The following is a 144,179-nucleotide window of genomic DNA, read 5'->3' as shown; positions in this document are numbered from 1 at the left end:
CCTACGTGTTCCTATGTGTTTATACATTTTTATATGCTTTGTTTATTCGATTTGAATGTTCATTTAAATTTTCTTATGTTTGTTTAGTTAATTTTATAATTATTTGAGAGGCACTTAAATACCTCAAAAATGTAATAGATAGGATAATTAGATTTGTTTTATTTTATTTTCCCTTTTAGATTGTAGTTAGGCGCTCCCCGATGTAATAGATAGGTTGTGTGCTTATGTGGCTTATATGTTACGTGCCTTACCTGCTTTCCTTAGGATTTTTGCATCTAGATATTATGCTTATGTGTTACGTGCTACGTGCTCTTATGTGTTTATTTGCTTTAATCTATGTCTACTTGTCTTATTATGTATTAAAAATGCATGACGTCACCACACTAGTCCAACGCTAGTTGTGGCTTCTCCCTCCATTTACTTGCTAGTCCAACGCTAGTAAGGATTTTTAGAAATGGGCTAGTCCAACGCTAGACCCTTAGATCGTTCGTGCGTTAGATTCATTTTTTTTGTGATATTCATTACATTTTCATGCATATTTTCATTTTTAGGATCTTTTCTCATTTGCATGATATTCCCTATTATATTATCCCTTACCCTCTCCATGTATAAGAAAATTATGTCACGAGTTTTTGCCTCCCCTACCCTTTATGTTGCATTCCATTTTTCTTTGATCACTTATATATGTACATAATGTAATTTCTTTTCTTTTATTTTAATTTCATCATTCGCATACTCGTGACACTTTCAAGGAATCATTGTGGCCTTCGCAATTAATGCGATTGGTTCGATTAAACCCTTGAATGGATATTTTGACCCTTTCGATATTTTATAAATTTAGATTTGCATCCATGTAGGAAACATTCAAATATGATAAATTAAGGGTTAGATTAGGAAAATTTTGACTAAACCTCGCAACTAGCTTAGACTAGGTTGAAAGGGTGCCTTAGGTTTGAGTTAATCGAACCTTTGCCTTCCCTTTCTTCAACCGTGACTCCCGAATCCATTTTCTCTTATCTTTCAAAGAACTGGAGTTGTCGAAAAGGGTTTTATTTTATTTTATTTAAATACATTTTTTGGGTGACTTGGTACATCCAAACTCAATACCAAGTGGCGACTCCCCTTTTTCTTGAAAACCCTTTTTAGACTAAATATTTGGACCCAAATTGTCGCATTCTTTAAAGTCCCATTTTAGGTCTTTTTCATTTATTTTAAAATAAAATTACATATTTTGTAAATACCTATTTTTATACTTATATTTTCCATCACAAAAAAAATGGGGCGCAACACATTTGAAGGCATGTTCCATGTTCCAATAATCAACAAATCGTTAACAGAACAATGTTCTTATTATGAATGAAAAAATGGTAATCCAATCAACAAATACCAACAAACAATTCATTGTAATTTTTACTAAAAAGTAATGTGATAATAATACGACATTGGTCGTGGAGGCATTATTACTGTTATAGTTAGTTGAAATTTTTATATGAACTATAAGAAAAAGAAAATTTCTCAAAAAATATAACAAGTTATGATATATTTCCTAACGTCCCAAAAAATAATTTGAACTCTAGACTATTTGTGAATCTTTCAAACCACAGATATGTATTTTTTAAATGAAGTGCTATAACCTCAAACAACAAGAGAAAATTAAAGGTAATTGAGATTAAACTAATTAATTTTACACATAAATTTGAAGGAATATGCATAAACATGTTCATTAATATTTGAATTCTGAAAATCAAATTTTGTTAAAATTACAATATGCGATCCTATTTGCATTACTGTTTGGATCATATTTCATAGCAAAATCGATTTGTATAATCTTGTGCATATCGTGATAATTCTATCATGATGTCCTAACTTTGAATTATCTTGTTTAAACCAAATTCTAAAATTTTTTGGTATAATTAAAATATCAATGGAGATTTGAAACAAATCACAAGCTATCGCAGGAGTTTTTACTCCCCCTCATTATAAATTTTTAGCTTTCTAGACCTATAGACATAAAACAATATTTTAGCAATCAAAAGTGAAGCAGTTTGATGATTGCAAGCACAACACATATTCTATTATGAAGTCCTAATTTTGAATTATCTTGTTTAAACACCACTCTAAATTAGTTTGGTATAATTAAATTATCAAGGGAGATTTAGAGCAAATCACAACTTAACAATGATATTATCCATGATGGATATAGTAAGCCTTTCAAACAAACATCATTGAAATAAATTTTGTTATATAAGTAATCTGTTAAAACTAACGGAGCATGCAAAAACACAGATACTGTAGTTGGTCCAACAGCTAATTTATGCCACTTTTTATTGTCAATTAATCTAAGGCTAAATAAACTAGAAATAGTAGTTTTTTTTTAATTTTTTTGTATTTTTTGTATGGGGAATAACTTGAAGTCCATTTATAAAAGCACAGTAAATGATGTTACTACAAAATAGTTACTACAAAATCAATAAAAAATGTTACTACAAAAGTTTCTAAACACTCGTCATCCTCCTTTTCAGTTGCTAAGGACCCAACAAGTCAAGTTCATCTCTAAGGCGCAAATAATCAGTAGGAGGGGTTGCGCGAAACACGACACGGGACACCGCATCAATGTCGTCTTCTAACACTTCCAATGTTGCGAGTCGTTCAGGAATTGCAGTCAAACCATGTTTTGCAAACCCCATTCCAATTCGACGTCCTTCAACTCTTAACTCTAAAACTTGAAGTTGCTCAATGTTAATAGCAATCACAGACACAACCTGTTCAGCTTTTACTACATAATCAGTAGTAGTTGAAAACAGTCATATACTTTGTTAAAAAAGTTCAATTATTGATCTCATGAGGTTAGGTTTGTACCAAACCAATAATTCATAAGAATTGGGATCAAATTTTCTCTAAGTTCTTTCACATGATAAAGATCCAATAAACGAAGAGGCAAAAAATAAAAAATTTATGTTGATTTCATTTTTTAGTATTTGAAGACACGTTCCAATAATGAACAAATCATTAACAGAATAATCTTCCAATTATTAAATGAAGAAAAAGAAATCCAATCAACAAATGCTAACTAGCAATTCATAGTAATATTTATCTAAAAAAGAATATGATAATAAGATGACATTGGTCGTGGAGGCACTATTACTTATATGCTTTGCCGAAATTTTTACATAAACTGTGAGAAAAAGAAATGTTCTCAAAAAATATAAAAAATTGTGACATATTCACTAATGTCCCAAGAAATATTTTGAATTTCTAGACATTTTTTGAGCCTTTCAGGCTGCACATACATATTTTTTTTGAGTGAACTACTATAATCTCGAGCAACAAAAGAGAGTTAAAGGTAATTGAGATTAAACTAATTAATTTTATAAACAAGTTGAAGGAATATGCATAAAAAAAGGTTCATTAATATTCTAATTCTGAATATCATATTTTGTTTATAATCCACAAATTGATATTAAAGTTCATATATTATCAATTTCAACCTCACAATACACTTAGTCTAAAATGGATAGAACATGATATCCCTATGAACTTTATCAAAATAGAACATGATTTTTATATGTTCGCATCAATCGCCTCATATTGCTTTTTCCAAGTGATTCTATTTGAATTACCATCTGGATCAGATTTCACAGCGAAATCAATGTGTATAATCTTGTACATATTTCAATAGTTCTCAACAATTTCACAACTTAATAATGATATTGTCTATGCTGGATTCAACAACTTTTTTGAAACCAACTTTATTGAGATGATTTATGTTATATAAAAGATGAGTTAAAACAAGTAGAGCATGCAAGCAGAATATATATTCTGTCAGTTTGGATTATTTTGTTTAAACTTCACTCTAAAGTTGTTTTGGGTAGTTAAAATATCAAGAGAGATTTAAAATAAATCACAACCTAACAATGATATTGTCCATGATGGATATAACAAGCCTTTTAAACAAATTTCAGTAAAATGAATTTTGTTTTATAATTGATCAACTAAAACTAGCAGAGCATGCAAAAATATAAATACTGTATTTGGTCCCACAACTAATATATCTACACCGTTGGAATGAGAGGTTTCTCAAAATTAGTTAAATCTAGTACTAGAGAATTTAGAGATGGTAGTTGAAAGACAACTATAAGCAATTTTTAAAAAATGAATTTAAACACAGGCTCTATGAAAGAGAGTCTTGTTTTGTATTCAAATGTTAACTCATGGGATTTGGATTAAATTTTCTCAAAGGTTCTGTTAAATTTCCAAACACCGCTAAATCATAATAAATATAAGAGTAAAAAAATATAAAAGAAGTATGTCGATTTTTTTTTTTTGCATTTTAAAACAATTTATATTGATAGTTATGACAACAGAGAATATGATAACAATATGATATTGATCGGTCACGCATCATTACTGATGCATTTAACATAAATTTTTATGATGATCATGAAAAAAAGAAATGTTTTAAAAAACATAACAGATCTCTACAAATTTGTAAAAATTTCAATAAGCAATTTAAATCTTTGGATTTATTGTGAAATTTTTAGTCTTTGCATCTACATTTTTTCAGTAAAGCTCTCTAATCACAAGCAACATAAAGAAAGGTTACTACATTAGTTTTACAACTGGTTGAAAATATTTGAAAAGTAAGTTTATCAATATTATAATTTACCATATCAAATTTAGTTAAATATAAAATTTTCAAATTAATATGAAAGTCCATATATCATCAATTTCAACTTCACAGTACACTTAATTCAAAAGGGATAGAATATTATTCTTTATTTCTATGTTTATTTCTCATTCGGGTCAGTGCCATGTTTAATTCTCGTTCGGGTCAGTCCCATGTTTAATTTTCTATTCGGGTCAGTCCCATGTTTAAATTCTCGTTCGGGCCAGTCCCATGTTTAATTTTCTATTCGGGTCAGTCCCATGTTTAAATTCTCGTTCGGGCCAGTCCCATGTTAAAATTTCTTATTCGGGTCAGTCCCATGTTTAATTTCTCGTTCGGGTCAGTCCCATGTTTAAATTCTCGGTCGGGTCAGTCCCATGTTTAATTTTCTATTCGGATCAGTCCCATGTTTAAATTCTCGTTCGGGTCAGTCCCATGTTTAATTCTCGTTCGGGTCAGTCCCATGTTTAAATTTTCTGTTCGGGTCAGTCCCATGTTAAAATTCTGGTTCGGGTCAGTCCCATGTTTAATTTCTCGTTCGGATCAGTCCCATGTTTAATTTTCTATTCGGGTCAGTCCCATGTTTAAATTCTCGTTCGGGTCAGTCCCATGTTTAATTCTCGTTCGGGTCAGTCCCATGTTTAATTTTCTATTCGGGTCAGTCCCATGTTTAAATTCTCGTTCGGGCCAGTCCCATGTTAAAATTTCTTGTTCGGGTCAGTCCCATGTTTAATTTTTCGTTCGGGTCAGTCCCATGTTTAAATTCTCGTTCGGGTCAGTCCCATGTTTAATTTTCTATTCGGGTCAGTCCCATGTTTAAATTCTCGTTCGGGTCAGTCCCATGTTTAATTCTCGTTCGGGTCAGTCCCATGTTTAATTTTCTATTCGAGTCAGTCCCATGTTTAAATTCTCGTTCGGGCCAGTCCCATGTTAAAATTTCTTGTTCGGGTCAGTCCCATGTTTAATTTCTCGTTCGGGTCAGTCCCATGTTTAAATTTTCTGTTCGGGTCAGTCCCATGTTTAATTTCTCGTTCGGGTCAGTCCCATGTTTAAATTCTCGTTCGAGTCAGTCCCATGTTTAATTCTCGTTCGGGTCAGTCCCATGTTTAATTTTCTATTCGGGTCAATCCCATGTTTAAATTCTCGTTCGGGCCAGTCCCATGTTAAAATTTCTTGTTCGGGTTAGTCCCATGTTTAATTTCTCGTTCGGGTCAGTCCCATGTTTAAATTTTCTGTTCGGGTCAGTCCCATGTTAAAATTCTTGTTCGGGTCAGTCCCATGTTTAATTTCTCGTTCGGGTCAGTCCCATATTTAAATTCTCGTTCGGGTCAGTCCCATATTTAAATTCTCGTTCGGGTCAGTCCCATGTTTAAATTCTGGTTCGGGTCAGTCCCATGTTTAAATATTTTGTACGGGTCAGTCCCATGTTTAATTTCTCGTTCGGGTCAGTCCCACGTTTAAATTTCTTGTTCGGTCCAGTCCCATGTTTAAATTCTTGTTCGGGTCAGTCCCATGTTTAATTTCTCGTTCGGGTCAGTCCCATGTTTAATTTCCTGTTCGGGTCAGTCCCATGTTTAAATTCTGGTTCAGGTCAGTCCCATGTTTAAATTCTGGTTCGGGTCAGTCCCATGTTTAAATTTCTTGTTCGGGTCAGTCCCATGTTTAAATGCTTATTCGGGTCAGTCTCATATTTAAAATTTATCGTTTGGGCCAGTCCCGTGTTTAAATTATTGTTCGGGCCAGTCTCATTTTAAATTTCTTGTTTTGGTCAGTCCCATTTGAAATTTCTGGTTCGGGTCAGTCCCGTTTTAAATTTTTGTTTGGGTCAGTTCATTTTAAAATTTTGGGGTCACTCATCATTTCAAAAGCGTCAGTCGTTCGAATAGCTTGCATTCGAACTACGTTTGACCTGATTCCCATGGCAGGATACGTAGGCAACTCTACATGAGTTCGGTCACATTTTTGTGATTTCATTGCATCATTTTGCTCAATAATTATAGCCAAGTGTTGGTTTATTATTTTAGCTCAGGTGCGGTTAAAAGAAACAGGTAAGCAATTTGGTGTCTACGTCTTTGTCTTGAGTTTCTTTGAAACTCTAGACAAAGAGGGGCAAGCTGTAGACACCAAATTTTTGTCAATTTTTAATATTTTCCTGAAATTTTATCTATTTGATAAGTTATTATTATTACCATTTTTATAATATATATTAATGAATGATTTTCTCATTTTTGTAGGTTTGTTTTTGGTAAAAAAAAAAAAACACAAAACAAAAGCGAAAAATCAAGAAATGAAAAATCACTTTCATCATTTTCTCTACCAAAACAACTATTAACCCATTCCACACTCAATTGCCATGGACCTTTCTTTTCATTAGCTAAGAAATCATCATTTTGGCAAATCCAACACACAAGCTCCATTTTGGCTACAAGACCCTCAGACGGACAGAACAAGAAAAAAAAAAAAAAACTCTTCACTCGGCTGTCTCTCTCACAGACAAGCCACAAAGAAAAAAGAAAACACTCCCTCACTCTACTCACGGCTCACTCTCTCCCTCTCTCGGACTTCGGCAGAGGAAAGAAACGGAAAACACACAAGAAGAAGAAGAAAAATCCCCCTCAGTCTCTCGGTTCTCCTTTCCCTTTCCCCTCTCAATCTCAGACACACCTACATTGAGGTAATTTTTAGTTTTGTTTGGAACATTAAATCCATGCTCCATTGTTTAATTTTCTTTTGCTTTTGCTGGTTTCCTTGGTTGTTGGGTTGCTGAGTTTTTGGCACAAGTCATGCACAGAACTAAGAAAAAAGAAATGGGTCCATGAATGCATGTCAAGTGTTTGTGAAAATGCCAAAATAAAAAAAATAAATTTTAGGGGCTGTTTTACTTTATTCTAGCCTTTTAATGTTATTTTCTTGTCAAATTAAGATTATAGTTGTAATGTAGAAGCTATAAGGAGTGTTTTGGCATAAATTTTATGATTTTTGGTGAAGATTTGAGGTTTTAAAAATATAAAAGCTGGACTGTTTTTTTTACATTTTGGACACTTTTGGGTCATTTCTTGTAAAAACTAACTCCGGAAATGGGATATATGCGAAAAATCGAATGAGGGGGTGTATTTTGACAATTTTCTGTGACCGAAAAAATTCGCCGGTGGCTGGCGGCGGCGGCGCCGCCATGGCCAGTAGCTGCGAGGAGCTTCAGGTCGCCGGGGAAGGAGAAGAAACCGAACGAACGGGGAAGAAAGAAAAGAAAGAAGAAGAAGAAGAGAAAAAGAAAAAAAAGAAAGGAAAGAAAAGAAAGAAAAAAAATGGTTTGGGCTAATGTTTTATCTTCGGTTGGGCCAAGAGTTAGTTTTGGTTGGGTTTTGAAAATGGGTTTTGATTTATTTCCCTTGGGTTTCGGTTGGGCTAGAAGATCAGAGTCTGTTCATTTTGGTTGGGTTTGAGCGATAAAAAGGCAGGCTGGCTTGTGTGTTTGGCTTGGACTTTCGGCTGGGCTTAGGTAGTGTTCGGCCCAAATAAATAAAATGATGGCCCAGTGGCCTGTTTTCCTAAGAAGATCAGAAACCGATTTTTGCACTTTAGCCCCTGATCTTTGGAGTGGTTTCACTTCGGCCCAGAACATTTTAAATTTGTTTCACTTAGGTCCTTAAATTAATTGCACTTCGGTCCTTGAATTTTATCTTTCATTTAATTTTGACCTCTAAACTTTGGAAAAATATAACTTTTGTCCCCAAAAGTTTTTCAGTTTTTGCAATTCAGTCCCTGATGAATTTTGACTCTCTTTATTATGATTGTTTCTTTTCTTTAATAGCTAATTATGTTACTTTTGAGTATGTTCAACTTGTAATTTTTAGATATTCTTAAATTTATTTACGTATGACATATTGAGGTGAATTTTCATTATTATTAGTTTTTCAATTAAATTGGTGCCATGATTCTTTTGTTCATTTTGAGTATAAATAGGGCAATTTGACTCCGTTTAGTCACCACTTCAAAAGGGAGGTACCCCATTATTATTATTTCAATGTCAATTACGTGCTCTTATGTGCTCCTACGTGTTCCTATGTGTTTATACATTTTTATATGCTTTGTTTATTCGATTTGAATGTTCATTTAAATTTTCTTATGTTTGTTTAGTTAATTTTATAATTATTTGAGAGGCACTTAAATACCTCAAAAATGTAATAGATAGGATAATTAGATTTGTTTTATTTTATTTTCCCTTTTAGATTGTAGTTAGGCGCTCCCCGATGTAATAGATAGGTTGTGTGCTTATGTGGCTTATATGTTACGTGCCTTACCTGCTTTCCTTAGGATTTTTGCATCTAGATATTATGCTTATGTGTTACGTGCTACGTGCTCTTATGTGTTTATTTGCTTTAATCTATGTCTACTTGTCTTATTATGTATTAAAAATGCATGACGTCACCACACTAGTCCAACGCTAGTTGTGGCTTCTCCCTCCATTTACTTGCTAGTCCAACGCTAGTAAGGATTTTTAGAAATGGGCTAGTCCAACGCTAGACCCTTAGATCGTTCGTGCGTTAGATTCATTTTTTTTGTGATATTCATTACATTTTCATGCATATTTTCATTTTTAGGATCTTTTCTCATTTGCATGATATTCCCTATTATATTATCCCTTACCCTCTATAGGTACTAATCATGTCATTTAGAATTGCATCTCATTTAAGCTAGTTCATTTGCTTGTTCATGTTAGGATAATTATTTTTCAAACATGGGAAATGGGTGATTATAACTTTTTAGTTTAAATACCCTATTAATCCATGTATAAGAAAATTATGTCACGAGTTTTTGCCTCCCCTACCCTTTATGTTGCATTCCATTTTTCTTTGATCACTTATATATGTACATAATGTAATTTCTTTTCTTTTATTTTAATTTCATCATTCGCATACTCGTGACACTTTCAAGGAATCATTGTGGCCTTCGCAATTAATGCGATTGGTTCGATTAAACCCTTGAATGGATATTTTGACCCTTTCGATATTTTATAAATTTAGATTTGCATCCATGTAGGAAACATTCAAATATGATAAATTAAGGGTTAGATTAGGAAAATTTTGACTAAACCTCGCAACTAGCTTAGACTAGGTTGAAAGGGTGCCTTAGGTTTGAGTTAATCGAACCTTTGCCTTCCCTTTCTTCAACCGTGACTCCCGAATCCATTTTCTCTTATCTTTCAAAGAACTGGAGTTGTCGAAAAGGGTTTTATTTTATTTTATTTAAATACATTTTTTGGGTGACTTGGTACATCCAAACTCAATACCAAGTGGCGACTCCCCTTTTTCTTGAAAACCCTTTTTAGACTAAATATTTGGACCCAAATTGTCGCATTCTTTAAAGTCCCATTTTAGGTCTTTTTCATTTATTTTAAAATAAAATTACATATTTTGTAAATACCTATTTTTATACTTATATTTTCCATCACAAAAAAAATGGGGCGCAACACATTTGAAGGCATGTTCCATGTTCCAATAATCAACAAATCGTTAACAGAACAATGTTCTTATTATGAATGAAAAAATGGTAATCCAATCAACAAATACCAACAAACAATTCATTGTAATTTTTACTAAAAAGTAATGTGATAATAATACGACATTGGTCGTGGAGGCATTATTACTGTTATAGTTAGTTGAAATTTTTATATGAACTATAAGAAAAAGAAAATTTCTCAAAAAATATAACAAGTTATGATATATTTCCTAACGTCCCAAAAAATAATTTGAACTCTAGACTATTTGTGAATCTTTCAAACCACAGATATGTATTTTTTAAATGAAGTGCTATAACCTCAAACAACAAGAGAAAATTAAAGGTAATTGAGATTAAACTAATTAATTTTACACATAAATTTGAAGGAATATGCATAAACATGTTCATTAATATTTGAATTCTGAAAATCAAATTTTGTTAAAATTACAATATGCGATCCTATTTGCATTACTGTTTGGATCATATTTCATAGCAAAATCGATTTGTATAATCTTGTGCATATCGTGATAATTCTATCATGATGTCCTAACTTTGAATTATCTTGTTTAAACCAAATTCTAAAATTTTTTGGTATAATTAAAATATCAATGGAGATTTGAAACAAATCACAAGCTATCGCAGGAGTTTTTACTCCCCCTCATTATAAATTTTTAGCTTTCTAGACCTATAGACATAAAACAATATTTTAGCAATCAAAAGTGAAGCAGTTTGATGATTGCAAGCACAACACATATTCTATTATGAAGTCCTAATTTTGAATTATCTTGTTTAAACACCACTCTAAATTAGTTTGGTATAATTAAATTATCAAGGGAGATTTAGAGCAAATCACAACTTAACAATGATATTATCCATGATGGATATAGTAAGCCTTTCAAACAAACATCATTGAAATAAATTTTGTTATATAAGTAATCTGTTAAAACTAACGGAGCATGCAAAAACACAGATACTGTAGTTGGTCCAACAGCTAATTTATGCCACTTTTTATTGTCAATTAATCTAAGGCTAAATAAACTAGAAATAGTAGTTTTTTTTTTAATTTTTTTGTATTTTTTGTATGGGGAATAACTTGAAGTCCATTTATAAAAGCACAGTAAATGATGTTACTACAAAATAGTTACTACAAAATCAATAAAAAATGTTACTACAAAAGTTTCTAAACACTCGTCATCCTCCTTTTCAGTTGCTAAGGACCCAACAAGTCAAGTTCATCTCTAAGGCGCAAATAATCAGTAGGAGGGGTTGCGCGAAACACGACACGGGACACCGCATCAATGTCGTCTTCTAACACTTCCAATGTTGCGAGTCGTTCAGGAATTGCAGTCAAACCATGTTTTGCAAACCCCATTCCAATTCGACGTCCTTCAACTCTTAACTCTAAAACTTGAAGTTGCTCAATGTTAATAGCAATCACAGACACAACCTGTTCAGCTTTTACTACATAATCAGTAGTAGTTGAAAACAGTCATATACTTTGTTAAAAAAGTTCAATTATTGATCTCATGAGGTTAGGTTTGTACCAAACCAATAATTCATAAGAATTGGGATCAAATTTTCTCTAAGTTCTTTCACATGATAAAGATCCAATAAACGAAGAGGCAAAAAATAAAAAATTTATGTTGATTTCATTTTTTAGTATTTGAAGACACGTTCCAATAATGAACAAATCATTAACAGAATAATCTTCCAATTATTAAATGAAGAAAAAGAAATCCAATCAACAAATGCTAACTAGCAATTCATAGTAATATTTATCTAAAAAAGAATATGATAATAAGATGACATTGGTCGTGGAGGCACTATTACTTATATGCTTTGCCGAAATTTTTACATAAACTGTGAGAAAAAGAAATGTTCTCAAAAAATATAAAAAATTGTGACATATTCACTAATGTCCCAAGAAATATTTTGAATTTCTAGACATTTTTTGAGCCTTTCAGGCTGCACATACATATTTTTTTTGAGTGAACTACTATAATCTCGAGCAACAAAAGAGAGTTAAAGGTAATTGAGATTAAACTAATTAATTTTATAAACAAGTTGAAGGAATATGCATAAAAAAAGGTTCATTAATATTCTAATTCTGAATATCATATTTTGTTTATAATCCACAAATTGATATTAAAGTTCATATATTATCAATTTCAACCTCACAATACACTTAGTCTAAAATGGATAGAACATGATATCCCTATGAACTTTATCAAAATAGAACATGATTTTTATATGTTCGCATCAATCGCCTCATATTGCTTTTTCCAAGTGATTCTATTTGAATTCATCTGGATCAGATTTCACAGCGAAATCAATGTGTATAATCTTGTACATATTTCAATAGTTCTCAACAATTTCACAACTTAATAATGATATTGTCTATGCTGGATTCAACAACTTTTTTGAAACCAACTTTATTGAGATGATTTATGTTATATAAAAGATGAGTTAAAACAAGTAGAGCATGCAAGCAGAATATATATTCTGTCAGTTTGGATTATTTTGTTTAAACTTCACTCTAAAGTTGTTTTGGGTAGTTAAAATATCAAGAGAGATTTAAAATAAATCACAACCTAACAATGATATTGTCCATGATGGATATAACAAGCCTTTTAAACAAATTTCAGTAAAATGAATTTTGTTTTATAATTGATCAACTAAAACTAGCAGAGCATGCAAAAATATAAATACTGTATTTGGTCCCACAACTAATATATCTACACCGTTGGAATGAGAGGTTTCTCAAAATTAGTTAAATCTAGTACTAGAGAATTTAGAGATGGTAGTTGAAAGACAACTATAAGCAATTTTTAAAAAATGAATTTAAACACAGGCTCTATGAAAGAGAGTCTTGTTTTGTATTCAAATGTTAACTCATGGGATTTGGATTAAATTTTCTCAAAGGTTCTGTTAAATTTCCAAACACCGCTAAATCATAATAAATATAAGAGTAAAAAAATATAAAAGAAGTATGTCGATTTTTTTTTTTTGCATTTTAAAACAATTTATATTGATAGTTATGACAACAGAGAATATGATAACAATATGATATTGATCGGTCACGCATCATTACTGATGCATTTAACATAAATTTTTATGATGATCATGAAAAAAAGAAATGTTTTAAAAAACATAACAGATCTCTACAAATTTGTAAAAATTTCAATAAGCAATTTAAATCTTTGGATTTATTGTGAAATTTTTAGTCTTTGCATCTACATTTTTTCAGTAAAGCTCTCTAATCACAAGCAACATAAAGAAAGGTTACTACATTAGTTTTACAACTGGTTGAAAATATTTGAAAAGTAAGTTTATCAATATTATAATTTACCATATCAAATTTAGTTAAATATAAAATTTTCAAATTAATATGAAAGTCCATATATCATCAATTTCAACTTCACAGTACACTTAATTCAAAAGGGATAGAATATTATTCTTTATTTCTATGTTTATTTCTCATTCGGGTCAGTGCCATGTTTAATTCTCGTTCGGGTCAGTCCCATGTTTAATTTTCTATTCGGGTCAGTCCCATGTTTAAATTCTCGTTCGGGCCAGTCCCATGTTTAATTTTCTATTCGGGTCAGTCCCATGTTTAAATTCTCGTTCGGGCCAGTCCCATGTTAAAATTTCTTATTCGGGTCAGTCCCATGTTTAATTTCTCGTTCGGGTCAGTCCCATGTTTAAATTCTCGGTCGGGTCAGTCCCATGTTTAATTTTCTATTCGGATCAGTCCCATGTTTAAATTCTCGTTCGGGTCAGTCCCATGTTTAATTCTCGTTCGGGTCAGTCCCATGTTTAAATTTTCTGTTCGGGTCAGTCCCATGTTAAAATTCTGGTTCGGGTCAGTCCCATGTTTAATTTCTCGTTCGGATCAGTCCCATGTTTAATTTTCTATTCGGGTCAGTCCCATGTTTAAATTCTCGTTCGGGTCAGTCCCATGTTTAATTCTCGTTCGGGTCAGTCCCATGTTTAATTTTCTATTCGGGTCAGTCCCATGTTTAAATTCTCGTTCGGGCCAGTCCCATGTTAAAATTTCTTGTTCGGGTCAGTCCCATGTTTAATTTTTCGTTCGGGTCAGTCCCATGTTTAAATTCTCGTTCGGGTCAGTCCCATGTTTAATTTTCTATTCGGGTCAGTCCCATGTTTAAATTCTCGTTCGGGTCAGTCCCATGTTTAATTCTCGTTCGGGTCAGTCCCATGTTTAATTTTCTATTCGAGTCAGTCCCATGTTTAAATTCTCGTTCGGGCCAGTCCCATGTTAAAATTTCTTGTTCGGGTCAGTCCCATGTTTAATTTCTCGTTCGGGTCAGTCCCATGTTTAAATTTTCTGTTCGGGTCAGTCCCATGTTTAATTTCTCGTTCGGGTCAGTCCCATGTTTAAATTCTCGTTCGAGTCAGTCCCATGTTTAATTCTCGTTCGGGTCAGTCCCATGTTTAATTTTCTATTCGGGTCAATCCCATGTTTAAATTCTCGTTCGGGCCAGTCCCATGTTAAAATTTCTTGTTCGGGTTAGTCCCATGTTTAATTTCTCGTTCGGGTCAGTCCCATGTTTAAATTTTCTGTTCGGGTCAGTCCCATGTTAAAATTCTTGTTCGGGTCAGTCCCATGTTTAATTTCTCGTTCGGGTCAGTCCCATATTTAAATTCTCGTTCGGGTCAGTCCCATATTTAAATTCTCGTTCGGGTCAGTCCCATGTTTAAATTCTGGTTCGGGTCAGTCCCATGTTTAAATATTTTGTACGGGTCAGTCCCATGTTTAATTTCTCGTTCGGGTCAGTCCCACGTTTAAATTTCTTGTTCGGTCCAGTCCCATGTTTAAATTCTTGTTCGGGTCAGTCCCATGTTTAATTTCTCGTTCGGGTCAGTCCCATGTTTAATTTCCTGTTCGGGTCAGTCCCATGTTTAAATTCTGGTTCAGGTCAGTCCCATGTTTAAATTCTGGTTCGGGTCAGTCCCATGTTTAAATTTCTTGTTCGGGTCAGTCCCATGTTTAAATGCTTATTCGGGTCAGTCTCATATTTAAAATTTATCGTTTGGGCCAGTCCCGTGTTTAAATTATTGTTCGGGCCAGTCTCATTTTAAATTTCTTGTTTTGGTCAGTCCCATTTGAAATTTCTGGTTCGGGTCAGTCCCGTTTTAAATTTTTGTTTGGGTCAGTTCATTTTAAAATTTTGGGGTCACTCATCATTTCAAAAGCGTCAGTCGTTCGAATAGCTTGCATTCGAACTACGTTTGACCTGATTCCCATGGCAGGATACGTAGGCAACTCTACATGAGTTCGGTCACATTTTTGTGATTTCATTGCATCATTTTGCTCAATAATTATAGCCAAGTGTTGGTTTATTATTTTAGCTCAGGTGCGGTTAAAAGAAACAGGTAAGCAATTTGGTGTCTACGTCTTTGTCTTGAGTTTCTTTGAAACTCTAGACAAAGAGGGGCAAGCTGTAGACACCAAATTTTTGTCAATTTTTAATATTTTCCTGAAATTTTATCTATTTGATAAGTTATTATTATTACCATTTTTATAATATATATTAATGAATGATTTTCTCATTTTTGTAGGTTTGTTTTTGGTAAAAAAAAAAAAACACAAAACAAAAGCGAAAAATCAAGAAATGAAAAATCACTTTCATCATTTTCTCTACCAAAACAACTATTAACCCATTCCACACTCAATTGCCATGGACCTTTCTTTTCATTAGCTAAGAAATCATCATTTTGGCAAATCCAACACACAAGCTCCATTTTGGCTACAAGACCCTCAGACGGACAGAACAAGAAAAAAAAAAAAAAACTCTTCACTCGGCTGTCTCTCTCACAGACAAGCCACAAAGAAAAAAGAAAACACTCCCTCACTCTACTCACGGCTCACTCTCTCCCTCTCTCGGACTTCGGCAGAGGAAAGAAACGGAAAACACACAAGAAGAAGAAGAAAAATCCCCCTCAGTCTCTCGGTTCTCCTTTCCCTTTCCCCTCTCAATCTCAGACACACCTACATTGAGGTAATTTTTAGTTTTGTTTGGAACATTAAATCCATGCTCCATTGTTTAATTTTCTTTTGCTTTTGCTGGTTTCCTTGGTTGTTGGGTTGCTGAGTTTTTGGCACAAGTCATGCACAGAACTAAGAAAAAAGAAATGGGTCCATGAATGCATGTCAAGTGTTTGTGAAAATGCCAAAATAAAAAAAATAAATTTTAGGGGCTGTTTTACTTTATTCTAGCCTTTTAATGTTATTTTCTTGTCAAATTAAGATTATAGTTGTAATGTAGAAGCTATAAGGAGTGTTTTGGCATAAATTTTATGATTTTTGGTGAAGATTTGAGGTTTTAAAAATATAAAAGCTGGACTGTTTTTTTTACATTTTGGACACTTTTGGGTCATTTCTTGTAAAAACTAACTCCGGAAATGGGATATATGCGAAAAATCGAATGAGGGGGTGTATTTTGACAATTTTCTGTGACCGAAAAAATTCGCCGGTGGCTGGCGGCGGCGGCGCCGCCATGGCCAGTAGCTGCGAGGAGCTTCAGGTCGCCGGGGAAGGAGAAGAAACCGAACGAACGGGGAAGAAAGAAAAGAAAGAAGAAGAAGAAGAGAAAAAGAAAAAAAAGAAAGGAAAGAAAAGAAAGAAAAAAAATGGTTTGGGCTAATGTTTTATCTTCGGTTGGGCCAAGAGTTAGTTTTGGTTGGGTTTTGAAAATGGGTTTTGATTTATTTCCCTTGGGTTTCGGTTGGGCTAGAAGATCAGAGTCTGTTCATTTTGGTTGGGTTTGAGCGATAAAAAGGCAGGCTGGCTTGTGTGTTTGGCTTGGACTTTCGGCTGGGCTTAGGTAGTGTTCGGCCCAAATAAATAAAATGATGGCCCAGTGGCCTGTTTTCCTAAGAAGATCAGAAACCGATTTTTGCACTTTAGCCCCTGATCTTTGGAGTGGTTTCACTTCGGCCCAGAACATTTTAAATTTGTTTCACTTAGGTCCTTAAATTAATTGCACTTCGGTCCTTGAATTTTATCTTTCATTTAATTTTGACCTCTAAACTTTGGAAAAATATAACTTTTGTCCCCAAAAGTTTTTCAGTTTTTGCAATTCAGTCCCTGATGAATTTTGACTCTCTTTATTATGATTGTTTCTTTTCTTTAATAGCTAATTATGTTACTTTTGAGTATGTTCAACTTGTAATTTTTAGATATTCTTAAATTTATTTACGTATGACATATTGAGGTGAATTTTCATTATTATTAGTTTTTCAATTAAATTGGTGCCATGATTCTTTTGTTCATTTTGAGTATAAATAGGGCAATTTGACTCCGTTTAGTCACCACTTCAAAAGGGAGGTACCCCATTATTATTATTTCAATGTCAATTACGTGCTCTTATGTGCTCCTACGTGTTCCTATGTGTTTATACATTTTTATATGCTTTGTTTATTCGATTTGAATGTTCATTTAAATTTTCTTATGTTTGTTTAGTTAATTTTATAATTATTTGAGAGGCACTTAAATACCTCAAAAATGTAATAGATAGGATAATTAGATTTGTTTTATTTTATTTTCCCTTTTAGATTGTAGTTAGGCGCTCCCCGATGTAATAGATAGGTTGTGTGCTTATGTGGCTTATATGTTACGTGCCTTACCTGCTTTCCTTAGGATTTTTGCATCTAGATATTATGCTTATGTGTTACGTGCTACGTGCTCTTATGTGTTTATTTGCTTTAATCTATGTCTACTTGTCTTATTATGTATTAAAAATGCATGACGTCACCACACTAGTCCAACGCTAGTTGTGGCTTCTCCCTCCATTTACTTGCTAGTCCAACGCTAGTAAGGATTTTTAGAAATGGGCTAGTCCAACGCTAGACCCTTAGATCGTTCGTGCGTTAGATTCATTTTTTTTGTGATATTCATTACATTTTCATGCATATTTTCATTTTTAGGATCTTTTCTCATTTGCATGATATTCCCTATTATATTATCCCTTACCCTCTATAGGTACTAATCATGTCATTTAGAATTGCATCTCATTTAAGCTAGTTCATTTGCTTGTTCATGTTAGGATAATTATTTTTCAAACATGGGAAATGGGTGATTATAACTTTTTAGTTTAAATACCCTATTAATCCATGTATAAGAAAATTATGTCACGAGTTTTTGCCTCCCCTACCCTTTATGTTGCATTCCATTTTTCTTTGATCACTTATATATGTACATAATGTAATTTCTTTTCTTTTATTTTAATTTCATCATTCGCATACTCGTGACACTTTCAAGGAATCATTGTGGCCTTCGCAATTAATGCGATTGGTTCGATTAAACCCTTGAATGGATATTTTGACCCTTTCGATATTTTATAAATTTAGATTTGCATCCATGTAGGAAACATTCAAATATGATAAATTAAGGGTTAGATTAGGAAAATTTTGACTAAACCTCGCAACTAGCTTAGACTAGGTTGAAAGGGTGCCTTAGGTTTGAGTTAATCGAACCTTTGCCTTCCCTTTCTTCAACCGTGACTCCCGAATCCATTTTCTCTTATCTTTCAAAGAACTGGAGTTGTCGAAAAGGGTTTTATTTTATTTTATTTAAATACATTTTTTGGGTGACTTGGTACATCCAAACTCAATACCAAGTGGCGACTCCCCTTTTTCTTGAAAACCCTTTTTAGACTAAATATTTGGACCCAAATTGTCGCATTCTTTAAAGTCCCATTTTAGGTCTTTTTCATTTATTTTAAAATAAAATTACATATTTTGTAAATACCTATTTTTATACTTATATTTTCCATCACAAAAAAAATGGGGCGCAACACATTTGAAGGCATGTTCCATGTTCCAATAATCAACAAATCGTTAACAGAACAATGTTCTTATTATGAATGAAAAAATGGTAATCCAATCAACAAATACCAACAAACAATTCATTGTAATTTTTACTAAAAAGTAATGTGATAATAATACGACATTGGTCGTGGAGGCATTATTACTGTTATAGTTAGTTGAAATTTTTATATGAACTATAAGAAAAAGAAAATTTCTCAAAAAATATAACAAGTTATGATATATTTCCTAACGTCCCAAAAAATAATTTGAACTCTAGACTATTTGTGAATCTTTCAAACCACAGATATGTATTTTTTAAATGAAGTGCTATAACCTCAAACAACAAGAGAAAATTAAAGGTAATTGAGATTAAACTAATTAATTTTACACATAAATTTGAAGGAATATGCATAAACATGTTCATTAATATTTGAATTCTGAAAATCAAATTTTGTTAAAATTACAATATGCGATCCTATTTGCATTACTGTTTGGATCATATTTCATAGCAAAATCGATTTGTATAATCTTGTGCATATCGTGATAATTCTATCATGATGTCCTAACTTTGAATTATCTTGTTTAAACCAAATTCTAAAATTTTTTGGTATAATTAAAATATCAATGGAGATTTGAAACAAATCACAAGCTATCGCAGGAGTTTTTACTCCCCCTCATTATAAATTTTTAGCTTTCTAGACCTATAGACATAAAACAATATTTTAGCAATCAAAAGTGAAGCAGTTTGATGATTGCAAGCACAACACATATTCTATTATGAAGTCCTAATTTTGAATTATCTTGTTTAAACACCACTCTAAATTAGTTTGGTATAATTAAATTATCAAGGGAGATTTAGAGCAAATCACAACTTAACAATGATATTATCCATGATGGATATAGTAAGCCTTTCAAACAAACATCATTGAAATAAATTTTGTTATATAAGTAATCTGTTAAAACTAACGGAGCATGCAAAAACACAGATACTGTAGTTGGTCCAACAGCTAATTTATGCCACTTTTTATTGTCAATTAATCTAAGGCTAAATAAACTAGAAATAGTAGTTTTTTTTTTAATTTTTTTGTATTTTTTGTATGGGGAATAACTTGAAGTCCATTTATAAAAGCACAGTAAATGATATTACTACAAAATAGTTACTACAAAATCAATAAAAAATGTTACTACAAAAGTTTCTAAACACTCGTCATCCTCCTTTTCAGTTGCTAAGGACCCAACAAGTCAAGTTCATCTCTAAGGCGCAAATAATCAGTAGGAGGGGTTGCGCGAAACACGACACGGGACACCGCATCAATGTCGTCTTCTAACACTTCCAATGTTGCGAGTCGTTCAGGAATTGCAGTCAAACCATGTTTTGCAAACCCCATTCCAATTCGACGTCCTTCAACTCTTAACTCTAAAACTTGAAGTTGCTCAATGTTAATAGCAATCACAGACACAACCTGTTCAGCTTTTACTACATAATCAGTAGTAGTTGAAAACAGTCATATACTTTGTTAAAAAAGTTCAATTATTGATCTCATGAGGTTAGGTTTGTACCAAACCAATAATTCATAAGAATTGGGATCAAATTTTCTCTAAGTTCTTTCACATGATAAAGATCCAATAAACGAAGAGGCAAAAAATAAAAAATTTATGTTGATTTCATTTTTTAGTATTTGAAGACACGTTCCAATAATGAACAAATCATTAACAGAATAATCTTCCAATTATTAAATGAAGAAAAAGAAATCCAATCAACAAATGCTAACTAGCAATTCATAGTAATATTTATCTAAAAAAGAATATGATAATAAGATGACATTGGTCGTGGAGGCACTATTACTTATATGCTTTGCCGAAATTTTTACATAAACTGTGAGAAAAAGAAATGTTCTCAAAAAATATAAAAAATTGTGACATATTCACTAATGTCCCAAGAAATATTTTGAATTTCTAGACATTTTTTGAGCCTTTCAGGCTGCACATACATATTTTTTTTGAGTGAACTACTATAATCTCGAGCAACAAAAGAGAGTTAAAGGTAATTGAGATTAAACTAATTAATTTTATAAACAAGTTGAAGGAATATGCATAAAAAAAGGTTCATTAATATTCTAATTCTGAATATCATATTTTGTTTATAATCCACAAATTGATATTAAAGTTCATATATTATCAATTTCAACCTCACAATACACTTAGTCTAAAATGGATAGAACATGATATCCCTATGAACTTTATCAAAATAGAACATGATTTTTATATGTTCGCATCAATCGCCTCATATTGCTTTTTCCAAGTGATTCTATTTGAATTACCATCTGGATCAGATTTCACAGCGAAATCAATGTGTATAATCTTGTACATATTTCAATAGTTCTCAACAATTTCACAACTTAATAATGATATTGTCTATGCTGGATTCAACAACTTTTTTGAAACCAACTTTATTGAGATGATTTATGTTATATAAAAGATGAGTTAAAACAAGTAGAGCATGCAAGCAGAATATATATTCTGTCAGTTTGGATTATTTTGTTTAAACTTCACTCTAAAGTTGTTTTGGGTAGTTAAAATATCAAGAGAGATTTAAAATAAATCACAACCTAACAATGATATTGTCCATGATGGATATAACAAGCCTTTTAAACAAATTTCAGTAAAATGAATTTTGTTTTATAATTGATCAACTAAAACTAGCAGAGCATGCAAAAATATAAATACTGTATTTGGTCCCACAACTAATATATCTACACCGTTGGAATGAGAGGTTTCTCAAAATTAGTTAAATCTAGTACTAGAGAATTTAGAGATGGTAGTTGAAAGACAACTATAAGCAATTTTTAAAAAATGAATTTAAACACAGGCTCTATGAAAGAGAGTCTTGTTTTGTATTCAAATGTTAACTCATGGGATTTGGATTAAATTTTCTCAAAGGTTCTGTTAAATTTCCAAACACCGCTAAATCATAATAAATATAAGAGTAAAAAAATATAAAAGAAGTATGTCGATTTTTTTTTTTTGCATTTTAAAACAATTTATATTGATAGTTATGACAACAGAGAATATGATAACAATATGATATTGATCGGTCACGCATCATTACTGATGCATTTAACATAAATTTTTATGATGATCATGAAAAAAAAGAAATGTTTTAAAAAACATAACAGATCTCTACAAATTTGTAAAAATTTCAATAAGCAATTTAAATCTTTGGATTTATTGTGAAATTTTTAGTCTTTGCATCTACATTTTTTCAGTAAAGCTCTCTAATCACAAGCAACATAAAGAAAGGTTACTACATTAGTTTTACAACTGGTTGAAAATATTTGAAAAGTAAGTTTATCAATATTATAATTTACCATATCAAATTTAGTTAAATATAAAATTTTCAAATTAATATGAAAGTCCATATATCATCAATTTCAACTTCACAGTACACTTAATTCAAAAGGGATAGAATATTATTCTTTATTTCTATGTTTATTTCTCATTCGGGTCAGTGCCATGTTTAATTCTCGTTCGGGTCAGTCCCATGTTTAATTTTCTATTCGGGTCAGTCCCATGTTTAAATTCTCGTTCGGGCCAGTCCCATGTTTAATTTTCTATTCGGGTCAGTCCCATGTTTAAATTCTCGTTCGGGCCAGTCCCATGTTAAAATTTCTTATTCGGGTCAGTCCCATGTTTAATTTCTCGTTCGGGTCAGTCCCATGTTTAAATTCTCGGTCGGGTCAGTCCCATGTTTAATTTTCTATTCGGATCAGTCCCATGTTTAAATTCTCGTTCGGGTCAGTCCCATGTTTAATTCTCGTTCGGGTCAGTCCCATGTTTAAATTTTCTGTTCGGGTCAGTCCCATGTTAAAATTCTGGTTCGGGTCAGTCCCATGTTTAATTTCTCGTTCGGATCAGTCCCATGTTTAATTTTCTATTCGGGTCAGTCCCATGTTTAATTCTCGTTCGGGTCAGTCCCATGTTTAATTTTCTATTCGGGTCAGTCCCATGTTTAAATTCTCGTTCGGGCCAGTCCCATGTTAAAATTTCTTGTTCGGGTCAGTCCCATGTTTAATTTTTCGTTCGGGTCAGTCCCATGTTTAAATTCTCGTTCGGGTCAGTCCCATGTTTAATTTTCTATTCGGGTCAGTCCCATGTTTAAATTCTCGTTCGGGTCAGTCCCATGTTTAATTCTCGTTCGGGTCAGTCCCATGTTTAATTTTCTATTCGAGTCAGTCCCATGTTTAAATTCTCGTTCGGGCCAGTCCCATGTTAAAATTTCTTGTTCGGGTCAGTCCCATGTTTAATTTCTCGTTCGGGTCAGTCCCATGTTTAAATTTTCTGTTCGGGTCAGTCCCATGTTTAATTTCTCGTTCGGGTCAGTCCCATGTTTAAATTCTCGTTCGAGTCAGTCCCATGTTTAATTCTCGTTCGGGTCAGTCCCATGTTTAATTTTCTATTCGGGTCAATCCCATGTTTAAATTCTCGTTCGGGCCAGTCCCATGTTAAAATTTCTTGTTCGGGTTAGTCCCATGTTTAATTTCTCGTTCGGGTCAGTCCCATGTTTAAATTTTCTGTTCGGGTCAGTCCCATGTTAAAATTCTTGTTCGGGTCAGTCCCATGTTTAATTTCTCGTTCGGGTCAGTCCCATATTTAAATTCTCGTTCGGGTCAGTCCCATATTTAAATTCTCGTTCGGGTCAGTCCCATGTTTAAATTCTGGTTCGGGTCAGTCCCATGTTTAAATATTTTGTACGGGTCAGTCCCATGTTTAATTTCTCGTTCGGGTCAGTCCCACGTTTAAATTTCTTGTTCGGTCCAGTCCCATGTTTAAATTCTTGTTCGGGTCAGTCCCATGTTTAATTTCTCGTTCGGGTCAGTCCCATGTTTAATTTCCTGTTCGGGTCAGTCCCATGTTTAAATTCTGGTTCAGGTCAGTCCCATGTTTAAATTCTGGTTCGGGTCAGTCCCATGTTTAAATTTCTTGTTCGGGTCAGTCCCATGTTTAAATGCTTATTCGGGTCAGTCTCATATTTAAAATTTATCGTTTGGGCCAGTCCCGTGTTTAAATTATTGTTCGGGCCAGTCTCATTTTAAATTTCTTGTTTTGGTCAGTCCCATTTGAAATTTCTGGTTCGGGTCAGTCCCGTTTTAAATTTTTGTTTGGGTCAGTTCATTTTAAAATTTTGGGGTCACTCATCATTTCAAAAGCGTCAGTCGTTCGAATAGCTTGCATTCGAACTACGTTTGACCTGATTCCCATGGCAGGATACGTAGGCAACTCTACATGAGTTCGGTCACATTTTTGTGATTTCATTGCATCATTTTGCTCAATAATTATAGCCAAGTGTTGGTTTATTATTTTAGCTCAGGTGCGGTTAAAAGAAACAGGTAAGCAATTTGGTGTCTACGTCTTTGTCTTGAGTTTCTTTGAAACTCTAGACAAAGAGGGGCAAGCTGTAGACACCAAATTTTTGTCAATTTTTAATATTTTCCTGAAATTTTATCTATTTGATAAGTTATTATTATTACCATTTTTATAATATATATTAATGAATGATTTTCTCATTTTTGTAGGTTTGTTTTTGGTAAAAAAAAAAAAACACAAAACAAAAGCGAAAAATCAAGAAATGAAAAATCACTTTCATCATTTTCTCTACCAAAACAACTATTAACCCATTCCACACTCAATTGCCATGGACCTTTCTTTTCATTAGCTAAGAAATCATCATTTTGGCAAATCCAACACACAAGCTCCATTTTGGCTACAAGACCCTCAGACGGACAGAACAAGAAAAAAAAAAAAAAACTCTTCACTCGGCTGTCTCTCTCACAGACAAGCCACAAAGAAAAAAGAAAACACTCCCTCACTCTACTCACGGCTCACTCTCTCCCTCTCTCGGACTTCGGCAGAGGAAAGAAACGGAAAACACACAAGAAGAAGAAGAAAAATCTCCCTCAGTCTCTCGGTTCTCCTTTCCCTTTCCCCTCTCAATCTCAGACACACCTACATTGAGGTAATTTTTAGTTTTGTTTGGAACATTAAATCCATGCTCCATTGTTTAATTTTCTTTTGCTTTTGCTGGTTTCCTTGGTTGTTGGGTTGCTGAGTTTTTGGCACAAGTCATGCACAGAACTAAGAAAAAAGAAATGGGTCCATGAATGCATGTCAAGTGTTTGTGAAAATGCCAAAATAAAAAAAATAAATTTTAGGGGCTGTTTTACTTTATTCTAGCCTTTTAATGTTATTTTCTTGTCAAATTAAGATTATAGTTGTAATGTAGAAGCTATAAGGAGTGTTTTGGCATAAATTTTATGATTTTTGGTGAAGATTTGAGGTTTTAAAAATATAAAAGCTGGACTGTTTTTTTTACATTTTGGACACTTTTGGGTCATTTCTTGTAAAAACTAACTCCGGAAATGGGATATATGCGAAAAATCGAATGAGGGGGTGTATTTTGACAATTTTCTGTGACCGAAAAAATTCGCCGGTGGCTGGCGGCGGCGGCGCCGCCATGGCCAGTAGCTGCGAGGAGCTTCAGGTCGCCGGGGAAGGAGAAGAAACCGAACGAACGGGGAAGAAAGAAAAGAAAGAAGAAGAAGAAGAGAAAAAGAAAAAAAAGAAAGGAAAGAAAAGAAAGAAAAAAAATGGTTTGGGCTAATGTTTTATCTTCGGTTGGGCCAAGAGTTAGTTTTGGTTGGGTTTTGAAAATGGGTTTTGATTTATTTCCCTTGGGTTTCGGTTGGGCTAGAAGATCAGAGTCTGTTCATTTTGGTTGGGTTTGAGCGATAAAAAGGCAGGCTGGCTTGTGTGTTTGGCTTGGACTTTCGGCTGGGCTTAGGTAGTGTTCGGCCCAAATAAATAAAATGATGGCCCAGTGGCCTGTTTTCCTAAGAAGATCAGAAACCGATTTTTGCACTTTAGCCCCTGATCTTTGGAGTGGTTTCACTTCGGCCCAGAACATTTTAAATTTGTTTCACTTAGGTCCTTAAATTAATTGCACTTCGGTCCTTGAATTTTATCTTTCATTTAATTTTGACCTCTAAACTTTGGAAAAATATAACTTTTGTCCCCAAAAGTTTTTCAGTTTTTGCAATTCAGTCCCTGATGAATTTTGACTCTCTTTATTATGATTGTTTCTTTTCTTTAATAGCTAATTATGTTACTTTTGAGTATGTTCAACTTGTAATTTTTAGATATTCTTAAATTTATTTACGTATGACATATTGAGGTGAATTTTCATTATTATTAGTTTTTCAATTAAATTGGTGCCATGATTCTTTTGTTCATTTTGAGTATAAATAGGGCAATTTGACTCCGTTTAGTCACCACTTCAAAAGGGAGGTACCCCATTATTATTATTTCAATGTCAATTACGTGCTCTTATGTGCTCCTACGTGTTCCTATGTGTTTATACATTTTTATATGCTTTGTTTATTCGATTTGAATGTTCATTTAAATTTTCTTATGTTTGTTTAGTTAATTTTATAATTATTTGAGAGGCACTTAAATACCTCAAAAATGTAATAGATAGGATAATTAGATTTGTTTTATTTTATTTTCCCTTTTAGATTGTAGTTAGGCGCTCCCCGATGTAATAGATAGGTTGTGTGCTTATGTGGCTTATATGTTACGTGCCTTACCTGCTTTCCTTAGGATTTTTGCATCTAGATATTATGCTTATGTGTTACGTGCTACGTGCTCTTATGTGTTTATTTGCTTTAATCTATGTCTACTTGTCTTATTATGTATTAAAAATGCATGACGTCACCACACTAGTCCAACGCTAGTTGTGGCTTCTCCCTCCATTTACTTGCTAGTCCAACGCTAGTAAGGATTTTTAGAAATGGGCTAGTCCAACGCTAGACCCTTAGATCGTTCGTGCGTTAGATTCATTTTTTTTGTGATATTCATTACATTTTCATGCATATTTTCATTTTTAGGATCTTTTCTCATTTGCATGATATTCCCTATTATATTATCCCTTACCCTCTATAGGTACTAATCATGTCATTTAGAATTGCATCTCATTTAAGCTAGTTCATTTGCTTGTTCATGTTAGGATAATTATTTTTCAAACATGGGAAATGGGTGATTATAACTTTTTAGTTTAAATACCCTATTAATCCATGTATAAGAAAATTATGTCACGAGTTTTTGCCTCCCCTACCCTTTATGTTGCATTCCATTTTTCTTTGATCACTTATATATGTACATAATGTAATTTCTTTTCTTTTATTTTAATTTCATCATTCGCATACTCGTGACACTTTCAAGGAATCATTGTGGCCTTCGCAATTAATGCGATTGGTTCGATTAAACCCTTGAATGGATATTTTGACCCTTTCGATATTTTATAAATTTAGATTTGCATCCATGTAGGAAACATTCAAATATGATAAATTAAGGGTTAGATTAGGAAAATTTTGACTAAACCTCGCAACTAGCTTAGACTAGGTTGAAAGGGTGCCTTAGGTTTGAGTTAATCGAACCTTTGCCTTCCCTTTCTTCAACCGTGACTCCCGAATCCATTTTCTCTTATCTTTCAAAGAACTGGAGTTGTCGAAAAGGGTTTTATTTTATTTTATTTAAATACATTTTTTGGGTGACTTGGTACATCCAAACTCAATACCAAGTGGCGACTCCCCTTTTTCTTGAAAACCCTTTTTAGACTAAATATTTGGACCCAAATTGTCGCATTCTTTAAAGTCCCATTTTAGGTCTTTTTCATTTATTTTAAAATAAAATTACATATTTTGTAAATACCTATTTTTATACTTATATTTTCCATCACAAAAAAAATGGGGCGCAACACATTTGAAGGCATGTTCCATGTTCCAATAATCAACAAATCGTTAACAGAACAATGTTCTTATTATGAATGAAAAAATGGTAATCCAATCAACAAATACCAACAAACAATTCATTGTAATTTTTACTAAAAAGTAATGTGATAATAATACGACATTGGTCGTGGAGGCATTATTACTGTTATAGTTAGTTGAAATTTTTATATGAACTATAAGAAAAAGAAAATTTCTCAAAAAATATAACAAGTTATGATATATTTCCTAACGTCCCAAAAAATAATTTGAACTCTAGACTATTTGTGAATCTTTCAAACCACAGATATGTATTTTTTAAATGAAGTGCTATAACCTCAAACAACAAGAGAAAATTAAAGGTAATTGAGATTAAACTAATTAATTTTACACATAAATTTGAAGGAATATGCATAAACATGTTCATTAATATTTGAATTCTGAAAATCAAATTTTGTTAAAATTACAATATGCGATCCTATTTGCATTACTGTTTGGATCATATTTCATAGCAAAATCGATTTGTATAATCTTGTGCATATCGTGATAATTCTATCATGATGTCCTAACTTTGAATTATCTTGTTTAAACCAAATTCTAAAATTTTTTGGTATAATTAAAATATCAATGGAGATTTGAAACAAATCACAAGCTATCGCAGGAGTTTTTACTCCCCCTCATTATAAATTTTTAGCTTTCTAGACCTATAGACATAAAACAATATTTTAGCAATCAAAAGTGAAGCAGTTTGATGATTGCAAGCACAACACATATTCTATTATGAAGTCCTAATTTTGAATTATCTTGTTTAAACACCACTCTAAATTAGTTTGGTATAATTAAATTATCAAGGGAGATTTAGAGCAAATCACAACTTAACAATGATATTATCCATGATGGATATAGTAAGCCTTTCAAACAAACATCATTGAAATAAATTTTGTTATATAAGTAATCTGTTAAAACTAACGGAGCATGCAAAAACACAGATACTGTAGTTGGTCCAACAGCTAATTTATGCCACTTTTTATTGTCAATTAATCTAAGGCTAAATAAACTAGAAATAGTAGTTTTTTTTTAATTTTTTTGTATTTTTTGTATGGGGAATAACTTGAAGTCCATTTATAAAAGCACAGTAAATGATATTACTACAAAATAGTTACTACAAAATCAATAAAAAATGTTACTACAAAAGTTTCTAAACACTCGTCATCCTCCTTTTCAGTTGCTAAGGACCCAACAAGTCAAGTTCATCTCTAAGGCGCAAATAATCAGTAGGAGGGGTTGCGCGAAACACGACACGGGACACCGCATCAATGTCGTCTTCTAACACTTCCAATGTTGCGAGTCGTTCAGGAATTGCAGTCAAACCATGTTTTGCAAACCCCATTCCAATTCGACGTCCTTCAACTCTTAACTCTAAAACTTGAAGTTGCTCAATGTTAATAGCAATCACAGACACAACCTGTTCAGCTTTTACTACATAATCAGTAGTAGTTGAAAACAGTCATATACTTTGTTAAAAAAGTTCAATTATTGATCTCATGAGGTTAGGTTTGTACCAAACCAATAATTCATAAGAATTGGGATCAAATTTTCTCTAAGTTCTTTCACATGATAAAGATCCAATAAACGAAGAGGCAAAAAATAAAAAATTTATGTTGATTTCATTTTTTAGTATTTGAAGACACGTTCCAATAATGAACAAATCATTAACAGAATAATCTTCCAATTATTAAATGAAGAAAAAGAAATCCAATCAACAAATGCTAACTAGCAATTCATAGTAATATTTATCTAAAAAAGAATATGATAATAAGATGACATTGGTCGTGGAGGCACTATTACTTATATGCTTTGCCGAAATTTTTACATAAACTGTGAGAAAAAGAAATGTTCTCAAAAAATATAAAAAATTGTGACATATTCACTAATGTCCCAAGAAATATTTTGAATTTCTAGACATTTTTTGAGCCTTTCAGGCTGCACATACATATTTTTTTTGAGTGAACTACTATAATCTCGAGCAACAAAAGAGAGTTAAAGGTAATTGAGATTAAACTAATTAATTTTATAAACAAGTTGAAGGAATATGCATAAAAAAAGGTTCATTAATATTCTAATTCTGAATATCATATTTTGTTTATAATCCACAAATTGATATTAAAGTTCATATATTATCAATTTCAACCTCACAATACACTTAGTCTAAAATGGATAGAACATGATATCCCTATGAACTTTATCAAAATAGAACATGATTTTTATATGTTCGCATCAATCGCCTCATATTGCTTTTTCCAAGTGATTCTATTTGAATTACCATCTGGATCAGATTTCACAGCGAAATCAATGTGTATAATCTTGTACATATTTCAATAGTTCTCAACAATTTCACAACTTAATAATGATATTGTCTATGCTGGATTCAACAACTTTTTTGAAACCAACTTTATTGAGATGATTTATGTTATATAAAAGATGAGTTAAAACAAGTAGAGCATGCAAGCAGAATATATATTCTGTCAGTTTGGATTATTTTGTTTAAACTTCACTCTAAAGTTGTTTTGGGTAGTTAAAATATCAAGAGAGATTTAAAATAAATCACAACCTAACAATGATATTGTCCATGATGGATATAACAAGCCTTTTAAACAAATTTCAGTAAAATGAATTTTGTTTTATAATTGATCAACTAAAACTAGCAGAGCATGCAAAAATATAAATACTGTATTTGGTCCCACAACTAATATATCTACACCGTTGGAATGAGAGGTTTCTCAAAATTAGTTAAATCTAGTACTAGAGAATTTAGAGATGGTAGTTGAAAGACAACTATAAGCAATTTTTAAAAAATGAATTTAAACACAGGCTCTATGAAAGAGAGTCTTGTTTTGTATTCAAATGTTAACTCATGGGATTTGGATTAAATTTTCTCAAAGGTTCTGTTAAATTTCCAAACACCGCTAAATCATAATAAATATAAGAGTAAAAAAATATAAAAGAAGTATGTCGATTTTTTTTTTTTGCATTTTAAAACAATTTATATTGATAGTTATGACAACAGAGAATATGATAACAATATGATATTGATCGGTCACGCATCATTACTGATGCATTTAACATAAATTTTTATGATGATCATGAAAAAAAAGAAATGTTTTAAAAAACATAACAGATCTCTACAAATTTGTAAAAATTTCAATAAGCAATTTAAATCTTTGGATTTATTGTGAAATTTTTAGTCTTTGCATCTACATTTTTTCAGTAAAGCTCTCTAATCACAAGCAACATAAAGAAAGGTTACTACATTAGTTTTACAACTGGTTGAAAATATTTGAAAAGTAAGTTTATCAATATTATAATTTACCATATCAAATTTAGTTAAATATAAAATTTTCAAATTAATATGAAAGTCCATATATCATCAATTTCAACTTCACAGTACACTTAATTCAAAAGGGATAGAATATTATTCTTTATTTCTATGTTTATTTCTCATTCGGGTCAGTGCCATGTTTAATTCTCGTTCGGGTCAGTCCCATGTTTAATTTTCTATTCGGGTCAGTCCCATGTTTAAATTCTCGTTCGGGCCAGTCCCATGTTTAATTTTCTATTCGGGTCAGTCCCATGTTTAAATTCTCGTTCGGGCCAGTCCCATGTTAAAATTTCTTATTCGGGTCAGTCCCATGTTTAATTTCTCGTTCGGGTCAGTCCCATGTTTAAATTCTCGGTCGGGTCAGTCCCATGTTTAATTTTCTATTCGGATCAGTCCCATGTTTAAATTCTCGTTCGGGTCAGTCCCATGTTTAATTCTCGTTCGGGTCAGTCCCATGTTTAAATTTTCTGTTCGGGTCAGTCCCATGTTAAAATTCTGGTTCGGGTCAGTCCCATGTTTAATTTCTCGTTCGGATCAGTCCCATGTTTAATTTTCTATTCGGGTCAGTCCCATGTTTAATTCTCGTTCGGGTCAGTCCCATGTTTAATTTTCTATTCGGGTCAGTCCCATGTTTAAATTCTCGTTCGGGCCAGTCCCATGTTAAAATTTCTTGTTCGGGTCAGTCCCATGTTTAATTTTTCGTTCGGGTCAGTCCCATGTTTAAATTCTCGTTCGGGTCAGTCCCATGTTTAATTTTCTATTCGGGTCAGTCCCATGTTTAAATTCTCGTTCGGGTCAGTCCCATGTTTAATTCTCGTTCGGGTCAGTCCCATGTTTAATTTTCTATTCGAGTCAGTCCCATGTTTAAATTCTCGTTCGGGCCAGTCCCATGTTAAAATTTCTTGTTCGGGTCAGTCCCATGTTTAATTTCTCGTTCGGGTCAGTCCCATGTTTAAATTTTCTGTTCGGGTCAGTCCCATGTTTAATTTCTCGTTCGGGTCAGTCCCATGTTTAAATTCTCGTTCGAGTCAGTCCCATGTTTAATTCTCGTTCGGGTCAGTCCCATGTTTAATTTTCTATTCGGGTCAATCCCATGTTTAAATTCTCGTTCGGGCCAGTCCCATGTTAAAATTTCTTGTTCGGGTTAGTCCCATGTTTAATTTCTCGTTCGGGTCAGTCCCATGTTTAAATTTTCTGTTCGGGTCAGTCCCATGTTAAAATTCTTGTTCGGGTCAGTCCCATGTTTAATTTCTCGTTCGGGTCAGTCCCATATTTAAATTCTCGTTCGGGTCAGTCCCATATTTAAATTCTCGTTCGGGTCAGTCCCATGTTTAAATTCTGGTTCGGGTCAGTCCCATGTTTAAATATTTTGTACGGGTCAGTCCCATGTTTAATTTCTCGTTCGGGTCAGTCCCACGTTTAAATTTCTTGTTCGGTCCAGTCCCATGTTTAAATTCTTGTTCGGGTCAGTCCCATGTTTAATTTCTCGTTCGGGTCAGTCCCATGTTTAATTTCCTGTTCGGGTCAGTCCCATGTTTAAATTCTGGTTCAGGTCAGTCCCATGTTTAAATTCTGGTTCGGGTCAGTCCCATGTTTAAATTTCTTGTTCGGGTCAGTCCCATGTTTAAATGCTTATTCGGGTCAGTCTCATATTTAAAATTTATCGTTTGGGCCAGTCCCGTGTTTAAATTATTGTTCGGGCCAGTCTCATTTTAAATTTCTTGTTTTGGTCAGTCCCATTTGAAATTTCTGGTTCGGGTCAGTCCCGTTTTAAATTTTTGTTTGGGTCAGTTCATTTTAAAATTTTGGGGTCACTCATCATTTCAAAAGCGTCAGTCGTTCGAATAGCTTGCATTCGAACTACGTTTGACCTGATTCCCATGGCAGGATACGTAGGCAACTCTACATGAGTTCGGTCACATTTTTGTGATTTCATTGCATCATTTTGCTCAATAATTATAGCCAAGTGTTGGTTTATTATTTTAGCTCAGGTGCGGTTAAAAGAAACAGGTAAGCAATTTGGTGTCTACGTCTTTGTCTTGAGTTTCTTTGAAACTCTAGACAAAGAGGGGCAAGCTGTAGACACCAAATTTTTGTCAATTTTTAATATTTTCCTGAAATTTTATCTATTTGATAAGTTATTATTATTACCATTTTTATAATATATATTAATGAATGATTTTCTCATTTTTGTAGGTTTGTTTTTGGTAAAAAAAAAAAAACACAAAACAAAAGCGAAAAATCAAGAAATGAAAAATCACTTTCATCATTTTCTCTACCAAAACAACTATTAACCCATTCCACACTCAATTGCCATGGACCTTTCTTTTCATTAGCTAAGAAATCATCATTTTGGCAAATCCAACACACAAGCTCCATTTTGGCTACAAGACCCTCAGACGGACAGAACAAGAAAAAAAAAAAAAAACTCTTCACTCGGCTGTCTCTCTCACAGACAAGCCACAAAGAAAAAAGAAAACACTCCCTCACTCTACTCACGGCTCACTCTCTCCCTCTCTCGGACTTCGGCAGAGGAAAGAAACGGAAAACACACAAGAAGAAGAAGAAAAATCTCCCTCAGTCTCTCGGTTCTCCTTTCCCTTTCCCCTCTCAATCTCAGACACACCTACATTGAGGTAATTTTTAGTTTTGTTTGGAACATTAAATCCATGCTCCATTGTTTAATTTTCTTTTGCTTTTGCTGGTTTCCTTGGTTGTTGGGTTGCTGAGTTTTTGGCACAAGTCATGCACAGAACTAAGAAAAAAGAAATGGGTCCATGAATGCATGTCAAGTGTTTGTGAAAATGCCAAAATAAAAAAAATAAATTTTAGGGGCTGTTTTACTTTATTCTAGCCTTTTAATGTTATTTTCTTGTCAAATTAAGATTATAGTTGTAATGTAGAAGCTATAAGGAGTGTTTTGGCATAAATTTTATGATTTTTGGTGAAGATTTGAGGTTTTAAAAATATAAAAGCTGGACTGTTTTTTTTACATTTTGGACACTTTTGGGTCATTTCTTGTAAAAACTAACTCCGGAAATGGGATATATGCGAAAAATCGAATGAGGGGGTGTATTTTGACAATTTTCTGTGACCGAAAAAATTCGCCGGTGGCTGGCGGCGGCGGCGCCGCCATGGCCAGTAGCTGCGAGGAGCTTCAGGTCGCCGGGGAAGGAGAAGAAACCGAACGAACGGGGAAGAAAGAAAAGAAAGAAGAAGAAGAAGAGAAAAAGAAAAAAAAGAAAGGAAAGAAAAGAAAGAAAAAAAATGGTTTGGGCTAATGTTTTATCTTCGGTTGGGCCAAGAGTTAGTTTTGGTTGGGTTTTGAAAATGGGTTTTGATTTATTTCCCTTGGGTTTCGGTTGGGCTAGAAGATCAGAGTCTGTTCATTTTGGTTGGGTTTGAGCGATAAAAAGGCAGGCTGGCTTGTGTGTTTGGCTTGGACTTTCGGCTGGGCTTAGGTAGTGTTCGGCCCAAATAAATAAAATGATGGCCCAGTGGCCTGTTTTCCTAAGAAGATCAGAAACCGATTTTTGCACTTTAGCCCCTGATCTTTGGAGTGGTTTCACTTCGGCCCAGAACATTTTAAATTTGTTTCACTTAGGTCCTTAAATTAATTGCACTTCGGTCCTTGAATTTTATCTTTCATTTAATTTTGACCTCTAAACTTTGGAAAAATATAACTTTTGTCCCCAAAAGTTTTTCAGTTTTTGCAATTCAGTCCCTGATGAATTTTGACTCTCTTTATTATGATTGTTTCTTTTCTTTAATAGCTAATTATGTTACTTTTGAGTATGTTCAACTTGTAATTTTTAGATATTCTTAAATTTATTTACGTATGACATATTGAGGTGAATTTTCATTATTATTAGTTTTTCAATTAAATTGGTGCCATGATTCTTTTGTTCATTTTGAGTATAAATAGGGCAATTTGACTCCGTTTAGTCACCACTTCAAAAGGGAGGTACCCCATTATTATTATTTCAATGTCAATTACGTGCTCTTATGTGCTCCTACGTGTTCCTATGTGTTTATACATTTTTATATGCTTTGTTTATTCGATTTGAATGTTCATTTAAATTTTCTTATGTTTGTTTAGTTAATTTTATAATTATTTGAGAGGCACTTAAATACCTCAAAAATGTAATAGATAGGATAATTAGATTTGTTTTATTTTATTTTCCCTTTTAGATTGTAGTTAGGCGCTCCCCGATGTAATAGATAGGTTGTGTGCTTATGTGGCTTATATGTTACGTGCCTTACCTGCTTTCCTTAGGATTTTTGCATCTAGATATTATGCTTATGTGTTACGTGCTACGTGCTCTTATGTGTTTATTTGCTTTAATCTATGTCTACTTGTCTTATTATGTATTAAAAATGCATGACGTCACCACACTAGTCCAACGCTAGTTGTGGCTTCTCCCTCCATTTACTTGCTAGTCCAACGCTAGTAAGGATTTTTAGAAATGGGCTAGTCCAACGCTAGACCCTTAGATCGTTCGTGCGTTAGATTCATTTTTTTTGTGATATTCATTACATTTTCATGCATATTTTCATTTTTAGGATCTTTTCTCATTTGCATGATATTCCCTATTATATTATCCCTTACCCTCTATAGGTACTAATCATGTCATTTAGAATTGCATCTCATTTAAGCTAGTTCATTTGCTTGTTCATGTTAGGATAATTATTTTTCAAACATGGGAAATGGGTGATTATAACTTTTTAGTTTAAATACCCTATTAATCCATGTATAAGAAAATTATGTCACGAGTTTTTGCCTCCCCTACCCTTTATGTTGCATTCCATTTTTCTTTGATCACTTATATATGTACATAATGTAATTTCTTTTCTTTTATTTTAATTTCATCATTCGCATACTCGTGACACTTTCAAGGAATCATTGTGGCCTTCGCAATTAATGCGATTGGTTCGATTAAACCCTTGAATGGATATTTTGACCCTTTCGATATTTTATAAATTTAGATTTGCATCCATGTAGGAAACATTCAAATATGATAAATTAAGGGTTAGATTAGGAAAATTTTGACTAAACCTCGCAACTAGCTTAGACTAGGTTGAAAGGGTGCCTTAGGTTTGAGTTAATCGAACCTTTGCCTTCCCTTTCTTCAACCGTGACTCCCGAATCCATTTTCTCTTATCTTTCAAAGAACTGGAGTTGTCGAAAAGGGTTTTATTTTATTTTATTTAAATACATTTTTTGGGTGACTTGGTACATCCAAACTCAATACCAAGTGGCGACTCCCCTTTTTCTTGAAAACCCTTTTTAGACTAAATATTTGGACCCAAATTGTCGCATTCTTTAAAGTCCCATTTTAGGTCTTTTTCATTTATTTTAAAATAAAATTACATATTTTGTAAATACCTATTTTTATACTTATATTTTCCATCACAAAAAAAATGGGGCGCAACACATTTGAAGGCATGTTCCATGTTCCAATAATCAACAAATCGTTAACAGAACAATGTTCTTATTATGAATGAAAAAATGGTAATCCAATCAACAAATACCAACAAACAATTCATTGTAATTTTTACTAAAAAGTAATGTGATAATAATACGACATTGGTCGTGGAGGCATTATTACTGTTATAGTTAGTTGAAATTTTTATATGAACTATAAGAAAAAGAAAATTTCTCAAAAAATATAACAAGTTATGATATATTTCCTAACGTCCCAAAAAATAATTTGAACTCTAGACTATTTGTGAATCTTTCAAACCACAGATATGTATTTTTTAAATGAAGTGCTATAACCTCAAACAACAAGAGAAAATTAAAGGTAATTGAGATTAAACTAATTAATTTTACACATAAATTTGAAGGAATATGCATAAACATGTTCATTAATATTTGAATTCTGAAAATCAAATTTTGTTAAAATTACAATATGCGATCCTATTTGCATTACTGTTTGGATCATATTTCATAGCAAAATCGATTTGTATAATCTTGTGCATATCGTGATAATTCTATCATGATGTCCTAACTTTGAATTATCTTGTTTAAACCAAATTCTAAAATTTTTTGGTATAATTAAAATATCAATGGAGATTTGAAACAAATCACAAGCTATCGCAGGAGTTTTTACTCCCCCTCATTATAAATTTTTAGCTTTCTAGACCTATAGACATAAAACAATATTTTAGCAATCAAAAGTGAAGCAGTTTGATGATTGCAAGCACAACACATATTCTATTATGAAGTCCTAATTTTGAATTATCTTGTTTAAACACCACTCTAAATTAGTTTGGTATAATTAAATTATCAAGGGAGATTTAGAGCAAATCACAACTTAACAATGATATTATCCATGATGGATATAGTAAGCCTTTCAAACAAACATCATTGAAATAAATTTTGTTATATAAGTAATCTGTTAAAACTAACGGAGCATGCAAAAACACAGATACTGTAGTTGGTCCAACAGCTAATTTATGCCACTTTTTATTGTCAATTAATCTAAGGCTAAATAAACTAGAAATAGTAGTTTTTTTTTTAATTTTTTTGTATTTTTTGTATGGGGAATAACTTGAAGTCCATTTATAAAAGCACAGTAAATGATGTTACTACAAAATAGTTACTACAAAATCAATAAAAAATGTTACTACAAAAGTTTCTAAACACTCGTCATCCTCCTTTTCAGTTGCTAAGGACCCAACAAGTCAAGTTCATCTCTAAGGCGCAAATAATCAGTAGGAGGGGTTGCGCGAAACACGACACGGGACACCGCATCAATGTCGTCTTCTAACACTTCCAATGTTGCGAGTCGTTCAGGAATTGCAGTCAAACCATGTTTTGCAAACCCCATTCCAATTCGACGTCCTTCAACTCTTAACTCTAAAACTTGAAGTTGCTCAATGTTAATAGCAATCACAGACACAACCTGTTCAGCTTTTACTACATAATCAGTAGTAGTTGAAAACAGTCATATACTTTGTTAAAAAAGTTCAATTATTGATCTCATGAGGTTAGGTTTGTACCAAACCAATAATTCATAAGAATTGGGATCAAATTTTCTCTAAGTTCTTTCACATGATAAAGATCCAATAAACGAAGAGGCAAAAAATAAAAAATTTATGTTGATTTCATTTTTTAGTATTTGAAGACACGTTCCAATAATGAACAAATCATTAACAGAATAATCTTCCAATTATTAAATGAAGAAAAAGAAATCCAATCAACAAATGCTAACTAGCAATTCATAGTAATATTTATCTAAAAAAGAATATGATAATAAGATGACATTGGTCGTGGAGGCACTATTACTTATATGCTTTGCCGAAATTTTTACATAAACTGTGAGAAAAAGAAATGTTCTCAAAAAATATAAAAAATTGTGACATATTCACTAATGTCCCAAGAAATATTTTGAATTTCTAGACATTTTTTGAGCCTTTCAGGCTGCACATACATATTTTTTTTGAGTGAACTACTATAATCTCGAGCAACAAAAGAGAGTTAAAGGTAATTGAGATTAAACTAATTAATTTTATAAACAAGTTGAAGGAATATGCATAAAAAAAGGTTCATTAATATTCTAATTCTGAATATCATATTTTGTTTATAATCCACAAATTGATATTAAAGTTCATATATTATCAATTTCAACCTCACAATACACTTAGTCTAAAATGGATAGAACATGATATCCCTATGAACTTTATCAAAATAGAACATGATTTTTATATGTTCGCATCAATCGCCTCATATTGCTTTTTCCAAGTGATTCTATTTGAATTACCATCTGGATCAGATTTCACAGCGAAATCAATGTGTATAATCTTGTACATATTTCAATAGTTCTCAACAATTTCACAACTTAATAATGATATTGTCTATGCTGGATTCAACAACTTTTTTGAAACCAACTTTATTGAGATGATTTATGTTATATAAAAGATGAGTTAAAACAAGTAGAGCATGCAAGCAGAATATATATTCTGTCAGTTTGGATTATTTTGTTTAAACTTCACTCTAAAGTTGTTTTGGGTAGTTAAAATATCAAGAGAGATTTAAAATAAATCACAACCTAACAATGATATTGTCCATGATGGATATAACAAGCCTTTTAAACAAATTTCAGTAAAATGAATTTTGTTTTATAATTGATCAACTAAAACTAGCAGAGCATGCAAAAATATAAATACTGTATTTGGTCCCACAACTAATATATCTACACCGTTGGAATGAGAGGTTTCTCAAAATTAGTTAAATCTAGTACTAGAGAATTTAGAGATGGTAGTTGAAAGACAACTATAAGCAATTTTTAAAAAATGAATTTAAACACAGGCTCTATGAAAGAGAGTCTTGTTTTGTATTCAAATGTTAACTCATGGGATTTGGATTAAATTTTCTCAAAGGTTCTGTTAAATTTCCAAACACCGCTAAATCATAATAAATATAAGAGTAAAAAAATATAAAAGAAGTATGTCGATTTTTTTTTTTTGCATTTTAAAACAATTTATATTGATAGTTATGACAACAGAGAATATGATAACAATATGATATTGATCGGTCACGCATCATTACTGATGCATTTAACATAAATTTTTATGATGATCATGAAAAAAAGAAATGTTTTAAAAAACATAACAGATCTCTACAAATTTGTAAAAATTTCAATAAGCAATTTAAATCTTTGGATTTATTGTGAAATTTTTAGTCTTTGCATCTACATTTTTTCAGTAAAGCTCTCTAATCACAAGCAACATAAAGAAAGGTTACTACATTAGTTTTACAACTGGTTGAAAATATTTGAAAAGTAAGTTTATCAATATTATAATTTACCATATCAAATTTAGTTAAATATAAAATTTTCAAATTAATATGAAAGTCCATATATCATCAATTTCAACTTCACAGTACACTTAATTCAAAAGGGATAGAATATTATTCTTTATTTCTATGTTTATTTCTCATTCGGGTCAGTGCCATGTTTAATTCTCGTTCGGGTCAGTCCCATGTTTAATTTTCTATTCGGGTCAGTCCCATGTTTAAATTCTCGTTCGGGCCAGTCCCATGTTTAATTTTCTATTCGGGTCAGTCCCATGTTTAAATTCTCGTTCGGGCCAGTCCCATGTTAAAATTTCTTATTCGGGTCAGTCCCATGTTTAATTTCTCGTTCGGGTCAGTCCCATGTTTAAATTCTCGGTCGGGTCAGTCCCATGTTTAATTTTCTATTCGGATCAGTCCCATGTTTAAATTCTCGTTCGGGTCAGTCCCATGTTTAATTCTCGTTCGGGTCAGTCCCATGTTTAAATTTTCTGTTCGGGTCAGTCCCATGTTAAAATTCTGGTTCGGGTCAGTCCCATGTTTAATTTCTCGTTCGGATCAGTCCCATGTTTAATTTTCTATTCGGGTCAGTCCCATGTTTAAATTCTCGTTCGGGTCAGTCCCATGTTTAATTCTCGTTCGGGTCAGTCCCATGTTTAATTTTCTATTCGGGTCAGTCCCATGTTTAAATTCTCGTTCGGGCCAGTCCCATGTTAAAATTTCTTGTTCGGGTCAGTCCCATGTTTAATTTTTCGTTCGGGTCAGTCCCATGTTTAAATTCTCGTTCGGGTCAGTCCCATGTTTAATTTTCTATTCGGGTCAGTCCCATGTTTAAATTCTCGTTCGGGTCAGTCCCATGTTTAATTCTCGTTCGGGTCAGTCCCATGTTTAATTTTCTATTCGAGTCAGTCCCATGTTTAAATTCTCGTTCGGGCCAGTCCCATGTTAAAATTTCTTGTTCGGGTCAGTCCCATGTTTAATTTCTCGTTCGGGTCAGTCCCATGTTTAAATTTTCTGTTCGGGTCAGTCCCATGTTTAATTTCTCGTTCGGGTCAGTCCCATGTTTAAATTCTCGTTCGAGTCAGTCCCATGTTTAATTCTCGTTCGGGTCAGTCCCATGTTTAATTTTCTATTCGGGTCAATCCCATGTTTAAATTCTCGTTCGGGCCAGTCCCATGTTAAAATTTCTTGTTCGGGTTAGTCCCATGTTTAATTTCTCGTTCGGGTCAGTCCCATGTTTAAATTTTCTGTTCGGGTCAGTCCCATGTTAAAATTCTTGTTCGGGTCAGTCCCATGTTTAATTTCTCGTTCGGGTCAGTCCCATATTTAAATTCTCGTTCGGGTCAGTCCCATATTTAAATTCTCGTTCGGGTCAGTCCCATGTTTAAATTCTGGTTCGGGTCAGTCCCATGTTTAAATATTTTGTACGGGTCAGTCCCATGTTTAATTTCTCGTTCGGGTCAGTCCCACGTTTAAATTTCTTGTTCGGTCCAGTCCCATGTTTAAATTCTTGTTCGGGTCAGTCCCATGTTTAATTTCTCGTTCGGGTCAGTCCCATGTTTAATTTCCTGTTCGGGTCAGTCCCATGTTTAAATTCTGGTTCAGGTCAGTCCCATGTTTAAATTCTGGTTCGGGTCAGTCCCATGTTTAAATTTCTTGTTCGGGTCAGTCCCATGTTTAAATGCTTATTCGGGTCAGTCTCATATTTAAAATTTATCGTTTGGGCCAGTCCCGTGTTTAAATTATTGTTCGGGCCAGTCTCATTTTAAATTTCTTGTTTTGGTCAGTCCCATTTGAAATTTCTGGTTCGGGTCAGTCCCGTTTTAAATTTTTGTTTGGGTCAGTTCATTTTAAAATTTTGGGGTCACTCATCATTTCAAAAGCGTCAGTCGTTCGAATAGCTTGCATTCGAACTACGTTTGACCTGATTCCCATGGCAGGATACGTAGGCAACTCTACATGAGTTCGGTCACATTTTTGTGATTTCATTGCATCATTTTGCTCAATAATTATAGCCAAGTGTTGGTTTATTATTTTAGCTCAGGTGCGGTTAAAAGAAACAGGTAAGCAATTTGGTGTCTACGTCTTTGTCTTGAGTTTCTTTGAAACTCTAGACAAAGAGGGGCAAGCTGTAGACACCAAATTTTTGTCAATTTTTAATATTTTCCTGAAATTTTATCTATTTGATAAGTTATTATTATTACCATTTTTATAATATATATTAATGAATGATTTTCTCATTTTTGTAGGTTTGTTTTTGGTAAAAAAAAAAAAACACAAAACAAAAGCGAAAAATCAAGAAATGAAAAATCACTTTCATCATTTTCTCTACCAAAACAACTATTAACCCATTCCACACTCAATTGCCATGGACCTTTCTTTTCATTAGCTAAGAAATCATCATTTTGGCAAATCCAACACACAAGCTCCATTTTGGCTACAAGACCCTCAGACGGACAGAACAAGAAAAAAAAAAAAAAACTCTTCACTCGGCTGTCTCTCTCACAGACAAGCCACAAAGAAAAAAGAAAACACTCCCTCACTCTACTCACGGCTCACTCTCTCCCTCTCTCGGACTTCGGCAGAGGAAAGAAACGGAAAACACACAAGAAGAAGAAGAAAAATCCCCCTCAGTCTCTCGGTTCTCCTTTCCCTTTCCCCTCTCAATCTCAGACACACCTACATTGAGGTAATTTTTAGTTTTGTTTGGAACATTAAATCCATGCTCCATTGTTTAATTTTCTTTTGCTTTTGCTGGTTTCCTTGGTTGTTGGGTTGCTGAGTTTTTGGCACAAGTCATGCACAGAACTAAGAAAAAAGAAATGGGTCCATGAATGCATGTCAAGTGTTTGTGAAAATGCCAAAATAAAAAAAATAAATTTTAGGGGCTGTTTTACTTTATTCTAGCCTTTTAATGTTATTTTCTTGTCAAATTAAGATTATAGTTGTAATGTAGAAGCTATAAGGAGTGTTTTGGCATAAATTTTATGATTTTTGGTGAAGATTTGAGGTTTTAAAAATATAAAAGCTGGACTGTTTTTTTTACATTTTGGACACTTTTGGGTCATTTCTTGTAAAAACTAACTCCGGAAATGGGATATATGCGAAAAATCGAATGAGGGGGTGTATTTTGACAATTTTCTGTGACCGAAAAAATTCGCCGGTGGCTGGCGGCGGCGGCGCCGCCATGGCCAGTAGCTGCGAGGAGCTTCAGGTCGCCGGGGAAGGAGAAGAAACCGAACGAACGGGGAAGAAAGAAAAGAAAGAAGAAGAAGAAGAGAAAAAGAAAAAAAAGAAAGGAAAGAAAAGAAAGAAAAAAAATGGTTTGGGCTAATGTTTTATCTTCGGTTGGGCCAAGAGTTAGTTTTGGTTGGGTTTTGAAAATGGGTTTTGATTTATTTCCCTTGGGTTTCGGTTGGGCTAGAAGATCAGAGTCTGTTCATTTTGGTTGGGTTTGAGCGATAAAAAGGCAGGCTGGCTTGTGTGTTTGGCTTGGACTTTCGGCTGGGCTTAGGTAGTGTTCGGCCCAAATAAATAAAATGATGGCCCAGTGGCCTGTTTTCCTAAGAAGATCAGAAACCGATTTTTGCACTTTAGCCCCTGATCTTTGGAGTGGTTTCACTTCGGCCCAGAACATTTTAAATTTGTTTCACTTAGGTCCTTAAATTAATTGCACTTCGGTCCTTGAATTTTATCTTTCATTTAATTTTGACCTCTAAACTTTGGAAAAATATAACTTTTGTCCCCAAAAGTTTTTCAGTTTTTGCAATTCAGTCCCTGATGAATTTTGACTCTCTTTATTATGATTGTTTCTTTTCTTTAATAGCTAATTATGTTACTTTTGAGTATGTTCAACTTGTAATTTTTAGATATTCTTAAATTTATTTACGTATGACATATTGAGGTGAATTTTCATTATTATTAGTTTTTCAATTAAATTGGTGCCATGATTCTTTTGTTCATTTTGAGTATAAATAGGGCAATTTGACTCCGTTTAGTCACCACTTCAAAAGGGAGGTACCCCATTATTATTATTTCAATGTCAATTACGTGCTCTTATGTGCTCCTACGTGTTCCTATGTGTTTATACATTTTTATATGCTTTGTTTATTCGATTTGAATGTTCATTTAAATTTTCTTATGTTTGTTTAGTTAATTTTATAATTATTTGAGAGGCACTTAAATACCTCAAAAATGTAATAGATAGGATAATTAGATTTGTTTTATTTTATTTTCCCTTTTAGATTGTAGTTAGGCGCTCCCCGATGTAATAGATAGGTTGTGTGCTTATGTGGCTTATATGTTACGTGCCTTACCTGCTTTCCTTAGGATTTTTGCATCTAGATATTATGCTTATGTGTTACGTGCTACGTGCTCTTATGTGTTTATTTGCTTTAATCTATGTCTACTTGTCTTATTATGTATTAAAAATGCATGACGTCACCACACTAGTCCAACGCTAGTTGTGGCTTCTCCCTCCATTTACTTGCTAGTCCAACGCTAGTAAGGATTTTTAGAAATGGGCTAGTCCAACGCTAGACCCTTAGATCGTTCGTGCGTTAGATTCATTTTTTTTGTGATATTCATTACATTTTCATGCATATTTTCATTTTTAGGATCTTTTCTCATTTGCATGATATTCCCTATTATATTATCCCTTACCCTCTATAGGTACTAATCATGTCATTTAGAATTGCATCTCATTTAAGCTAGTTCATTTGCTTGTTCATGTTAGGATAATTATTTTTCAAACATGGGAAATGGGTGATTATAACTTTTTAGTTTAAATACCCTATTAATCCATGTATAAGAAAATTATGTCACGAGTTTTTGCCTCCCCTACCCTTTATGTTGCATTCCATTTTTCTTTGATCACTTATATATGTACATAATGTAATTTCTTTTCTTTTATTTTAATTTCATCATTCGCATACTCGTGACACTTTCAAGGAATCATTGTGGCCTTCGCAATTAATGCGATTGGTTCGATTAAACCCTTGAATGGATATTTTGACCCTTTCGATATTTTATAAATTTAGATTTGCATCCATGTAGGAAACATTCAAATATGATAAATTAAGGGTTAGATTAGGAAAATTTTGACTAAACCTCGCAACTAGCTTAGACTAGGTTGAAAGGGTGCCTTAGGTTTGAGTTAATCGAACCTTTGCCTTCCCTTTCTTCAACCGTGACTCCCGAATCCATTTTCTCTTATCTTTCAAAGAACTGGAGTTGTCGAAAAGGGTTTTATTTTATTTTATTTAAATACATTTTTTGGGTGACTTGGTACATCCAAACTCAATACCAAGTGGCGACTCCCCTTTTTCTTGAAAACCCTTTTTAGACTAAATATTTGGACCCAAATTGTCGCATTCTTTAAAGTCCCATTTTAGGTCTTTTTCATTTATTTTAAAATAAAATTACATATTTTGTAAATACCTATTTTTATACTTATATTTTCCATCACAAAAAAAATGGGGCGCAACACATTTGAAGGCATGTTCCATGTTCCAATAATCAACAAATCGTTAACAGAACAATGTTCTTATTATGAATGAAAAAATGGTAATCCAATCAACAAATACCAACAAACAATTCATTGTAATTTTTACTAAAAAGTAATGTGATAATAATACGACATTGGTCGTGGAGGCATTATTACTGTTATAGTTAGTTGAAATTTTTATATGAACTATAAGAAAAAGAAAATTTCTCAAAAAATATAACAAGTTATGATATATTTCCTAACGTCCCAAAAAATAATTTGAACTCTAGACTATTTGTGAATCTTTCAAACCACAGATATGTATTTTTTAAATGAAGTGCTATAACCTCAAACAACAAGAGAAAATTAAAGGTAATTGAGATTAAACTAATTAATTTTACACATAAATTTGAAGGAATATGCATAAACATGTTCATTAATATTTGAATTCTGAAAATCAAATTTTGTTAAAATTACAATATGCGATCCTATTTGCATTACTGTTTGGATCATATTTCATAGCAAAATCGATTTGTATAATCTTGTGCATATCGTGATAATTCTATCATGATGTCCTAACTTTGAATTATCTTGTTTAAACCAAATTCTAAAATTTTTTGGTATAATTAAAATATCAATGGAGATTTGAAACAAATCACAAGCTATCGCAGGAGTTTTTACTCCCCCTCATTATAAATTTTTAGCTTTCTAGACCTATAGACATAAAACAATATTTTAGCAATCAAAAGTGAAGCAGTTTGATGATTGCAAGCACAACACATATTCTATTATGAAGTCCTAATTTTGAATTATCTTGTTTAAACACCACTCTAAATTAGTTTGGTATAATTAAATTATCAAGGGAGATTTAGAGCAAATCACAACTTAACAATGATATTATCCATGATGGATATAGTAAGCCTTTCAAACAAACATCATTGAAATAAATTTTGTTATATAAGTAATCTGTTAAAACTAACGGAGCATGCAAAAACACAGATACTGTAGTTGGTCCAACAGCTAATTTATGCCACTTTTTATTGTCAATTAATCTAAGGCTAAATAAACTAGAAATAGTAGTTTTTTTTTTAATTTTTTTGTATTTTTTGTATGGGGAATAACTTGAAGTCCATTTATAAAAGCACAGTAAATGATATTACTACAAAATAGTTACTACAAAATCAATAAAAAATGTTACTACAAAAGTTTCTAAACACTCGTCATCCTCCTTTTCAGTTGCTAAGGACCCAACAAGTCAAGTTCATCTCTAAGGCGCAAATAATCAGTAGGAGGGGTTGCGCGAAACACGACACGGGACACCGCATCAATGTCGTCTTCTAACACTTCCAATGTTGCGAGTCGTTCAGGAATTGCAGTCAAACCATGTTTTGCAAACCCCATTCCAATTCGACGTCCTTCAACTCTTAACTCTAAAACTTGAAGTTGCTCAATGTTAATAGCAATCACAGACACAACCTGTTCAGCTTTTACTACATAATCAGTAGTAGTTGAAAACAGTCATATACTTTGTTAAAAAAGTTCAATTATTGATCTCATGAGGTTAGGTTTGTACCAAACCAATAATTCATAAGAATTGGGATCAAATTTTCTCTAAGTTCTTTCACATGATAAAGATCCAATAAACGAAGAGGCAAAAAATAAAAAATTTATGTTGATTTCATTTTTTAGTATTTGAAGACACGTTCCAATAATGAACAAATCATTAACAGAATAATCTTCCAATTATTAAATGAAGAAAAAGAAATCCAATCAACAAATGCTAACTAGCAATTCATAGTAATATTTATCTAAAAAAGAATATGATAATAAGATGACATTGGTCGTGGAGGCACTATTACTTATATGCTTTGCCGAAATTTTTACATAAACTGTGAGAAAAAGAAATGTTCTCAAAAAATATAAAAAATTGTGACATATTCACTAATGTCCCAAGAAATATTTTGAATTTCTAGACATTTTTTGAGCCTTTCAGGCTGCACATACATATTTTTTTTGAGTGAACTACTATAATCTCGAGCAACAAAAGAGAGTTAAAGGTAATTGAGATTAAACTAATTAATTTTATAAACAAGTTGAAGGAATATGCATAAAAAAAGGTTCATTAATATTCTAATTCTGAATATCATATTTTGTTTATAATCCACAAATTGATATTAAAGTTCATATATTATCAATTTCAACCTCACAATACACTTAGTCTAAAATGGATAGAACATGATATCCCTATGAACTTTATCAAAATAGAACATGATTTTTATATGTTCGCATCAATCGCCTCATATTGCTTTTTCCAAGTGATTCTATTTGAATTACCATCTGGATCAGATTTCACAGCGAAATCAATGTGTATAATCTTGTACATATTTCAATAGTTCTCAACAATTTCACAACTTAATAATGATATTGTCTATGCTGGATTCAACAACTTTTTTGAAACCAACTTTATTGAGATGATTTATGTTATATAAAAGATGAGTTAAAACAAGTAGAGCATGCAAGCAGAATATATATTCTGTCAGTTTGGATTATTTTGTTTAAACTTCACTCTAAAGTTGTTTTGGGTAGTTAAAATATCAAGAGAGATTTAAAATAAATCACAACCTAACAATGATATTGTCCATGATGGATATAACAAGCCTTTTAAACAAATTTCAGTAAAATGAATTTTGTTTTATAATTGATCAACTAAAACTAGCAGAGCATGCAAAAATATAAATACTGTATTTGGTCCCACAACTAATATATCTACACCGTTGGAATGAGAGGTTTCTCAAAATTAGTTAAATCTAGTACTAGAGAATTTAGAGATGGTAGTTGAAAGACAACTATAAGCAATTTTTAAAAAATGAATTTAAACACAGGCTCTATGAAAGAGAGTCTTGTTTTGTATTCAAATGTTAACTCATGGGATTTGGATTAAATTTTCTCAAAGGTTCTGTTAAATTTCCAAACACCGCTAAATCATAATAAATATAAGAGTAAAAAAATATAAAAGAAGTATGTCGATTTTTTTTTTTTGCATTTTAAAACAATTTATATTGATAGTTATGACAACAGAGAATATGATAACAATATGATATTGATCGGTCACGCATCATTACTGATGCATTTAACATAAATTTTTATGATGATCATGAAAAAAAAGAAATGTTTTAAAAAACATAACAGATCTCTACAAATTTGTAAAAATTTCAATAAGCAATTTAAATCTTTGGATTTATTGTGAAATTTTTAGTCTTTGCATCTACATTTTTTCAGTAAAGCTCTCTAATCACAAGCAACATAAAGAAAGGTTACTACATTAGTTTTACAACTGGTTGAAAATATTTGAAAAGTAAGTTTATCAATATTATAATTTACCATATCAAATTTAGTTAAATATAAAATTTTCAAATTAATATGAAAGTCCATATATCATCAATTTCAACTTCACAGTACACTTAATTCAAAAGGGATAGAATATTATTCTTTATTTCTATGTTTATTTCTCATTCGGGTCAGTGCCATGTTTAATTCTCGTTCGGGTCAGTCCCATGTTTAATTTTCTATTCGGGTCAGTCCCATGTTTAAATTCTCGTTCGGGCCAGTCCCATGTTTAATTTTCTATTCGGGTCAGTCCCATGTTTAAATTCTCGTTCGGGCCAGTCCCATGTTAAAATTTCTTATTCGGGTCAGTCCCATGTTTAATTTCTCGTTCGGGTCAGTCCCATGTTTAAATTCTCGGTCGGGTCAGTCCCATGTTTAATTTTCTATTCGGATCAGTCCCATGTTTAAATTCTCGTTCGGGTCAGTCCCATGTTTAATTCTCGTTCGGGTCAGTCCCATGTTTAAATTTTCTGTTCGGGTCAGTCCCATGTTAAAATTCTGGTTCGGGTCAGTCCCATGTTTAATTTCTCGTTCGGATCAGTCCCATGTTTAATTTTCTATTCGGGTCAGTCCCATGTTTAAATTCTCGTTCGGGTCAGTCCCATGTTTAATTCTCGTTCGGGTCAGTCCCATGTTTAATTTTCTATTCGGGTCAGTCCCATGTTTAAATTCTCGTTCGGGCCAGTCCCATGTTAAAATTTCTTGTTCGGGTCAGTCCCATGTTTAATTTTTCGTTCGGGTCAGTCCCATGTTTAAATTCTCGTTCGGGTCAGTCCCATGTTTAATTTTCTATTCGGGTCAGTCCCATGTTTAAATTCTCGTTCGGGTCAGTCCCATGTTTAATTCTCGTTCGGGTCAGTCCCATGTTTAATTTTCTATTCGAGTCAGTCCCATGTTTAAATTCTCGTTCGGGCCAGTCCCATGTTAAAATTTCTTGTTCGGGTCAGTCCCATGTTTAATTTCTCGTTCGGGTCAGTCCCATGTTTAAATTTTCTGTTCGGGTCAGTCCCATGTTTAATTTCTCGTTCGGGTCAGTCCCATGTTTAAATTCTCGTTCGAGTCAGTCCCATGTTTAATTCTCGTTCGGGTCAGTCCCATGTTTAATTTTCTATTCGGGTCAATCCCATGTTTAAATTCTCGTTCGGGCCAGTCCCATGTTAAAATTTCTTGTTCGGGTTAGTCCCATGTTTAATTTCTCGTTCGGGTCAGTCCCATGTTTAAATTTTCTGTTCGGGTCAGTCCCATGTTAAAATTCTTGTTCGGGTCAGTCCCATGTTTAATTTCTCGTTCGGGTCAGTCCCATATTTAAATTCTCGTTCGGGTCAGTCCCATATTTAAATTCTCGTTCGGGTCAGTCCCATGTTTAAATTCTGGTTCGGGTCAGTCCCATGTTTAAATATTTTGTACGGGTCAGTCCCATGTTTAATTTCTCGTTCGGGTCAGTCCCACGTTTAAATTTCTTGTTCGGTCCAGTCCCATGTTTAAATTCTTGTTCGGGTCAGTCCCATGTTTAATTTCTCGTTCGGGTCAGTCCCATGTTTAATTTCCTGTTCGGGTCAGTCCCATGTTTAAATTCTGGTTCAGGTCAGTCCCATGTTTAAATTCTGGTTCGGGTCAGTCCCATGTTTAAATTTCTTGTTCGGGTCAGTCCCATGTTTAAATGCTTATTCGGGTCAGTCTCATATTTAAAATTTATCGTTTGGGCCAGTCCCGTGTTTAAATTATTGTTCGGGCCAGTCTCATTTTAAATTTCTTGTTTTGGTCAGTCCCATTTGAAATTTCTGGTTCGGGTCAGTCCCGTTTTAAATTTTTGTTTGGGTCAGTTCATTTTAAAATTTTGGGGTCACTCATCATTTCAAAAGCGTCAGTCGTTCGAATAGCTTGCATTCGAACTACGTTTGACCTGATTCCCATGGCAGGATACGTAGGCAACTCTACATGAGTTCGGTCACATTTTTGTGATTTCATTGCATCATTTTGCTCAATAATTATAGCCAAGTGTTGGTTTATTATTTTAGCTCAGGTGCGGTTAAAAGAAACAGGTAAGCAATTTGGTGTCTACGTCTTTGTCTTGAGTTTCTTTGAAACTCTAGACAAAGAGGGGCAAGCTGTAGACACCAAATTTTTGTCAATTTTTAATATTTTCCTGAAATTTTATCTATTTGATAAGTTATTATTATTACCATTTTTATAATATATATTAATGAATGATTTTCTCATTTTTGTAGGTTTGTTTTTGGTAAAAAAAAAAAAACACAAAACAAAAGCGAAAAATCAAGAAATGAAAAATCACTTTCATCATTTTCTCTACCAAAACAACTATTAACCCATTCCACACTCAATTGCCATGGACCTTTCTTTTCATTAGCTAAGAAATCATCATTTTGGCAAATCCAACACACAAGCTCCATTTTGGCTACAAGACCCTCAGACGGACAGAACAAGAAAAAAAAAAAAAAACTCTTCACTCGGCTGTCTCTCTCACAGACAAGCCACAAAGAAAAAAGAAAACACTCCCTCACTCTACTCACGGCTCACTCTCTCCCTCTCTCGGACTTCGGCAGAGGAAAGAAACGGAAAACACACAAGAAGAAGAAGAAAAATCTCCCTCAGTCTCTCGGTTCTCCTTTCCCTTTCCCCTCTCAATCTCAGACACACCTACATTGAGGTAATTTTTAGTTTTGTTTGGAACATTAAATCCATGCTCCATTGTTTAATTTTCTTTTGCTTTTGCTGGTTTCCTTGGTTGTTGGGTTGCTGAGTTTTTGGCACAAGTCATGCACAGAACTAAGAAAAAAGAAATGGGTCCATGAATGCATGTCAAGTGTTTGTGAAAATGCCAAAATAAAAAAAATAAATTTTAGGGGCTGTTTTACTTTATTCTAGCCTTTTAATGTTATTTTCTTGTCAAATTAAGATTATAGTTGTAATGTAGAAGCTATAAGGAGTGTTTTGGCATAAATTTTATGATTTTTGGTGAAGATTTGAGGTTTTAAAAATATAAAAGCTGGACTGTTTTTTTTACATTTTGGACACTTTTGGGTCATTTCTTGTAAAAACTAACTCCGGAAATGGGATATATGCGAAAAATCGAATGAGGGGGTGTATTTTGACAATTTTCTGTGACCGAAAAAATTCGCCGGTGGCTGGCGGCGGCGGCGCCGCCATGGCCAGTAGCTGCGAGGAGCTTCAGGTCGCCGGGGAAGGAGAAGAAACCGAACGAACGGGGAAGAAAGAAAAGAAAGAAGAAGAAGAAGAGAAAAAGAAAAAAAAGAAAGGAAAGAAAAGAAAGAAAAAAAATGGTTTGGGCTAATGTTTTATCTTCGGTTGGGCCAAGAGTTAGTTTTGGTTGGGTTTTGAAAATGGGTTTTGATTTATTTCCCTTGGGTTTCGGTTGGGCTAGAAGATCAGAGTCTGTTCATTTTGGTTGGGTTTGAGCGATAAAAAGGCAGGCTGGCTTGTGTGTTTGGCTTGGACTTTCGGCTGGGCTTAGGTAGTGTTCGGCCCAAATAAATAAAATGATGGCCCAGTGGCCTGTTTTCCTAAGAAGATCAGAAACCGATTTTTGCACTTTAGCCCCTGATCTTTGGAGTGGTTTCACTTCGGCCCAGAACATTTTAAATTTGTTTCACTTAGGTCCTTAAATTAATTGCACTTCGGTCCTTGAATTTTATCTTTCATTTAATTTTGACCTCTAAACTTTGGAAAAATATAACTTTTGTCCCCAAAAGTTTTTCAGTTTTTGCAATTCAGTCCCTGATGAATTTTGACTCTCTTTATTATGATTGTTTCTTTTCTTTAATAGCTAATTATGTTACTTTTGAGTATGTTCAACTTGTAATTTTTAGATATTCTTAAATTTATTTACGTATGACATATTGAGGTGAATTTTCATTATTATTAGTTTTTCAATTAAATTGGTGCCATGATTCTTTTGTTCATTTTGAGTATAAATAGGGCAATTTGACTCCGTTTAGTCACCACTTCAAAAGGGAGGTACCCCATTATTATTATTTCAATGTCAATTACGTGCTCTTATGTGCTCCTACGTGTTCCTATGTGTTTATACATTTTTATATGCTTTGTTTATTCGATTTGAATGTTCATTTAAATTTTCTTATGTTTGTTTAGTTAATTTTATAATTATTTGAGAGGCACTTAAATACCTCAAAAATGTAATAGATAGGATAATTAGATTTGTTTTATTTTATTTTCCCTTTTAGATTGTAGTTAGGCGCTCCCCGATGTAATAGATAGGTTGTGTGCTTATGTGGCTTATATGTTACGTGCCTTACCTGCTTTCCTTAGGATTTTTGCATCTAGATATTATGCTTATGTGTTACGTGCTACGTGCTCTTATGTGTTTATTTGCTTTAATCTATGTCTACTTGTCTTATTATGTATTAAAAATGCATGACGTCACCACACTAGTCCAACGCTAGTTGTGGCTTCTCCCTCCATTTACTTGCTAGTCCAACGCTAGTAAGGATTTTTAGAAATGGGCTAGTCCAACGCTAGACCCTTAGATCGTTCGTGCGTTAGATTCATTTTTTTTGTGATATTCATTACATTTTCATGCATATTTTCATTTTTAGGATCTTTTCTCATTTGCATGATATTCCCTATTATATTATCCCTTACCCTCTATAGGTACTAATCATGTCATTTAGAATTGCATCTCATTTAAGCTAGTTCATTTGCTTGTTCATGTTAGGATAATTATTTTTCAAACATGGGAAATGGGTGATTATAACTTTTTAGTTTAAATACCCTATTAATCCATGTATAAGAAAATTATGTCACGAGTTTTTGCCTCCCCTACCCTTTATGTTGCATTCCATTTTTCTTTGATCACTTATATATGTACATAATGTAATTTCTTTTCTTTTATTTTAATTTCATCATTCGCATACTCGTGACACTTTCAAGGAATCATTGTGGCCTTCGCAATTAATGCGATTGGTTCGATTAAACCCTTGAATGGATATTTTGACCCTTTCGATATTTTATAAATTTAGATTTGCATCCATGTAGGAAACATTCAAATATGATAAATTAAGGGTTAGATTAGGAAAATTTTGACTAAACCTCGCAACTAGCTTAGACTAGGTTGAAAGGGTGCCTTAGGTTTGAGTTAATCGAACCTTTGCCTTCCCTTTCTTCAACCGTGACTCCCGAATCCATTTTCTCTTATCTTTCAAAGAACTGGAGTTGTCGAAAAGGGTTTTATTTTATTTTATTTAAATACATTTTTTGGGTGACTTGGTACATCCAAACTCAATACCAAGTGGCGACTCCCCTTTTTCTTGAAAACCCTTTTTAGACTAAATATTTGGACCCAAATTGTCGCATTCTTTAAAGTCCCATTTTAGGTCTTTTTCATTTATTTTAAAATAAAATTACATATTTTGTAAATACCTATTTTTATACTTATATTTTCCATCACAAAAAAAATGGGGCGCAACACATTTGAAGGCATGTTCCATGTTCCAATAATCAACAAATCGTTAACAGAACAATGTTCTTATTATGAATGAAAAAATGGTAATCCAATCAACAAATACCAACAAACAATTCATTGTAATTTTTACTAAAAAGTAATGTGATAATAATACGACATTGGTCGTGGAGGCATTATTACTGTTATAGTTAGTTGAAATTTTTATATGAACTATAAGAAAAAGAAAATTTCTCAAAAAATATAACAAGTTATGATATATTTCCTAACGTCCCAAAAAATAATTTGAACTCTAGACTATTTGTGAATCTTTCAAACCACAGATATGTATTTTTTAAATGAAGTGCTATAACCTCAAACAACAAGAGAAAATTAAAGGTAATTGAGATTAAACTAATTAATTTTACACATAAATTTGAAGGAATATGCATAAACATGTTCATTAATATTTGAATTCTGAAAATCAAATTTTGTTAAAATTACAATATGCGATCCTATTTGCATTACTGTTTGGATCATATTTCATAGCAAAATCGATTTGTATAATCTTGTGCATATCGTGATAATTCTATCATGATGTCCTAACTTTGAATTATCTTGTTTAAACCAAATTCTAAAATTTTTTGGTATAATTAAAATATCAATGGAGATTTGAAACAAATCACAAGCTATCGCAGGAGTTTTTACTCCCCCTCATTATAAATTTTTAGCTTTCTAGACCTATAGACATAAAACAATATTTTAGCAATCAAAAGTGAAGCAGTTTGATGATTGCAAGCACAACACATATTCTATTATGAAGTCCTAATTTTGAATTATCTTGTTTAAACACCACTCTAAATTAGTTTGGTATAATTAAATTATCAAGGGAGATTTAGAGCAAATCACAACTTAACAATGATATTATCCATGATGGATATAGTAAGCCTTTCAAACAAACATCATTGAAATAAATTTTGTTATATAAGTAATCTGTTAAAACTAACGGAGCATGCAAAAACACAGATACTGTAGTTGGTCCAACAGCTAATTTATGCCACTTTTTATTGTCAATTAATCTAAGGCTAAATAAACTAGAAATAGTAGTTTTTTTTTTAATTTTTTTGTATTTTTTGTATGGGGAATAACTTGAAGTCCATTTATAAAAGCACAGTAAATGATATTACTACAAAATAGTTACTACAAAATCAATAAAAAATGTTACTACAAAAGTTTCTAAACACTCGTCATCCTCCTTTTCAGTTGCTAAGGACCCAACAAGTCAAGTTCATCTCTAAGGCGCAAATAATCAGTAGGAGGGGTTGCGCGAAACACGACACGGGACACCGCATCAATGTCGTCTTCTAACACTTCCAATGTTGCGAGTCGTTCAGGAATTGCAGTCAAACCATGTTTTGCAAACCCCATTCCAATTCGACGTCCTTCAACTCTTAACTCTAAAACTTGAAGTTGCTCAATGTTAATAGCAATCACAGACACAACCTGTTCAGCTTTTACTACATAATCAGTAGTAGTTGAAAACAGTCATATACTTTGTTAAAAAAGTTCAATTATTGATCTCATGAGGTTAGGTTTGTACCAAACCAATAATTCATAAGAATTGGGATCAAATTTTCTCTAAGTTCTTTCACATGATAAAGATCCAATAAACGAAGAGGCAAAAAATAAAAAATTTATGTTGATTTCATTTTTTAGTATTTGAAGACACGTTCCAATAATGAACAAATCATTAACAGAATAATCTTCCAATTATTAAATGAAGAAAAAGAAATCCAATCAACAAATGCTAACTAGCAATTCATAGTAATATTTATCTAAAAAAGAATATGATAATAAGATGACATTGGTCGTGGAGGCACTATTACTTATATGCTTTGCCGAAATTTTTACATAAACTGTGAGAAAAAGAAATGTTCTCAAAAAATATAAAAAATTGTGACATATTCACTAATGTCCCAAGAAATATTTTGAATTTCTAGACATTTTTTGAGCCTTTCAGGCTGCACATACATATTTTTTTTGAGTGAACTACTATAATCTCGAGCAACAAAAGAGAGTTAAAGGTAATTGAGATTAAACTAATTAATTTTATAAACAAGTTGAAGGAATATGCATAAAAAAAGGTTCATTAATATTCTAATTCTGAATATCATATTTTGTTTATAATCCACAAATTGATATTAAAGTTCATATATTATCAATTTCAACCTCACAATACACTTAGTCTAAAATGGATAGAACATGATATCCCTATGAACTTTATCAAAATAGAACATGATTTTTATATGTTCGCATCAATCGCCTCATATTGCTTTTTCCAAGTGATTCTATTTGAATTACCATCTGGATCAGATTTCACAGCGAAATCAATGTGTATAATCTTGTACATATTTCAATAGTTCTCAACAATTTCACAACTTAATAATGATATTGTCTATGCTGGATTCAACAACTTTTTTGAAACCAACTTTATTGAGATGATTTATGTTATATAAAAGATGAGTTAAAACAAGTAGAGCATGCAAGCAGAATATATATTCTGTCAGTTTGGATTATTTTGTTTAAACTTCACTCTAAAGTTGTTTTGGGTAGTTAAAATATCAAGAGAGATTTAAAATAAATCACAACCTAACAATGATATTGTCCATGATGGATATAACAAGCCTTTTAAACAAATTTCAGTAAAATGAATTTTGTTTTATAATTGATCAACTAAAACTAGCAGAGCATGCAAAAATATAAATACTGTATTTGGTCCCACAACTAATATATCTACACCGTTGGAATGAGAGGTTTCTCAAAATTAGTTAAATCTAGTACTAGAGAATTTAGAGATGGTAGTTGAAAGACAACTATAAGCAATTTTTAAAAAATGAATTTAAACACAGGCTCTATGAAAGAGAGTCTTGTTTTGTATTCAAATGTTAACTCATGGGATTTGGATTAAATTTTCTCAAAGGTTCTGTTAAATTTCCAAACACCGCTAAATCATAATAAATATAAGAGTAAAAAAATATAAAAGAAGTATGTCGATTTTTTTTTTTTGCATTTTAAAACAATTTATATTGATAGTTATGACAACAGAGAATATGATAACAATATGATATTGATCGGTCACGCATCATTACTGATGCATTTAACATAAATTTTTATGATGATCATGAAAAAAAAGAAATGTTTTAAAAAACATAACAGATCTCTACAAATTTGTAAAAATTTCAATAAGCAATTTAAATCTTTGGATTTATTGTGAAATTTTTAGTCTTTGCATCTACATTTTTTCAGTAAAGCTCTCTAATCACAAGCAACATAAAGAAAGGTTACTACATTAGTTTTACAACTGGTTGAAAATATTTGAAAAGTAAGTTTATCAATATTATAATTTACCATATCAAATTTAGTTAAATATAAAATTTTCAAATTAATATGAAAGTCCATATATCATCAATTTCAACTTCACAGTACACTTAATTCAAAAGGGATAGAATATTATTCTTTATTTCTATGTTTATTTCTCATTCGGGTCAGTGCCATGTTTAATTCTCGTTCGGGTCAGTCCCATGTTTAATTTTCTATTCGGGTCAGTCCCATGTTTAAATTCTCGTTCGGGCCAGTCCCATGTTTAATTTTCTATTCGGGTCAGTCCCATGTTTAAATTCTCGTTCGGGCCAGTCCCATGTTAAAATTTCTTATTCGGGTCAGTCCCATGTTTAATTTCTCGTTCGGGTCAGTCCCATGTTTAAATTCTCGGTCGGGTCAGTCCCATGTTTAATTTTCTATTCGGATCAGTCCCATGTTTAAATTCTCGTTCGGGTCAGTCCCATGTTTAATTCTCGTTCGGGTCAGTCCCATGTTTAAATTTTCTGTTCGGGTCAGTCCCATGTTAAAATTCTGGTTCGGGTCAGTCCCATGTTTAATTTCTCGTTCGGATCAGTCCCATGTTTAATTTTCTATTCGGGTCAGTCCCATGTTTAATTCTCGTTCGGGTCAGTCCCATGTTTAATTTTCTATTCGGGTCAGTCCCATGTTTAAATTCTCGTTCGGGCCAGTCCCATGTTAAAATTTCTTGTTCGGGTCAGTCCCATGTTTAATTTTTCGTTCGGGTCAGTCCCATGTTTAAATTCTCGTTCGGGTCAGTCCCATGTTTAATTTTCTATTCGGGTCAGTCCCATGTTTAAATTCTCGTTCGGGTCAGTCCCATGTTTAATTCTCGTTCGGGTCAGTCCCATGTTTAATTTTCTATTCGAGTCAGTCCCATGTTTAAATTCTCGTTCGGGCCAGTCCCATGTTAAAATTTCTTGTTCGGGTCAGTCCCATGTTTAATTTCTCGTTCGGGTCAGTCCCATGTTTAAATTTTCTGTTCGGGTCAGTCCCATGTTTAATTTCTCGTTCGGGTCAGTCCCATGTTTAAATTCTCGTTCGAGTCAGTCCCATGTTTAATTCTCGTTCGGGTCAGTCCCATGTTTAATTTTCTATTCGGGTCAATCCCATGTTTAAATTCTCGTTCGGGCCAGTCCCATGTTAAAATTTCTTGTTCGGGTTAGTCCCATGTTTAATTTCTCGTTCGGGTCAGTCCCATGTTTAAATTTTCTGTTCGGGTCAGTCCCATGTTAAAATTCTTGTTCGGGTCAGTCCCATGTTTAATTTCTCGTTCGGGTCAGTCCCATATTTAAATTCTCGTTCGGGTCAGTCCCATATTTAAATTCTCGTTCGGGTCAGTCCCATGTTTAAATTCTGGTTCGGGTCAGTCCCATGTTTAAATATTTTGTACGGGTCAGTCCCATGTTTAATTTCTCGTTCGGGTCAGTCCCACGTTTAAATTTCTTGTTCGGTCCAGTCCCATGTTTAAATTCTTGTTCGGGTCAGTCCCATGTTTAATTTCTCGTTCGGGTCAGTCCCATGTTTAATTTCCTGTTCGGGTCAGTCCCATGTTTAAATTCTGGTTCAGGTCAGTCCCATGTTTAAATTCTGGTTCGGGTCAGTCCCATGTTTAAATTTCTTGTTCGGGTCAGTCCCATGTTTAAATGCTTATTCGGGTCAGTCTCATATTTAAAATTTATCGTTTGGGCCAGTCCCGTGTTTAAATTATTGTTCGGGCCAGTCTCATTTTAAATTTCTTGTTTTGGTCAGTCCCATTTGAAATTTCTGGTTCGGGTCAGTCCCGTTTTAAATTTTTGTTTGGGTCAGTTCATTTTAAAATTTTGGGGTCACTCATCATTTCAAAAGCGTCAGTCGTTCGAATAGCTTGCATTCGAACTACGTTTGACCTGATTCCCATGGCAGGATACGTAGGCAACTCTACATGAGTTCGGTCACATTTTTGTGATTTCATTGCATCATTTTGCTCAATAATTATAGCCAAGTGTTGGTTTATTATTTTAGCTCAGGTGCGGTTAAAAGAAACAGGTAAGCAATTTGGTGTCTACGTCTTTGTCTTGAGTTTCTTTGAAACTCTAGACAAAGAGGGGCAAGCTGTAGACACCAAATTTTTGTCAATTTTTAATATTTTCCTGAAATTTTATCTATTTGATAAGTTATTATTATTACCATTTTTATAATATATATTAATGAATGATTTTCTCATTTTTGTAGGTTTGTTTTTGGTAAAAAAAAAAAAACACAAAACAAAAGCGAAAAATCAAGAAATGAAAAATCACTTTCATCATTTTCTCTACCAAAACAACTATTAACCCATTCCACACTCAATTGCCATGGACCTTTCTTTTCATTAGCTAAGAAATCATCATTTTGGCAAATCCAACACACAAGCTCCATTTTGGCTACAAGACCCTCAGACGGACAGAACAAGAAAAAAAAAAAAAAACTCTTCACTCGGCTGTCTCTCTCACAGACAAGCCACAAAGAAAAAAGAAAACACTCCCTCACTCTACTCACGGCTCACTCTCTCCCTCTCTCGGACTTCGGCAGAGGAAAGAAACGGAAAACACACAAGAAGAAGAAGAAAAATCCCCCTCAGTCTCTCGGTTCTCCTTTCCCTTTCCCCTCTCAATCTCAGACACACCTACATTGAGGTAATTTTTAGTTTTGTTTGGAACATTAAATCCATGCTCCATTGTTTAATTTTCTTTTGCTTTTGCTGGTTTCCTTGGTTGTTGGGTTGCTGAGTTTTTGGCACAAGTCATGCACAGAACTAAGAAAAAAGAAATGGGTCCATGAATGCATGTCAAGTGTTTGTGAAAATGCCAAAATAAAAAAAATAAATTTTAGGGGCTGTTTTACTTTATTCTAGCCTTTTAATGTTATTTTCTTGTCAAATTAAGATTATAGTTGTAATGTAGAAGCTATAAGGAGTGTTTTGGCATAAATTTTATGATTTTTGGTGAAGATTTGAGGTTTTAAAAATATAAAAGCTGGACTGTTTTTTTTACATTTTGGACACTTTTGGGTCATTTCTTGTAAAAACTAACTCCGGAAATGGGATATATGCGAAAAATCGAATGAGGGGGTGTATTTTGACAATTTTCTGTGACCGAAAAAATTCGCCGGTGGCTGGCGGCGGCGGCGCCGCCATGGCCAGTAGCTGCGAGGAGCTTCAGGTCGCCGGGGAAGGAGAAGAAACCGAACGAACGGGGAAGAAAGAAAAGAAAGAAGAAGAAGAAGAGAAAAAGAAAAAAAAGAAAGGAAAGAAAAGAAAGAAAAAAAATGGTTTGGGCTAATGTTTTATCTTCGGTTGGGCCAAGAGTTAGTTTTGGTTGGGTTTTGAAAATGGGTTTTGATTTATTTCCCTTGGGTTTCGGTTGGGCTAGAAGATCAGAGTCTGTTCATTTTGGTTGGGTTTGAGCGATAAAAAGGCAGGCTGGCTTGTGTGTTTGGCTTGGACTTTCGGCTGGGCTTAGGTAGTGTTCGGCCCAAATAAATAAAATGATGGCCCAGTGGCCTGTTTTCCTAAGAAGATCAGAAACCGATTTTTGCACTTTAGCCCCTGATCTTTGGAGTGGTTTCACTTCGGCCCAGAACATTTTAAATTTGTTTCACTTAGGTCCTTAAATTAATTGCACTTCGGTCCTTGAATTTTATCTTTCATTTAATTTTGACCTCTAAACTTTGGAAAAATATAACTTTTGTCCCCAAAAGTTTTTCAGTTTTTGCAATTCAGTCCCTGATGAATTTTGACTCTCTTTATTATGATTGTTTCTTTTCTTTAATAGCTAATTATGTTACTTTTGAGTATGTTCAACTTGTAATTTTTAGATATTCTTAAATTTATTTACGTATGACATATTGAGGTGAATTTTCATTATTATTAGTTTTTCAATTAAATTGGTGCCATGATTCTTTTGTTCATTTTGAGTATAAATAGGGCAATTTGACTCCGTTTAGTCACCACTTCAAAAGGGAGGTACCCCATTATTATTATTTCAATGTCAATTACGTGCTCTTATGTGCTCCTACGTGTTCCTATGTGTTTATACATTTTTATATGCTTTGTTTATTCGATTTGAATGTTCATTTAAATTTTCTTATGTTTGTTTAGTTAATTTTATAATTATTTGAGAGGCACTTAAATACCTCAAAAATGTAATAGATAGGATAATTAGATTTGTTTTATTTTATTTTCCCTTTTAGATTGTAGTTAGGCGCTCCCCGATGTAATAGATAGGTTGTGTGCTTATGTGGCTTATATGTTACGTGCCTTACCTGCTTTCCTTAGGATTTTTGCATCTAGATATTATGCTTATGTGTTACGTGCTACGTGCTCTTATGTGTTTATTTGCTTTAATCTATGTCTACTTGTCTTATTATGTATTAAAAATGCATGACGTCACCACACTAGTCCAACGCTAGTTGTGGCTTCTCCCTCCATTTACTTGCTAGTCCAACGCTAGTAAGGATTTTTAGAAATGGGCTAGTCCAACGCTAGACCCTTAGATCGTTCGTGCGTTAGATTCATTTTTTTTGTGATATTCATTACATTTTCATGCATATTTTCATTTTTAGGATCTTTTCTCATTTGCATGATATTCCCTATTATATTATCCCTTACCCTCTATAGGTACTAATCATGTCATTTAGAATTGCATCTCATTTAAGCTAGTTCATTTGCTTGTTCATGTTAGGATAATTATTTTTCAAACATGGGAAATGGGTGATTATAACTTTTTAGTTTAAATACCCTATTAATCCATGTATAAGAAAATTATGTCACGAGTTTTTGCCTCCCCTACCCTTTATGTTGCATTCCATTTTTCTTTGATCACTTATATATGTACATAATGTAATTTCTTTTCTTTTATTTTAATTTCATCATTCGCATACTCGTGACACTTTCAAGGAATCATTGTGGCCTTCGCAATTAATGCGATTGGTTCGATTAAACCCTTGAATGGATATTTTGACCCTTTCGATATTTTATAAATTTAGATTTGCATCCATGTAGGAAACATTCAAATATGATAAATTAAGGGTTAGATTAGGAAAATTTTGACTAAACCTCGCAACTAGCTTAGACTAGGTTGAAAGGGTGCCTTAGGTTTGAGTTAATCGAACCTTTGCCTTCCCTTTCTTCAACCGTGACTCCCGAATCCATTTTCTCTTATCTTTCAAAGAACTGGAGTTGTCGAAAAGGGTTTTATTTTATTTTATTTAAATACATTTTTTGGGTGACTTGGTACATCCAAACTCAATACCAAGTGGCGACTCCCCTTTTTCTTGAAAACCCTTTTTAGACTAAATATTTGGACCCAAATTGTCGCATTCTTTAAAGTCCCATTTTAGGTCTTTTTCATTTATTTTAAAATAAAATTACATATTTTGTAAATACCTATTTTTATACTTATATTTTCCATCACAAAAAAAATGGGGCGCAACACATTTGAAGGCATGTTCCATGTTCCAATAATCAACAAATCGTTAACAGAACAATGTTCTTATTATGAATGAAAAAATGGTAATCCAATCAACAAATACCAACAAACAATTCATTGTAATTTTTACTAAAAAGTAATGTGATAATAATACGACATTGGTCGTGGAGGCATTATTACTGTTATAGTTAGTTGAAATTTTTATATGAACTATAAGAAAAAGAAAATTTCTCAAAAAATATAACAAGTTATGATATATTTCCTAACGTCCCAAAAAATAATTTGAACTCTAGACTATTTGTGAATCTTTCAAACCACAGATATGTATTTTTTAAATGAAGTGCTATAACCTCAAACAACAAGAGAAAATTAAAGGTAATTGAGATTAAACTAATTAATTTTACACATAAATTTGAAGGAATATGCATAAACATGTTCATTAATATTTGAATTCTGAAAATCAAATTTTGTTAAAATTACAATATGCGATCCTATTTGCATTACTGTTTGGATCATATTTCATAGCAAAATCGATTTGTATAATCTTGTGCATATCGTGATAATTCTATCATGATGTCCTAACTTTGAATTATCTTGTTTAAACCAAATTCTAAAATTTTTTGGTATAATTAAAATATCAATGGAGATTTGAAACAAATCACAAGCTATCGCAGGAGTTTTTACTCCCCCTCATTATAAATTTTTAGCTTTCTAGACCTATAGACATAAAACAATATTTTAGCAATCAAAAGTGAAGCAGTTTGATGATTGCAAGCACAACACATATTCTATTATGAAGTCCTAATTTTGAATTATCTTGTTTAAACACCACTCTAAATTAGTTTGGTATAATTAAATTATCAAGGGAGATTTAGAGCAAATCACAACTTAACAATGATATTATCCATGATGGATATAGTAAGCCTTTCAAACAAACATCATTGAAATAAATTTTGTTATATAAGTAATCTGTTAAAACTAACGGAGCATGCAAAAACACAGATACTGTAGTTGGTCCAACAGCTAATTTATGCCACTTTTTATTGTCAATTAATCTAAGGCTAAATAAACTAGAAATAGTAGTTTTTTTTTTAATTTTTTTGTATTTTTTGTATGGGGAATAACTTGAAGTCCATTTATAAAAGCACAGTAAATGATATTACTACAAAATAGTTACTACAAAATCAATAAAAAATGTTACTACAAAAGTTTCTAAACACTCGTCATCCTCCTTTTCAGTTGCTAAGGACCCAACAAGTCAAGTTCATCTCTAAGGCGCAAATAATCAGTAGGAGGGGTTGCGCGAAACACGACACGGGACACCGCATCAATGTCGTCTTCTAACACTTCCAATGTTGCGAGTCGTTCAGGAATTGCAGTCAAACCATGTTTTGCAAACCCCATTCCAATTCGACGTCCTTCAACTCTTAACTCTAAAACTTGAAGTTGCTCAATGTTAATAGCAATCACAGACACAACCTGTTCAGCTTTTACTACATAATCAGTAGTAGTTGAAAACAGTCATATACTTTGTTAAAAAAGTTCAATTATTGATCTCATGAGGTTAGGTTTGTACCAAACCAATAATTCATAAGAATTGGGATCAAATTTTCTCTAAGTTCTTTCACATGATAAAGATCCAATAAACGAAGAGGCAAAAAATAAAAAATTTATGTTGATTTCATTTTTTAGTATTTGAAGACACGTTCCAATAATGAACAAATCATTAACAGAATAATCTTCCAATTATTAAATGAAGAAAAAGAAATCCAATCAACAAATGCTAACTAGCAATTCATAGTAATATTTATCTAAAAAAGAATATGATAATAAGATGACATTGGTCGTGGAGGCACTATTACTTATATGCTTTGCCGAAATTTTTACATAAACTGTGAGAAAAAGAAATGTTCTCAAAAAATATAAAAAATTGTGACATATTCACTAATGTCCCAAGAAATATTTTGAATTTCTAGACATTTTTTGAGCCTTTCAGGCTGCACATACATATTTTTTTTGAGTGAACTACTATAATCTCGAGCAACAAAAGAGAGTTAAAGGTAATTGAGATTAAACTAATTAATTTTATAAACAAGTTGAAGGAATATGCATAAAAAAAGGTTCATTAATATTCTAATTCTGAATATCATATTTTGTTTATAATCCACAAATTGATATTAAAGTTCATATATTATCAATTTCAACCTCACAATACACTTAGTCTAAAATGGATAGAACATGATATCCCTATGAACTTTATCAAAATAGAACATGATTTTTATATGTTCGCATCAATCGCCTCATATTGCTTTTTCCAAGTGATTCTATTTGAATTACCATCTGGATCAGATTTCACAGCGAAATCAATGTGTATAATCTTGTACATATTTCAATAGTTCTCAACAATTTCACAACTTAATAATGATATTGTCTATGCTGGATTCAACAACTTTTTTGAAACCAACTTTATTGAGATGATTTATGTTATATAAAAGATGAGTTAAAACAAGTAGAGCATGCAAGCAGAATATATATTCTGTCAGTTTGGATTATTTTGTTTAAACTTCACTCTAAAGTTGTTTTGGGTAGTTAAAATATCAAGAGAGATTTAAAATAAATCACAACCTAACAATGATATTGTCCATGATGGATATAACAAGCCTTTTAAACAAATTTCAGTAAAATGAATTTTGTTTTATAATTGATCAACTAAAACTAGCAGAGCATGCAAAAATATAAATACTGTATTTGGTCCCACAACTAATATATCTACACCGTTGGAATGAGAGGTTTCTCAAAATTAGTTAAATCTAGTACTAGAGAATTTAGAGATGGTAGTTGAAAGACAACTATAAGCAATTTTTAAAAAATGAATTTAAACACAGGCTCTATGAAAGAGAGTCTTGTTTTGTATTCAAATGTTAACTCATGGGATTTGGATTAAATTTTCTCAAAGGTTCTGTTAAATTTCCAAACACCGCTAAATCATAATAAATATAAGAGTAAAAAAATATAAAAGAAGTATGTCGATTTTTTTTTTTTGCATTTTAAAACAATTTATATTGATAGTTATGACAACAGAGAATATGATAACAATATGATATTGATCGGTCACGCATCATTACTGATGCATTTAACATAAATTTTTATGATGATCATGAAAAAAAGAAATGTTTTAAAAAACATAACAGATCTCTACAAATTTGTAAAAATTTCAATAAGCAATTTAAATCTTTGGATTTATTGTGAAATTTTTAGTCTTTGCATCTACATTTTTTCAGTAAAGCTCTCTAATCACAAGCAACATAAAGAAAGGTTACTACATTAGTTTTACAACTGGTTGAAAATATTTGAAAAGTAAGTTTATCAATATTATAATTTACCATATCAAATTTAGTTAAATATAAAATTTTCAAATTAATATGAAAGTCCATATATCATCAATTTCAACTTCACAGTACACTTAATTCAAAAGGGATAGAATATTATTCTTTATTTCTATGTTTATTTCTCATTCGGGTCAGTGCCATGTTTAATTCTCGTTCGGGTCAGTCCCATGTTTAATTTTCTATTCGGGTCAGTCCCATGTTTAAATTCTCGTTCGGGCCAGTCCCATGTTTAATTTTCTATTCGGGTCAGTCCCATGTTTAAATTCTCGTTCGGGCCAGTCCCATGTTAAAATTTCTTATTCGGGTCAGTCCCATGTTTAATTTCTCGTTCGGGTCAGTCCCATGTTTAAATTCTCGGTCGGGTCAGTCCCATGTTTAATTTTCTATTCGGATCAGTCCCATGTTTAAATTCTCGTTCGGGTCAGTCCCATGTTTAATTCTCGTTCGGGTCAGTCCCATGTTTAAATTTTCTGTTCGGGTCAGTCCCATGTTAAAATTCTGGTTCGGGTCAGTCCCATGTTTAATTTCTCGTTCGGATCAGTCCCATGTTTAAATTCGGGTCAGTCATGTTTAAATTCTCGTTCGGGTCAGTCCCATGTTTAATTCTCGTTCGGGTCAGTCCCATGTTTAATTTTCTATTCGGGTCAGTCCCATGTTTAAATTCTCGTTCGGGCCAGTCCCATGTTAAAATTTCTTGTTCGGGTCAGTCCCATGTTTAATTTTTCGTTCGGGTCAGTCCCATGTTTAAATTCTCGTTCGGGTCAGTCCCATGTTTAATTTTCTATTCGGGTCAGTCCCATGTTTAAATTCTCGTTCGGGTCAGTCCCATGTTTAATTCTCGTTCGGGTCAGTCCCATGTTTAATTTTCTATTCGAGTCAGTCCCATGTTTAAATTCTCGTTCGGGCCAGTCCCATGTTAAAATTTCTTGTTCGGGTCAGTCCCATGTTTAATTTCTCGTTCGGGTCAGTCCCATGTTTAAATTTTCTGTTCGGGTCAGTCCCATGTTTAATTTCTCGTTCGGGTCAGTCCCATGTTTAAATTCTCGTTCGAGTCAGTCCCATGTTTAATTCTCGTTCGGGTCAGTCCCATGTTTAATTTTCTATTCGGGTCAATCCCATGTTTAAATTCTCGTTCGGGCCAGTCCCATGTTAAAATTTCTTGTTCGGGTTAGTCCCATGTTTAATTTCTCGTTCGGGTCAGTCCCATGTTTAAATTTTCTGTTCGGGTCAGTCCCATGTTAAAATTCTTGTTCGGGTCAGTCCCATGTTTAATTTCTCGTTCGGGTCAGTCCCATATTTAAATTCTCGTTCGGGTCAGTCCCATATTTAAATTCTCGTTCGGGTCAGTCCCATGTTTAAATTCTGGTTCGGGTCAGTCCCATGTTTAAATATTTTGTACGGGTCAGTCCCATGTTTAATTTCTCGTTCGGGTCAGTCCCACGTTTAAATTTCTTGTTCGGTCCAGTCCCATGTTTAAATTCTTGTTCGGGTCAGTCCCATGTTTAATTTCTCGTTCGGGTCAGTCCCATGTTTAATTTCCTGTTCGGGTCAGTCCCATGTTTAAATTCTGGTTCAGGTCAGTCCCATGTTTAAATTCTGGTTCGGGTCAGTCCCATGTTTAAATTTCTTGTTCGGGTCAGTCCCATGTTTAAATGCTTATTCGGGTCAGTCTCATATTTAAAATTTATCGTTTGGGCCAGTCCCGTGTTTAAATTATTGTTCGGGCCAGTCTCATTTTAAATTTCTTGTTTTGGTCAGTCCCATTTGAAATTTCTGGTTCGGGTCAGTCCCGTTTTAAATTTTTGTTTGGGTCAGTTCATTTTAAAATTTTGGGGTCACTCATCATTTCAAAAGCGTCAGTCGTTCGAATAGCTTGCATTCGAACTACGTTTGACCTGATTCCCATGGCAGGATACGTAGGCAACTCTACATGAGTTCGGTCACATTTTTGTGATTTCATTGCATCATTTTGCTCAATAATTATAGCCAAGTGTTGGTTTATTATTTTAGCTCAGGTGCGGTTAAAAGAAACAGGTAAGCAATTTGGTGTCTACGTCTTTGTCTTGAGTTTCTTTGAAACTCTAGACAAAGAGGGGCAAGCTGTAGACACCAAATTTTTGTCAATTTTTAATATTTTCCTGAAATTTTATCTATTTGATAAGTTATTATTATTACCATTTTTATAATATATATTAATGAATGATTTTCTCATTTTTGTAGGTTTGTTTTTGGTAAAAAAAAAAAAACACAAAACAAAAGCGAAAAATCAAGAAATGAAAAATCACTTTCATCATTTTCTCTACCAAAACAACTATTAACCCATTCCACACTCAATTGCCATGGACCTTTCTTTTCATTAGCTAAGAAATCATCATTTTGGCAAATCCAACACACAAGCTCCATTTTGGCTACAAGACCCTCAGACGGACAGAACAAGAAAAAAAAAAAAAAACTCTTCACTCGGCTGTCTCTCTCACAGACAAGCCACAAAGAAAAAAGAAAACACTCCCTCACTCTACTCACGGCTCACTCTCTCCCTCTCTCGGACTTCGGCAGAGGAAAGAAACGGAAAACACACAAGAAGAAGAAGAAAAATCCCCCTCAGTCTCTCGGTTCTCCTTTCCCTTTCCCCTCTCAATCTCAGACACACCTACATTGAGGTAATTTTTAGTTTTGTTTGGAACATTAAATCCATGCTCCATTGTTTAATTTTCTTTTGCTTTTGCTGGTTTCCTTGGTTGTTGGGTTGCTGAGTTTTTGGCACAAGTCATGCACAGAACTAAGAAAAAAGAAATGGGTCCATGAATGCATGTCAAGTGTTTGTGAAAATGCCAAAATAAAAAAAATAAATTTTAGGGGCTGTTTTACTTTATTCTAGCCTTTTAATGTTATTTTCTTGTCAAATTAAGATTATAGTTGTAATGTAGAAGCTATAAGGAGTGTTTTGGCATAAATTTTATGATTTTTGGTGAAGATTTGAGGTTTTAAAAATATAAAAGCTGGACTGTTTTTTTTACATTTTGGACACTTTTGGGTCATTTCTTGTAAAAACTAACTCCGGAAATGGGATATATGCGAAAAATCGAATGAGGGGGTGTATTTTGACAATTTTCTGTGACCGAAAAAATTCGCCGGTGGCTGGCGGCGGCGGCGCCGCCATGGCCAGTAGCTGCGAGGAGCTTCAGGTCGCCGGGGAAGGAGAAGAAACCGAACGAACGGGGAAGAAAGAAAAGAAAGAAGAAGAAGAAGAGAAAAAGAAAAAAAAGAAAGGAAAGAAAAGAAAGAAAAAAAATGGTTTGGGCTAATGTTTTATCTTCGGTTGGGCCAAGAGTTAGTTTTGGTTGGGTTTTGAAAATGGGTTTTGATTTATTTCCCTTGGGTTTCGGTTGGGCTAGAAGATCAGAGTCTGTTCATTTTGGTTGGGTTTGAGCGATAAAAAGGCAGGCTGGCTTGTGTGTTTGGCTTGGACTTTCGGCTGGGCTTAGGTAGTGTTCGGCCCAAATAAATAAAATGATGGCCCAGTGGCCTGTTTTCCTAAGAAGATCAGAAACCGATTTTTGCACTTTAGCCCCTGATCTTTGGAGTGGTTTCACTTCGGCCCAGAACATTTTAAATTTGTTTCACTTAGGTCCTTAAATTAATTGCACTTCGGTCCTTGAATTTTATCTTTCATTTAATTTTGACCTCTAAACTTTGGAAAAATATAACTTTTGTCCCCAAAAGTTTTTCAGTTTTTGCAATTCAGTCCCTGATGAATTTTGACTCTCTTTATTATGATTGTTTCTTTTCTTTAATAGCTAATTATGTTACTTTTGAGTATGTTCAACTTGTAATTTTTAGATATTCTTAAATTTATTTACGTATGACATATTGAGGTGAATTTTCATTATTATTAGTTTTTCAATTAAATTGGTGCCATGATTCTTTTGTTCATTTTGAGTATAAATAGGGCAATTTGACTCCGTTTAGTCACCACTTCAAAAGGGAGGTACCCCATTATTATTATTTCAATGTCAATTACGTGCTCTTATGTGCTCCTACGTGTTCCTATGTGTTTATACATTTTTATATGCTTTGTTTATTCGATTTGAATGTTCATTTAAATTTTCTTATGTTTGTTTAGTTAATTTTATAATTATTTGAGAGGCACTTAAATACCTCAAAAATGTAATAGATAGGATAATTAGATTTGTTTTATTTTATTTTCCCTTTTAGATTGTAGTTAGGCGCTCCCCGATGTAATAGATAGGTTGTGTGCTTATGTGGCTTATATGTTACGTGCCTTACCTGCTTTCCTTAGGATTTTTGCATCTAGATATTATGCTTATGTGTTACGTGCTACGTGCTCTTATGTGTTTATTTGCTTTAATCTATGTCTACTTGTCTTATTATGTATTAAAAATGCATGACGTCACCACACTAGTCCAACGCTAGTTGTGGCTTCTCCCTCCATTTACTTGCTAGTCCAACGCTAGTAAGGATTTTTAGAAATGGGCTAGTCCAACGCTAGACCCTTAGATCGTTCGTGCGTTAGATTCATTTTTTTTGTGATATTCATTACATTTTCATGCATATTTTCATTTTTAGGATCTTTTCTCATTTGCATGATATTCCCTATTATATTATCCCTTACCCTCTATAGGTACTAATCATGTCATTTAGAATTGCATCTCATTTAAGCTAGTTCATTTGCTTGTTCATGTTAGGATAATTATTTTTCAAACATGGGAAATGGGTGATTATAACTTTTTAGTTTAAATACCCTATTAATCCATGTATAAGAAAATTATGTCACGAGTTTTTGCCTCCCCTACCCTTTATGTTGCATTCCATTTTTCTTTGATCACTTATATATGTACATAATGTAATTTCTTTTCTTTTATTTTAATTTCATCATTCGCATACTCGTGACACTTTCAAGGAATCATTGTGGCCTTCGCAATTAATGCGATTGGTTCGATTAAACCCTTGAATGGATATTTTGACCCTTTCGATATTTTATAAATTTAGATTTGCATCCATGTAGGAAACATTCAAATATGATAAATTAAGGGTTAGATTAGGAAAATTTTGACTAAACCTCGCAACTAGCTTAGACTAGGTTGAAAGGGTGCCTTAGGTTTGAGTTAATCGAACCTTTGCCTTCCCTTTCTTCAACCGTGACTCCCGAATCCATTTTCTCTTATCTTTCAAAGAACTGGAGTTGTCGAAAAGGGTTTTATTTTATTTTATTTAAATACATTTTTTGGGTGACTTGGTACATCCAAACTCAATACCAAGTGGCGACTCCCCTTTTTCTTGAAAACCCTTTTTAGACTAAATATTTGGACCCAAATTGTCGCATTCTTTAAAGTCCCATTTTAGGTCTTTTTCATTTATTTTAAAATAAAATTACATATTTTGTAAATACCTATTTTTATACTTATATTTTCCATCACAAAAAAAATGGGGCGCAACACATTTGAAGGCATGTTCCATGTTCCAATAATCAACAAATCGTTAACAGAACAATGTTCTTATTATGAATGAAAAAATGGTAATCCAATCAACAAATACCAACAAACAATTCATTGTAATTTTTACTAAAAAGTAATGTGATAATAATACGACATTGGTCGTGGAGGCATTATTACTGTTATAGTTAGTTGAAATTTTTATATGAACTATAAGAAAAAGAAAATTTCTCAAAAAATATAACAAGTTATGATATATTTCCTAACGTCCCAAAAAATAATTTGAACTCTAGACTATTTGTGAATCTTTCAAACCACAGATATGTATTTTTTAAATGAAGTGCTATAACCTCAAACAACAAGAGAAAATTAAAGGTAATTGAGATTAAACTAATTAATTTTATTGTTAAAATTACAATATGCGATCCTATTTGCATTACTGTTTGGATCATATTTCATAGCAAAATCGATTTGTATAATCTTGTGCATATCGTGATAATTCTATCATGATGTCCTAACTTTGAATTATCTTGTTTAAACCAAATTCTAAAATTTTTTGGTATAATTAAAATATCAATGGAGATTTGAAACAAATCACAAGCTATCGCAGGAGTTTTTACTCCCCCTCATTATAAATTTTTAGCTTTCTAGACCTATAGACATAAAACAATATTTTAGCAATCAAAAGTGAAGCAGTTTGATGATTGCAAGCACAACACATATTCTATTATGAAGTCCTAATTTTGAATTATCTTGTTTAAACACCACTCTAAATTAGTTTGGTATAATTAAATTATCAAGGGAGATTTAGAGCAAATCACAACTTAACAATGATATTATCCATGATGGATATAGTAAGCCTTTCAAACAAACATCATTGAAATAAATTTTGTTATATAAGTAATCTGTTAAAACTAACGGAGCATGCAAAAACACAGATACTGTAGTTGGTCCAACAGCTAATTTATGCCACTTTTTATTGTCAATTAATCTAAGGCTAAATAAACTAGAAATAGTAGTTTTTTTTTTAATTTTTTTGTATTTTTTGTATGGGGAATAACTTGAAGTCCATTTATAAAAGCACAGTAAATGATATTACTACAAAATAGTTACTACAAAATCAATAAAAAATGTTACTACAAAAGTTTCTAAACACTCGTCATCCTCCTTTTCAGTTGCTAAGGACCCAACAAGTCAAGTTCATCTCTAAGGCGCAAATAATCAGTAGGAGGGGTTGCGCGAAACACGACACGGGACACCGCATCAATGTCGTCTTCTAACACTTCCAATGTTGCGAGTCGTTCAGGAATTGCAGTCAAACCATGTTTTGCAAACCCCATTCCAATTCGACGTCCTTCAACTCTTAACTCTAAAACTTGAAGTTGCTCAATGTTAATAGCAATCACAGACACAACCTGTTCAGCTTTTACTACATAATCAGTAGTAGTTGAAAACAGTCATATACTTTGTTAAAAAAGTTCAATTATTGATCTCATGAGGTTAGGTTTGTACCAAACCAATAATTCATAAGAATTGGGATCAAATTTTCTCTAAGTTCTTTCACATGATAAAGATCCAATAAACGAAGAGGCAAAAAATAAAAAATTTATGTTGATTTCATTTTTTAGTATTTGAAGACACGTTCCAATAATGAACAAATCATTAACAGAATAATCTTCCAATTATTAAATGAAGAAAAAGAAATCCAATCAACAAATGCTAACTAGCAATTCATAGTAATATTTATCTAAAAAAGAATATGATAATAAGATGACATTGGTCGTGGAGGCACTATTACTTATATGCTTTGCCGAAATTTTTACATAAACTGTGAGAAAAAGAAATGTTCTCAAAAAATATAAAAAATTGTGACATATTCACTAATGTCCCAAGAAATATTTTGAATTTCTAGACATTTTTTGAGCCTTTCAGGCTGCACATACATATTTTTTTTGAGTGAACTACTATAATCTCGAGCAACAAAAGAGAGTTAAAGGTAATTGAGATTAAACTAATTAATTTTATAAACAAGTTGAAGGAATATGCATAAAAAAAGGTTCATTAATATTCTAATTCTGAATATCATATTTTGTTTATAATCCACAAATTGATATTAAAGTTCATATATTATCAATTTCAACCTCACAATACACTTAGTCTAAAATGGATAGAACATGATATCCCTATGAACTTTATCAAAATAGAACATGATTTTTATATGTTCGCATCAATCGCCTCATATTGCTTTTTCCAAGTGATTCTATTTGAATTACCATCTGGATCAGATTTCACAGCGAAATCAATGTGTATAATCTTGTACATATTTCAATAGTTCTCAACAATTTCACAACTTAATAATGATATTGTCTATGCTTTAAAAAGGGATAGAATATTATTCTTTATTTCTATGTTTATTTCTCATTCGGGTCAGTGCCATGTTTAATTCTCGTTCGGGTCAGTCCCATGTTTAATTTTCTATTCGGGTCAGTCCCATGTTTAAATTCTCGTTCGGGCCAGTCCCATGTTTAATTTTCTATTCGGGTCAGTCCCATGTTTAAATTCTCGTTCGGGCCAGTCCCATGTTAAAATTTCTTATTCGGGTCAGTCCCATGTTTAATTTCTCGTTCGGGTCAGTCCCATGTTTAAATTCTCGGTCGGGTCAGTCCCATGTTTAATTTTCTATTCGGATCAGTCCCATGTTTAAATTCTCGTTCGGGTCAGTCCCATGTTTAATTCTCGTTCGGGTCAGTCCCATGTTTAAATTTTCTGTTCGGGTCAGTCCCATGTTAAAATTCTGGTTCGGGTCAGTCCCATGTTTAATTTCTCGTTCGGATCAGTCCCATGTTTAATTTTCTATTCGGGTCAGTCCCATGTTTAATTCTCGTTCGGGTCAGTCCCATGTTTAATTTTCTATTCGGGTCAGTCCCATGTTTAAATTCTCGTTCGGGCCAGTCCCATGTTAAAATTTCTTGTTCGGGTCAGTCCCATGTTTAATTTTTCGTTCGGGTCAGTCCCATGTTTAAATTCTCGTTCGGGTCAGTCCCATGTTTAATTTTCTATTCGGGTCAGTCCCATGTTTAAATTCTCGGTCGGGTCAGTCCCATGTTTAATTCTCGTTCGGGTCAGTCCCATGTTTAATTTTCTATTCGAGTCAGTCCCATGTTTAAATTCTCGTTCGGGCCAGTCCCATGTTAAAATTTCTTGTTCGGGTCAGTCCCATGTTTAATTTCTCGTTCGGGTCAGTCCCATGTTTAAATTTTCTGTTCGGGTCAGTCCCATGTTTAATTTCTCGTTCGGGTCAGTCCCATGTTTAAATTCTCGTTCGAGTCAGTCCCATGTTTAATTCTCGTTCGGGTCAGTCCCATGTTTAATTTTCTATTCGGGTCAATCCCATGTTTAAATTCTCGTTCGGGCCAGTCCCATGTTAAAATTTCTTGTTCGGGTTAGTCCCATGTTTAATTTCTCGTTCGGGTCAGTCCCATGTTTAAATTTTCTGTTCGGGTCAGTCCCATGTTAAAATTCTTGTTCGGGTCAGTCCCATGTTTAATTTCTCGTTCGGGTCAGTCCCATATTTAAATTCTCGTTCGGGTCAGTCCCATATTTAAATTCTCGTTCGGGTCAGTCCCATGTTTAAATTCTGGTTCGGGTCAGTCCCATGTTTAAATATTTTGTACGGGTCAGTCCCATGTTTAATTTCTCGTTCGGGTCAGTCCCACGTTTAAATTTCTTGTTCGGTCCACTCCCATGTTTAAATTCTTGTTCGGGTCAGTCCCATGTTTAATTTCTCGTTCGGGTCAGTCCCATGTTTAATTTCCTGTTCGGGTCAGTCCCATGTTTAAATTCTGGTTCAGGTCAGTCCCATGTTTAAATTCTGGTTCGGGTCAGTCCCATGTTTAAATTTCTTGTTCGGGTCAGTCCCATGTTTAAATGCTTATTCGGGTCAGTCTCATATTTAAAATTTATCGTTTGGGCCAGTCCCGTGTTTAAATTATTGTTCGGGCCAGTCTCATTTTAAATTTCTTGTTTTGGTCAGTCCCATTTGAAATTTCTGGTTCGGGTCAGTCCCGTTTTAAATTTTTGTTTGGGTCAGTTCATTTTAAAATTTTGGGGTCACTCATCATTTCAAAAGCGTCAGTCGTTCGAATAGCTTGCATTCGAACTACGTTTGACCTGATTCCCATGGCAGGATACGTAGGCAACTCTACATGAGTTCGGTCACATTTTTGTGATTTCATTGCATCATTTTGCTCAATAATTATAGCCAAGTGTTGGTTTATTATTTTAGCTCAGGTGCGGTTAAAAGAAACAGGTAAGCAATTTGGTGTCTACGTCTTTGTCTTGAGTTTCTTTGAAACTCTAGACAAAGAGGGGCAAGCTGTAGACACCAAATTTTTGTCAATTTTTAATATTTTCCTGAAATTTTATCTATTTGATAAGTTATTATTATTACCATTTTTATAATATATATTAATGAATGATTTTCTCATTTTTGTAGGTTTGTTTTTGGTAAAAAAAAAAAACACAAAACAAAAGCGAAAAATCAAGAAATGAAAAATCACTTTCATCATTTTCTCTACCAAAACAACTATTAACCCATTCCACACTCAATTGCCATGGACCTTTCTTTTCATTAGCTAAGAAATCATCATTTTGGCAAATCCAACACACAAGCTCCATTTTGGCTACAAGACCCTCAGACGGACAGAACAAGAAAAAAAAAAAAAAAACTCTTCACTCGGCTGTCTCTCTCACAGACAAGCCACAAAGAAAAAAGAAAACACTCCCTCACTCTACTCACGGCTCACTCTCTCCCTCTCTCGGACTTCGGCAGAGGAAAGAAACGGAAAACACACAAGAAGAAGAAGAAAAATCCCCCTCAGTCTCTCGGTTCTCCTTTCCCTTTCCCCTCTCAATCTCAGACACACCTACATTGAGGTAATTTTTAGTTTTGTTTGGAACATTAAATCCATGCTCCATTGTTTAATTTTCTTTTGCTTTTGCTGGTTTCCTTGGTTGTTGGGTTGCTGAGTTTTTGGCACAAGTCATGCACAGAACTAAGAAAAAAGAAATGGGTCCATGAATGCATGTCAAGTGTTTGTGAAAATGCCAAAATAAAAAAAATAAATTTTAGGGGCTGTTTTACTTTATTCTAGCCTTTTAATGTTATTTTCTTGTCAAATTAAGATTATAGTTGTAATGTAGAAGCTATAAGGAGTGTTTTGGCATAAATTTTATGATTTTTGGTGAAGATTTGAGGTTTTAAAAATATAAAAGCTGGACTGTTTTTTTTACATTTTGGACACTTTTGGGTCATTTCTTGTAAAAACTAACTCCGGAAATGGGATATATGCGAAAAATCGAATGAGGGGGTGTATTTTGACAATTTTCTGTGACCGAAAAAATTCGCCGGTGGCTGGCGGCGGCGGCGCCGCCATGGCCAGTAGCTGCGAGGAGCTTCAGGTCGCCGGGGAAGGAGAAGAAACCGAACGAACGGGGAAGAAAGAAAAGAAAGAAGAAGAAGAAGAGAAAAAGAAAAAAAAGAAAGGAAAGAAAAGAAAGAAAAAAAATGGTTTGGGCTAATGTTTTATCTTCGGTTGGGCCAAGAGTTAGTTTTGGTTGGGTTTTGAAAATGGGTTTTGATTTATTTCCCTTGGGTTTCGGTTGGGCTAGAAGATCAGAGTCTGTTCATTTTGGTTGGGTTTGAGCGATAAAAAGGCAGGCTGGCTTGTGTGTTTGGCTTGGACTTTCGGCTGGGCTTAGGTAGTGTTCGGCCCAAATAAATAAAATGATGGCCCAGTGGCCTGTTTTCCTAAGAAGATCAGAAACCGATTTTTGCACTTTAGCCCCTGATCTTTGGAGTGGTTTCACTTCGGCCCAGAACATTTTAAATTTGTTTCACTTAGGTCCTTAAATTAATTGCACTTCGGTCCTTGAATTTTATCTTTCATTTAATTTTGACCTCTAAACTTTGGAAAAATATAACTTTTCTCCCCAAAAGTTTTTCAGTTTTTGCAATTCAGTCCCTGATGAATTTTGACTCTCTTTATTATGATTGTTTCTTTTCTTTAATAGCTAATTATGTTACTTTTGAGTATGTTCAACTTGTAATTTTTAGATATTCTTAAATTTATTTACGTATGACATATTGAGGTGAATTTTCATTATTATTAGTTTTTCAATTAAATTGGTGCCATGATTCTTTTGTTCATTTTGAGTATAAATAGGGCAATTTGACTCCGTTTAGTCACCACTTCAAAAGGGAGGTACCCCATTATTATTATTTCAATGTCAATTACGTGCTCTTATGTGCTCCTACGTGTTCCTATGTGTTTATACATTTTTATATGCTTTGTTTATTCGATTTGAATGTTCATTTAAATTTTCTTATGTTTGTTTAGTTAATTTTATAATTATTTGAGAGGCACTTAAATACCTCAAAAATGTAATAGATAGGATAATTAGATTTGTTTTATTTTATTTTCCCTTTTAGATTGTAGTTAGGCGCTCCCCGATGTAATAGATAGGTTGTGTGCTTATGTGGCTTATATGTTACGTGCCTTACCTGCTTTCCTTAGGATTTTTGCATCTAGATATTATGCTTATGTGTTACGTGCTACGTGCTCTTATGTGTTTATTTGCTTTAATCTATGTCTACTTGTCTTATTATGTATTAAAAATGCATGACGTCACCACACTAGTCCAACGCTAGTTGTGGCTTCTCCCTCCATTTACTTGCTAGTCCAACGCTAGTAAGGATTTTTAGAAATGGGCTAGTCCAACGCTAGACCCTTAGATCGTTCGTGCGTTAGATTCATTTTTTTTGTGATATTCATTACATTTTCATGCATATTTTCATTTTTAGGATCTTTTCTCATTTGCATGATATTCCCTATTATATTATCCCTTACCCTCTATAGGTACTAATCATGTCATTTAGAATTGCATCTCATTTAAGCTAGTTCATTTGCTTGTTCATGTTAGGATAATTATTTTTCAAACATGGGAAATGGGTGATTATAACTTTTTAGTTTAAATACCCTATTAATCCATGTATAAGAAAATTATGTCACGAGTTTTTGCCTCCCCTACCCTTTATGTTGCATTCCATTTTTCTTTGATCACTTATATATGTACATAATGTAATTTCTTTTCTTTTATTTTAATTTCATCATTCGCATACTCGTGACACTTTCAAGGAATCATTGTGGCCTTCGCAATTAATGCGATTGGTTCGATTAAACCCTTGAATGGATATTTTGACCCTTTCGATATTTTATAAATTTAGATTTGCATCCATGTAGGAAACATTCAAATATGATAAATTAAGGGTTAGATTAGGAAAATTTTGACTAAACCTCGCAACTAGCTTAGACTAGGTTGAAAGGGTGCCTTAGGTTTGAGTTAATCGAACCTTTGCCTTCCCTTTCTTCAACCGTGACTCCCGAATCCATTTTCTCTTATCTTTCAAAGAACTGGAGTTGTCGAAAAGGGTTTTATTTTATTTTATTTAAATACATTTTTTGGGTGACTTGGTACATCCAAACTCAATACCAAGTGGCGACTCCCCTTTTTCTTGAAAACCCTTTTTAGACTAAATATTTGGACCCAAATTGTCGCATTCTTTAAAGTCCCATTTTAGGTCTTTTTCATTTATTTTAAAATAAAATTACATATTTTGTAAATACCTATTTTTATACTTATATTTTCCATCACAAAAAAAATGGGGCGCAACACATTTGAAGGCATGTTCCATGTTCCAATAATCAACAAATCGTTAACAGAACAATGTTCTTATTATGAATGAAAAAATGGTAATCCAATCAACAAATACCAACAAACAATTCATTGTAATTTTTACTAAAAAGTAATGTGATAATAATACGACATTGGTCGTGGAGGCATTATTACTGTTATAGTTAGTTGAAATTTTTATATGAACTATAAGAAAAAGAAAATTTCTCAAAAAATATAACAAGTTATGATATATTTCCTAACGTCCCAAAAAATAATTTGAACTCTAGACTATTTGTGAATCTTTCAAACCACAGATATGTATTTTTTAAATGAAGTGCTATAACCTCAAACAACAAGAGAAAATTAAAGGTAATTGAGATTAAACTAATTAATTTTACACATAAATTTGAAGGAATATGCATAAACATGTTCATTAATATTTGAATTCTGAAAATCAAATTTTGTTAAAATTACAATATGCGATCCTATTTGCATTACTGTTTGGATCATATTTCATAGCAAAATCGATTTGTATAATCTTGTGCATATCGTGATAATTCTATCATGATGTCCTAACTTTGAATTATCTTGTTTAAACCAAATTCTAAAATTTTTTGGTATAATTAAAATATCAATGGAGATTTGAAACAAATCACAAGCTATCGCAGGAGTTTTTACTCCCCCTCATTATAAATTTTTAGCTTTCTAGACCTATAGACATAAAACAATATTTTAGCAATCAAAAGTGAAGCAGTTTGATGATTGCAAGCACAACACATATTCTATTATGAAGTCCTAATTTTGAATTATCTTGTTTAAACACCACTCTAAATTAGTTTGGTATAATTAAATTATCAAGGGAGATTTAGAGCAAATCACAACTTAACAATGATATTATCCATGATGGATATAGTAAGCCTTTCAAACAAACATCATTGAAATAAATTTTGTTATATAAGTAATCTGTTAAAACTAACGGAGCATGCAAAAACACAGATACTGTAGTTGGTCCAACAGCTAATTTATGCCACTTTTTATTGTCAATTAATCTAAGGCTAAATAAACTAGAAATAGTAGTTTTTTTTTTAATTTTTTTGTATTTTTTGTATGGGGAATAACTTGAAGTCCATTTATAAAAGCACAGTAAATGATATTACTACAAAATAGTTACTACAAAATCAATAAAAAATGTTACTACAAAAGTTTCTAAACACTCGTCATCCTCCTTTTCAGTTGCTAAGGACCCAACAAGTCAAGTTCATCTCTAAGGCGCAAATAATCAGTAGGAGGGGTTGCGCGAAACACGACACGGGACACCGCATCAATGTCGTCTTCTAACACTTCCAATGTTGCGAGTCGTTCAGGAATTGCAGTCAAACCATGTTTTGCAAACCCCATTCCAATTCGACGTCCTTCAACTCTTAACTCTAAAACTTGAAGTTGCTCAATGTTAATAGCAATCACAGACACAACCTGTTCAGCTTTTACTACATAATCAGTAGTAGTTGAAAACAGTCATATACTTTGTTAAAAAAGTTCAATTATTGATCTCATGAGGTTAGGTTTGTACCAAACCAATAATTCATAAGAATTGGGATCAAATTTTCTCTAAGTTCTTTCACATGATAAAGATCCAATAAACGAAGAGGCAAAAAATAAAAAATTTATGTTGATTTCATTTTTTAGTATTTGAAGACACGTTCCAATAATGAACAAATCATTAACAGAATAATCTTCCAATTATTAAATGAAGAAAAAGAAATCCAATCAACAAATGCTAACTAGCAATTCATAGTAATATTTATCTAAAAAAGAATATGATAATAAGATGACATTGGTCGTGGAGGCACTATTACTTATATGCTTTGCCGAAATTTTTACATAAACTGTGAGAAAAAGAAATGTTCTCAAAAAATATAAAAAATTGTGACATATTCACTAATGTCCCAAGAAATATTTTGAATTTCTAGACATTTTTTGAGCCTTTCAGGCTGCACATACATATTTTTTTTGAGTGAACTACTATAATCTCGAGCAACAAAAGAGAGTTAAAGGTAATTGAGATTAAACTAATTAATTTTATAAACAAGTTGAAGGAATATGCATAAAAAAAGGTTCATTAATATTCTAATTCTGAATATCATATTTTGTTTATAATCCACAAATTGATATTAAAGTTCATATATTATCAATTTCAACCTCACAATACACTTAGTCTAAAATGGATAGAACATGATATCCCTATGAACTTTATCAAAATAGAACATGATTTTTATATGTTCGCATCAATCGCCTCATATTGCTTTTTCCAAGTGATTCTATTTGAATTACCATCTGGATCAGATTTCACAGCGAAATCAATGTGTATAATCTTGTACATATTTCAATAGTTCTCAACAATTTCACAACTTAATAATGATATTGTCTATGCTGGATTCAACAACTTTTTTGAAACCAACTTTATTGAGATGATTTATGTTATATAAAAGATGAGTTAAAACAAGTAGAGCATGCAAGCAGAATATATATTCTGTCAGTTTGGATTATTTTGTTTAAACTTCACTCTAAAGTTGTTTTGGGTAGTTAAAATATCAAGAGAGATTTAAAATAAATCACAACCTAACAATGATATTGTCCATGATGGATATAACAAGCCTTTTAAACAAATTTCAGTAAAATGAATTTTGTTTTATAATTGATCAACTAAAACTAGCAGAGCATGCAAAAATATAAATACTGTATTTGGTCCCACAACTAATATATCTACACCGTTGGAATGAGAGGTTTCTCAAAATTAGTTAAATCTAGTACTAGAGAATTTAGAGATGGTAGTTGAAAGACAACTATAAGCAATTTTTAAAAAATGAATTTAAACACAGGCTCTATGAAAGAGAGTCTTGTTTTGTATTCAAATGTTAACTCATGGGATTTGGATTAAATTTTCTCAAAGGTTCTGTTAAATTTCCAAACACCGCTAAATCATAATAAATATAAGAGTAAAAAAATATAAAAGAAGTATGTCGATTTTTTTTTTTTGCATTTTAAAACAATTTATATTGATAGTTATGACAACAGAGAATATGATAACAATATGATATTGATCGGTCACGCATCATTACTGATGCATTTAACATAAATTTTTATGATGATCATGAAAAAAAAGAAATGTTTTAAAAAACATAACAGATCTCTACAAATTTGTAAAAATTTCAATAAGCAATTTAAATCTTTGGATTTATTGTGAAATTTTTAGTCTTTGCATCTACATTTTTTCAGTAAAGCTCTCTAATCACAAGCAACATAAAGAAAGGTTACTACATTAGTTTTACAACTGGTTGAAAATATTTGAAAAGTAAGTTTATCAATATTATAATTTACCATATCAAATTTAGTTAAATATAAAATTTTCAAATTAATATGAAAGTCCATATATCATCAATTTCAACTTCACAGTACACTTAATTCAAAAGGGATAGAATATTATTCTTTATTTCTATGTTTATTTCTCATTCGGGTCAGTGCCATGTTTAATTCTCGTTCGGGTCAGTCCCATGTTTAATTTTCTATTCGGGTCAGTCCCATGTTTAAATTCTCGTTCGGGCCAGTCCCATGTTTAATTTTCTATTCGGGTCAGTCCCATGTTTAAATTCTCGTTCGGGCCAGTCCCATGTTAAAATTTCTTATTCGGGTCAGTCCCATGTTTAATTTCTCGTTCGGGTCAGTCCCATGTTTAAATTCTCGGTCGGGTCAGTCCCATGTTTAATTTTCTATTCGGATCAGTCCCATGTTTAAATTCTCGTTCGGGTCAGTCCCATGTTTAATTCTCGTTCGGGTCAGTCCCATGTTTAAATTTTCTGTTCGGGTCAGTCCCATGTTAAAATTCTGGTTCGGGTCAGTCCCATGTTTAATTTCTCGTTCGGATCAGTCCCATGTTTAATTTTCTATTCGGGTCAGTCCCATGTTTAATTCTCGTTCGGGTCAGTCCCATGTTTAATTTTCTATTCGGGTCAGTCCCATGTTTAAATTCTCGTTCGGGCCAGTCCCATGTTAAAATTTCTTGTTCGGGTCAGTCCCATGTTTAATTTTTCGTTCGGGTCAGTCCCATGTTTAAATTCTCGTTCGGGTCAGTCCCATGTTTAATTTTCTATTCGGGTCAGTCCCATGTTTAAATTCTCGGTCGGGTCAGTCCCATGTTTAATTCTCGTTCGGGTCAGTCCCATGTTTAATTTTCTATTCGAGTCAGTCCCATGTTTAAATTCTCGTTCGGGCCAGTCCCATGTTAAAATTTCTTGTTCGGGTCAGTCCCATGTTTAATTTCTCGTTCGGGTCAGTCCCATGTTTAAATTTTCTGTTCGGGTCAGTCCCATGTTTAATTTCTCGTTCGGGTCAGTCCCATGTTTAAATTCTCGTTCGAGTCAGTCCCATGTTTAATTCTCGTTCGGGTCAGTCCCATGTTTAATTTTCTATTCGGGTCAATCCCATGTTTAAATTCTCGTTCGGGCCAGTCCCATGTTAAAATTTCTTGTTCGGGTTAGTCCCATGTTTAATTTCTCGTTCGGGTCAGTCCCATGTTTAAATTTTCTGTTCGGGTCAGTCCCATGTTAAAATTCTTGTTCGGGTCAGTCCCATGTTTAATTTCTCGTTCGGGTCAGTCCCATATTTAAATTCTCGTTCGGGTCAGTCCCATATTTAAATTCTCGTTCGGGTCAGTCCCATGTTTAAATTCTGGTTCGGGTCAGTCCCATGTTTAAATATTTTGTACGGGTCAGTCCCATGTTTAATTTCTCGTTCGGGTCAGTCCCACGTTTAAATTTCTTGTTCGGTCCACTCCCATGTTTAAATTCTTGTTCGGGTCAGTCCCATGTTTAATTTCTCGTTCGGGTCAGTCCCATGTTTAATTTCCTGTTCGGGTCAGTCCCATGTTTAAATTCTGGTTCAGGTCAGTCCCATGTTTAAATTCTGGTTCGGGTCAGTCCCATGTTTAAATTTCTTGTTCGGGTCAGTCCCATGTTTAAATGCTTATTCGGGTCAGTCTCATATTTAAAATTTATCGTTTGGGCCAGTCCCGTGTTTAAATTATTGTTCGGGCCAGTCTCATTTTAAATTTCTTGTTTTGGTCAGTCCCATTTGAAATTTCTGGTTCGGGTCAGTCCCGTTTTAAATTTTTGTTTGGGTCAGTTCATTTTAAAATTTTGGGGTCACTCATCATTTCAAAAGCGTCAGTCGTTCGAATAGCTTGCATTCGAACTACGTTTGACCTGATTCCCATGGCAGGATACGTAGGCAACTCTACATGAGTTCGGTCACATTTTTGTGATTTCATTGCATCATTTTGCTCAATAATTATAGCCAAGTGTTGGTTTATTATTTTAGCTCAGGTGCGGTTAAAAGAAACAGGTAAGCAATTTGGTGTCTACGTCTTTGTCTTGAGTTTCTTTGAAACTCTAGACAAAGAGGGGCAAGCTGTAGACACCAAATTTTTGTCAATTTTTAATATTTTCCTGAAATTTTATCTATTTGATAAGTTATTATTATTACCATTTTTATAATATATATTAATGAATGATTTTCTCATTTTTGTAGGTTTGTTTTTGGTAAAAAAAAAAAACACAAAACAAAAGCGAAAAATCAAGAAATGAAAAATCACTTTCATCATTTTCTCTACCAAAACAACTATTAACCCATTCCACACTCAATTGCCATGGACCTTTCTTTTCATTAGCTAAGAAATCATCATTTTGGCAAATCCAACACACAAGCTCCATTTTGGCTACAAGACCCTCAGACGGACAGAACAAGAAAAAAAAAAAAAAAACTCTTCACTCGGCTGTCTCTCTCACAGACAAGCCACAAAGAAAAAAGAAAACACTCCCTCACTCTACTCACGGCTCACTCTCTCCCTCTCTCGGACTTCGGCAGAGGAAAGAAACGGAAAACACACAAGAAGAAGAAGAAAAATCCCCCTCAGTCTCTCGGTTCTCCTTTCCCTTTCCCCTCTCAATCTCAGACACACCTACATTGAGGTAATTTTTAGTTTTGTTTGGAACATTAAATCCATGCTCCATTGTTTAATTTTCTTTTGCTTTTGCTGGTTTCCTTGGTTGTTGGGTTGCTGAGTTTTTGGCACAAGTCATGCACAGAACTAAGAAAAAAGAAATGGGTCCATGAATGCATGTCAAGTGTTTGTGAAAATGCCAAAATAAAAAAAATAAATTTTAGGGGCTGTTTTACTTTATTCTAGCCTTTTAATGTTATTTTCTTGTCAAATTAAGATTATAGTTGTAATGTAGAAGCTATAAGGAGTGTTTTGGCATAAATTTTATGATTTTTGGTGAAGATTTGAGGTTTTAAAAATATAAAAGCTGGACTGTTTTTTTTACATTTTGGACACTTTTGGGTCATTTCTTGTAAAAACTAACTCCGGAAATGGGATATATGCGAAAAATCGAATGAGGGGGTGTATTTTGACAATTTTCTGTGACCGAAAAAATTCGCCGGTGGCTGGCGGCGGCGGCGCCGCCATGGCCAGTAGCTGCGAGGAGCTTCAGGTCGCCGGGGAAGGAGAAGAAACCGAACGAACGGGGAAGAAAGAAAAGAAAGAAGAAGAAGAAGAGAAAAAGAAAAAAAAGAAAGGAAAGAAAAGAAAGAAAAAAAATGGTTTGGGCTAATGTTTTATCTTCGGTTGGGCCAAGAGTTAGTTTTGGTTGGGTTTTGAAAATGGGTTTTGATTTATTTCCCTTGGGTTTCGGTTGGGCTAGAAGATCAGAGTCTGTTCATTTTGGTTGGGTTTGAGCGATAAAAAGGCAGGCTGGCTTGTGTGTTTGGCTTGGACTTTCGGCTGGGCTTAGGTAGTGTTCGGCCCAAATAAATAAAATGATGGCCCAGTGGCCTGTTTTCCTAAGAAGATCAGAAACCGATTTTTGCACTTTAGCCCCTGATCTTTGGAGTGGTTTCACTTCGGCCCAGAACATTTTAAATTTGTTTCACTTAGGTCCTTAAATTAATTGCACTTCGGTCCTTGAATTTTATCTTTCATTTAATTTTGACCTCTAAACTTTGGAAAAATATAACTTTTCTCCCCAAAAGTTTTTCAGTTTTTGCAATTCAGTCCCTGATGAATTTTGACTCTCTTTATTATGATTGTTTCTTTTCTTTAATAGCTAATTATGTTACTTTTGAGTATGTTCAACTTGTAATTTTTAGATATTCTTAAATTTATTTACGTATGACATATTGAGGTGAATTTTCATTATTATTAGTTTTTCAATTAAATTGGTGCCATGATTCTTTTGTTCATTTTGAGTATAAATAGGGCAATTTGACTCCGTTTAGTCACCACTTCAAAAGGGAGGTACCCCATTATTATTATTTCAATGTCAATTACGTGCTCTTATGTGCTCCTACGTGTTCCTATGTGTTTATACATTTTTATATGCTTTGTTTATTCGATTTGAATGTTCATTTAAATTTTCTTATGTTTGTTTAGTTAATTTTATAATTATTTGAGAGGCACTTAAATACCTCAAAAATGTAATAGATAGGATAATTAGATTTGTTTTATTTTATTTTCCCTTTTAGATTGTAGTTAGGCGCTCCCCGATGTAATAGATAGGTTGTGTGCTTATGTGGCTTATATGTTACGTGCCTTACCTGCTTTCCTTAGGATTTTTGCATCTAGATATTATGCTTATGTGTTACGTGCTACGTGCTCTTATGTGTTTATTTGCTTTAATCTATGTCTACTTGTCTTATTATGTATTAAAAATGCATGACGTCACCACACTAGTCCAACGCTAGTTGTGGCTTCTCCCTCCATTTACTTGCTAGTCCAACGCTAGTAAGGATTTTTAGAAATGGGCTAGTCCAACGCTAGACCCTTAGATCGTTCGTGCGTTAGATTCATTTTTTTTGTGATATTCATTACATTTTCATGCATATTTTCATTTTTAGGATCTTTTCTCATTTGCATGATATTCCCTATTATATTATCCCTTACCCTCTATAGGTACTAATCATGTCATTTAGAATTGCATCTCATTTAAGCTAGTTCATTTGCTTGTTCATGTTAGGATAATTATTTTTCAAACATGGGAAATGGGTGATTATAACTTTTTAGTTTAAATACCCTATTAATCCATGTATAAGAAAATTATGTCACGAGTTTTTGCCTCCCCTACCCTTTATGTTGCATTCCATTTTTCTTTGATCACTTATATATGTACATAATGTAATTTCTTTTCTTTTATTTTAATTTCATCATTCGCATACTCGTGACACTTTCAAGGAATCATTGTGGCCTTCGCAATTAATGCGATTGGTTCGATTAAACCCTTGAATGGATATTTTGACCCTTTCGATATTTTATAAATTTAGATTTGCATCCATGTAGGAAACATTCAAATATGATAAATTAAGGGTTAGATTAGGAAAATTTTGACTAAACCTCGCAACTAGCTTAGACTAGGTTGAAAGGGTGCCTTAGGTTTGAGTTAATCGAACCTTTGCCTTCCCTTTCTTCAACCGTGACTCCCGAATCCATTTTCTCTTATCTTTCAAAGAACTGGAGTTGTCGAAAAGGGTTTTATTTTATTTTATTTAAATACATTTTTTGGGTGACTTGGTACATCCAAACTCAATACCAAGTGGCGACTCCCCTTTTTCTTGAAAACCCTTTTTAGACTAAATATTTGGACCCAAATTGTCGCATTCTTTAAAGTCCCATTTTAGGTCTTTTTCATTTATTTTAAAATAAAATTACATATTTTGTAAATACCTATTTTTATACTTATATTTTCCATCACAAAAAAAATGGGGCGCAACACATTTGAAGGCATGTTCCATGTTCCAATAATCAACAAATCGTTAACAGAACAATGTTCTTATTATGAATGAAAAAATGGTAATCCAATCAACAAATACCAACAAACAATTCATTGTAATTTTTACTAAAAAGTAATGTGATAATAATACGACATTGGTCGTGGAGGCATTATTACTGTTATAGTTAGTTGAAATTTTTATATGAACTATAAGAAAAAGAAAATTTCTCAAAAAATATAACAAGTTATGATATATTTCCTAACGTCCCAAAAAATAATTTGAACTCTAGACTATTTGTGAATCTTTCAAACCACAGATATGTATTTTTTAAATGAAGTGCTATAACCTCAAACAACAAGAGAAAATTAAAGGTAATTGAGATTAAACTAATTAATTTTACACATAAATTTGAAGGAATATGCATAAACATGTTCATTAATATTTGAATTCTGAAAATCAAATTTTGTTAAAATTACAATATGCGATCCTATTTGCATTACTGTTTGGATCATATTTCATAGCAAAATCGATTTGTATAATCTTGTGCATATCGTGATAATTCTATCATGATGTCCTAACTTTGAATTATCTTGTTTAAACCAAATTCTAAAATTTTTTGGTATAATTAAAATATCAATGGAGATTTGAAACAAATCACAAGCTATCGCAGGAGTTTTTACTCCCCCTCATTATAAATTTTTAGCTTTCTAGACCTATAGACATAAAACAATATTTTAGCAATCAAAAGTGAAGCAGTTTGATGATTGCAAGCACAACACATATTCTATTATGAAGTCCTAATTTTGAATTATCTTGTTTAAACACCACTCTAAATTAGTTTGGTATAATTAAATTATCAAGGGAGATTTAGAGCAAATCACAACTTAACAATGATATTATCCATGATGGATATAGTAAGCCTTTCAAACAAACATCATTGAAATAAATTTTGTTATATAAGTAATCTGTTAAAACTAACGGAGCATGCAAAAACACAGATACTGTAGTTGGTCCAACAGCTAATTTATGCCACTTTTTATTGTCAATTAATCTAAGGCTAAATAAACTAGAAATAGTAGTTTTTTTTTTAATTTTTTTGTATTTTTTGTATGGGGAATAACTTGAAGTCCATTTATAAAAGCACAGTAAATGATATTACTACAAAATAGTTACTACAAAATCAATAAAAAATGTTACTACAAAAGTTTCTAAACACTCGTCATCCTCCTTTTCAGTTGCTAAGGACCCAACAAGTCAAGTTCATCTCTAAGGCGCAAATAATCAGTAGGAGGGGTTGCGCGAAACACGACACGGGACACCGCATCAATGTCGTCTTCTAACACTTCCAATGTTGCGAGTCGTTCAGGAATTGCAGTCAAACCATGTTTTGCAAACCCCATTCCAATTCGACGTCCTTCAACTCTTAACTCTAAAACTTGAAGTTGCTCAATGTTAATAGCAATCACAGACACAACCTGTTCAGCTTTTACTACATAATCAGTAGTAGTTGAAAACAGTCATATACTTTGTTAAAAAAGTTCAATTATTGATCTCATGAGGTTAGGTTTGTACCAAACCAATAATTCATAAGAATTGGGATCAAATTTTCTCTAAGTTCTTTCACATGATAAAGATCCAATAAACGAAGAGGCAAAAAATAAAAAATTTATGTTGATTTCATTTTTTAGTATTTGAAGACACGTTCCAATAATGAACAAATCATTAACAGAATAATCTTCCAATTATTAAATGAAGAAAAAGAAATCCAATCAACAAATGCTAACTAGCAATTCATAGTAATATTTATCTAAAAAAGAATATGATAATAAGATGACATTGGTCGTGGAGGCACTATTACTTATATGCTTTGCCGAAATTTTTACATAAACTGTGAGAAAAAGAAATGTTCTCAAAAAATATAAAAAATTGTGACATATTCACTAATGTCCCAAGAAATATTTTGAATTTCTAGACATTTTTTGAGCCTTTCAGGCTGCACATACATATTTTTTTTGAGTGAACTACTATAATCTCGAGCAACAAAAGAGAGTTAAAGGTAATTGAGATTAAACTAATTAATTTTATAAACAAGTTGAAGGAATATGCATAAAAAAAGGTTCATTAATATTCTAATTCTGAATATCATATTTTGTTTATAATCCACAAATTGATATTAAAGTTCATATATTATCAATTTCAACCTCACAATACACTTAGTCTAAAATGGATAGAACATGATATCCCTATGAACTTTATCAAAATAGAACATGATTTTTATATGTTCGCATCAATCGCCTCATATTGCTTTTTCCAAGTGATTCTATTTGAATTACCATCTGGATCAGATTTCACAGCGAAATCAATGTGTATAATCTTGTACATATTTCAATAGTTCTCAACAATTTCACAACTTAATAATGATATTGTCTATGCTGGATTCAACAACTTTTTTGAAACCAACTTTATTGAGATGATTTATGTTATATAAAAGATGAGTTAAAACAAGTAGAGCATGCAAGCAGAATATATATTCTGTCAGTTTGGATTATTTTGTTTAAACTTCACTCTAAAGTTGTTTTGGGTAGTTAAAATATCAAGAGAGATTTAAAATAAATCACAACCTAACAATGATATTGTCCATGATGGATATAACAAGCCTTTTAAACAAATTTCAGTAAAATGAATTTTGTTTTATAATTGATCAACTAAAACTAGCAGAGCATGCAAAAATATAAATACTGTATTTGGTCCCACAACTAATATATCTACACCGTTGGAATGAGAGGTTTCTCAAAATTAGTTAAATCTAGTACTAGAGAATTTAGAGATGGTAGTTGAAAGACAACTATAAGCAATTTTTAAAAAATGAATTTAAACACAGGCTCTATGAAAGAGAGTCTTGTTTTGTATTCAAATGTTAACTCATGGGATTTGGATTAAATTTTCTCAAAGGTTCTGTTAAATTTCCAAACACCGCTAAATCATAATAAATATAAGAGTAAAAAAATATAAAAGAAGTATGTCGATTTTTTTTTTTTGCATTTTAAAACAATTTATATTGATAGTTATGACAACAGAGAATATGATAACAATATGATATTGATCGGTCACGCATCATTACTGATGCATTTAACATAAATTTTTATGATGATCATGAAAAAAAAGAAATGTTTTAAAAAACATAACAGATCTCTACAAATTTGTAAAAATTTCAATAAGCAATTTAAATCTTTGGATTTATTGTGAAATTTTTAGTCTTTGCATCTACATTTTTTCAGTAAAGCTCTCTAATCACAAGCAACATAAAGAAAGGTTACTACATTAGTTTTACAACTGGTTGAAAATATTTGAAAAGTAAGTTTATCAATATTATAATTTACCATATCAAATTTAGTTAAATATAAAATTTTCAAATTAATATGAAAGTCCATATATCATCAATTTCAACTTCACAGTACACTTAATTCAAAAGGGATAGAATATTATTCTTTATTTCTATGTTTATTTCTCATTCGGGTCAGTGCCATGTTTAATTCTCGTTCGGGTCAGTCCCATGTTTAATTTTCTATTCGGGTCAGTCCCATGTTTAAATTCTCGTTCGGGCCAGTCCCATGTTTAATTTTCTATTCGGGTCAGTCCCATGTTTAAATTCTCGTTCGGGCCAGTCCCATGTTAAAATTTCTTATTCGGGTCAGTCCCATGTTTAATTTCTCGTTCGGGTCAGTCCCATGTTTAAATTCTCGGTCGGGTCAGTCCCATGTTTAATTTTCTATTCGGATCAGTCCCATGTTTAAATTCTCGTTCGGGTCAGTCCCATGTTTAATTCTCGTTCGGGTCAGTCCCATGTTTAAATTTTCTGTTCGGGTCAGTCCCATGTTAAAATTCTGGTTCGGGTCAGTCCCATGTTTAATTTCTCGTTCGGATCAGTCCCATGTTTAATTTTCTATTCGGGTCAGTCCCATGTTTAATTCTCGTTCGGGTCAGTCCCATGTTTAATTTTCTATTCGGGTCAGTCCCATGTTTAAATTCTCGTTCGGGCCAGTCCCATGTTAAAATTTCTTGTTCGGGTCAGTCCCATGTTTAATTTTTCGTTCGGGTCAGTCCCATGTTTAAATTCTCGTTCGGGTCAGTCCCATGTTTAATTTTCTATTCGGGTCAGTCCCATGTTTAAATTCTCGGTCGGGTCAGTCCCATGTTTAATTCTCGTTCGGGTCAGTCCCATGTTTAATTTTCTATTCGAGTCAGTCCCATGTTTAAATTCTCGTTCGGGCCAGTCCCATGTTAAAATTTCTTGTTCGGGTCAGTCCCATGTTTAATTTCTCGTTCGGGTCAGTCCCATGTTTAAATTTTCTGTTCGGGTCAGTCCCATGTTTAATTTCTCGTTCGGGTCAGTCCCATGTTTAAATTCTCGTTCGAGTCAGTCCCATGTTTAATTCTCGTTCGGGTCAGTCCCATGTTTAATTTTCTATTCGGGTCAATCCCATGTTTAAATTCTCGTTCGGGCCAGTCCCATGTTAAAATTTCTTGTTCGGGTTAGTCCCATGTTTAATTTCTCGTTCGGGTCAGTCCCATGTTTAAATTTTCTGTTCGGGTCAGTCCCATGTTAAAATTCTTGTTCGGGTCAGTCCCATGTTTAATTTCTCGTTCGGGTCAGTCCCATATTTAAATTCTCGTTCGGGTCAGTCCCATATTTAAATTCTCGTTCGGGTCAGTCCCATGTTTAAATTCTGGTTCGGGTCAGTCCCATGTTTAAATATTTTGTACGGGTCAGTCCCATGTTTAATTTCTCGTTCGGGTCAGTCCCACGTTTAAATTTCTTGTTCGGTCCACTCCCATGTTTAAATTCTTGTTCGGGTCAGTCCCATGTTTAATTTCTCGTTCGGGTCAGTCCCATGTTTAATTTCCTGTTCGGGTCAGTCCCATGTTTAAATTCTGGTTCAGGTCAGTCCCATGTTTAAATTCTGGTTCGGGTCAGTCCCATGTTTAAATTTCTTGTTCGGGTCAGTCCCATGTTTAAATGCTTATTCGGGTCAGTCTCATATTTAAAATTTATCGTTTGGGCCAGTCCCGTGTTTAAATTATTGTTCGGGCCAGTCTCATTTTAAATTTCTTGTTTTGGTCAGTCCCATTTGAAATTTCTGGTTCGGGTCAGTCCCGTTTTAAATTTTTGTTTGGGTCAGTTCATTTTAAAATTTTGGGGTCACTCATCATTTCAAAAGCGTCAGTCGTTCGAATAGCTTGCATTCGAACTACGTTTGACCTGATTCCCATGGCAGGATACGTAGGCAACTCTACATGAGTTCGGTCACATTTTTGTGATTTCATTGCATCATTTTGCTCAATAATTATAGCCAAGTGTTGGTTTATTATTTTAGCTCAGGTGCGGTTAAAAGAAACAGGTAAGCAATTTGGTGTCTACGTCTTTGTCTTGAGTTTCTTTGAAACTCTAGACAAAGAGGGGCAAGCTGTAGACACCAAATTTTTGTCAATTTTTAATATTTTCCTGAAATTTTATCTATTTGATAAGTTATTATTATTACCATTTTTATAATATATATTAATGAATGATTTTCTCATTTTTGTAGGTTTGTTTTTGGTAAAAAAAAAAAACACAAAACAAAAGCGAAAAATCAAGAAATGAAAAATCACTTTCATCATTTTCTCTACCAAAACAACTATTAACCCATTCCACACTCAATTGCCATGGACCTTTCTTTTCATTAGCTAAGAAATCATCATTTTGGCAAATCCAACACACAAGCTCCATTTTGGCTACAAGACCCTCAGACGGACAGAACAAGAAAAAAAAAAAAAAAACTCTTCACTCGGCTGTCTCTCTCACAGACAAGCCACAAAGAAAAAAGAAAACACTCCCTCACTCTACTCACGGCTCACTCTCTCCCTCTCTCGGACTTCGGCAGAGGAAAGAAACGGAAAACACACAAGAAGAAGAAGAAAAATCCCCCTCAGTCTCTCGGTTCTCCTTTCCCTTTCCCCTCTCAATCTCAGACACACCTACATTGAGGTAATTTTTAGTTTTGTTTGGAACATTAAATCCATGCTCCATTGTTTAATTTTCTTTTGCTTTTGCTGGTTTCCTTGGTTGTTGGGTTGCTGAGTTTTTGGCACAAGTCATGCACAGAACTAAGAAAAAAGAAATGGGTCCATGAATGCATGTCAAGTGTTTGTGAAAATGCCAAAATAAAAAAAATAAATTTTAGGGGCTGTTTTACTTTATTCTAGCCTTTTAATGTTATTTTCTTGTCAAATTAAGATTATAGTTGTAATGTAGAAGCTATAAGGAGTGTTTTGGCATAAATTTTATGATTTTTGGTGAAGATTTGAGGTTTTAAAAATATAAAAGCTGGACTGTTTTTTTTACATTTTGGACACTTTTGGGTCATTTCTTGTAAAAACTAACTCCGGAAATGGGATATATGCGAAAAATCGAATGAGGGGGTGTATTTTGACAATTTTCTGTGACCGAAAAAATTCGCCGGTGGCTGGCGGCGGCGGCGCCGCCATGGCCAGTAGCTGCGAGGAGCTTCAGGTCGCCGGGGAAGGAGAAGAAACCGAACGAACGGGGAAGAAAGAAAAGAAAGAAGAAGAAGAAGAGAAAAAGAAAAAAAAGAAAGGAAAGAAAAGAAAGAAAAAAAATGGTTTGGGCTAATGTTTTATCTTCGGTTGGGCCAAGAGTTAGTTTTGGTTGGGTTTTGAAAATGGGTTTTGATTTATTTCCCTTGGGTTTCGGTTGGGCTAGAAGATCAGAGTCTGTTCATTTTGGTTGGGTTTGAGCGATAAAAAGGCAGGCTGGCTTGTGTGTTTGGCTTGGACTTTCGGCTGGGCTTAGGTAGTGTTCGGCCCAAATAAATAAAATGATGGCCCAGTGGCCTGTTTTCCTAAGAAGATCAGAAACCGATTTTTGCACTTTAGCCCCTGATCTTTGGAGTGGTTTCACTTCGGCCCAGAACATTTTAAATTTGTTTCACTTAGGTCCTTAAATTAATTGCACTTCGGTCCTTGAATTTTATCTTTCATTTAATTTTGACCTCTAAACTTTGGAAAAATATAACTTTTCTCCCCAAAAGTTTTTCAGTTTTTGCAATTCAGTCCCTGATGAATTTTGACTCTCTTTATTATGATTGTTTCTTTTCTTTAATAGCTAATTATGTTACTTTTGAGTATGTTCAACTTGTAATTTTTAGATATTCTTAAATTTATTTACGTATGACATATTGAGGTGAATTTTCATTATTATTAGTTTTTCAATTAAATTGGTGCCATGATTCTTTTGTTCATTTTGAGTATAAATAGGGCAATTTGACTCCGTTTAGTCACCACTTCAAAAGGGAGGTACCCCATTATTATTATTTCAATGTCAATTACGTGCTCTTATGTGCTCCTACGTGTTCCTATGTGTTTATACATTTTTATATGCTTTGTTTATTCGATTTGAATGTTCATTTAAATTTTCTTATGTTTGTTTAGTTAATTTTATAATTATTTGAGAGGCACTTAAATACCTCAAAAATGTAATAGATAGGATAATTAGATTTGTTTTATTTTATTTTCCCTTTTAGATTGTAGTTAGGCGCTCCCCGATGTAATAGATAGGTTGTGTGCTTATGTGGCTTATATGTTACGTGCCTTACCTGCTTTCCTTAGGATTTTTGCATCTAGATATTATGCTTATGTGTTACGTGCTACGTGCTCTTATGTGTTTATTTGCTTTAATCTATGTCTACTTGTCTTATTATGTATTAAAAATGCATGACGTCACCACACTAGTCCAACGCTAGTTGTGGCTTCTCCCTCCATTTACTTGCTAGTCCAACGCTAGTAAGGATTTTTAGAAATGGGCTAGTCCAACGCTAGACCCTTAGATCGTTCGTGCGTTAGATTCATTTTTTTTGTGATATTCATTACATTTTCATGCATATTTTCATTTTTAGGATCTTTTCTCATTTGCATGATATTCCCTATTATATTATCCCTTACCCTCTATAGGTACTAATCATGTCATTTAGAATTGCATCTCATTTAAGCTAGTTCATTTGCTTGTTCATGTTAGGATAATTATTTTTCAAACATGGGAAATGGGTGATTATAACTTTTTAGTTTAAATACCCTATTAATCCATGTATAAGAAAATTATGTCACGAGTTTTTGCCTCCCCTACCCTTTATGTTGCATTCCATTTTTCTTTGATCACTTATATATGTACATAATGTAATTTCTTTTCTTTTATTTTAATTTCATCATTCGCATACTCGTGACACTTTCAAGGAATCATTGTGGCCTTCGCAATTAATGCGATTGGTTCGATTAAACCCTTGAATGGATATTTTGACCCTTTCGATATTTTATAAATTTAGATTTGCATCCATGTAGGAAACATTCAAATATGATAAATTAAGGGTTAGATTAGGAAAATTTTGACTAAACCTCGCAACTAGCTTAGACTAGGTTGAAAGGGTGCCTTAGGTTTGAGTTAATCGAACCTTTGCCTTCCCTTTCTTCAACCGTGACTCCCGAATCCATTTTCTCTTATCTTTCAAAGAACTGGAGTTGTCGAAAAGGGTTTTATTTTATTTTATTTAAATACATTTTTTGGGTGACTTGGTACATCCAAACTCAATACCAAGTGGCGACTCCCCTTTTTCTTGAAAACCCTTTTTAGACTAAATATTTGGACCCAAATTGTCGCATTCTTTAAAGTCCCATTTTAGGTCTTTTTCATTTATTTTAAAATAAAATTACATATTTTGTAAATACCTATTTTTATACTTATATTTTCCATCACAAAAAAAATGGGGCGCAACACATTTGAAGGCATGTTCCATGTTCCAATAATCAACAAATCGTTAACAGAACAATGTTCTTATTATGAATGAAAAAATGGTAATCCAATCAACAAATACCAACAAACAATTCATTGTAATTTTTACTAAAAAGTAATGTGATAATAATACGACATTGGTCGTGGAGGCATTATTACTGTTATAGTTAGTTGAAATTTTTATATGAACTATAAGAAAAAGAAAATTTCTCAAAAAATATAACAAGTTATGATATATTTCCTAACGTCCCAAAAAATAATTTGAACTCTAGACTATTTGTGAATCTTTCAAACCACAGATATGTATTTTTTAAATGAAGTGCTATAACCTCAAACAACAAGAGAAAATTAAAGGTAATTGAGATTAAACTAATTAATTTTACACATAAATTTGAAGGAATATGCATAAACATGTTCATTAATATTTGAATTCTGAAAATCAAATTTTGTTAAAATTACAATATGCGATCCTATTTGCATTACTGTTTGGATCATATTTCATAGCAAAATCGATTTGTATAATCTTGTGCATATCGTGATAATTCTATCATGATGTCCTAACTTTGAATTATCTTGTTTAAACCAAATTCTAAAATTTTTTGGTATAATTAAAATATCAATGGAGATTTGAAACAAATCACAAGCTATCGCAGGAGTTTTTACTCCCCCTCATTATAAATTTTTAGCTTTCTAGACCTATAGACATAAAACAATATTTTAGCAATCAAAAGTGAAGCAGTTTGATGATTGCAAGCACAACACATATTCTATTATGAAGTCCTAATTTTGAATTATCTTGTTTAAACACCACTCTAAATTAGTTTGGTATAATTAAATTATCAAGGGAGATTTAGAGCAAATCACAACTTAACAATGATATTATCCATGATGGATATAGTAAGCCTTTCAAACAAACATCATTGAAATAAATTTTGTTATATAAGTAATCTGTTAAAACTAACGGAGCATGCAAAAACACAGATACTGTAGTTGGTCCAACAGCTAATTTATGCCACTTTTTATTGTCAATTAATCTAAGGCTAAATAAACTAGAAATAGTAGTTTTTTTTTTAATTTTTTTGTATTTTTTGTATGGGGAATAACTTGAAGTCCATTTATAAAAGCACAGTAAATGATATTACTACAAAATAGTTACTACAAAATCAATAAAAAATGTTACTACAAAAGTTTCTAAACACTCGTCATCCTCCTTTTCAGTTGCTAAGGACCCAACAAGTCAAGTTCATCTCTAAGGCGCAAATAATCAGTAGGAGGGGTTGCGCGAAACATGACACGGGACACCGCATCAATGTCGTCTTCTAACACTTCCAATGTTGCGAGTCGTTCAGGAATTGCAGTCAAACCATGTTTTGCAAACCCCATTCCAATTCGACGTCCTTCAACTCTTAACTCTAAAACTTGAAGTTGCTCAATGTTAATAGCAATCACAGACACAACCTGTTCAGCTTTTACTACATAATCAGTAGTAGTTGAAAACAGTCATATACTTTGTTAAAAAAGTTCAATTATTGATCTCATGAGGTTAGGTTTGTACCAAACCAATAATTCATAAGAATTGGGATCAAATTTTCTCTAAGTTCTTTCACATGATAAAGATCCAATAAACGAAGAGGCAAAAAATAAAAAATTTATGTTGATTTCATTTTTTAGTATTTGAAGACACGTTCCAATAATGAACAAATCATTAACAGAATAATCTTCCAATTATTAAATGAAGAAAAAGAAATCCAATCAACAAATGCTAACTAGCAATTCATAGTAATATTTATCTAAAAAAGAATATGATAATAAGATGACATTGGTCGTGGAGGCACTATTACTTATATGCTTTGCCGAAATTTTTACATAAACTGTGAGAAAAAGAAATGTTCTCAAAAAATATAAAAAATTGTGACATATTCACTAATGTCCCAAGAAATATTTTGAATTTCTAGACATTTTTTGAGCCTTTCAGGCTGCACATACATATTTTTTTTGAGTGAACTACTATAATCTCGAGCAACAAAAGAGAGTTAAAGGTAATTGAGATTAAACTAATTAATTTTATAAACAAGTTGAAGGAATATGCATAAAAAAAGGTTCATTAATATTCTAATTCTGAATATCATATTTTGTTTATAATCCACAAATTGATATTAAAGTTCATATATTATCAATTTCAACCTCACAATACACTTAGTCTAAAATGGATAGAACATGATATCCCTATGAACTTTATCAAAATAGAACATGATTTTTATATGTTCGCATCAATCGCCTCATATTGCTTTTTCCAAGTGATTCTATTTGAATTACCATCTGGATCAGATTTCACAGCGAAATCAATGTGTATAATCTTGTACATATTTCAATAGTTCTCAACAATTTCACAACTTAATAATGATATTGTCTATGCTGGATTCAACAACTTTTTTGAAACCAACTTTATTGAGATGATTTATGTTATATAAAAGATGAGTTAAAACAAGTAGAGCATGCAAGCAGAATATATATTCTGTCAGTTTGGATTATTTTGTTTAAACTTCACTCTAAAGTTGTTTTGGGTAGTTAAAATATCAAGAGAGATTTAAAATAAATCACAACCTAACAATGATATTGTCCATGATGGATATAACAAGCCTTTTAAACAAATTTCAGTAAAATGAATTTTGTTTTATAATTGATCAACTAAAACTAGCAGAGCATGCAAAAATATAAATACTGTATTTGGTCCCACAACTAATATATCTACACCGTTGGAATGAGAGGTTTCTCAAAATTAGTTAAATCTAGTACTAGAGAATTTAGAGATGGTAGTTGAAAGACAACTATAAGCAATTTTTAAAAAATGAATTTAAACACAGGCTCTATGAAAGAGAGTCTTGTTTTGTATTCAAATGTTAACTCATGGGATTTGGATTAAATTTTCTCAAAGGTTCTGTTAAATTTCCAAACACCGCTAAATCATAATAAATATAAGAGTAAAAAAATATAAAAGAAGTATGTCGATTTTTTTTTTTTGCATTTTAAAACAATTTATATTGATAGTTATGACAACAGAGAATATGATAACAATATGATATTGATCGGTCACGCATCATTACTGATGCATTTAACATAAATTTTTATGATGATCATGAAAAAAAGAAATGTTTTAAAAAACATAACAGATCTCTACAAATTTGTAAAAATTTCAATAAGCAATTTAAATCTTTGGATTTATTGTGAAATTTTTAGTCTTTGCATCTACATTTTTTCAGTAAAGCTCTCTAATCACAAGCAACATAAAGAAAGGTTACTACATTAGTTTTACAACTGGTTGAAAATATTTGAAAAGTAAGTTTATCAATATTATAATTTACCATATCAAATTTAGTTAAATATAAAATTTTCAAATTAATATGAAAGTCCATATATCATCAATTTCAACTTCACAGTACACTTAATTCAAAAGGGATAGAATATTATTCTTTATTTCTATGTTTATTTCTCATTCGGGTCAGTGCCATGTTTAATTCTCGTTCGGGTCAGTCCCATGTTTAATTTTCTATTCGGGTCAGTCCCATGTTTAAATTCTCGTTCGGGCCAGTCCCATGTTTAATTTTCTATTCGGGTCAGTCCCATATTTAAATTCTCGTTCGGGCCAGTCCCATGTTAAAATTTCTTATTCGGGTCAGTCCCATGTTTAATTTCTCGTTCGGGTCAGTCCCATGTTTAAATTCTCGGTCGGGTCAGTCCCATGTTTAATTTTCTATTCGGATCAGTCCCATGTTTAAATTCTCGTTCGGGTCAGTCCCATGTTTAATTCTCGTTCGGGTCAGTCCCATGTTTAAATTTTCTGTTCGGGTCAGTCCCATGTTAAAATTATGGTTCGGGTCAGTCCCATGTTTAATTTCTCGTTCGGATCAGTCCCATGTTTAATTTTCTATTCGGGTCAGTCCCATGTTTAATTCTCGTTCGGGTCAGTCCCATGTTTAATTTTCTATTCGGGTCAGTCCCATGTTTAAATTCTCGTTCGGGCCAGTCCCATGTTAAAATTTCTTGTTCGGGTCAGTCCCATGTTTAATTTTTCGTTCGGGTCAGTCCCATGTTTAAATTCTCGTTCGGGTCAGTCCCATGTTTAATTTTCTATTCGGGTCAGTCCCATGTTTAAATTCTCGGTCGGGTCAGTCCCATGTTTAATTCTCGTTCGGGTCAGTCCCATGTTTAATTTTCTATTCGAGTCAGTCCCATGTTTAAATTCTCGTTCGGGCCAGTCCCATGTTAAAATTTCTTGTTCGGGTCAGTCCCATGTTTAATTTCTCGTTCGGGTCAGTCCCATGTTTAAATTTTCTGTTCGGGTCAGTCCCATGTTTAATTTCTCGTTCGGGTCAGTCCCATGTTTAAATTCTCGTTCGAGTCAGTCCCATGTTTAATTCTCGTTCGGGTCAGTCCCATGTTTAATTTTCTATTCGGGTCAATCCCATGTTTAAATTCTCGTTCGGGCCAGTCCCATGTTAAAATTTCTTGTTCGGGTTAGTCCCATGTTTAATTTCTCGTTCGGGTCAGTCCCATGTTTAAATTTTCTGTTCGGGTCAGTCCCATGTTAAAATTCTTGTTCGGGTCAGTCCCATGTTTAATTTCTCGTTCGGGCCAGTCCCATATTTAAATTCTCGTTCGGGTCAGTCCCATGTTTAAATTCTGGTTCGGGTCAGTCCCATGTTTAAATATTTTGTACGGGTCAGTCCCATGTTTAATTTCTCGTTCGGGTCAGTCCCACGTTTAAATTTCTTGTTCGGTCCAGTCCCATGTTTAAATTCTTGTTCGGGTCAGTCCCATGTTTAATTTCTCGTTCGGGTCAGTCCCATGTTTAATTTCCTGTTCGGGTCAGTCCCATGTTTAAATTCTGGTTCAGGTCAGTCCCATGTTTAAATTCTGGTTCGGGTCAGTCCCATGTTTAAATTTCTTGTTCGGGTCAGTCCCATGTTTAAATGCTTATTCGGGTCAGTCTCATATTTAAAATTTATCGTTTGGGCCAGTCCCGTGTTTAAATTATTGTTCGGGCCAGTCTCGTTTTAAATTTCTTGTTTGGGTCAGTCCCATTTTAAATTTCTGGTTCGGGTCAGTCCCGTTTTAAATTTTTGTTTGGGTCAGTTCATTTTAAAATTTTGGGGTCACTCATCATTTCAAAAGCGTCAGTCGTTCGAATAGCTTGCATTCGAACTACGTTTGACCTGATTCCCATGGCAGGATACGTAGGCAACTCTACATGAGTTCGGTCACATTTTTGTGATTTCATTGCATCATTTTGCTCAATAATTATAGCCAAGTGTTGGTTTATTATTTTAGCTCAGGTGCGGTTAAAAGAAACAGGTAAGCAATTTGGTGTCTACGTCTTTGTCTTGAGTTTCTTTGAAACTCTAGACAAAGAGGGGCAAGCTGTAGACACCAAATTTTTGTCAATTTTTAATATTTTCCTGAAATTTTATCTATTGGATAAGTTATTATTATTACCATTTTTATAATATATATTAATGAATGATTTTCTCATTTTTGTAGGTTTGTTTTTGGTAAAAAAAAAAAACACAAAACAAAAGAGAAAAATCAAGAAATGAAAAATCACTTTCATCATTTTCTCTACCAAAACAACTATTAACCCATTCCACACTCAATTGCCATGGACCTTTCTTTTCATTAGCTAAGAAATCATCATTTTGGCAAATCCAACACACAAGCTCCATTTTGGCTACAAGACCCTCAGACGGACAGAACAAGAAAAAAAAAAAAAAAACTCTTCACTCGGCTGTCTCTCTCACAGACAAGCCACAAAGAAAAAAGAAAACACTCCCTCACTCTACTCACGGCTCACTCTCTCCCTCTCTCGGACTTCGGCAGAGGAAAGAAACGGAAAACACACAAGAAGAAGAAGAAAAATCCCCCTCAGTCTCTCGGTTCTCCTTTCCCTTTCCCCTCTCAATCTCAGACACACCTACATTGAGGTAATTTTTAGTTTTGTTTGGAACATTAAATCCATGCTCCATTGTTTAATTTTCTTTTGCTTTTGCTGGTTTCCTTGGTTGTTGGGTTGCTGAGTTTTTGGCACAAGTCATGCACAGAACTAAGAAAAAAGAAATGGGTCCATGAATGCATGTCAAGTGTTTGTGAAAATGCCAAAATAAAAAAAATAAATTTTAGGGGCTGTTTTACTTTATTCTAGCCTTTTAATGTTATTTTCTTGTCAAATTAAGATTATAGTTGTAATGTAGAAGCTATAAGGAGTGTTTTGGCATAAATTTTATGATTTTTGGTGAAGATTTGAGGTTTTAAAAATATAAAAGCTGGACTGTTTTTTTTACATTTTGGACACTTTTGGGTCATTTCTTGTAAAAACTAACTCCGGAAATGGGATATATGCGAAAAATCGAATGAGGGGGTGTATTTTGACAATTTTCTGTGACCGAAAAAATTCGCCGGTGGCTGGCGGCGGCGGCGCCGCCATGGCCAGTAGCTGCGAGGAGCTTCAGGTCGCCGGGGAAGGAGAAGAAACCGAACGAACGGGGAAGAAAGAAAAGAAAGAAGAAGAAGAAGAGAAAAAGAAAAAAAAGAAAGGAAAGAAAAGAAAGAAAAAAAATGGTTTGGGCTAATGTTTTATCTTCGGTTGGGCCAAGAGTTAGTTTTGGTTGGGTTTTGAAAATGGGTTTTGATTTATTTCCCTTGGGTTTCGGTTGGGCTAGAAGATCAGAGTCTGTTCATTTTGGTTGGGTTTGAGCGATAAAAAGGCAGGCTGGCTTGTGTGTTTGGCTTGGACTTTCGGCTGGGCTTAGGTAGTGTTCGGCCCAAATAAATAAAATGATGGCCCAGTGGCCTGTTTTCCTAAGAAGATCAGAAACCGATTTTTGCACTTTAGCCCCTGATCTTTGGAGTGGTTTCACTTCGGCCCAGAACATTTTAAATTTGTTTCACTTAGGTCCTTAAATTAATTGCACTTCGGTCCTTGAATTTTATCTTTCATTTAATTTTGACCTCTAAACTTTGGAAAAATATAACTTTTCTCCCCAAAAGTTTTTCAGTTTTTGCAATTCAGTCCCTGATGAATTTTGACTCTCTTTATTATGATTGTTTCTTTTCTTTAATAGCTAATTATGTTACTTTTGAGTATGTTCAACTTGTAATTTTTAGATATTCTTAAATTTATTTACGTATGACATATTGAGGTGAATTTTCATTATTATTAGTTTTTCAATTAAATTGGTGCCATGATTCTTTTGTTCATTTTGAGTATAAATAGGGCAATTTGACTCCGTTTAGTCACCACTTCAAAAGGGAGGTACCCCATTATTATTATTTCAATGTCAATTACGTGCTCTTATGTGCTCCTACGTGTTCCTATGTGTTTATACATTTTTATATGCTTTGTTTATTCGATTTGAATGTTCATTTAAATTTTCTTATGTTTGTTTAGTTAATTTTATAATTATTTGAGAGGCACTTAAATACCTCAAAAATGTAATAGATAGGATAATTAGATTTGTTTTATTTTATTTTCCCTTTTAGATTGTAGTTAGGCGCTCCCCGATGTAATAGATAGGTTGTGTGCTTATGTGGCTTATATGTTACGTGCCTTACCTGCTTTCCTTAGGATTTTTGCATCTAGATATTATGCTTATGTGTTACGTGCTACGTGCTCTTATGTGTTTATTTGCTTTAATCTATGTCTACTTGTCTTATTATGTATTAAAAATGCATGACGTCACCACACTAGTCCAACGCTAGTTGTGGCTTCTCCCTCCATTTACTTGCTAGTCCAACGCTAGTAAGGATTTTTAGAAATGGGCTAGTCCAACGCTAGACCCTTAGATCGTTCGTGCGTTAGATTCATTTTTTTTGTGATATTCATTACATTTTCATGCATATTTTCATTTTTAGGATCTTTTCTCATTTGCATGATATTCCCTATTATATTATCCCTTACCCTCTATAGGTACTAATCATGTCATTTAGAATTGCATCTCATTTAAGCTAGTTCATTTGCTTGTTCATGTTAGGATAATTATTTTTCAAACATGGGAAATGGGTGATTATAACTTTTTAGTTTAAATACCCTATTAATCCATGTATAAGAAAATTATGTCACGAGTTTTTGCCTCCCCTACCCTTTATGTTGCATTCCATTTTTCTTTGATCACTTATATATGTACATAATGTAATTTCTTTTCTTTTATTTTAATTTCATCATTCGCATACTCGTGACACTTTCAAGGAATCATTGTGGCCTTCGCAATTAATGCGATTGGTTCGATTAAACCCTTGAATGGATATTTTGACCCTTTCGATATTTTATAAATTTAGATTTGCATCCATGTAGGAAACATTCAAATATGATAAATTAAGGGTTAGATTAGGAAAATTTTGACTAAACCTCGCAACTAGCTTAGACTAGGTTGAAAGGGTGCCTTAGGTTTGAGTTAATCGAACCTTTGCCTTCCCTTTCTTCAACCGTGACTCCCGAATCCATTTTCTCTTATCTTTCAAAGAACTGGAGTTGTCGAAAAGGGTTTTATTTTATTTTATTTAAATACATTTTTTGGGTGACTTGGTACATCCAAACTCAATACCAAGTGGCGACTCCCCTTTTTCTTGAAAACCCTTTTTAGACTAAATATTTGGACCCAAATTGTCGCATTCTTTAAAGTCCCATTTTAGGTCTTTTTCATTTATTTTAAAATAAAATTACATATTTTGTAAATACCTATTTTTATACTTATATTTTCCATCACAAAAAAAATGGGGCGCAACACATTTGAAGGCATGTTCCATGTTCCAATAATCAACAAATCGTTAACAGAACAATGTTCTTATTATGAATGAAAAAATGGTAATCCAATCAACAAATACCAACAAACAATTCATTGTAATTTTTACTAAAAAGTAATGTGATAATAATACGACATTGGTCGTGGAGGCATTATTACTGTTATAGTTAGTTGAAATTTTTATATGAACTATAAGAAAAAGAAAATTTCTCAAAAAATATAACAAGTTATGATATATTTCCTAACGTCCCAAAAAATAATTTGAACTCTAGACTATTTGTGAATCTTTCAAACCACAGATATGTATTTTTTAAATGAAGTGCTATAACCTCAAACAACAAGAGAAAATTAAAGGTAATTGAGATTAAACTAATTAATTTTACACATAAATTTGAAGGAATATGCATAAACATGTTCATTAATATTTGAATTCTGAAAATCAAATTTTGTTAAAATTACAATATGCGATCCTATTTGCATTACTGTTTGGATCATATTTCATAGCAAAATCGATTTGTATAATCTTGTGCATATCGTGATAATTCTATCATGATGTCCTAACTTTGAATTATCTTGTTTAAACCAAATTCTAAAATTTTTTGGTATAATTAAAATATCAATGGAGATTTGAAACAAATCACAAGCTATCGCAGGAGTTTTTACTCCCCCTCATTATAAATTTTTAGCTTTCTAGACCTATAGACATAAAACAATATTTTAGCAATCAAAAGTGAAGCAGTTTGATGATTGCAAGCACAACACATATTCTATTATGAAGTCCTAATTTTGAATTATCTTGTTTAAACACCACTCTAAATTAGTTTGGTATAATTAAATTATCAAGGGAGATTTAGAGCAAATCACAACTTAACAATGATATTATCCATGATGGATATAGTAAGCCTTTCAAACAAACATCATTGAAATAAATTTTGTTATATAAGTAATCTGTTAAAACTAACGGAGCATGCAAAAACACAGATACTGTAGTTGGTCCAACAGCTAATTTATGCCACTTTTTATTGTCAATTAATCTAAGGCTAAATAAACTAGAAATAGTAGTTTTTTTTTTAATTTTTTTGTATTTTTTGTATGGGGAATAACTTGAAGTCCATTTATAAAAGCACAGTAAATGATATTACTACAAAATAGTTACTACAAAATCAATAAAAAATGTTACTACAAAAGTTTCTAAACACTCGTCATCCTCCTTTTCAGTTGCTAAGGACCCAACAAGTCAAGTTCATCTCTAAGGCGCAAATAATCAGTAGGAGGGGTTGCGCGAAACATGACACGGGACACCGCATCAATGTCGTCTTCTAACACTTCCAATGTTGCGAGTCGTTCAGGAATTGCAGTCAAACCATGTTTTGCAAACCCCATTCCAATTCGACGTCCTTCAACTCTTAACTCTAAAACTTGAAGTTGCTCAATGTTAATAGCAATCACAGACACAACCTGTTCAGCTTTTACTACATAATCAGTAGTAGTTGAAAACAGTCATATACTTTGTTAAAAAAGTTCAATTATTGATCTCATGAGGTTAGGTTTGTACCAAACCAATAATTCATAAGAATTGGGATCAAATTTTCTCTAAGTTCTTTCACATGATAAAGATCCAATAAACGAAGAGGCAAAAAATAAAAAATTTATGTTGATTTCATTTTTTAGTATTTGAAGACACGTTCCAATAATGAACAAATCATTAACAGAATAATCTTCCAATTATTAAATGAAGAAAAAGAAATCCAATCAACAAATGCTAACTAGCAATTCATAGTAATATTTATCTAAAAAAGAATATGATAATAAGATGACATTGGTCGTGGAGGCACTATTACTTATATGCTTTGCCGAAATTTTTACATAAACTGTGAGAAAAAGAAATGTTCTCAAAAAATATAAAAAATTGTGACATATTCACTAATGTCCCAAGAAATATTTTGAATTTCTAGACATTTTTTGAGCCTTTCAGGCTGCACATACATATTTTTTTTGAGTGAACTACTATAATCTCGAGCAACAAAAGAGAGTTAAAGGTAATTGAGATTAAACTAATTAATTTTATAAACAAGTTGAAGGAATATGCATAAAAAAAGGTTCATTAATATTCTAATTCTGAATATCATATTTTGTTTATAATCCACAAATTGATATTAAAGTTCATATATTATCAATTTCAACCTCACAATACACTTAGTCTAAAATGGATAGAACATGATATCCCTATGAACTTTATCAAAATAGAACATGATTTTTATATGTTCGCATCAATCGCCTCATATTGCTTTTTCCAAGTGATTCTATTTGAATTACCATCTGGATCAGATTTCACAGCGAAATCAATGTGTATAATCTTGTACATATTTCAATAGTTCTCAACAATTTCACAACTTAATAATGATATTGTCTATGCTGGATTCAACAACTTTTTTGAAACCAACTTTATTGAGATGATTTATGTTATATAAAAGATGAGTTAAAACAAGTAGAGCATGCAAGCAGAATATATATTCTGTCAGTTTGGATTATTTTGTTTAAACTTCACTCTAAAGTTGTTTTGGGTAGTTAAAATATCAAGAGAGATTTAAAATAAATCACAACCTAACAATGATATTGTCCATGATGGATATAACAAGCCTTTTAAACAAATTTCAGTAAAATGAATTTTGTTTTATAATTGATCAACTAAAACTAGCAGAGCATGCAAAAATATAAATACTGTATTTGGTCCCACAACTAATATATCTACACCGTTGGAATGAGAGGTTTCTCAAAATTAGTTAAATCTAGTACTAGAGAATTTAGAGATGGTAGTTGAAAGACAACTATAAGCAATTTTTAAAAAATGAATTTAAACACAGGCTCTATGAAAGAGAGTCTTGTTTTGTATTCAAATGTTAACTCATGGGATTTGGATTAAATTTTCTCAAAGGTTCTGTTAAATTTCCAAACACCGCTAAATCATAATAAATATAAGAGTAAAAAAATATAAAAGAAGTATGTCGATTTTTTTTTTTTGCATTTTAAAACAATTTATATTGATAGTTATGACAACAGAGAATATGATAACAATATGATATTGATCGGTCACGCATCATTACTGATGCATTTAACATAAATTTTTATGATGATCATGAAAAAAAGAAATGTTTTAAAAAACATAACAGATCTCTACAAATTTGTAAAAATTTCAATAAGCAATTTAAATCTTTGGATTTATTGTGAAATTTTTAGTCTTTGCATCTACATTTTTTCAGTAAAGCTCTCTAATCACAAGCAACATAAAGAAAGGTTACTACATTAGTTTTACAACTGGTTGAAAATATTTGAAAAGTAAGTTTATCAATATTATAATTTACCATATCAAATTTAGTTAAATATAAAATTTTCAAATTAATATGAAAGTCCATATATCATCAATTTCAACTTCACAGTACACTTAATTCAAAAGGGATAGAATATTATTCTTTATTTCTATGTTTATTTCTCATTCGGGTCAGTGCCATGTTTAATTCTCGTTCGGGTCAGTCCCATGTTTAATTTTCTATTCGGGTCAGTCCCATGTTTAAATTCTCGTTCGGGCCAGTCCCATGTTTAATTTTCTATTCGGGTCAGTCCCATATTTAAATTCTCGTTCGGGCCAGTCCCATGTTAAAATTTCTTATTCGGGTCAGTCCCATGTTTAATTTCTCGTTCGGGTCAGTCCCATGTTTAAATTCTCGGTCGGGTCAGTCCCATGTTTAATTTTCTATTCGGATCAGTCCCATGTTTAAATTCTCGTTCGGGTCAGTCCCATGTTTAATTCTCGTTCGGGTCAGTCCCATGTTTAAATTTTCTGTTCGGGTCAGTCCCATGTTAAAATTATGGTTCGGGTCAGTCCCATGTTTAATTTCTCGTTCGGATCAGTCCCATGTTTAATTTTCTATTCGGGTCAGTCCCATGTTTAATTCTCGTTCGGGTCAGTCCCATGTTTAATTTTCTATTCGGGTCAGTCCCATGTTTAAATTCTCGTTCGGGCCAGTCCCATGTTAAAATTTCTTGTTCGGGTCAGTCCCATGTTTAATTTTTCGTTCGGGTCAGTCCCATGTTTAAATTCTCGTTCGGGTCAGTCCCATGTTTAATTTTCTATTCGGGTCAGTCCCATGTTTAAATTCTCGGTCGGGTCAGTCCCATGTTTAATTCTCGTTCGGGTCAGTCCCATGTTTAATTTTCTATTCGAGTCAGTCCCATGTTTAAATTCTCGTTCGGGCCAGTCCCATGTTAAAATTTCTTGTTCGGGTCAGTCCCATGTTTAATTTCTCGTTCGGGTCAGTCCCATGTTTAAATTTTCTGTTCGGGTCAGTCCCATGTTTAATTTCTCGTTCGGGTCAGTCCCATGTTTAAATTCTCGTTCGAGTCAGTCCCATGTTTAATTCTCGTTCGGGTCAGTCCCATGTTTAATTTTCTATTCGGGTCAATCCCATGTTTAAATTCTCGTTCGGGCCAGTCCCATGTTAAAATTTCTTGTTCGGGTTAGTCCCATGTTTAATTTCTCGTTCGGGTCAGTCCCATGTTTAAATTTTCTGTTCGGGTCAGTCCCATGTTAAAATTCTTGTTCGGGTCAGTCCCATGTTTAATTTCTCGTTCGGGCCAGTCCCATATTTAAATTCTCGTTCGGGTCAGTCCCATGTTTAAATTCTGGTTCGGGTCAGTCCCATGTTTAAATATTTTGTACGGGTCAGTCCCATGTTTAATTTCTCGTTCGGGTCAGTCCCACGTTTAAATTTCTTGTTCGGTCCAGTCCCATGTTTAAATTCTTGTTCGGGTCAGTCCCATGTTTAATTTCTCGTTCGGGTCAGTCCCATGTTTAATTTCCTGTTCGGGTCAGTCCCATGTTTAAATTCTGGTTCAGGTCAGTCCCATGTTTAAATTCTGGTTCGGGTCAGTCCCATGTTTAAATTTCTTGTTCGGGTCAGTCCCATGTTTAAATGCTTATTCGGGTCAGTCTCATATTTAAAATTTATCGTTTGGGCCAGTCCCGTGTTTAAATTATTGTTCGGGCCAGTCTCGTTTTAAATTTCTTGTTTGGGTCAGTCCCATTTTAAATTTCTGGTTCGGGTCAGTCCCGTTTTAAATTTTTGTTTGGGTCAGTTCATTTTAAAATTTTGGGGTCACTCATCATTTCAAAAGCGTCAGTCGTTCGAATAGCTTGCATTCGAACTACGTTTGACCTGATTCCCATGGCAGGATACGTAGGCAACTCTACATGAGTTCGGTCACATTTTTGTGATTTCATTGCATCATTTTGCTCAATAATTATAGCCAAGTGTTGGTTTATTATTTTAGCTCAGGTGCGGTTAAAAGAAACAGGTAAGCAATTTGGTGTCTACGTCTTTGTCTTGAGTTTCTTTGAAACTCTAGACAAAGAGGGGCAAGCTGTAGACACCAAATTTTTGTCAATTTTTAATATTTTCCTGAAATTTTATCTATTGGATAAGTTATTATTATTACCATTTTTATAATATATATTAATGAATGATTTTCTCATTTTTGTAGGTTTGTTTTTGGTAAAAAAAAAAAAACACAAAACAAAAGAGAAAAATCAAGAAATGAAAAATCACTTTCATCATTTTCTCTACCAAAACAACTATTAACCCATTCCACACTCAATTGCCATGGACCTTTCTTTTCATTAGCTAAGAAATCATCATTTTGGCAAATCCAACACACAAGCTCCATTTTGGCTACAAGACCCTCAGACGGACAGAACAAGAAAAAAAAAAAAAAAACTCTTCACTCGGCTGTCTCTCTCACAGACAAGCCACAAAGAAAAAAGAAAACACTCCCTCACTCTACTCACGGCTCACTCTCTCCCTCTCTCGGACTTCGGCAGAGGAAAGAAACGGAAAACACACAAGAAGAAGAAGAAAAATCCCCCTCAGTCTCTCGGTTCTCCTTTCCCTTTCCCCTCTCAATCTCAGACACACCTACATTGAGGTAATTTTTAGTTTTGTTTGGAACATTAAATCCATGCTCCATTGTTTAATTTTCTTTTGCTTTTGCTGGTTTCCTTGGTTGTTGGGTTGCTGAGTTTTTGGCACAAGTCATGCACAGAACTAAGAAAAAAGAAATGGGTCCATGAATGCATGTCAAGTGTTTGTGAAAATGCCAAAATAAAAAAAATAAATTTTAGGGGCTGTTTTACTTTATTCTAGCCTTTTAATGTTATTTTCTTGTCAAATTAAGATTATAGTTGTAATGTAGAAGCTATAAGGAGTGTTTTGGCATAAATTTTATGATTTTTGGTGAAGATTTGAGGTTTTAAAAATATAAAAGCTGGACTGTTTTTTTTACATTTTGGACACTTTTGGGTCATTTCTTGTAAAAACTAACTCCGGAAATGGGATATATGCGAAAAATCGAATGAGGGGGTGTATTTTGACAATTTTCTGTGACCGAAAAAATTCGCCGGTGGCTGGCGGCGGCGGCGCCGCCATGGCCAGTAGCTGCGAGGAGCTTCAGGTCGCCGGGGAAGGAGAAGAAACCGAACGAACGGGGAAGAAAGAAAAGAAAGAAGAAGAAGAAGAGAAAAAGAAAAAAAAGAAAGGAAAGAAAAGAAAGAAAAAAAATGGTTTGGGCTAATGTTTTATCTTCGGTTGGGCCAAGAGTTAGTTTTGGTTGGGTTTTGAAAATGGGTTTTGATTTATTTCCCTTGGGTTTCGGTTGGGCTAGAAGATCAGAGTCTGTTCATTTTGGTTGGGTTTGAGCGATAAAAAGGCAGGCTGGCTTGTGTGTTTGGCTTGGACTTTCGGCTGGGCTTAGGTAGTGTTCGGCCCAAATAAATAAAATGATGGCCCAGTGGCCTGTTTTCCTAAGAAGATCAGAAACCGATTTTTGCACTTTAGCCCCTGATCTTTGGAGTGGTTTCACTTCGGCCCAGAACATTTTAAATTTGTTTCACTTAGGTCCTTAAATTAATTGCACTTCGGTCCTTGAATTTTATCTTTCATTTAATTTTGACCTCTAAACTTTGGAAAAATATAACTTTTCTCCCCAAAAGTTTTTCAGTTTTTGCAATTCAGTCCCTGATGAATTTTGACTCTCTTTATTATGATTGTTTCTTTTCTTTAATAGCTAATTATGTTACTTTTGAGTATGTTCAACTTGTAATTTTTAGATATTCTTAAATTTATTTACGTATGACATATTGAGGTGAATTTTCATTATTATTAGTTTTTCAATTAAATTGGTGCCATGATTCTTTTGTTCATTTTGAGTATAAATAGGGCAATTTGACTCCGTTTAGTCACCACTTCAAAAGGGAGGTACCCCATTATTATTATTTCAATGTCAATTACGTGCTCTTATGTGCTCCTACGTGTTCCTATGTGTTTATACATTTTTATATGCTTTGTTTATTCGATTTGAATGTTCATTTAAATTTTCTTATGTTTGTTTAGTTAATTTTATAATTATTTGAGAGGCACTTAAATACCTCAAAAATGTAATAGATAGGATAATTAGATTTGTTTTATTTTATTTTCCCTTTTAGATTGTAGTTAGGCGCTCCCCGATGTAATAGATAGGTTGTGTGCTTATGTGGCTTATATGTTACGTGCCTTACCTGCTTTCCTTAGGATTTTTGCATCTAGATATTATGCTTATGTGTTACGTGCTACGTGCTCTTATGTGTTTATTTGCTTTAATCTATGTCTACTTGTCTTATTATGTATTAAAAATGCATGACGTCACCACACTAGTCCAACGCTAGTTGTGGCTTCTCCCTCCATTTACTTGCTAGTCCAACGCTAGTAAGGATTTTTAGAAATGGGCTAGTCCAACGCTAGACCCTTAGATCGTTCGTGCGTTAGATTCATTTTTTTTGTGATATTCATTACATTTTCATGCATATTTTCATTTTTAGGATCTTTTCTCATTTGCATGATATTCCCTATTATATTATCCCTTACCCTCTATAGGTACTAATCATGTCATTTAGAATTGCATCTCATTTAAGCTAGTTCATTTGCTTGTTCATGTTAGGATAATTATTTTTCAAACATGGGAAATGGGTGATTATAACTTTTTAGTTTAAATACCCTATTAATCCATGTATAAGAAAATTATGTCACGAGTTTTTGCCTCCCGTACCCTTTATGTTGCATTCCATTTTTCTTTGATCACTTATATATGTACATAATGTAATTTCTTTTCTTTTATTTTAATTTCATCATTCGCATACTCGTGACACTTTCAAGGAATCATTGTGGCCTTCGCAATTAATGCGATTGGTTCGATTAAACCCTTGAATGGATATTTTGACCCTTTCGATATTTTATAAATTTAGATTTGCATCCATGTAGGAAACATTCAAATATGATAAATTAAGGGTTAGATTAGGAAAATTTTGACTAAACCTCGCAACTAGCTTAGACTAGGTTGAAAGGGTGCCTTAGGTTTGAGTTAATCGAACCTTTGCCTTCCCTTTCTTCAACCGTGACTCCCGAATCCATTTTCTCTTATCTTTCAAAGACCTGGAGTTGTCGAAAAGGGTTTTATTTTATTTTATTTAAATACATTTTTTGGGTGACTTGGTACATCCAAACTCAATACCAAGTGGCGACTCCCCTTTTTCTTGAAAACCCTTTTTAGACTAAATATTTGGACCCAAATTGTCGCATTCTTTAAAGTCCCATTTTAGGTCTTTTTCATTTATTTTAAAATAAAATTACATATTTTGTAAATACCTATTTTTATACTTATATTTTCCATCACAAAAAAAATGGGGCGCAACACATTTGAAGGCATGTTCCATGTTCCAATAATCAACAAATCGTTAACAGAACAATGTTCTTATTATGAATGAAAAAATGGTAATCCAATCAACAAATACCAACAAACAATTCATTGTAATTTTTACTAAAAAGTAATGTGATAATAATACGCCATTGGTCGTGGAGGCATTATTACTGTTATAGTTAGTTGAAATTTTTATATGAACTATAAGAAAAAGAAAATTTCTCAAAAAATATAACAAGTTATGATATATTTCCTAACGTCCCAAAAAATAATTTGAACTCTAGACTATTTGTGAATCTTTCAAACCACAGATATGTATTTTTTAAATGAAGTGCTATAACCTCAAACAACAAGAGAAAATTAAAGGTAATTGAGATTAAACTAATTAATTTTACACATAAATTTGAAGGAATATGCATAAACATGTTCATTAATATTTGAATTCTGAAAATCAAATTTTGTTAAAATTACAATATGCGATCCTATTTGCATTACTGTTTGGATCATATTTCATAGCAAAATCGATTTGTATAATCTTGTGCATATCGTGATAATTCTATCATGATGTCCTAACTTTGAATTATCTTGTTTAAACCAAATTCTAAAATTTTTTGGTATAATTAAAATATCAATGGAGATTTGAAACAAATCACAAGCTATCGCAGGAGTTTTTACTCCCCCTCATTATAAATTTTTAGCTTTCTAGACCTATAGACATAAAACAATATTTTAGCAATCAAAAGTGAAGCAGTTTGATGATTGCAAGCACAACACATATTCTATTATGAAGTTCTAATTTTGAATTATCTTGTTTAAACACCACTCTAAATTAGTTTGGTATAATTAAATTATCAAGGGAGATTTAGAGCAAATCACAACTTAACAATGATATTATCCATGATGGATATAGTAAGCCTTTCAAACAAACATCATTGAAATAAATTTTGTTATATAAGTAATCTGTTAAAACTAACGGAGCATGCAAAAACACAGATACTGTAGTTGGTCCAACAGCTAATTTATGCCACTTTTTATTGTCAATTAATCTAAGGCTAAATAAACTAGAAATAGTAGTTTTTTTTTAATTTTTTTGTATTTTTTGTATGGGGAATAACTTGAAGTCCATTTATAAAAGCACAGTAAATGATGTTACTACAAAATAGTTACTACAAAATCAATAAAAAATGTTACTACAAAAGTTTCTAAACACTCGTCATCCTCCTTTTCAGTTGCTAAGGACCCAACAAGTCAAGTTCATCTCTAAGGCGCAAATAATCAGTAGGAGGGGTTGCGCGAAACACGACACGGGACACCGCATCAATGTCGTCTTCTAACACTTCCAATGTTGCGAGTCGTTCAGGAATTGCAGTCAAACCATGTTTTGCAAACCCCATTCCAATTCGACGTCCTTCAACTCTTAACTCTAAAACTTGAAGTTGCTCAATGTTAATAGCAATCACAGACACAACCTGTTCAGCTTTTACTACATAATCAGTAGTAGTTGAAAACAGTCATATACTTTGTTAAAAAAGTTCAATTATTGATCTCATGAGGTTAGGTTTGTACCAAACCAATAATTCATAAGAATTGGGATCAAATTTTCTCTAAGTTATTTCACATGATAAAGATCCAATAAACGAAGAGGCAAAAAATAAAAAATTTATGTTGATTTCATTTTTTAGTATTTGAAGACACGTTCCAATAATGAACAAATCATTAACAGAATAATCTTCCAATTATTAAATGAAGAAAAAGAAATCCAATCAACAAATGCTAACTAGCAATTCATAGTAATATTTATCTAAAAAAGAATATGATAATAAGATGACATTGGTCGTGGAGGCACTATTACTTATATGCTTTGCCGAAATTTTTACATAAACTGTGAGAAAAAGAAATGTTCTCAAAAAATATAAAAAATTGTGACATATTCACTAATGTCCCAAGAAATATTTTGAATTTCTAGACATTTTTTGAGCCTTTCAGGCTGCACATACATATTTTTTTTGAGTGAACTACTATAATCTCGAGCAACAAAAGAGAGTTAAAGGTAATTGAGATTAAACTAATTAATTTTATAAACAAGTTGAAGGAATATGCATAAAAAAAGGTTCATTAATATTCTAATTCTGAATATCATATTTTGTTTATAATCCACAAATTGATATTAAAGTTCATATATTATCAATTTCAACCTCACAATACACTTAGTCTAAAATGGATAGAACATGATATCCCTATGAACTTTATCAAAATAGAACATGATTTTTATATGTTCGCATCAATCGCCTCATATTGCTTTTTCCAAGTGATTCTATTTGAATTACCATCTGGATCAGATTTCACAGCGAAATCAATGTGTATAATCTTGTACATATTTCAATAGTTCTCAACAATTTCACAACTTAATAATGATATTGTCTATGCTGGATTCAACAACTTTTTTGAAACCAACTTTATTGAGATGATTTATGTTATATAAAAGATGAGTTAAAACAAGTAGAGCATGCAAGCAGAATATATATTCTGTCAGTTTGGATTATTTTGTTTAAACTTCACTCTAAAGTTGTTTTGGGTAGTTAAAATATCAAGAGAGATTTAAAATAAATCACAACCTAACAATGATATTGTCCATGATGGATATAACAAGCCTTTTAAACAAATTTCAGTAAAATGAATTTTGTTTTATAATTGATCAACTAAAACTAGCAGAGCATGCAAAAATATAAATACTGTATTTGGTCCCACAACTAATATATCTACACCGTTGGAATGAGAGGTTTCTCAAAATTAGTTAAATCTAGTACTAGAGAATTTAGAGATGGTAGTTGAAAGACAACTATAAGCAATTTTTAAAAAATGAATTTAAACACAGGCTCTATGAAAGAGAGTCTTGTTTTGTATTCAAATGTTAACTCATGGGATTTGGATTAAATTTTCTCAAAGGTTCTGTTAAATTTCCAAACACCGCTAAATCATAATAAATATAAGAGTAAAAAAATATAAAAGAAGTATGTCGATTTTTTTTTTTTGCATTTTAAAACAATTTATATTGATAGTTATGACAACAGAGAATATGATAACAATATGATATTGATCGGTCACGCATCATTACTGATGCATTTAACATAAATTTTTATGATGATCATGAAAAAAAGAAATGTTTTAAAAAACATAACAGATCTCTACAAATTTGTAAAAATTTCAATAAGCAATTTAAATCTTTGGATTTATTGTGAAATTTTTAGTCTTTGCATCTACATTTTTTCAGTAAAGCTCTCTAATCACAAGCAACATAAAGAAAGGTTACTACATTAATTTTACAACTGGTTGAAAATATTTGAAAAGTAAGTTTATCAATATTATAATTTACCATATCAAATTTAGTTAAATATAAAATTTTCAAATTAATATGAAAGTCCATATATCATCAATTTCAACTTCACAGTACACTTAATTCAAAAGGGATAGAATATTATTCTTTATTTCTATGTTTATTTCTCATTCGGGTCAGTGCCATGTTTAATTCTCGTTCGGGTCAGTCCCATGTTTAATTTTCTATTCGGGTCAGTCCCATGTTTAAATTCTCGTTCGGGCCAGTCCCATGTTTAATTTTCTATTCGGGTCAGTCCCATGTTTAAATTCTCGTTCGGGCCAGTCCCATGTTAAAATTTCTTATTCGGGTCAGTCCCATGTTTAATTTCTCGTTCGGGTCAGTCCCATGTTTAAATTCTCGGTCGGGTCAGTCCCATGTTTAATTTTCTATTCGGATCAGTCCCATGTTTAATTCTCGTTCGGGTCAGTCCCATGTTTAAATTTTCAGTTCGGGTCAGTCCCATGTTAAAATTATGGTTCGGGTCAGTCCCATGTTTAATTTCTCGTTCGGATCAGTCCCATGTTTAATTTTCTATTCGGGTCAGTCCCATGTTTAAATTCTCGTTCGGGTCAGTCCCATGTTTAATTCTCGTTCGGGTCAGTCCCATGTTTAATTTTCTATTCGGGTCAGTCCCATGTTTAAATTCTCGTTCGGGCCAGTCCCATGTTAAAATTTCTTGTTCGGGTCAGTCCCATGTTTAATTTTTCGTTCGGATCAGTCCCATGTTTAAATTCTCGTTCGGGTCAGTCCCATGTTTAATTTTCTATTCGGGTCAGTCCCATGTTTAAATTCTCGTTCGGGTCAGTCCCATGTTTAATTCTCGTTCGGGTCAGTCCCATGTTTAATTTTCTATTCGAGTCAGTCCCATGTTTAAATTCTCGTTCGGGCCAGTCCCATGTTAAAATTTCTTGTTCGGGTCAGTCCCATGTTTAATTTCTCGTTCGGGTCAGTCCCATGTTTAAATTTTCTGTTCGGGTCAGTCCCATGTTTAAATTCTCGTTCGAGTCAGTCCCATGTTTAATTCTCGTTCGGGTCAGTCCCATGTTTAATTTTCTATTCGGGTCAATCCCATGTTTAAATTCTCGTTCGGGCCAGTCCCATGTTAAAATTTCTTGTTCGGGTTAGTCCCATGTTTAATTTCTCGTTCGGGTCAGTCCCATGTTTAAATTTTCTGTTCGGGTCAGTCCCATGTTAAAATTCTTGTTCGGGTCAGTCCCATGTTTAATTTCTCGTTCGGGTCAGTCCCATATTTAAATTCTCGTTCGGGTCAGTCCCATATTTAAATTCTCGTTCGGGTCAGTCCCATGTTTAAATTCTGGTTCGGGTCAGTCCCATGTTTAAATATTTTGTACGGGTCAGTCCCATGTTTAATTTCTCGTTCGGGTCAGTCCCACCTTTAAATTTCTTGTTCGGTCCAGTCCCATGTTTAAATTCTTGTTCGGGTCAGTCCCATGTTTAATTTCTCGTTCGGGTCAGTCCCATGTTTAATTTCCTGTTCGGGTCAGTCCCATGTTTAAATTCTGGTTCAGGTCAGTCCCATGTTTAAATTCTGGTTCGGGTCAGTCCCATGTTTAAATTTCTTGTTCGGGTCAGTCCCATGTTTAAATGCTTATTCGGGTCAGTCTCATATTTAAAATTTATCGTTTGGGCCAGTCCCGTGTTTAAATTATTGTTCGGGCCAGTCTCATTTTAAATTTCTTGTTTTGGTCAGTCCCATTTGAAATTTCTGGTTCGGGTCAGTCCCGTTTTAAATTTTTGTTTGGGTCAGTTCATTTTAAAATTTTGGGGTCACTCATCATTTCAAAAGCGTCAGTCGTTCGAATAGCTTGCATTCGAACTACGTTTGACCTGATTCCCATGGCAGGATACGTAGGCAACTCTACATGAGTTCGGTCACATTTTTGTGATTTCATTGCATCATTTTGCTCAATAATTATAGCCAAGTGTTGGTTTATTATTTTAGCTCAGGTGCGGTTAAAAGAAACAGGTAAGCAATTTGGTGTCTACGTCTTTGTCTTGAGTTTCTTTGAAACTCTAGACAAAGAGGGGCAAGCTGTAGACACCAAATTTTTGTCAATTTTTAATATTTTCCTGAAATTTTATCTATTGGATAAGTTATTATTATTACCATTTTTATAATATATATTAATGAATGATTTTCTCATTTTTGTAGGTTTGTTTTTGGTAAAAAAAAAAAAACACAAAACAAAAGAGAAAAATCAAGAAATGAAAAATCACTTTCATCATTTTCTCTACCAAAACAACTATTAACCCATTCCACACTCAATTGCCATGGACCTTTCTTTTCATTAGCTAAGAAATCATCATTTTGGCAAATCCAACACACAAGCTCCATTTTGGCTACAAGACCCTCAGACGGACAGAACAAGAAAAAAAAAAAAAAAACTCTTCACTCGGCTGTCTCTCTCACAGACAAGCCACAAAGAAAAAAGAAAACACTCCCTCACTCTACTCACGGCTCACTCTCTCGGACTTCGGCAGAGGAAAGAAACGGAAAACACACAAGAAGAAGAAGAAAAATCCCCCTCAGTCTCTCGGTTCTCCTTTCCCTTTCCCCTCTCAATCTCAGACACACCTACATTGAGGTAATTTTTAGTTTTGTTTGGAACATTAAATCCATGCTCCATTGTTTAATTTTCTTTTGCTTTTGCTGGTTTCCTTGGTTGTTGGGTTGCTGAGTTTTTGGCACAAGTCATGCACAGAACTAAGAAAAAAGAAATGGGTCCATGAATGCATGTCAAGTGTTTGTGAAAATGCCAAAATAAAAAAAAATAAATTTTAGGGGCTGTTTTACTTTATTCTAGCCTTTTAATGTTATTTTCTTGTCAAATTAAGATTATAGTTGTAATGTAGAAGCTATAAGGAGTGTTTTGGCATAAATTTTATGATTTTTGGTGAAGATTTGAGGTTTTAAAAATATAAAAGCTGGACTGTTTTTTTTACATTTTGGACACTTTTGGGTCATTTCTTGTAAAAACTAACTCCGGAAATGGGATATATGCGAAAAATCGAATGAGGGGGTGTATTTTGACAATTTTCTGTGACCGAAAAAATTCGCCGGTGGCTGGCGGCGGCGGCGCCGCCATGGCCAGTAGCTGCGAGGAGCTTCAGGTCGCCGGGGAAGGAGAAGAAACCGAACGAACGGGGAAGAAAGAAAAGAAAGAAGAAGAAGAAGAGAAAAAGAAAAAAAAGAAAGGAAAGAAAAGAAAGAAAAAAAATGGTTTGGGCTAATGTTTTATCTTCGGTTGGGCCAAGAGTTAGTTTTGGTTGGGTTTTGAAAATGGGTTTTGATTTATTTCCCTTGGGTTTCGGTTGGGCTAGAAGATCAGAGTCTGTTCATTTTGGTTGGGTTTGAGCGATAAAAAGGCAGGCTGGCTTGTGTGTTTGGCTTGGACTTTCGGCTGGGCTTAGGTAGTGTTCGGCCCAAATAAATAAAATGATGGCCCAGTGGCCTGTTTTCCTAAGAAGATCAGAAACCGATTTTTGCACTTTAGCCCCTGATCTTTGGAGTGGTTTCACTTCGGCCCAGAACATTTTAAATTTGTTTCACTTAGGTCCTTAAATTAATTGCACTTTGGTCCTTGAATTTTATCTTTCATTTAATTTTGACCTCTAAACTTTGGAAAAATATAACTTTTGTCCCCAAAAGTTTTTCAGTTTTTGCAATTCAGTCCCTAATGAATTTTGACTCTCTTTATTATGATTGTTTCTTTTCTTTAATAGCTAATTATGTTACTTTTGAGTATGTTCAACTTGTAATTTTTAGATATTCTTAAATTTATTTACGTATGACATATTGAGGTGAATTTTCATTATTATTAGTTTTTCAATTAAATTGGTGCCATGATTCTTTTGTTCATTTTGAGTATAAATAGGGCAATTTGACTCCGTTTAGTCACCACTTCAAAAGGGAGGTACCCCATTATTATTATTTCAATGTCAATTACGTGCTCTTATGTGCTCCTACGTGTTCCTATGTGTTTATACATTTTTATATGCTTTGTTTATTCGATTTGAATGTTCATTTAAATTTTCTTATGTTTGTTTAGTTAATTTTATAATTATTTGAGAGGCACTTAAATACCTCAAAAATGTAATAGATAGGATAATTAGATTTGTTTTATTTTATTTTCCCTTTTAGATTGTAGTTAGGCGCTCCCCGATGTAATAGATAGGTTGTGTGCTTATGTGGCTTATATGTTACGTGCCTTACCTGCTTTCCTTAGGATTTTTGCATCTAGATATTATGCTTATGTGTTACGTGCTACGTGCTCTTATGTGTTTATTTGCTTTAATCTATGTCTACTTGTCTTATTATGTATTAAAAATGCATGACGTCACCACACTAGTCCAACGCTAGTTGTGGCTTCTCCCTCCATTTACTTGCTAGTCCAACGCTAGTAAGGATTTTTAGAAATGGGCTAGTCCAACGCTAGACCCTTAGATCGTTCGTGCGTTAGATTCATTTTTTTTGTGATATTCATTACATTTTCATGCATATTTTCATTTTTAGGATCTTTTCTCATTTGCATGATATTCCCTATTATATTATCCCTTACCCTCTATAGGTACTAATCATGTCATTTAGAATTGCATCTCATTTAAGCTAGTTCATTTGCTTGTTCATGTTAGGATAATTATTTTTCAAACATGGGAAATGGGTGATTATAACTTTTTAGTTTAAATACCCTATTAATCCATGTATAAGAAAATTATGTCACGAGTTTTTGCCTCCCGTACCCTTTATGTTGCATTCCATTTTTCTTTGATCACTTATATATGTACATAATGTAATTTCTTTTCTTTTATTTTAATTTCATCATTCGCATACTCGTGACACTTTCAAGGAATCATTGTGGCCTTCGCAATTAATGCGATTGGTTCGATTAAACCCTTGAATGGATATTTTGACCCTTTCGATATTTTATAAATTTAGATTTGCATCCATGTAGGAAACATTCAAATATGATAAATTAAGGGTTAGATTAGGAAAATTTTGACTAAACCTCGCAACTAGCTTAGACTAGGTTGAAAGGGTGCCTTAGGTTTGAGTTAATCGAACATTTGCCTTCCCTTTCTTCAACCGTGACTCCCGAATCCATTTTCTCTTATCTTTCAAACACCTGGAGTTGTCGAAAAGGGTTTTATTTTATTTTATTTAAATACATTTTTTGGGTGACTTGGTACACCCAAACTCAATACCAAGTGGCGACTCCCCTTTTTCTTGGAAACCCTTTTTAGACTAAATATTTGGACCCAAATTGTCGCATTCTTTAAAGTCCCATTTTAGGTCTTTTTCATTTATTTTAAAATAAAATTACATATTTTGTAAATACCTATTTTTATATTTATATTTTCCATCACAAAAAAAATGGGGCGCGACACATTTGAAGGCATGTTCCATGTTCCAATAATCAACAAATCATTAACAGAACAATGTTCTTATTATGAATGAAAAAATGGTAATCCAATCAACAAATACCAACAAACAATTCATTGTAATTTTTACTAAAAAGTAATGTGATAATAATACGACATTGGTCGTGGAGGCATTATTACTGTTATAGTTAGTTGAAATTTTTATATGAACTATAAGAAAAAGAAAATTTCTCAAAAAATATAACAAGTTATGATATATTTCCTAACGTCCCAAAAAATAATTTGAACTCTAGACTATTTGTGAATCTTTCAAACCACAGATATGTATTTTTTAAATGAAGTGCTATAACCTCAAACAACAAGAGAAAATTAAAGGTAATTGAGATTAAACTAATTAATTTTACACATAAATTTGAAGGAATATGCATAAACATGTTCATTAATATTTGAATTCTGAAAATCAAATTTTGTTAAAATTACAATATGCGATCCTATTTGCATTACTGTTTGGATCATATTTCATAGCAAAATCGATTTGTATAATCTTGTGCATATCGTGATAATTCTATCATGATGTCCTAACTTTGAATTATCTTGTTTAAACCAAATTCTAAAATTTTTTGGTATAATTAAAATATCAATGGAGATTTGAAACAAATCACAAGCTATCGCAGGAGTTTTTACTCCCCCTCATTATAAATTTTTAGCTTTCTAGACCTATAGACATAAAACAATATTTTAGCAATCAAAAGTGAAGCAGTTTGATGATTGCAAGCACAACACATATTCTATTATGAAGTCCTAATTTTGAATTATCTTGTTTAAACACCACTCTAAATTAGTTTGGTATAATTAAATTATCAAGGGAGATTTAGAGCAAATCACAACTTAACAATGATATTATCCATGATGGATATAGTAAGCCTTTCAAACAAACATCATTGAAATAAATTTTGTTATATAAGTAATCTGTTAAAACTAACGGAGCATGCAAAAACACAGATACTGTAGTTGGTCCAACAGCTAATTTATGCCACTTTTTATTGTCAATTAATCTAAGGCTAAATAAACTAGAAATAGTAGTTTTTTTTTTAATTTTTTTGTATTTTTTGTATGGGGAATAACTTGAAGTCCATTTATAAAAGCACAGTAAATGATGTTACTACAAAATAGTTACTACAAAATCAATAAAAAATGTTACTACAAAAGTTTCTAAACACTCGTCATCCTCCTTTTCAGTTGCTAAGGACCCAACAAGTCAAGTTCATCTCTAAGGCGCAAATAATCAGTAGGAGGGGTTGCGCGAAACACGACACGGGACACCGCATCAATGTCGTCTTCTAACACTTCCAATGTTGCGAGTCGTTCAGGAATTGCAGTCAAACCATGTTTTGCAAACCCCATTCCAATTCGACGTCCTTCAACTCTTAACTCTAAAACTTGAAGTTGCTCAATGTTAATAGCAATCACAGACACAACCTGTTCAGCTTTTACTACATAATCAGTAGTAGTTGAAAACAGTCATATACTTTGTTAAAAAAGTTCAATTATTGATCTCATGAGGTTAGGTTTGTACCAAACCAATAATTCATAAGAATTGGGATCAAATTTTCTCTAAGTTATTTCACATGATAAAGATCCAATAAACGAAGAGGCAAAAAATAAAAAATTTATGTTGATTTCATTTTTTAGTATTTGAAGACACGTTCCAATAATGAACAAATCATTAACAGAATAATCTTCCAATTATTAAATGAAGAAAAAGAAATCCAATCAACAAATGCTAACTAGCAATTCATAGTAATATTTATCTAAAAAAGAATATGATAATAAGATGACATTGGTCGTGGAGGCACTATTACTTATATGCTTTGCCGAAATTTTTACATAAACTGTGAGAAAAAGAAATGTTCTCAAAAAATATAAAAAATTGTGACATATTCACTAATGTCCCAAGAAATATTTTGAATTTCTAGACATTTTTTGAGCCTTTCAGGCTGCACATACATATTTTTTTTGAGTGAACTACTATAATCTCGAGCAACAAAAGAGAGTTAAAGGTAATTGAGATTAAACTAATTAATTTTATAAACAAGTTGAAGGAATATGCATAAAAAAAGGTTCATTAATATTCTAATTCTGAATATCATATTTTGTTTATAATCCACAAATTGATATTAAAGTTCATATATTATCAATTTCAACCTCACAATACACTTAGTCTAAAATGGATAGAACATGATATCCCTATGAACTTTATCAAAATAGAACATGATTTTTATATGTTCGCATCAATCGCCTCATATTGCTTTTTCCAAGTGATTCTATTTGAATTACCATCTGGATCAGATTTCACAGCGAAATCAATGTGTATAATCTTGTACATATTTCAATAGTTCTCAACAATTTCACAACTTAATAATGATATTGTCTATGCTGGATTCAACAACTTTTTTGAAACCAACTTTATTGAGATGATTTATGTTATATAAAAGATGAGTTAAAACAAGTAGAGCATGCAAGCAGAATATATATTCTGTCAGTTTGGATTATTTTGTTTAAACTTCACTCTAAAGTTGTTTTGGGTAGTTAAAATATCAAGAGAGATTTAAAATAAATCACAACCTAACAATGATATTGTCCATGATGGATATAACAAGCCTTTTAAACAAATTTCAGTAAAATGAATTTTGTTTTATAATTGATCAACTAAAACTAGCAGAGCATGCAAAAATATAAATACTGTATTTGGTCCCACAACTAATATATCTACACCGTTGGAATGAGAGGTTTCTCAAAATTAGTTAAATCTAGTACTAGAGAATTTAGAGATGGTAGTTGAAAGACAACTATAAGCAATTTTTAAAAAATGAATTTAAACACAGGCTCTATGAAAGAGAGTCTTGTTTTGTATTCAAATGTTAACTCATGGGATTTGGATTAAATTTTCTCAAAGGTTCTGTTAAATTTCCAAACACCGCTAAATCATAATAAATATAAGAGTAAAAAAATATAAAAGAAGTATGTCGATTTTTTTTTTGCATTTTAAAACAATTTATATTGATAGTTATGACAACAGAGAATATGATAACAATATGATATTGATCGGTCACGCATCATTACTGATGCATTTAACATAAATTTTTATGATGATCACGAAAAAAAGAAATGTTTTAAAAAACATAACAGATCTCTACAAATTTGTAAAAATTTCAATAAGCAATTTAAATCTTTGGATTTATTGTGAAATTTTTAGTCTTTGCATCTACATTTTTTCAGTAAAGCTCTCTAATCACAAGCAACATAAAGAAAGGTTACTACATTAGTTTTACAACTGGTTGAAAATATTTGAAAAGTAAGTTTATCAATATTATAATTTACCATATCAAATTTAGTTAAATATAAAATTTTCAAATTAATATGAAAGTCCATATATCATCAATTTCAACTTCACAGTACACTTAATTCAAAAGGGATAGAATATTATTCTTTATTTCTATGTTTATTTCTCATTCGGGTCAGTGCCATGTTTAATTCTCGTTCGGGTCAGTCCCATGTTTAATTTTCTATTCGGGTCAGTCCCATGTTTAAATTCTCGTTCGGGCCAGTCCCATGTTAAAATTTCTTATTCGGGTCAGTCCCATGTTTAATTTCTCGTTCGGGTCAGTCCCATGTTTAAATTCTCGGTCGGGTCAGTCCCATGTTTAATTTTCTATTCGGATCAGTCCCATGTTTAAATTCTCGTTCGGGTCAGTCCCATGTTTAATTCTCGTTCGGGTCAGTCCCATGTTTAAATTTTCTGTTCGGGTCAGTCCCATGTTAAAATTCTGGTTCGGGTCAGTCCCATGTTTAATTTCTCGTTCGGATCAGTCCAATGTTTAATTTTCTATTCGGGTCAGTCCCATGTTTAAATTCTCGTTCGGGTCAGTCCCATGTTTAATTTTCTATTCGGGTCAGTCCCATGTTTAAATTCTCGTTCGGGCCAGTCCCATGTTAAAATTTCTTGTTCGGGTCAGTCCCATGTTTAATTTTTCGTTCAGGTCAGTCCCATGTTTAAATTCTCGTTCGGGTCAGTCCCATGTTTAATTTTCTATTCGGGTCAGTCCCATGTTTAAATTCTCGTTCGGGTCAGTCCCATGTTTAATTCTCGTTCGGGTCAGTCCCATGTTTAATTTTCTATTCGAGTCAGTCCCATGTTTAAATTCTCGTTCGGGCCAGTCCCATGTTAAAATTTCTTGTTCGGGTCAGTCCCATGTTTAATTTCTCGTTCGGGTCAGTCCCATGTTTAAATTTTCTGTTCGGGTCAGTCCCATGTTTAATTTCTCGTTCGGGTCAGTCCCATGTTTAAATTCTCGTTCGAGTCAGTCCCATGTTTAATTCTCGTTCGGGTCAGTCCCATGTTTAATTTTCTATTCGGGTCAATCCCATGTTTAAATTCTCGTTCGGGCCAGTCCCATGTTAAAATTTCTTGTTCGGGTTAGTCCCATGTTTAATTTCTCGTTCGGGTCAGTCCCATGTTTAAATTTTCTGTTCGGGTCAGTCCCATGTTAAAATTCTTGTTCGGGTCAGTCCCATGTTTAATTTCTCGTTCGGGTCAGTCCCATATTTAAATTCTCGTTCGGGTCAGTCCCATGTTTAAATTTTGGTTCGGGTCAGTCCCATGTTTAATTTCTCGTTCGGGTCAGTCCCACGTTTAAATTTCTTGTTCGGTCCAGTCCCATGTTTAAATTCTTGTTCGGGTCAGTCCCATGTTTAATTTCCTGTTCGGGTCAGTCCCATGTTTAAATTCTGGTTCAGGTCAGTCCCATGTTTAAATTCTGGTTCGGGTCAGTCCCATGTTTAAATTTCTTGTTCGGGTCAGTCCCATGTTTAAATGCTTATTCGGGTCAGTCTCATATTTAAAATTTATCGTTTGGGCCAGTCCCGTGTTTAAATTATTGTTCGGGCCAGTCTCATTTTAAATTTCTTGTTTTGGTCAGTCCCATTTGAAATTTTTGGTTCGGGTCAGTCCCGTTTTAAATTTTTGTTTGGGTCAGTTCATTTTAAAATTTTGGGGTCACTCATCATTTCAAAAGCGTCAGTCGTTCGAATAGCTTGCATTCGAACTACGTTTGACCTGATTCCCATGGCAGGATACGTAGGCAACTCTACATGAGTTCGGTCACATTTTTGTGATTTCATTGCATCATTTTGCTCAATAATTATAGCCAAGTGTTGGTTTATTATTTTAGCTCAGGTGCGGTTAAAAGAAACAGGTAAGCAATTTGGTGTCTACGTCTTTGTCTTGAGTTTCTTTGAAACTCTAGACAAAGAGGGGCAAGCTGTAGACACCAAATTTTTGTCAATTTTTAATATTTTCCTGAAATTTTATCTATTTGATAAGTTATTATTATTACCATTTTTATAATATATATTAATGAATGATTTTCTCATTTTTGTAGGTTTGTTTTTGGTAAAAAAAAAAAACACAAAACAAAAGAGAAAAATCAAGAAATGAAAAATCACTTTCATCATTTTCTCTACCAAAACAACTATTAACCTATTCCACACTCAATTGCCATGGACCTTTCTTTTCATTAGCTAAGAAATCATCATTTTGGCAAATCCAACACACAAGCTCCATTTTGGCTACAAGACCCTCAGACGGACAGAACAAGAAAAAAAAAAAAAAACTCTTCACTCGGCTGTCTCTCTCACAGACAAGCCACAAAGAAAAAAGAAAACACTCCCTCACTCTACTCACGGCTCACTCTCTCGGACTTCGGCAGAGGAAAGAAACGGAAAACACACAAGAAGAAGAAGAAAAATCCCCCCTCAGTCTCTCGGTTCTCCTTTCCCTTTCCCCTCTCAATCTCAGACACACCTACATTGAGGTAATTTTTAGTTTTGTTTGGAACATTAAATCCATGCTCCATTGTTTAATTTTCTTTTGCTTTTGCTGGTTTCCTTGGTTGTTGGGTTGCTGAGTTTTTGGCACAAGTCATGCACAGAACTAAGAAAAAAGAAATGGGTCCATGAATGCATGTCAAGTGTTTGTGAAAATGCCAAAATAAAAAAAATAAATTTTAGGGGCTGTTTTACTTTATTCTAGCCTTTTAATGTTATTTTCTTGTCAAATTAAGATTATAGTTGTAATGTAGAAGCTATAAGGAGTGTTTTGGCATAAATTTTATGATTTTTGGTGAAGATTTGAGGTTTTAAAAATATAAAAGCTGGACTGTTTTTTTTACATTTTGGACACTTTTGGGTCATTTCTTGTAAAAACTAACTCCGGAAATGGGATATATGCGAAAAATCGAATGAGGGGGTGTATTTTGACAATTTTCTGTGACCGAAAAAATTCGCCGGTGGCTGGCGGCGGCGGCGCCGCCATGGCCAGTAGCTGCGAGGAGCTTCAGGTCGCCGGGGAAGGAGAAGAAACCGAACGAACGGGGAAGAAAGAAAAGAAAGAAGAAGAAGAAGAGAAAAAGAAAAAAAAGAAAGGAAAGAAAAGAAAGAAAAAAAATGGTTTGGGCTAATGTTTTATCTTCGGTTGGGCCAAGAGTTAGTTTTGGTTGGGTTTTGAAAATGGGTTTTGATTTATTTCCCTTGGGTTTCGGTTGGGCTAGAAGATCAGAGTCTGTTCATTTTGGTTGGGTTTGAGCGATAAAAAGGCAGGCTGGCTTGTGTGTTTGGCTTGGACTTTCGGCTGGGCTTAGGTAGTGTTCGGCCCAAATAAATAAAATGATGGCCCAGTGGCCTGTTTTCCTAAGAAGATCAGAAACCGATTTTTGCACTTTAGCCCCTGATCTTTGGAGTGGTTTCACTTCGGCCCAGAACATTTTAAATTTGTTTCACTTAGGTCCTTAAATTAATTGCACTTTGGTCCTTGAATTTTATCTTTCATTTAATTTTGACCTCTAAACTTTGGAAAAATATAACTTTTGTCCCCAAAAGTTTTTCAGTTTTTGCAATTCAGTCCCTAATGAATTTTGACTCTCTTTATTATGATTGTTTCTTTTCTTTAATAGCTAATTATGTTACTTTTGAGTATGTTCAACTTGTAATTTTTAGATATTCTTAAATTTATTTACGTATGACATATTGAGGTGAATTTTCATTATTATTAGTTTTTCAATTAAATTGGTGCCATGATTCTTTTGTTCATTTTGAGTATAAATAGGGCAATTTGACTCCGTTTAGTCACCACTTCAAAAGGGAGGTACCCCATTATTATTATTTCAATGTCAATTACGTGCTCTTATGTGCTCCTACGTGTTCTTATGTGTTTATACATTTTTATATGCTTTGTTTATTCGATTTGAATGTTCATTTAAATTTTCTTATGTTTGTTTAGTTAATTTTATAATTATTTGAGAGGCACTTAAATACCTCAAAAATGTAATAGATAGGATAATTAGATTTGTTTTATTTTATTTTCCCTTTTAGATTGTAGTTAGGCGCTCCCCGATGTAATAGATAGGTTGTGTGCTTATGTGGCTTATATGTTACGTGCCTTACCTGCTTTCCTTAGGATTTTTGCATCTAGATATTATGCTTATGTGTTACGTGCTACGTGCTCTTATGTGTTTATTTGCTTTAATCTATGTCTACTTGTCTTATTATGTATTAAAAATGCATGACGTCACCACACTAGTCCAACGCTAGTTGTGGCTTCTCCCTCCATTTACTTGCTAGTCCAACGCTAGTAAGGATTTTTAGAAATGGGCTAGTCCAACGCTAGACCCTTAGATCGTTCGTGCGTTAGATTCATTTTTTTTGTGATATTCATTACATTTTCATGCATATTTTCATTTTTAGGATCTTTTCTCATTTGCATGATATTCCCTATTATATTATCCCTTACCCTCTATAGGTACTAATCATGTCATTTAGAATTGCATCTCATTTAAGCTAGTTCATTTGCTTGTTCATGTTAGGATAATTATTTTTCAAACATGGGAAATGGGTGATTATAACTTTTTAGTTTAAATACCCTATTAATCCATGTATAAGAAAATTATGTCACGAGTTTTTGCCTCCCGTACCCTTTATGTTGCATTCCATTTTTCTTTGATCACTTATATATGTACATAATGTAATTTCTTTTCTTTTATTTTAATTTCATCATTCGCATACTCGTGACACTTTCAAGGAATCATTGTGGCCTTCGCAATTAATGCGATTGGTTCGATTAAACCCTTGAATGGATATTTTGACCCTTTCGATATTTTATAAATTTAGATTTGCATCCATGTAGGAAACATTCAAATATGATAAATTAAGGGTTAGATTAGGAAAATTTTGACTAAACCTCGCAACTAGCTTAGACTAGGTTGAAAGGGTGCCTTAGGTTTGAGTTAATCGAACCTTTGCCTTCCCTTTCTTCAACCGTGACTCCCGAATCCATTTTCTCTTATCTTTCAAAGACCTGGAGTTGTCGAAAAGGGTTTTATTTTATTTTATTTAAATACATTTTTTGGGTGACTTGGTACATCCAAACTCAATACCAAGTGGCGACTCCCCTTTTTCTTGAAAACCCTTTTTAGACTAAATATTTGGACCCAAATTGTCGCATTCTTTAAAGTCCCATTTTAGGTCTTTTTCATTTATTTTAAAATAAAATTACATATTTTGTAAATACCTATTTTTATACTTATATTTTCCATCACAAAAAAAATGGGGCGCAACACATTTGAAGGCATGTTCCATGTTCCAATAATCAACAAATCGTTAACAGAACAATGTTCTTATTATGAATGAAAAAATGGTAATCCAATCAACAAATACCAACAAACAATTCATTGTAATTTTTACTAAAAAGTAATGTGATAATAATACGACATTGGTCGTGGAGGCATTATTACTGTTATAGTTAGTTGAAATTTTTATATGAACTATAAGAAAAAGAAAATTTCTCAAAAAATATAACAAGTTATGATATATTTCCTAACGTCCCAAAAAATAATTTGAACTCTAGACTATTTGTGAATCTTTCAAACCACAGATATGTATTTTTTAAATGAAGTGCTATAACCTCAAACAACAAGAGAAAATTAAAGGTAATTGAGATTAAACTAATTAATTTTACACATAAATTTGAAGGAATATGCATAAACATGTTCATTAATATTTGAATTCTGAAAATCAAATTTTGTTAAAATTACAATATGCGATCCTATTTGCATTACTGTTTGGATCATATTTCATAGCAAAATCGATTTGTATCATCTTGTGCATATCGTGATAATTCTATCATGATGTCCTAACTTTGAATTATCTTGTTTAAACCAAATTCTAAAATTTTTTGGTATAATTAAAATATCAATGGAGATTTGAAACAAATCACAAGCTATCGCAGGAGTTTTTACTCCCCCTCATTATAAATTTTTAGCTTTCTAGACCTATAGACATAAAACAATATTTTAGCAATCAAAAGTGAAGCAGTTTGATGATTGCAAGCACAACACATATTCTATTATGAAGTCCTAATTTTGAATTATCTTGTTTAAACACCACTCTAAATTAGTTTGGTATAATTAAATTATCAAGGGAGATTTAGAGCAAATCACAACTTAACAATGATATTATCCATGATGGATATAGTAAGCCTTTCAAACAAACATCATTGAAATAAATTTTGTTATATAAGTAATCTGTTAAAACTAACAGAGCATGCAAAAACACAGATACTGTAGTTGGTCCAACAGCTAATTTATGCCACTTTTTATTGTCAATTAATCTAAGGCTAAATAAACTAGAAATAGTAGTTTTTTTTTTAATTTTTTTGTATTTTTTGTATGGGGAATAACTTGAAGTCCATTTATAAAAGCACAGTAAATGATGTTACTACAAAATAGTTACTACAAAATCAATAAAAAATGTTACTACAAAAGTTTCTAAACACTCGTCATCCTCCTTTTCAGTTGCTAAGGACCCAACAAGTCAAGTTCATCTCTAAGGCGCAAATAATCAGTAGGAGGGGTTGCGCGAAACACGACACGGGACACCGCATCAATGTCGTCTTCTAACACTTCCAATGTTGCGAGTCGTTCAGGAATTGCAGTCAAACCATGTTTTGCAAACCCCATTCCAATTCGACGTCCTTCAACTCTTAACTCTAAAACTTGAAGTTGCTCAATGTTAATAGCAATCACAGACACAACCTGTTCAGCTTTTACTACATAATCAGTAGTAGTTGAAAACAGTCATATACTTTGTTAAAAAAGTTCAATTATTGATCTCATGAGGTTAGGTTTGTACCAAACCAATAATTCATAAGAATTGGGATCAAATTTTCTCTAAGTTATTTCACATGATAAAGATCCAATAAACGAAGAGGCAAAAAATAAAAAATTTATGTTGATTTGATTTTTTAGTATTTGAAGACACGTTCCAATAATGAACAAATCATTAACAGAATAATCTTCCAATTATTAAATGAAGAAAAAGAAATCCAATCAACAAATGCTAACTAGCAATTCATAGTAATATTTATCTAAAAAAGAATATGATAATAAGATGACATTGGTCGTGGAGGCACTATTACTTATATGCTTTGCCGAAATTTTTACATAAACTGTGAGAAAAAGAAATGTTCTCAAAAAATATAAAAAATTGTGACATATTCACTAATGTCCCAAGAAATATTTTGAATTTCTAGACATTTTTTGAGCCTTTCAGGCTGCACATACATATTTTTTTTGAGTGAACTACTATAATCTCGAGCAACAAAAGAGAGTTAAAGGTAATTGAGATTAAACTAATTAATTTTATAAACAAGTTGAAGGAATATGCATAAAAAAAGGTTCATTAATATTCTAATTCTGAATATCATATTTTGTTTATAATCCACAAATTGATATTAAAGTTCATATATTATCAATTTCAACCTCACAATACACTTAGTCTAAAATGGATAGAACATGATATCCCTATGAACTTTATCAAAATAGAACATGATTTTTATATGTTCGCATCAATCGCCTCATATTGCTTTTTCCAAGTGATTCTATTTGAATTACCATCTGGATCAGATTTCACAGCGAAATCAATGTGTATAATCTTGTACATATTTCAATAGTTCTCAACAATTTCACAACTTAATAATGATATTGTCTATGCTGGATTCAACAACTTTTTTGAAACCAACTTTATTGAGATGATTTATGTTATATAAAAGATGAGTTAAAACAAGTAGAGCATGCAAGCAGAATATATATTCTGTCAGTTTGGATTATTTTGTTTAAACTTCACTCTAAAGTTGTTTTGGGTAGTTAAAATATCAAGAGAGATTTAAAATAAATCACAACCTAACAATGATATTGTCCATGATGGATATAACAAGCCTTTTAAACAAATTTCAGTAAAATGAATTTTGTTTTATAATTGATCAACTAAAACTAGCAGAGCATGCAAAAATATAAATACTGTATTTGGTCCCACAACTAATATATCTACACCGTTGGAATGAGAGGTTTCTCAAAATTAGTTAAATCTAGTACTAGAGAATTTAGAGATGGTAGTTGAAAGACAACTATAAGCAATTTTTAAAAAATGAATTTAAACACAGGCTCTATGAAAGAGAGTCTTGTTTTGTATTCAAATGTTAACTCATGGGATTTGGATTAAATTTTCTCAAAGGTTCTGTTAAATTTCCAAACACCGCTAAATCATAATAAATATAAGAGTAAAAAAATATAAAAGAAGTATGTCGATTTTTTTTTTTTGCATTTTAAAACAATTTATATTGATAGTTATGACAACAGAGAATATGATAACAATATGATATTGATCGGTCACGCATCATTACTGATGCATTTAACATAAATTTTTATGATGATCATGAAAAAAAGAAATGTTTTAAAAAACATAACAGATCTCTACAAATTTGTAAAAATTTCAATAAGCAATTTAAATCTTTGGATTTATTGTGAAATTTTTAGTCTTTGCATCTACATTTTTTCAGTAAAGCTCTCTAATCACAAGCAACATAAAGAAAGGTTACTACATTAGTTTTACAACTGGTTGAAAATATTTGAAAAGTAAGTTTATCAATATTATAATTTACCATATCAAATTTAGTTAAATATAAAATTTTCAAATTAATATGAAAGTCCATATATCATCAATTTCAACTTCACAGTACACTTAATTCAAAAGGGATAGAATATTATTCTTTATTTCTATGTTTATTTCTCATTCGGGTCAGTGCCATGTTTAATTCTCGTTCGGGTCAGTCCCATGTTTAATTTTCTATTCGGGTCAGTCCCATGTTTAAATTCTCGTTCGGGCCAGTCCCATGTTAAAATTTCTTATTCGGGTCAGTCCCATGTTTAAATTCTCGGTCGGGTCAGTCCCATGTTTAAATTCTCGGTCGGGTCAGTCCCATGTTTAATTTTCTATTCGGATCAGTCCCATGTTTAAATTCTCGTTCGGGTCAGTCCCATGTTTAATTCTCGTTCGGGTCAGTCCCATGTTTAAATTTTCTGTTCGGGTCAGTCCCATGTTAAAATTCTGGTTCGGGTCAGTCCCATGTTTAATTTCTCGTTCGGATCAGTCCCATGTTTAATTTTCTATTCGGGTCAGTCCCATGTTTAAATTCTCGTTCGGGTCAGTCCCATGTTTAATTCTCGTTCGGGTCAGTCCCATGTTTAATTTTCTATTCGGGTCAGTCCCATGTTTAAATTCTCGTTCGGGCCAGTCCCATGTTAAAATTTCTTGTTCGGGTCAGTCCCATGTTTAATTTTTCGTTCAGGTCAGTCCCATGTTTAAATTCTCGTTCGGGTCAGTCCCATGTTTAATTTTCTATTCGGGTCAGTCCCATGTTTAAATTCTCGTTCGGGTCAGTCCCATGTTTAATTCTCGTTCGGGTCAGTCCCATGTTTAATTTTCTATTCGAGTCAGTCCCATGTTTAAATTCTCGTTCGGGCCAGTCCCATGTTAAAATTTCTTGTTCGGGTCAGTCCCATGTTTAATTTCTCGTTCGGGTCAGTCCCATGTTTAAATTTTCTGTTCGGGTCAGTCCCATGTTTAATTTCTCGTTCGGGTCAGTCCCATGTTTAAATTCTCGTTCGAGTCAGTCCCATGTTTAATTCTCGTTCGGGTCAGTCCCATGTTTAATTTTCTATTCGGGTCAATCCCATGTTTAAATTCTCGTTCGGGCCAGTCCCATGTTAAAATTTCTTGTTCGGGTTAGTCCCATGTTTAATTTCTCGTTCGGGTCAGTCCCATGTTTAAATTTTCTGTTCGGGTCAATCCCATGTTAAAATTCTTGTTCGGGTCAGTCCCATGTTTAATTTCTCGTTCGGGTCAGTCCCATATTTAAATTCTCGTTCGGGTCAGTCCCATATTTAAATTCTCGTTCGGGTCAGTCCCATGTTTAAATATTTTGTACGGGTCAGTCACAAGTTTAATTTCTCGTTCGGGTCAGTCCCACGTTTAAATTTCTTGTTCGGTCCAGTCCCATGTTTAAATTCTTGTTCGGGTCAGTCCCATGTTTAATTTCCTGTTCGGGTCAGTCCCATGTTTAAATTCTGGTTCAGGTCAGTCCCATGTTTAAATTCTGGTTCGGGTCAGTCCCATGTTTAAATTTCTTGTTCGGGTCAGTCCCATGTTTAAATGCTTATTCGGGTCAGTCTCATATTTAAAATTTATCGTTTGGGCCAGTCCCGTGTTTAAATTATTGTTCGGGCCAGTCTCATTTTAAATTTCTTGTTTTGGTCAGTCCCATTTGAAATTTCTGGTTCGGGTCAGTCCCGTTTTAAATTTTTGTTTGGGTCAGTTCATTTTAAAATTTTGGGGTCACTCATCATTTCAAAAGCGTCAGTCGTTCGAATAGCTTGCATTCGAACTACGTTTGACCTGATTCCCATGGCAGGATACGTAGGCAACTCTACATGAGTTCGGTCACATTTTTGTGATTTCATTGCATCATTTTGCTCAATAATTATAGCCAAGTGTTGGTTTATTATTTTAGCTCAGGTGCGGTTAAAAGAAACAGGTAAGCAATTTGGTGTCTACGTCTTTGTCTTGAGTTTCTTTGAAACTCTAGACAAAGAGGGGCAAGCTGTAGACACCAAATTTTTGTCAATTTTTAATATTTTCCTGAAATTTTATCTATTTGATAAGTTATTATTATTACCATTTTTATAATATATATTAATGAATGATTTTCTCATTTTTGTAGGTTTGTTTTTGGTAAAAAAAAAAAAACACCAAACAAAAGAGAAAATCAAGAAATGAAAAATCACTTTCATCATTTTCTCTACCAAAACAACTATTAACCCATTCCACACTCAATTGCCATGGACCTTTCTTTTCATTAGCTAAGAAATCCTCATTTTGGCAAATCCAACACACAAGCTCCATTTTGGCTACAAGACCCTCAGACGGACAGAACAAGAAAAAAAAAAAAAACTCTTCACTCGGCTGTCTCTCTCACAGACAAGCCACAAAGAAAAAAGAAAACACTCCCTCACTCTACTCACGGCTCACTCTCTCCCTCTCTCGGACTTCGGCAGAGGAAAGAAACGGAAAACAAACAAGAAGAAGAAGAAAAATCCCCCTCAGTCTCTCGGTTCTCCTTTCCCTTTCCCCTCTCAATCTCAGACACACCTACATTGAGGTAATTTTTAGTTTTGTTTGGAACATTAAATCCATGCTCCATTGTTTAATTTTCTTTTGCTTTTGCTGGTTTCCTTGGTTGTTGGGTTGCTGAGTTTTTGGCACAAGTCATGCACAGAACTAAGAAAAAAGAAATGGGTCCATGAATGCATGTCAAGTGTTTGTGAAAATGCCAAAATAAAAAAAATAAATTTTAGGGGCTGTTTTACTTTATTCTAGCCTTTTAATGTTATTTTCTTGTCAAATTAAGATTATAGTTGTAATGTAGAAGCTATAAGGAGTGTTTTGGCATAAATTTTATGATTTTTGGTGAAGATTTGAGGTTTTAAAAATATAAAAGCTGGACTGTTTTTTTTACATTTTGGACACTTTTGGGTCATTTCTTGTAAAAACTAACTCCGGAAATGGGATATATGCGAAAAATCGAATGAGGGGGTGTATTTTGACAATTTTCTGTGACCGAAAAAATTCGCCGGTGGCTGGCGGCGGCGGCGCCGCCATGGCCAGTAGCTGCGAGGAGCTTCAGGTCGCCGGGGAAGGAGAAGAAACCGAACGAACGGGGAAGAAAGAAAAGAAAGAAGAAGAAGAAGAGAAAAAGAAAAAAAAGAAAGGAAAGAAAAGAAAGAAAAAAAATGGTTTGGGCTAATGTTTTATCTTCGGTTGGGCCAAGAGTTAGTTTTGGTTGGGTTTTGAAAATGGGTTTTGATTTATTTCCCTTGGGTTTCGGTTGGGCTAGAAGATCAGAGTCTGTTCATTTTGGTTGGGTTTGAGCGATAAAAAGGCAGGCTGGCTTGTGTGTTTGGCTTGGACTTTCGGCTGGGCTTAGGTAGTGTTCGGCCCAAATAAATAAAATGATGGCCCAGTGGCCTGTTTTCCTAAGAAGATCAGAAACCGATTTTTGCACTTTAGCCCCTGATCTTTGGAGTGGTTTCACTTCGGCCCAGAACATTTTAAATTTGTTTCACTTAGGTCCTTAAATTAATTGCACTTCGGTCCTTGAATTTTATCTTTCATTTAATTTTGACCTCTAAACTTTGGAAAAATATAACTTTTGTCCCCAAAAGTTTTTCAGTTTTTGCAATTCAGTCCCTGATGAATTTTGACTCTCTTTATTATGATTGTTTCTTTTCTTTAATAGCTAATTATGTTACTTTTGAGTATGTTCAACTTGTAATTTTTAGATATTCTTAAATTTATTTACGTATGACATATTGAGGTGAATTTTCATTATTATTAGTTTTTCAATTAAATTGGTGCCATGATTCTTTTGTTCATTTTGAGTATAAATAGGGCAATTTGACTCCGTTTAGTCACCACTTAAAAAGGGAGGTACCCCATTATTATTATTTCAATGTCAATTACGTGCTCTTATGTGCTCCTACGTGTTCCTATGTGTTTATACATTTTTATATGCTTTGTTTATTCGATTTGAATGTTCATTTAAATTTTCTTATGTTTGTTTAGTTAATTTTATAATTATTTGAGAGGCACTTAAATACCTCAAAAATGTAATAGATAGGATAATTAGATTTGTTTTATTTTATTTTCCCTTTTAGATTGTAGTTAGGCGCTCCCCGATGTAATAGATAGGTTGTGTGCTTATGTGGCTTATATGTTACGTGCCTTACCTGCTTTCCTTAGGATTTTTGCATCTAGATATTATGCTTATGTGTTACGTGCTACGTGCTCTTATGTGTTTATTTGCTTTAATCTATGTCTACTTGTCTTATTATGTATTAAAAATGCATGACGTCACCACACTAGTCCAACGCTAGTTGTGGCTTCTCCCTCCATTTACTTGCTAGTCCAACGCTAGTAAGGATTTTTAGAAATGGGCTAGTCCAACGCTAGACCCTTAGATCGTTCGTGCGTTAGATTCATTTTTTTTGTGATATTCATTACATTTTCATGCATATTTTCATTTTTAGGATCTTTTCTCATTTGCATGATATTCCCTATTATATTATCCCTTACCCTCTATAGGTACTAATCATGTCATTTAGAATTGCATCTCATTTAAGCTAGTTCATTTGCTTGTTCATGTTAGGATAATTATTTTTCAAACATGGGAAATGGGTGATTATAACTTTTTAGTTTAAATACCCTATTAATCCATGTATAAGAAAATTATGTCACGAGTTTTTGCCTCCCGTACCCTTTATGTTGCATTCCATTTTTCTTTGATCACTTATATATGTACATAATGTAATTTCTTTTCTTTTATTTTAATTTCATCATTCGCATACTCGTGACACTTTCAAGGAATCATTGTGGCCTTCGCAATTAATGCGATTGGTTCGATTAAACCCTTGAATGGATATTTTGACCCTTTCGATATTTTATAAATTTAGATTTGCATCCATGTAGGAAACATTCAAATATGATAAATTAAGGGTTAGATTAGGAAAATTTTGACTAAACCTCGCAACTAGCTTAGACTAGGTTGAAAGGGTGCCTTAGGTTTGAGTTAATCGAACCTTTGCCTTCCCTTTCTTCAACCGTGACTCCCGAATCCATTTTCTCTTATCTTTCAAAGACCTGGAGTTGTCGAAAAGGGTTTTATTTTATTTTATTTAAATACATTTTTTGGGTGACTTGGTACATCCAAACTCAATACCAAGTGGCGACTCCCCTTTTTCTTGAAAACCCTTTTTAGACTAAATATTTGGACCCAAATTGTCGCATTCTTTAAAGTCCCATTTTAGGTCTTTTTCATTTATTTTAAAATAAAATTACATATTTTGTAAATACCTATTTTTATACTTATATTTTCCATCACAAAAAAAATGGGGCGCAACACATTTGAAGGCATGTTCCATGTTCCAATAATCAACAAATCGTTAACAGAACAATGTTCTTATTATGAATGAAAAAATGGTAATCCAATCAACAAATACCAACAAACAATTCATTGTAATTTTTACTAAAAAGTAATGTGATAATAATACGACATTGGTCGTGGAGGCATTATTACTGTTATAGTTAGTTGAAATTTTTATATGAACTATAAGAAAAAGAAAATTTCTCAAAAAATATAACAAGTTATGATATATTTCCTAACGTCCCAAAAAATAATTTGAACTCTAGACTATTTGTGAATCTTTCAAACCACAGATATGTATTTTTTAAATGAAGTGCTATAACCTCAAACAACAAGAGAAAATTAAAGGTAATTGAGATTAAACTAATTAATTTTACACATAAATTTGAAGGAATATGCATAAACATGTTCATTAATATTTGAATTCTGAAAATCAAATTTTGTTAAAATTACAATATGCGATCCTATTTGCATTACTGTTTGGATCATATTTCATAGCAAAATCGATTTGTATCATCTTGTGCATATCGTGATAATTCTATCATGATGTCCTAACTTTGAATTATCTTGTTTAAACCAAATTCTAAAATTTTTTGGTATAATTAAAATATCAATGGAGATTTGAAACAAATCACAAGCTATCGCAGGAGTTTTTACTCCCCCTCATTATAAATTTTTAGCTTTCTAGACCTATAGACATAAAACAATATTTTAGCAATCAAAAGTGAAGCAGTTTGATGATTGCAAGCACAACACATATTCTATTATGAAGTCCTAATTTTGAATTATCTTGTTTAAACACCACTCTAAATTAGTTTGGTATAATTAAATTATCAAGGGAGATTTAGAGCAAATCACAACTTAACAATGATATTATCCATGATGGATATAGTAAGCCTTTCAAACAAACATCATTGAAATAAATTTTGTTATATAAGTAATCTGTTAAAACTAACAGAGCATGCAAAAACACAGATACTGTAGTTGGTCCAACAGCTAATTTATGCCACTTTTTATTGTCAATTAATCTAAGGCTAAATAAACTAGAAATAGTAGTTTTTTTTTTAATTTTTTTGTATTTTTTGTATGGGGAATAACTTGAAGTCCATTTATAAAAGCACAGTAAATGATGTTACTACAAAATAGTTACTACAAAATCAATAAAAAATGTTACTACAAAAGTTTCTAAACACTCGTCATCCTCCTTTTCAGTTGCTAAGGACCCAACAAGTCAAGTTCATCTCTAAGGCGCAAATAATCAGTAGGAGGGGTTGCGCGAAACACGACACGGGACACCGCATCAATGTCGTCTTCTAACACTTCCAATGTTGCGAGTCGTTCAGGAATTGCAGTCAAACCATGTTTTGCAAACCCCATTCCAATTCGACGTCCTTCAACTCTTAACTCTAAAACTTGAAGTTGCTCAATGTTAATAGCAATCACAGACACAACCTGTTCAGCTTTTACTACATAATCAGTAGTAGTTGAAAACAGTCATATACTTTGTTAAAAAAGTTCAATTATTGATCTCATGAGGTTAGGTTTGTACCAAACCAATAATTCATAAGAATTGGGATCAAATTTTCTCTAAGTTATTTCACATGATAAAGATCCAATAAACGAAGAGGCAAAAAATAAAAAATTTATGTTGATTTGATTTTTTAGTATTTGAAGACACGTTCCAATAATGAACAAATCATTAACAGAATAATCTTCCAATTATTAAATGAAGAAAAAGAAATCCAATCAACAAATGCTAACTAGCAATTCATAGTAATATTTATCTAAAAAAGAATATGATAATAAGATGACATTGGTCGTGGAGGCACTATTACTTATATGCTTTGCCGAAATTTTTACATAAACTGTGAGAAAAAGAAATGTTCTCAAAAAATATAAAAAATTGTGACATATTCACTAATGTCCCAAGAAATATTTTGAATTTCTAGACATTTTTTGAGCCTTTCAGGCTGCACATACATATTTTTTTTGAGTGAACTACTATAATCTCGAGCAACAAAAGAGAGTTAAAGGTAATTGAGATTAAACTAATTAATTTTATAAACAAGTTGAAGGAATATGCATAAAAAAAGGTTCATTAATATTCTAATTCTGAATATCATATTTTGTTTATAATCCACAAATTGATATTAAAGTTCATATATTATCAATTTCAACCTCACAATACACTTAGTCTAAAATGGATAGAACATGATATCCCTATGAACTTTATCAAAATAGAACATGATTTTTATATGTTCGCATCAATCGCCTCATATTGCTTTTTCCAAGTGATTCTATTTGAATTACCATCTGGATCAGATTTCACAGCGAAATCAATGTGTATAATCTTGTACATATTTCAATAGTTCTCAACAATTTCACAACTTAATAATGATATTGTCTATGCTGGATTCAACAACTTTTTTGAAACCAACTTTATTGAGATGATTTATGTTATATAAAAGATGAGTTAAAACAAGTAGAGCATGCAAGCAGAATATATATTCTGTCAGTTTGGATTATTTTGTTTAAACTTCACTCTAAAGTTGTTTTGGGTAGTTAAAATATCAAGAGAGATTTAAAATAAATCACAACCTAACAATGATATTGTCCATGATGGATATAACAAGCCTTTTAAACAAATTTCAGTAAAATGAATTTTGTTTTATAATTGATCAACTAAAACTAGCAGAGCATGCAAAAATATAAATACTGTATTTGGTCCCACAACTAATATATCTACACCGTTGGAATGAGAGGTTTCTCAAAATTAGTTAAATCTAGTACTAGAGAATTTAGAGATGGTAGTTGAAAGACAACTATAAGCAATTTTTAAAAAATGAATTTAAACACAGGCTCTATGAAAGAGAGTCTTGTTTTGTATTCAAATGTTAACTCATGGGATTTGGATTAAATTTTCTCAAAGGTTCTGTTAAATTTCCAAACACCGCTAAATCATAATAAATATAAGAGTAAAAAAATATAAAAGAAGTATGTCGATTTTTTTTTTTTGCATTTTA

Source organism: Coffea arabica, chromosome 4e, assembly GCF_036785885.1.
Source record: "Coffea arabica cultivar ET-39 chromosome 4e, Coffea Arabica ET-39 HiFi, whole genome shotgun sequence".
NCBI classification, from domain to species: domain Eukaryota; kingdom Viridiplantae; phylum Streptophyta; class Magnoliopsida; order Gentianales; family Rubiaceae; genus Coffea; species Coffea arabica.
The sequence above is the reverse complement of the archived record's forward strand: the minus strand, read 5'-3'. Positions refer to the sequence as shown.